The sequence below is a fragment of the Athene noctua genome, chromosome 2, assembly GCF_965140245.1.
Source record: "Athene noctua chromosome 2, bAthNoc1.hap1.1, whole genome shotgun sequence".
NCBI lineage: Eukaryota > Metazoa > Chordata > Aves > Strigiformes > Strigidae > Athene > Athene noctua.
Window position 1 is genome coordinate 90025933 of NC_134038.1, and position 131173 is coordinate 90157105.

Sequence of the window (131173 nt, forward strand, 5' to 3'; positions counted from 1 at the left end):
AAAGACAGTCAATTCTCCAGAGGTTATTAAAATATAAAGTATGTTCATGACAGACTCACAAGCAAGTTATTACTGCACAGCGAGTAGCCTACATGAGCTCAAGCATAGTAACTGTTCATATAGGCACTCTTAGCCAGGAACAAATGGAAGATAATTCTTTTCAGTCCAGTCCATAGTGAAAAGGGATTGACAAAGTCAAATTACATGGTGTTCTCTACCATCTGAGAGTACACACAGACAGTTACAGTGGCTCAGGCAGTGAGGAGTAACTGGTTAAACCATGGTAACTTACACAGAAAGTTTGAGCCCCAAGAGAGGAAGGAATTGATGGATACAGACAGAGGAAGAGTAAAAATGTTCGCTTCACGCAAATAAATAATAGGTTTCATGGCCAAAGTGGGGCATTTTGATAGCAAAGGCAACCCTGTATAAGAGTTCTGCGGGTTCCGCAATAAACTTAAGGGTTTTGGGTTTGGTTTTTTTTTTGAGAAAATTAAGCATTTATTTTAAAATTGTATTGTGCATTTTTTAAAATATTCCCAAAGCAACAAAACTTTGACAGAGCTGGCAAAATGGCATTGCCTTCTAATTTTACAGGAAAAACATCGCATGTGGAAAGGAGTAACATCTACAGATTCTGACTGGTGCCCATGACTAACAACTCCTACAACAGCAGCATCAGAGGATCACTGATAACATTTCTTATCAGTTACAGGGAAGCTATCAAGATTCTGACTGTAGCCAACTGACTTACAGTGAAATTTGGCCAAGAACTGATTTTATTGTATAATGATTATTCAGCTAGAGGGATAGAATCTGATTTTCCATTTGCTGTTATCCCATGCATGCAGATGTGTGTTGGCTCTCCACTTACCCTAATGATGCAATCTTTTAAAGACCATACTGGTTGTGATGTATTTGATCTCTGTCACATTTCGAACTGAAGATGTTTCTGTCCTTTCAGGCCTCTTCTATGGCAAGCAGAAGTGCTAACTGCTTGTGGGAGTGCTGATTAGAGCAATTATAACTTCATGTACCTGTTGAGGCAATGAAACTCCCAAGGCATTAGCTGCTATTTACAAGTCTTATTTGTTATGCTGACATTTTTATGCTTCTGTCAGGAATGATCAATCAGACATATTGGTAAAGCAGAGGTGAAGGTCTGCCTTACTGTTATTCTTAACAGCAGAGTTTCCTTGTAGTTTGCAGTTGAGTGAGGGGTGAACCCTGGAATGCAAAGGTTCAGTCCAGCTGAATGTACGTAAACTAGATGTATGTGAAACTTACCTGCCACCCTTCAGATTGTTATTTTCACAACACAGTTCTGTAATTACTGACTCCAGAAGTAACATAACAACAGCTGTTCTTGTGATATTTTAATACCACTGGAATTACAAGAGGTAAGAAATTCATAGGTGTATGACAGTTTTGTAAATATCTGTTTCAGTATGAGCTTATCTCGAAATGAGATTGGTTTTGCCATCCCTAGGCAAAAAGACATGGACTAGACACCAGAGGAAAAAATGGGGGAAGGCCATGATGGTCACGATTATTCAATTCAGAAGCAATAGCTATTTCTTAAAGAAAAATGGTGCTATTTGGAACAGTTCAGATGGACACAGAGCAGCAGAGGAACAGCTAGCATGGTAGTTGGCTGGAAAATTGAATTTTCAGAACACTTCTTAAAATAAATTCTCAACTTCAGCCAGGACAAGAAGACAGAAGTTCCAGTTTGTTAGGAAGTTCCAGTTATATAGCTATATTATTAATGAATAAATACAACTATTTCAAGGAAAAAGAAAAAATGTTATTAGTATCTTCTAATTACCTTAATTTCCCGACTTTTACCACTTAAATGGGCAAAGACAGACACTCAAGAAGCCATGAAACTGCAAGAATTTGCAGCTCCAGGTTCCCTAATTGGGAGGCAACTGAGAGGTTCAGATAGAAAGCTAAGGAAAACAGGCAGGTTTCATAATGTTTCCATGAAATCACCAAGCTCTGATGTAAATTTTACTTCCTTGTACTTTCATACCTCACAATGGGAATCTCTTTCACCTTAAAATATCTATGGAATAGGAAGAAATGGAGTAGTTCCTCATGTAGCTTACGAAACAATCAATCCAGCCAACAGCTGCTTTTCTTCATTGCTTCTAGAAGGGACTAAAACACTTAACAAACTCAGAATAAGGCATTCGTATTTGCCAGAATAACCTCTTTCTCCAATTTTGGGGGCCTCACCGGAAGAAGGTCATCAAGGAAGATCAAAACTATTCAGAGAAGGGGAACAAATATACAATGCAGAGCTGCACAAAATCACTGGGATCCATCTGGCAAACTATCACTCCTCCAGTGGTCCAGCAGACCAGGGGTATGGACAGGAGAAGACAGGAAAGGGTTTGAAACTAACCTGTTTCTTTTTCATTTGCAACAGATTAGGACTAGGAAAACACAAAGGGTTAATTTCAGTGTTTGGAGAAGCATGTCTCCCTTGAGGAATGGTAAATTGTGACATGTTATCTCAGCTCCTTAAAATTGCCCGGATAATCCTTGATCAATGCACATAGATCTACAGAACTGGGTTTAGAGACTTAGAAGACATGGCATTCAAGCTTGGGAAAGCAAAAATTAAAAAAAAAAAATCATCTATTACCAAGAATAAATGAAAAATATGGTTAAAATTATCCAGGAGCTCATTATTTTCTTGATAGTTAATATAAAACTGACACTGAAATTAAAAGGCTATAAATATAAAGCAAACAAAGAAACAAAGACACATTTATGCTGTATGCGGTTCACTGGTGGAATTCATTATCACAGAAGGTCAGAAGTGTTAAACTGTGGATTTATAAAGATCTGGATAGTGACCATGCACAGCATCCGTAATGAAGTCACATCAAGTTAATAATTTATTCTACCTCAAAAATTTTGGCATCATCTAATTGCCTACGAGATTCAATGTAAATTTTTTCCCTTCTGCCACAGTGATGTGAAACTGTAGTCATACTCTCTTTTGGAATATTTTCTGTCTCCCTGTACCACCTCCCCCCCCCCAAAAAAAAAAAAAAAAAAAAAAAGTGCAGAAGAGTGAAGAGAAATTCTCTTAGACTGAGGTTTCCCTTTTATAAATTCAGACTAAGGTCCCTCCACATTTTTTGAAAATAAGAAGGGCTGGGAAAACTCCGAAGTGCCTGATTCATGTGAGGAGTTACAAAGTGAGACCTTCAGATTGTTTCATAGATACTGCAGCTTGTAGTGAACCGTGGGTGGCTTTTTACCAGCTTCAGGATTTTTCTTCTTAGTCCTTAATTCCCACATAGACATCTTCCATTGTTTGGAAATAGGATTTCTCCTTAATAGCTTAAAAACTCCAGCACATATTCCTAGCTCATGCTGCATTTTGGTTTTGTGTTGGTAGCTGAGATTCGTGGACATTTCAGCCACAGTCTGCAGGGTTTGGGCATTCCACAGAGACTGCAGAGGCAGTAGTTGCCACTTTGGATCTTCATTCTGGCTAATTCAGTTCTGTGTCTGTCCATGGTCAGAAATACTTGCTTCAGAGAGGAGCCACAGACAAGATAGGTGCGAGACAGTATGTTTTACATGGAGTACTCATCCTGATTTCCAAATACTAGATTGGTTCAAGAGCTGAAAAAAAATAGTTTTATCTTCTTTCCAGTCTTAGTCCTTCTTTGAATCTTCTTAAATTCTCCACCTCATGACAGGGAAGTGGATTTCAACCAGTGCTGATCTTAATTTTCACAACCCTAGCTGAGCCTTTCACTCAACTAATGTGTCAGGTACAGGACACTTCATGGGCTAATGACCTGATCTAGTCTGGGAATTCTAATATCATTATAGCTGTCAACAGAGGAGAGTTGAGGAGTAACAGCATCATTTTGACAATGTCCCTCAAAAATGAAAAAATGTTTTCTTCACACAGCTGTGGACTTAAAATTGTCAACCACAAATTCATATAATTAATGAAAAGATAAAAATCTCATGCATGTGCTCTGGAGAACACAGCAGTTTCTGTACTAACTTCCTTTTTGACAAAAATACAGAAGCCCATCTTGGACATAAATAACTCTGAAGAAAAAAATAAAAATTTTTTTTTTTTTTTTTTTTTTTTTTTTTTTAAAAAAGCAGCCTTATTAAAGCTAACCAGAATGAGACACATCCAGGAATGAATAATGCCCAAGGAGACCTCAGGGTCAGAGTGGGCAGTGAATCAGACATTGACAATGCAATATGGCAGGGGAAAAGAAAGCCTGCAAATGTGGTCTGTCATAAAGGAGAGAGAGACTGTGTCCAGAAGGCTCCCGTGGGAATACTCTGCAAATACTCACTGAGCTCCTGACCTGTCACTGCCAAAAAAAAACCCCAAAATAATGAGGGAACTAGAGGCAGTTCAAAGAAGAACAATCAGAACGATCTGCAGGCTGGAAAAACTCAGCTGTGTGGAAAGACTAAAATGTCTAGATAATGGAAGTGGTACCTAAAAAGCCACTGCTTTTCTGGGTGATTTGTTTGAGTTCAGAAATATATGGAAAGCAGAATACAGCTCCTTTACACTGTTTTGTCTTTTGTAGGTATCATGCAGATCCTTAAAAGCCCAATGTTGTGCTGAAGAAGGACCCTGACAACACACTGACTGTAGGGAATAGCTTGAAGGCTTCCCTAAGGACCCCAGTACCAGTGTCAGGGATAACATCTATGCTGAGTACCAGTTTCAGGGATAACAACTATTCTGTGGAGATGGTGCTGCAGCGCTGTGGCAATTACAGCACAAGCAGCAAGATCATTACCTGAACTTCTGGTACTCAGAGTATTTAAATTATACTAAAAGCCTTGAAATGGTCCAGAAACAGAAGCACACAAAGGTGGCTTCGAGCCAGCACAGACCCATCCTTAAGACATACAGCAAGCAGAAATTGTGAGAGGTGGGTAGGAGGAAGGCAAGAACAAAGGGAAAAAAAAAAAAAAAAGTATATATGACTTAAGATTGACTAGCAGGGGAATAAAAGTACATCATAAAGGTCAAACCTAAGACTGTGGAGATGTGAGAGGCAAATGGCAGAAAGCTTCACTCCTTGTAACATTTGCCATGAATCTAAAGGGGACACAGTGCAGCTGAATTGGAGTGGACTCTTGTCAGGTAAATAATAAACTGGCAGGCAATTTCCGTCTTGTCATTTAATACTTAGATTAAAACACCTAAGGCCTTATTTCAGGCTAGACTTGGGGGGGGGAGGCTTCACGATATACATGTGTGCAGAGGGGCTTCACGAGTCCTACGGCAAAAGCCGAGATGTCAGCTCGTTCTGCATGAAGATTAGTCACAAGCTCGTGTGTGGGGAGCCCTCTGGGGAGAGGGGGCCCTAGCAGGGGCAGGCACCTGGAAAATCCTCCTCCGCTGCTTCCCATTCACATAGAAACCGCCACATGTGATCACCCCCACAAAGTGTCATCACCATTAATAATTCACCGAAATTCTTGATTCATCAAGTCCAGGAAGTTCCCGGGAAGTGTGGGAAAAGCCCAGTCGAGCATCTCTGGAGTCAAGAGGAGGACCTGAAAAGGGCTCCGAGGATGAGAAAGCCGCACAGCACAAACACACAGTTCACAACAGAGGAGAGTGCCTCTCCCTCTTATTCACCCCTCCCCACACCCACTGCCCCGATTTTATTCTCCTAGTACTATCACTACCGAACGATTAGGAGCAAGCTGGCCGCTCTCCACCTCAAGCACGGAGCGGCTCTCGGGGGGAAGGGGGGGGTCCCTAGCACAGCCCTCCCCCTCTGCCCTCCCACCGCATTCACTTGCAAATCCTGCCCGCCCGCAGGAGCCCGCTCCGCGTCCCTGTCCCCGTGTCCCCCCCCCGTCCCCAGTGCGGCAGCTCCGCCGGCTCCGGCATCCGCAGCGCCGGCGCTGGGAGTGAGTGTGTGTGTGTGTGTGTGTGTTGGAGTGTGTGTGTGTGTGTGTGTGTGTGCGTGTGCGTGTGCGTGTGTGTGAGAGAGTGTGCGTGTGTATGTGCGCCTGCCGGGGAGGCAAGCAGGGAGGGAGGAGTTTGGCTTCCCCCCCCCCCCCGCTTTTTTTTTTTTTTTTTATTAATCAGGAGCACCGAATGGAAACCAATCAGATAGAGAGCCCCCTCGGCTTGGGCTGCCTGCATGCTGGAGTTAAAAAGTGCTGCCGGCCGAGCGGGAGCCCCAGTGAGAGGCGGGGAGGCTGAGCGGCGGGGAGCAGGGGCCGGGGAGCCGCGCTGCTGCTGCCGCCGCCGCCGCCGCCGCCCCGGGCGAGGCTCGGCCCGTCGTCCCCGCTTGCCGGTAAGGAGCTGCGGCTTTGCACTTCTTTCGGAGCAAGTTTCAACTGTCACCAGGCAGCTGCCCCCCCCCCCCTTTTTTTTTTTTTTTTTTTTTTTTGGTTTTGCCGTGCTTAGTGGGAATGCTAATGGGGGGGGGGCGGGGGGGGGGGCACTTATTTTGCAAAGTTGGCAGCTGTCTTGCGGAGGGCTCTGCACCCCACCGCCGCGCCGGCGTGTCCGTCCCCGGGGCTGCGCGCCGTGCCCGGCGGCTCGGGGCTGGTGTGGGGACCGCGTCTGCTGTCATTTTAAGTCAGGCGGAGGGATGCGGCGTTTTCCCGAGAATTGTTGTCGCCAGCAAGACACTTCGGTCGAGGGAAGGTGGTGAGAACGGGAGGGGGGTTGGTCGTGTGTGTTTGGAAGGGAATAATAATCCTCACCGTAACAACAATAGGAGAAGCGTGATGAATAACTGGAAAATAGTATTTAAAAAAATCTCTCTTGGTTTCTTGACACTGCCTAGTTGCTGTGAAATGGATACAGGGGCAAAACCCTTTGGATCATGAGCAAAATCCGAGGCAAAGTGCAGAGCTGAATGTAGAGCACAGTTGAAATGAGGCACTCCCTCAGCGAAAAGAAGGGGGCAGAGGGGGCAGATCTGGGGACGTTACAGGAATTGACAAATGTGAAATCCTTTTATTTGATAAAAGAACGGGTTGGGGAGTGATGGAGGTGGTGGAAGAAAGGGGGTAGGCGTACAGGAATTTTACAGGAGAGAAGTTGGATAATTGCAGAAAGAAAGCTGGTAACATACTTTGTACGTCAGATAGATTCAACTATTTATATATGTGCATGTATATAACTCCTACATGCACACCGAGGGAAACCAATACACAGTATGTATCCTATATATATGTATTCTTATGCAAAAGGTTGAGTCGAGATAAGCAGTAGCAGTAGAGGTCAGTGGCTGTGGAAAGAAGTCTTGTCACTGCTGCAATAAAATCCATATTTTACGGAGAGTTAAATGCAGTACTTCGTAAGTGCAAGTGGATGGTCACCAAGTAACTCCTGATGACATTCAAGGATCAAGAAGTTTAATGACCGAAATTACTCCCAGCACAATGGCACAGCTGCTACTTTTATACAAATCGAGAAGATGGGGCACCTTTTTCCTTGTACTTTTGTATGGTGGGGCATTTTAAAGTTCTTTTAGCACTGCATGAGAGATTGTGTAGCAAAAATTACTTGCAGAGTGTCAGGTCAGTCCTTTCTCCACATCTGGAATAGAGAGGACAGTTGTTCCTGTCTATTCAGGAATCTGTGAGGATTGTACATACATCCCACTCATGTTCATGAGCTATGTGCATGAACATATGTGCAAAGAGAACACTACAATCAAGAGCAAGGTTATTTGCGTTCCCTTTTGACATAGGACCATATGTAATAGCACCCTGGAAATAACATAATTCCAAGGGAATAAAACCACTTGAATGTGCAGAGCTCTTTGGTTTTAATCAAAATAGACATAACTCTCCCAGTCAAGATAAAGGCTTATATCATGTATTTGCTGGGCTGAAATCTCTATGCAGTCAGTTCTGTGCAAATGTGCTTTCATTTTACTTAAAGCATTCCATAAAATTGATTAACATCTGTTCCTGAGCAACATAATGCTATGGGTAATGGTGCATCTCTATTAATTTCTTTTTTTCTAATTCCTGTTTAAAGGCAATAAGTTTGCATGTCACAGGAGAGTCCGGTAGGGCTTGGAGACTTGTGATCAAGATCAAGTAGATTCCTTTATCATCAATATATACAGTTTTAAAGGCCTGACAGCAACGACACAATTGGATAGCTCCTTTAAACAGCCCAAACATGCTAATAAAGACTGCAGGGCTGAATTCCTTTTTCCTCTCCTCTCAGTTGTTATCTGACACAGCACCGGTAAATATACAGTCTCAGATGCTTCTGGCTTTCAGCTGCACCATAATATTTCTGGACATATTTCAGAATAACGTAATCAGAGGCAGCAATACTTTTTTTTTTTTTTTTTACTTTTTTTTCTTCTTTTTTTTTTTTTTATGGGAAAATGGCATTGATTCAGTCCTGTTGTAGTTCTCTGCAATTATCCTTCGCAGCCATTTAAGGAACTGGGGTCTCCGTAGGGACTTATTAGTCCCTCTAGGTGTTTTAGTTTTCACATGAGTTCACAGCTCTTACATATCTCCATGCCAGCACTCCAAAGATTACATTTATAGACATGGTCATCATTTTCTAACCAGGTTGTTCAGCTAGAAATATGCATCTTAACTTCTGACTCTTCCCTCCCGCCTTCCTGCCTTTGCACAGCTCTCCCTTGCAAACAGTAACCTGCCGCTGAAGGCAGCCTTCCCTTTCATAAAGTTTGCATTTTGCCATCTGGTGTTTCAATAATATTTAGTTGAGAGACTTCCTTGAAAGCAAAACACACACGTTAAAAAATGTGGTATTTTTTTTCTTCTCCTTTCTGCTGAAGATCTCAAAACTAATGCAAACTTGATAGAAGGTATGAATGTGCCTGTGCTCTCACCAGCTGAGATGCGGCCAGAGCACCTTGTCTCAGGGAACAACCCTCTACTCAAGGGCACACTGGGTTCCTTGGGGCAGGATCTTCCCTCCAGTCCACCATCCCCTCAGGTCTGCTACATCATTTTTGTTTCAACTGAAGATTTCAGCACACTGATCTGCTGCTTGTTAACAGACTTCTGAATATTTTGGGGTTTGGAAGGAATCATGGGTTTTCCAGCAGATGCCTGTGCGCTCTGTAGCGGTCAAGCAGAGCACTGGTATTTATCTGCTGTAAATGGAATGGTGGTCTCCATCTCTTGCTTAACTGAACTTTTTAGTGTGCCATCTGCTCTTTGTTGACTACTTTTAAACTATGTTCACTTGCTAGTGCAATCTTGTAGCATTAAGGCTCAGAATGGGCAGGAAATTGCTTATGGATCTCCTTGGAAATGGTGGCTAATTACTAAAATGAAAGGTAGCTGAAATCTATAAAAACGAGTGGGTAGAATCCGTTGGAAACGGCAGGCCCCACTGTGATGGTGCCTCATCTTGCATAATGGTTGCAATTCCTCTAGTGGCTCTGTTGCAATTATACCAGAACAAAGTAGAATTGGTTTTCAGTATCTTTTGATTATCCTAAGCATTCGGGAAATGCCATGGAGGGGCTGTGCCTTGGAAGCTTGGTGTTAGGGAGACTTTTTCATTAACTCCTTAAAGGCCTAGTTAGCTGCAGTAACTTCCAGTTTCTTAAAGGCTTTGCGTCATTTGGGGTTTGCTTCTTGTTCCCTTTCTTTTTTCTAAATAATTACCTGGGTTCACAATTCTCAGGAACAGGGCTGATTATAAACTTAGTTGTGATTATCCTGACTGCCATGTGGGGCCAAATTCAGGACCTTGTCAACATAAATCTTTAAAGTGAGTCCCCCATCCTGCACATGAAGTGAACGGCGCTGTGTGCTGCCAAACCCAATCTCTTCTGCTGACTCTATGCAGGATTCAACTTGCAGTATAAACACTGTTCTCGAGTTTAAATATGTTCTGGTTGAGATAAAAATCCAGTAGCAGCTGGTTTGCTCATGCTGCTTGCTTAGTCATGGCAGCCCTTTCCAAGGGGTCTGGAGAAACTGGACTCTGTGAGGAGAGAGGTGTTATGACATCTCACCTTATTTCATTTGGGATGGGGAGAGAAGAGTTGTAGAGGGAATGTTTAGTGTGATTAAACCCAGCTATTATCTGTCTTTATTGCTTAACAAAAAGTATAGGGCACGTTATTAGTCCCAGTCTTAGTTTTAAAAACACCCTTGAAGAATGCATAATTCATGCAAAACATCAGCAGTAAAAGTCATCCTCGCTAGGTTGTGTTGTGAGTGATGCTGCAGTGGAACTAGGTGGAGAAAGTGCTGGATAAAAGCATTTTAAAAGTTTGAGTACTTCACATACATTTGGGTTTTTCTTGCTGTAAATCTCAGTCTCATCCTTCTCCAGTGACTGGCCACTGTCTGTTGGGAGTTCATCCAGCCTTGAGTTTAAGCTTCTCCAGGGCACTGCTGTGTGTCCTAATCCTGATCACCCATCAGCAGCTTCCTTTCCCTATTTCAGGCAGTGTTATCTCTCCTTGCACTCATGACCATCTCCTGTACTTACTCCAGGTGTGGCTGGCTGCCAGCGTTGTCTTCCACTTTATTTATTTTCCTGGCTGGGCACTTGGCACTGAAAGGCCCAAACAAATACTGTGAATATTTTTATTTATGCTTTTGTTTGTTTGTTAACAGGAGCACTCCCAGAAGAAACTAGAGTAACTGTAGTTCAGGACTATTTAGAGTGGTGTGAATTAATGTTACTGGTTGGCACAGCCAGTCTCATGGAGCTGCCCACTCCTCCAAGTGTTTTCCTCTTTCAAAATAAACCAGAAAAGACAGCTTTTGCTGCAGCTGCAGCCCCCTCAGCAGCAGTGAGGAGCAGCGCTGATGGAAAAAGAAAACTGCATCTTTCTGGTGAGGGGATCCTGGTGAGCCCTGCCAGGATGGAAAAGGCACATCTGGCATGGTGTCCTTCATGAGTTATGGTGTTGGACCTCCAAAAAGAAGCTTTAAGAAAAATGATTGCTTAACTGTGATGGTGCCAGAGCATTTTTGATAGCACTCTGCTTAAACATCCAAGATTACACTGATACTGCATTACCTTTCTAAATACCCAGCCACAAGACACCCTCTCCATACTCTCCTCTTTGCCAAGCACACAGACAGAAGAGCATATACATTTCCATCTGGTTGCATTCAGGAACAGTGCCAACCTCGCTATGTTTTAAGTAACCTGTTCAATACTGGCTTTATTCTGGTGTTGTGGGGAAATATTTTATGGACTGATTTGCTTGTCTTGCCAGGATATACATATGTATTTATATATAGCCAGAAAGTGTTTAGTTCTATCCAGAATGTGACTGTTATATTTGATTTGCAACATAAATACCCATCATAACCCCTCAGCTCTTCCCTAGTGACACACCACAACGCACAGAAGAGAGCACTTTATGAATGAGATCGGTCCTGTACGATCTGGGTACCTTAATTCCTCTCAGCTAAACTAATTCCATTATCTTGCTGTAATGTTTACAGCTGCCTGTGAGATAATAGGTAGTGTATCTTTCCAGCATTCCCACTTCTGCAGATAATCACAGAGCCAGAGCAGGAGCACCTAGGAGAAGGGTCAGCAGGAATTGAAAATTAGCACAGAAATTAAACACTAGTTGAGTTTCCCCAGGTACTGCAGGTGCGTGCTTGTCTGGGTGTAAGGCAGAGCCGCCTACTCCCTAACTGCTGCATTTCAATTGTCAGTTAATAGCTTCTATAAGCACAAAGGCCGCTTAATCAACACGATCATTAGCATGTAGCTCTGCTTTGGTGGTAAGGGTAGGACCAAACTCAAAGAAAACAGTTGCCTCTGACAGTAACTCCACTTTGTGTTCTCGAAGGTCGTGGGGATCCAGACCTGTCCTGTGTGGGGGGTGATGGGAGAACCACATGCACCTGCAGATTCCAGCAGGGGTGCTGATACCCGGCAGCACAGGGGACAATCTCTGTGCTGACGCTGTCATCTGAGGGAAAGCCCTCTCACTTGCAAAGATATTCATGTGTCCTCCTCCCCTATCCCCCCAGTTCCAGTACGTGAACAAAAATAATTAAAAGCACGGTTGCTTTTAGTTTTGCCCTAAGCATTCAGGTGGAATCTGTTTCTTTGCTGAACTGATTCTCTTTGAGTGCCTGGTGGTTTGTAACTTTAGGGTGTCATTAGTCTGGAAATCATTATTTGACAAAAGCATCTTCATGGACAAAAATAAAATGGAATAGCTTATCGTATCATGCCAAAAAAACCCCTCACTATCATTGTGAGATGCTGTGTGGACATTTGGGAGTCTTGCTTCAAGTAAGGGGCAAGGCATAGTTGATCGACATGGGGCCTTCACTCAAAAGCTGTTCAAGTATTCCACAGTCTCTAAAAAATACATCTTCACCACACAGCCCCCCTGTGAGACTGACCTGTATAATTGGCCTTGTTTTACAGCAGGGAAAAGCGAATCACAACAGAGGTGAGTGACTTGCCCAAGGTCACACGAGGAGGCCATAGCACAGCAGGGATGCTGAACCAGGATCTTACAGCAAGTACAGCTTGCAGTCAACCCTCCTGGCTCTCTGCTGCTCACTTGAGTTGTTGGAGCTGATCAAAGAATGGATGGAGAAAAAAAAAAATCAGACTTGGGTCTCTTTTTCTCATCCAAAAGAAAGCCAATTATTTTTCTCAAGGACTTCTTGCAGCCGCTTTGACGCTCTCTCCCCAAAGGATTTTCTGGATGTTTTTTGCTTGTTTGTTCAGTCATGTTCTGCGTGGAGGAGAAGGGGGATGCTGGGTAGCTCCAGAGCTGTCTAGGACAAGTCTGAATATCTTATTCCCAGGAGAAAGTAATCCAAGCTGTCCCCAAGCAAGGTGGCGATGACCTTCCTCTCTGCACTGGCCCAGTTGGACTGGCCACAGAGTTTCTTTACCACTCCCTGACTCATCCGTTCCCATCTACTTATGCCTGTGGGAGAGAAGGGGATAAAAAAAGTCTCATAAAAGGCTGCCTTTTCTGCATGCTGCTGCCCGTGGTTTGGGGCAGACAGAGGTCACACCACACTCTCTCTTGTTCACGTCCATACCTGTATGAATTCATTTCAAAGCACCTTTGCTTTGTAAACATCTAAGGAGTAGTATTCCTAGTACATAGGTATGAAGGTGAGTCACGGGGAAGTTACTTGAATAAGGACATGGCATACACCAATACCCCTGGCATGGGTATTGATCCTAGTGTAAATAAATAGAGGAAGAAATAGAAAAAGACACATAAAAAAAGACACGTTAAATTTACAAGTTACATGGCAGGATCAGAGACAACTAGTACCAGGTTCTGAGCTGCGTGCCACCTACTATGCCATCATGCTTTTGGAGCTGGCCTCTCAAACTCATCAACCACTACAAGAATTGAAGAGAGCCTATTTCCTCATTTTCACAGTGCGAACAGTGCTCTGGCAGAGCACAGAGCAGAAATGTATAGAGTTAGAATCCCTTTCAGGGAGCAAATTCCTTTTGTGAAATTGGTGCTCAATTTAGCTGTCACTGCTGAAAGGGAAAAAGATGCAGAAGCAACTTTTAAGTCCACCAGCCACATCCCTTTAAGCAATTCATGCTGTGCCAACCAGTTTTATAAAACTCTGTATTTTATCTAAACTCCATTTAAGTCTAAATAATATGAATGCCCTGCTATGCTATTTCCCTTCTTACTGCTGATAATTACCAAGTTATTTCTGCTATAAACAAAGCAGTGTTCTCTCTCTCTGCCTTATCATACCTGGTCCCAGAGCAGTTTACTTTTAAACATACCAATAAACTGCACTGAAGTCCACAAGACTGAATACTTAAGTGCCTTCCTGGATCAAGATATGAGGGTCTTGTAATGAAGTGTTTACGACTTTGTAATTATTTCCATGGTGACCAAACCATGACCTCCAAAAAATTGTATACTTGGTCTCCCTAAATAGTAGACTTGGAAAAAGGGGGATGGAAAGAAACCTGTGTAAGAAATGATCATCATTTCCCATTGAAGCCCCTCCAGCAATATAGCCCTGGCTCGTTTGTACAGCATGGAGGTGGATTCTCTGCTGTCCTGCTCCCATCAGCAGCTGGGGGCAGTTGCAGTGGGGATGCAGAGGACTGGACTGATTGTCATTTGCTGGCTGGAAGGTAGCAGGGACATCTTTCCTTTGTGCAAGTGTCGCTGTGCGTTACATCTCTAAAGCCAGTTCTTAGCTCAGATTCTTCCTTCTGGTGCCTGTGTCTTCAGGTCACCTGCACTTAAGAGGAAGGAGTGCATAAGCATCCAAGGAAAAAAGCTGCCCCAGTGTATCTTATTTATTAATATTTACAACCATCAGCACAATTCTGCAGACAATCTAATCTCAAGGAGCTTTGAAATTCAGTGCTTTTCGGAGCAGTGTTTCCCATCAGAAACAGAAGTGTGCACTCTGATTTGTAGAAAGGATTTATCTTCCTCTTGGAAAAAAACCCCAAAACAACACAAAAATAGGCTCCCACTTTTCTCAGCACAGAATTTATATTGTTATTAAATGAATTATATTATCATATTGTAACATGTCAGGGTGTCTTTTGCAGGATTTCTGAAGTGGCTCCTCATTAATCTACCGTAATTAATTTGTCAGATATCTCAAAGCTACTTGATATCACAGTTACTTTAAGGTATGACAGAGTTTTCCTTAGCAACAGGTTGTAATTTCAACCAGGCTGTTAAATGTGAGGTCAGAAGCTGGTTGCTGCAAATCTAGGATGTTGAAATACACTAAACATCCTTGTCTCCTGTTGCAATACCATCCTGAATCCTAGATGAGCAAAAGTAAATACTGGGGTTCCTCAGGAGCAGGTTTTGTCTCCTGGAATGGCTCATTTAATATTAAGTGTATCTTGTGCCTATTACAGAGGTATTTATGCTTGGTCAAACTGGCGTTAAAACCAGCCTTCATGTGATGCAGGCACCTCAGGTGCAGATTTAGTTTCGAACCCTGACCTGAGCAAGTATCTATTACGTCTCAGAGGCTGCAGGTCACTGTGGGGTGGAGCTGCTGGAGCAGTGGTGCCTCCTGGGGGGGCAGAGTGTTGGCAACAGGCATCCTGACATGACCAGGCATCCCAGCCCCAGAAGGCAGGCAGAAAACTTATTTCTGGAGGCTGAATTTAGTAACAACAAGCACATAGGCTACCTGTGACAACAGCTTCAATAACTGTTTGACTGGGGCTGGGTTGCTGCAATCCAAAACACCAGGGGTCTTGTGTTAAGTCCCAAACTGGGTGTGACTGGGTACCGTGGTGATAGAAAGTACCACATTACAGCAGCAGCAGCAGTTTCCACCTCTGGGAATGGTGTGGTGAGCACAGGGAGAAGATACTCAGCCAGCTGGTGCTTAAAGTCCGATTCTTCACTTCCTTCAAAGGTGACATGGTAGAAGGTTAGATATTTTTTATATACACTAATGATGGAAGTGCAGGACTCATGGTTATCCCAGCTTTATTTATGGGATGTGCTGTATAAGGGGTGATGAAGACATGTTTTCAGGCACCACTCAACTTCCTATGTTCTCTTTACCTTACATATTTATCTTATTCCACTGGACTGTTTCATGCTCAGCTGTTGTTTTATAAGATAATGATCCTTTGCCCAGCTCTGTGCCTGCTAGAATCATAGAATCATTTAGGTTGGAAAAGACCTTTAAGATCATCAAGTTCAACTGTTAACCTAGCACTGTCAAGTCCACCACTAAACCACGTCCCTAAGCCCCATGTTGCCTCTGGGAAGACAAGACATAGCCAGGAAGCCAAAAGTTCAGTGGACATCAGTGTGTCGGAAGTAGGTCGTTGTCCTCACGTGGTGTGTCACGAGGCTGGAGGAGCTCACTCTGCACTTGCCGCTTTACCGTTGACTCCGACTGTCTGAACAGAGTAGAGATCAAGCAGGATTCGGCTGCGAGCTGGGATAGGATGAATTACTGTAAATAACTGAGCTGAGCCATTAGAAATAAGTTGCTAATGTAAGCAAGATTAACTTGATGTGCTGCCTGAAATGAGATATTAGAGATGATAGGGGAGAGAGAGAAAACTTTTCATTTAGATGGAAACAGGACTGATTAATTAAGCAGTAACGAACAAGGAACCTTGCCTTGAATTGATATGAGGCTTGCAGTGCTAATTTAACACAAAGTACAGCTTCCAGTTTGTTATTAAATTAAAATGGCTTTTAAAAGTGTTTACATTTTTTTTTCCTTATCTGCTTCTGTGTGGCAAAATGATTATTCTGGCTAGTTAGAGAAGCCAATCAGAGCAACAGAAAGTGTAGGTTGAAGGGAGGAAAGATTGTCCTGTTGTGTAATTAAGAAATATACACTAATATCCATGACATCATGAATAAGCACTTCAAAGTAGTAAGTGTGCTTAGTATTGCATATTAAACTAAACAATTAGCATGCTAACAAGCTGCTCTGGACATACATTGAAAAGGCATTGCACTTAAGGAAATGACTACTTCTTATATTTTTTAGTCTAAAGATCTGCTTGCCTGACTGAAAAATACTGTTAAGGAAGAGTAAGGAAGAAACATTTCTCCTTTTTCTTCCTTTCCCCTTTTTTTGCAATTTTCAAAGCAGTTTTAGTTTGACAGACTTTGTGGTTACCCTGTATAAGGGAACTTTTGCTACCCCCATCAATGAATATGATGGAAGTGTGAGACATTGTGTGTGATTGACAAACCCTATGGAACAACGGGGAAAATAACCTTGTAGCAACGTTCGTTTTTTAGTCTCAAACAAGTTTTACTCTTGACAGGAATGATTCTATGTAATTTATTGTAGGAGAGCTCAACAGTGGCAATTTGTCATGCATTGTGATGTAATTTGATGGGTTCATTTCTTAAATGAATTATGGATTATGGATTACCTCGGTATATCAACAACAGAGCTGTATCTTTTATGTAAATATTCCCTCAACTTTTCCTTCCTCTTCCAATACATTTTCCGTCATACAGAGATGACTTTTCTTCCATCTAATCTTTCTACTAATAAGGTGTTTAATAATTTAGCAGCCTAAAAAATGAGCATATTTCAAAGGAGTTGGTATCAATGGTAGCGTAAGAGCCTCAGGCTACAACAATGTGGATGAGGCTACCAAAGTTTTAGAGTCAGGATCCCAACTGTCTTTCTGCTTCAGGCAGCTATTTTATTAAAGTTGGTATTAAACAACACCGCCTAAGGTCTGATTAACAATTTATGACTTCCTAAGAAGGATTAGCAGAAGGCTATCATTTTTATATTTAAATCTTAATTTGCATCTAAGAGAAACCATACCCAGGTTCGTATTTTCATTATTTATTATTTTTATTATTACTATTGCTGCCTCCAAAACATTGCTTGTGTGAACATTGCAGGCACCAGTTTGTTGTACTGATCTTTTAGTACCTCATCCCCTCACACATGTCAGAGGGAAGGCTGGTCTCTTGCATCATGCCATGAGCCTGATCCTGCAAAATGGCAGCTTTAGTCTCTTGCTGGGCTGAGTTGCTTTTCACTGTCCCTGAAGTCTGTTGGGTGATCAGCACTTGACAGAGTGAGACTGAGATCTGCAAGCCCAGGAGCTGACCGTTGTCCAGCTAACATTAGAGAGAACTAAATCCAGATGTATGTGATCAAAACTTGCCTGATGTATGTATGTTCCCAGAGAGCAGTTTTCCTTTTTGACATTTATTTTGTGCAACTAGTCGCATCTCCATCTCAGTGATGTTTTTCTATAAGCCTCCCAGCCCTGCTTATTAGGTTACTGCTGGGCAGCCTCTGCTAAGAGAGGAGGCAGGGGGTGATCCTGCTGCTATATTCTGGGAAGCAACAGAGCAGGAGCTGTTGCTTTTTGCTGTTACAGAGGCAGCCCAGAAAGGAGCATGATACCAGGTGGGAAGGGGTGGGGAGCAGACACCAGTAAATCGGCTGGTCAAACTTTGCTCACTCTCCTGAGGATAAAAATCAGGCCAAAGATGTGCAGCTTAGTGGAACAGAGTGGAATTTATTCCACTTCTGAAAAAGCCAGTTTTGATTTTTAAAAATGTTTTAAATGATCAAATAGAAAATAATAACAATGGTCTGTTTTGTTATCTATTTTCAAATTGAGCTAATGCCCCCCCTTGATTTTGTCTTCTCCAAGTTCAGCTGCTTCAGAAAACTGTATGGCATATATATATATATATATATATATAATTTTTTTTTTTCCCCCTGTGTATTTCAATTTCTGATACTCTTCAGTGAATTTAACACTCATTTCACCAAGGGTTGGATGTGGTGGTCATGCTAGGGGCTATGATCTCCACTGGCTCACAGCAAGGGAGACGTCATATTTGTCGTCTTGAGCTTCTCTAGTCAGTAAGACACTAAAAGGCTAAAAATAAATGATGATTTTTAAGCATCTTCATTGCTTTATTTGAACTCTCAATATCTCCATATCTTTTCTTTTAATCAATAGTTTAGTTTAGTTTTTGTCTTAAACTTGAGGGCTTTAAGTTTAAAAATGCTAGAACCATAATCTGAAAACTGCTGGTTCTTCAAAGCAAAAATGAGCAGTAACACATTGAGAGGAAGATTTCTCATTTTCCTGGCTTTTCAGGATGTGATAAACTGACTTTTAGTTTTAGAGCTGCATTCACATTTCAAGGATCTGCTGTTAGAAGGACTCCCGAGGACCAGTCAGAATATTTTCTTGCGGCGCTTGTGTTCGGCATGTGCTTGTGTGCCATTACTGTCAATGGGATTTAAGCAAATGCTCAAAAGATTGTGCTGAATCAGTGACTGAGCAGTACCTGCAAGGAATAAGGCCCTTAGATTTGGGATTAGCAACACTTGAGGTTTCTATCTTATTCTTCAGTTCTGACTGAAATTTTATCTAGTCATATTCTCAGTCAAAAGAGGACAAATTAATATTATTCCATTGACTTTCAGGGAGTTGTAATGATAAACATGAGCTGGAAAACTGGACCAAGGAAGCAGAAGCAAATGCATGAATAAATTATCAACTGTGGACATGCCCAGGAACTGAGAGCAGTCACCTCCCCCCACCCTCTCACTCTCCTGTTAAAAAATCCTCAGCCGTGTAGCCAGAGAGCAGGAACGACATCCCAGGACTTCTGTGGCCAGTGACACAGCAAACAACATCGTGAGCAATTAGTCCATACTTAATCTGTGATGAATTATTTATTGAAACTATTCTACAGCAACATATTATTATTTATTCGTATGACATTAGCACCCGCAGGTCCTTACTGTGTGAAGCGGTGCTCTAACCTAATAGAGTCCCAGCTGGCAAATATGTTCAGAGAAATCAGTCTTGGCTGCAGAATTATTTGGCCAAAATGCAGCTAACTTCACAGGAAATCAGATTAGAACAGAGTGGTTAAGTGAGTTCTACCCTGTAATAGATGTGTAAGTTAAACATGTCAGCTATGCTTTTGCGCAATTAAAGCACACTTATTAAAAAAAATAGCTGAATGCCTACGATATTATGATTAATTCTATAACCACTGGAATGATTTAAAAGTCTTTGTGTACAGAATTTTCAGGTGAGGTCAGTACGATTTTCACTCACAACGATGGCATCTTGCTTCCTTTAAATGAATCAGAAATATATTTTTTTAAAAAAGTAGATCTGACCATAACGCACAAGAATATCTTATGTGGAGGAAAAACATGATATCAGACCTAACATAAGGATATCATAATTCTTAGATGAAAGTAAGAGAAAAAACTAAGAAATAAAAAGTGAGGTACAAAATGTTCACTGGGAGCTCCTAGAGGTCAGCGGACACCATAACATGTGCCTTCAGTGGTCACCAGGATAAACTCTGCCCTCAGTGTCACACATCTTTCCACTGTATTTGTGGGTAGGACTGTTGCCAGGAAAATAGCCTCTTCTTGCCTTTGTTTTTCATTTTATTCCTATTCTGTGACTGCACAGTCTGAACTAGACACTAACTTGAGCCTGGTTATATATAAGCTGTTCAAGCTTGGTCAGTAGGTATTTTATGGTTATCCAGGTTGCTTTCTGTAGCAAGGATAAGAGAGTTTTATGGGAAATGTTGGCTTTGTTCCACATGAGTCTGCAACAGCATGCCACAGTTTGCAGATACAGACATGGTGTATGTGTCCAAAGAACTACTAGATGAAAAAATATCTGACATCACCTGATTTGTACACATCTCTCAATCTCTACTTTTGGATGCTCATTAGTAATTGAGTTCCACCACACACCAATGCACTAGAATTTTCCCATATCCAGGAGAACATGTGGATATCAGCTTGCAGTGAGTGTCATCTGGCCTGAATCCAAACCATAAAGCCAATACCTTCACATGATGAAGGTGTTTGGAGACTGAACTGAGGTACACGTTATGCAAGTGGCCTCATCTTGACATGACTGAATGGGGGAAATGCATGAAGTTCTGATCTCTTAACATCTGTTCCTGCCTTATTTTCTGAATCTCTTCAGAACAAGCAGACACCCAACCCTACAGCCACACACCCCAGCTTTAAATGGGTTACAGGTACTGGGCTCTGCACTTCGCGGCTCGAGTCTTTTTGCTGCTTCAACCCAGCTCTGAAATGTGTCCCTTCAGGTTAGCTTGCATAAACATAAAGCCCCAAATTAGCATTGCAAGCAGCCATTGCCCTCAAAAACCAGTAGTTTGTCCGTGTTCAGTGCATATTTGCCATCTGCTAATGCATTAAAAAAATAAAAAGGAAAGAAAAATAATCTGGGACAAGTCCTCAATTGGACTAAATCCATGTGTAACTCCAGTAACGTTAAGTAACTGTCATTGCCTTTACCAGCTGATGAACGGGCCTCTGTGACTGCAAAGCAGCGGATGCTTTGGAGCATTTGGGCTATTCTTTGTTTCTGCCTGACCAAAAGGATGCCAAAGAAGGGAGTACATTGTCATGGAGGCAGCCTACTGGTTGTTGTCTGCTGTGCAGAATGGGGTGTATACCTACACACTGCAATCCTTCTGTAATTCTGGCTGCTTGGCTCTAGGCACAACTCACATACCTTGTAATATAAATACTCAGCTTTGCTTTCTCAGCTCTAACCGTTCCCATGCAAAGTCAGAGGCATGGACACTGTGCCAAAAATAGGAAGCTGAACTCTAGCTCCTGCAGAAATGATCTCTCTAAAAGCCATAAGCAAAGAGGGAAAAGGATGTGGGACCATCTCACACCAGAAGGGATATTTTTTCTGTGGGATTTTTCCTCTATCAGAAAAAACAAAACAAAACAAACACCTTAAAAGATTAAAGTAACAACCCCAGTTCTTTTGGACACAGGAGTGAGCTTTTTAACCTGATTCCTGCTCAGAATGAGTAGTGTGTGACAGCCTGACTCATGCTAAACCGTTACTCTTCAGACCACTGGCACTGAAAAAAAAATACAGGACTGTCAAGGAAAGAAATGTAGAATGGTGAGAACTTATAAAAAATATGATTACATTTTACTTCTAAAATTCTCTCTATTTTAAAACAGAGAGACTCTTAGAATCTTTTCCCTACAATATGGTGGATTGGTAAATGCCCATGGGGGAGGGATATCTGGAAACAGAACAGAACACTCTCCAAAAGCTTTTAATTAACACTACTTGGACAGGGTAGTTCAGTAAGAGTGTTTAAAAGGCCTCAGAAGAGAAATTTTTCATCTTTACTTCATGGCTCACCCTCACATACCTGTCTCCTTCAATAAACTATTATTCTGCCATTGAGAGCACCTGGATTGCTGGCTGGTACCACACATCTTTCAGTATGTTGATACCATCATAGCTGGTATTCCTCAGGGGATTGGCAAGCAAATGGGTTTTTGAAAGCCCTCTACCTTCAAGGCCTGTACTCAAACCCCAGCTAGAAGAGATGCCAACAGTTGAAAGCACCATTAGTACCATCTAATGGCTCTTCAGAGGACTGTGTAAGCAAAACAAGTATTTCCATTCCCTTTCATACAGAAAAAAATAAATAGTAGGGTGCTGTATTAATAGCATCATCTGTTGAGAACTTCAGTGGCACTGGCCCATGAACCAGTAGCAGAAGTGACATGGAGGGCTGCACTGCAAAATGAGCTGTAGGCTCCTTAGCGAGGTGGGCTGAAGAAACTGTCATTGCTGCTGTTTATTCATTATCTATTCTATGGACAAATAAAAGGCTTCAGCCTCTGTAGCTGCCAGTGTCTACACTGCAGAAGCATTGCATCAGTAGAGAGTTTCAAAAGGAAAAAAAAAATCTCATTCCAAGGTAACTGCTTTGCTGTGGAGGCAGGCACTGGAAGGATTCCTGAACTTTTGAGCCCCTGAATTACTGGAAGAGCCCATAGCCTGTGTTTTCTCATATCTGCAGAGGACTACAGACAGGGGAGTCTCTTATCTCACGGTGGAATTCACTTTTCTCACAGTCTAGACGTGCAGTGAAGGATCTGCAGTGAATATACCTGATGCATTGAGGCCACATTTTTAAATCTTAAAACTTTGACTTGCAATATCTCCTGCAAAGGAGGGGGAACAGGAAAGGGGGGGACAAAAGACACTCAGTTTTACAACCACCATTAGAGACCAGTTTTTAAAAAGGAGTTGGATAACTCAGGGTTTAAGTATCAGTGCCCTTCCTTTCATGAGTAATCCTCACTCATACTGAGTTCAAATTTTTTTATAAAGTGAATTTTATCACTGCCGTTTAAGGTATTTATACCACAGAGAACATCATTTACAAATTCACAATGGAAAAATTATTTCATGAAGCCAGTGGTGACTCACTTGAATAGGAGTTTGCAGACCTGGACACTGGGGTTTGATGATTCTCTGAGTACTCATGCTTTGTAGATGTGCACCTTAACAGAAGCACACGCACACAAAAAAAGACCATATGACATGCATTTGTAAGTAGAACAGATTTTGCCCTCACACAGATAATTGTATATGCATCTAAAATGCACATATCTGTTCATCCCATGCAGACGTCTTCTTATTCCACTTTAAAGTCAGACCTAAAGCTCAGCCTTAAAGCTCAGCCTTAAATTCTGGTTCATCAGACAGGCAAATCAGTATTCTTCTAAGGGAGAAGCAAAGCGAAAACAAAATTTATAACAGCTGAGGACATGATCCTGTTTTCTGTCATTTAGACTGTCTGGTCAAATGACAGGGCCTATGTTCACTCTTGTTTACATTGAATTATTGGTCTTCCCTCTCCCCTGGGGATCCTGACCACTTTTTCAATGAGTTTGGGAGGTTGAGATTTTACCAGTAGATTTCAGTGAAACTATTCTCATTTTATGTGACTAGTAGCAGTGAATCCGGCCCTTATATATCCGTTTTTTGGTGGTGTCTACTTCATCTCACAATCGACTGCATGTGTTATTCCTTGTTGTCTACTCTTAGCATTAATTTTTCTTAAAGCTCTGACCTGTTAAGATAAAGATGTTATTACACAGGGATTTTAATTATCACTAAAAAGGTAAAATTCCTAGTTCTTGCATGTAAAGAAAGCCTTGAAAACATGAAATCTACCAAGTGGAAAAAATACACAAGAACTATCTTAAATTATTTTTAAGTTGGTCCAACTTATGATTTATTTGAAGATTCAAGGCTGGCAATACATTTAATTTAATTGCAATATTTTATTACAAGTATCTTATTACTAATTAGTGCTTATTATATTACCAGCGACCTCTCAGCTTTCTGGAGCAAGGCAAATTTCAGGACTCCACCTCTGTTCCTGTGGTCTCACTGGCTCGCAGATGCCTTGGTCTCTCAAAGACATGCAGATGCCTTGGTCACAAGTGGCTAAATAAAATGAAAATGTATCAAGTAAAGGTGAATGGTAATGACTGTAACACTTAACACTTACATGTTCCTCCTTGTCCAAGTGCTTCACAAGCAGGAACTAATTACAACACATTCTGTTACAACGGTACGTTCAGAGAGATGCTAAATTGTGTCCTTACTGTAATAAACTGCTGTGCTGGGGTAGGGAATCGCTAGATTACAAAATAGAAGGAGACAGTTTTAGAATAATCCTCTGTAACCTATGCATCCAGATCCCTCTTTGGAGAAGGCACATATCTACGCCTCTGCACAAACACCTACCCTTTTTTTCAGGAGAGGTTTATACCTTGCCTGCATCGTCTTTGCTTCAGCTGGATCGGTGCAAAGGGGCTGCAGGGCTACAGGAACTTCTGCCTTTGTCTGTTCATGATAGGACACAGAAGAAGGGTTGGGAAAACATTTTTTAACTGCCACAGGTTTAAAGAAAGCTGACTAACCCCTAAAGCATTTTCAGTTACATACTGCAGAGCAAGAGAGGAAAAAAAAAAAATCCCCTCTCTGCTGCTTTGCTTGTACTGCTGTAGCATAGTCATTTTGTGTTTTCTCCTTGAAGTATATGATGTCAGAAAAAAATAATTACTTGAGCAAAAAGAAATAGGATTGCCGGGAAAAAGAGATTTGTAATATTAACCTGATTATAGCTACAGGTAGTAGATAATCTTGTGCTTTATCTTGTGAGAGAAAAGATAGCTTGCTTTAAAAAATTACTGTAAAAATTTTCCCATTTTTTATGAGGTGTCTAGTAACAAAGAAATGGAAAAAGCATCATCCATGGATTTTTGTATTATTTCTAGAAAATCTTTCAAGGGATAATTGACATTTCAATGTCATTTTGTTTTTTAACTTCAGCCAATAACCCTTTTCAGGTACTAAGTCTGATGCACTGAAGACGTGGTGGCAGATGCTCTGTAAGAGGCAAATAAACGGTGTGGGTTGTGCTTTCTCTCTGCTGAACTGACCTCTCTCCAGGCTCTGTGGGGCTGCCCTGGAGCTGCTTCTCAGGGGTGCCAAGACATGGTGATGCAATTGCCGTTGCCCACCAGGGAATGATGAGGTCTTTCTGGATGAGAAGGAACTGTAAACCATCAAAGTTTTAGAACTCTGGAAATGAGCAGGATGTTCTGTTGACTTGGCAAAGGTCCCAAACAACTGAAGTTCATGGCATTTCTGAGCTTGCCCAGCACACATCACTGAAGGCAATTTTGCTTTTCCTTGTAAGGGATGGTGTATAAGTGGTATTCCCTCTCCATGGGTGCTTCAAGCATGGAAGTTCTTAACAAAATATACAGCCACTAAATAGCAGTAGCGAATACCTAGTTCCTGGCAGTGTTATGGAAGAACATTCCCCCCCCCCCCCCCCCTTCAGTGTCTTGACATTAAAAATTTATATTAAAATACCAGCCCTGTAAAATCCATTGATTACTTGTTCTAATGCAAGAGAGAAGGCATTTCTGAACCTCTTCAGTGTTTATATTATTGATTTAATGAAGGTGGATGCTGCCAGTTTCATGAATGATAACAACTTGGGTTGTATTCTTTCTGCTGGTCATTGCTTAAGTGGCTTTTGATGGCAGTTTCCCTATGCTAAGCTGCTGAACACCTTTTCCTCCTCTCAGCTTTCTAAAAATTAAGTGTAATTCAACTCCTGTGAATGTTAGTGTGCAGTTTACAAGACAGCCAAAATGCCAATTGATGTTCTTTTAAAGAGGTCATTATTTTTTTAAATAAATAAAAAAAAGTTGGTCCTTTCTATTGGCAAGAAGTATTACTTTTCTCTTCCACCTACTCTATGTTCAGTAAATCCTATAATTTAGACGAATACTAAAAGCAATTTTGAAAGGTATTACAGCACAGTTTTACAACAGATAACAGACATGCTGAAAACTTCTTTTTTTTGATTTTTGTGAAACCTACTTGAAACAATATCTCTTTGACCTAAGCTTTCATGGTCAGCAAAGCACTAAAAACATGGAAGATATTAGATTGTCGGCATAGTTAGCATAGCTCATGATCTATTTAACTAGAAGAAATAGTTAATTTTCTAAAATGCTGTTTTAAGAAAACAATAGCAAAAGGAAGCCGTTTGCACTCTGAAGATTAGGGTAATACATTTATCATTAAAAAACCAAAACCAAGACAAGGTTGAAAACAAACAAACAAACAAAACAGCTAGCCAGATAGACTGTGGAAAATGGGAATGATTAAAAAAAATCTCTGATCAAAAAACCATCTGCATCCTAATCCTGGTGTTTTCAAGTGGAACAACAGAGTAAGAGGAGAAAACCCACACATTTAAGAAGAAATGTGAGAAGCAAACAAAAAAACAATGATGAATGGAAAAATATGACGAAGTCTGAAAAATTCGGAGAAAGAAACAGATTGAATCTGTGCGTTCTTTCACAATGGAGCTTCTGCTGGCATGACTGCATATTCAGCAGTGTGAATATTATAATTAAAGAATGTCAGCTCAAGCAAAATGTTTTAAAACCTTCCTATTAATAAGCAGATAAACTGCTTAAAAATACTGATTATATTAGGGAAAAGGGATGTGTTTGGTTTTTGTGTTCCAATTTCTTTTATCCACTATAACACATTTAAATAGCAGATGTCTCTCCCAGGCAGTGTTGATAGCAGTACTGTTGATTTCGATACCGAGGTGATAAGAACGTCTTTATGTGGAGGCATTTGGTGCTGCGCTGCAGGTCCCAGATCTCACTGGTACCTGTGCAGGGGTCTAGTCCAGTGCCAGGCGGAGATCCCACCGTAGCGGCGCAGCTGTACCAGCCCTGTGCCGCAACCGGGCTGGTTAACTCGGCCCGTCAGCAGGATGGATGAGGCAGGGTGCAGCGCGGTGCTGGTATGGCGGGACTGCTGGCAGTGCCTGGGAGGGCTGGGGGCTCTCCGCGTCTCACTCCACTGCCCAGCCTTGTAGGCATAACCTTACAAGCGCTGCAGACAAAGAGCATGACTCCATACAATGCAGGCAGCAAGCACTGTGCAGCACGTTATCCCAGGTTCAGACCAGAACCGGAGCGCGTGAAAGAGAGCTCCCTGGCGCTGTGAAATGGGGATGTGAGGTCAGCACATACCTCCTTCATCTCTGGAGTTTGGAAAATTCTTCACCCTGAATTGCAGTTAAAGTAGCTGCTTGTTTTTTACTGGCAAGACAAAGCTGTCAAGTATTGGACAAAGTGAGTGTAAAAAAAAAATTAGCTCTGGTGGTCACAGGTTAGACCAGATGAGCCCAGTCTTGCAAATACTTATGGACAGATATATTTTTAGAGACACAAGTAGTCTCAAGCACTTACGTATGTAGCCACTTGCTTATCATTCTAACCATGACAGGCAGTGATTTTAAGGAAGATCATCATTACAATGTATCTTAAACCCACACGTCTTTAGGTCTCTTTAAGATACTGTTCCAACACAAATAATTCAAAGTTGGCTGAACTGTGAAAAATGGCCGTTGAAAAATAACCGCTGATGTATATATTCATCCTGGGCTCACAGGAAAACATTTGTCATTTGGAAAGCTACTCTGCGCTTGCTTTTTTAGCACCCAAAAGTACCAGAGTATCTTAACATTTTTGTCAGGTTCTACCTTTGAGGCTGCAGAGCACTTTTTCTCCCCATTGTGGCCAAGCTCTGTGTTGTGAGCAAGACAGTTTACCTGAGGTGTCATTACAAAGCATGAAAAAATTGTCATCGTAAATAATCAATGTGAAAATAAACGCAGTCTCTGGGATTGCAGGATTTCTTCCAAAATTTTCACCTTGCTAGGAAGTGTCCTGTAATCTAACATTAGGTTTCTTTTTCAATCTGAAGTGCTGCTCTGCATTTCTAGGTTTCCAGAGAGTCACTATGGCAGTTAGACTGTTAACCCAACCTTGAAGAGCAAACAACAGCACAGGCAACAGCCTGGTTATGAATCTGTAAACATTACCTCATTCATTTCAGAGAAATTTTAACTCTCTTCCCCATTCAGACAATGAGACACAAACTGCCAACTCCAATGTCAACTGTTGAGATGCCAAAACCATTAAACATTATAAAAGATAATTTTAAAATATCCAGAATAATAAAACACACATAATCACAGCCTGGTGACATCCTAATTACACAAATTTCGAGCCATTCAAAGACAAAACTACATACATTTCTCTCACTGTATATGTTTAACTTCCCTCTGCATAGAAATCTCACCAAAAATGATGGAAGTTTGGAAGTTGGCAGATGACTAGAAAGGAATGCATTCCAGTAGACATTTGTGTAGCAGAAATGTGCAGTGCAATATGATGCACATCTAGATGAACAAAAGGCTTCATGTTTAACGGATAGGATTTGAAGAGAACAGTATTTAATAATGTCAGTTCTGAGCATGATTTTCTTTTCTCATTATTTCATCCAATTGTTGCCTTTTCCTGCAATAGTAGTTATGTGTTTTGGTATCAGAAAATTATTTACCTCACATTCACAGTGAATCTCTCTTCATTCCACAGTCCAGACATAACTACGTGTCCACTGTTTCTTGTTGCATGCTATTTTGGTTTAGGCTACTTAATTGGTTAATTGGCCCTGGTGTCTTATGGCAGAGAAAATAACGATTTTAAAATGTATTAAGCTCCCATAAATATTTCACTTCATGCTAATTTCTGTGTTTCCAGTTGAGCTTTTTAAAGTGTTCAAAAAACCCCTTTTTTGTCACAGTTAAATACTTCACTAGGAAACAGTGACAGGATTAGCCATTCATGTTTTAAAATGTGTATCAGTGAAGGAGATACTCTTTTTTTTTTTTTTTAAGACTGGCAGTCCTTTGCCTTCTACCCTTAAATTATTTGCCGAGATACATATCCCATCAAAGCGCCGATTTTTTTTTTTTTTTTTTTTTTTAAAAATGCATCAGCGCACCGAGTGTGAGGACGAGTTTAGTCCCGGGCCGGCGGCGTCTGCAAAGCCTGGAGCTCCCTCGCGTGGCGGCCGGGACCGGGGACCGGGGAGAGGGGAGAGGGGAGAGGGGAGAGGGGAGCAGGGAGAGGGGCCGGGTCGGGCTTCCCTGCACCTCCCACCCTGCACAAGTCGACCAGAATTTCAGCCTTGCCATCAAATGCAAACATGCGTCATGAAAACTGACACTGCAGCACCACTTGTAATTATTAAAAGTGCTTAAAACAAACAACCTTTTTTTCACTGTTTTTACTGAGTCTAATTTTGCAAAGTTTTCTCCTTTGAGCAATGAAGAAGGGGGAACAAATTTCTCCAGAGTTGTGTAGTTGGACTTTGGTGGCCTGAGTTGTCCCCTTGGGTTGAGGCTTGTTTCCATCCCAGAGTCACCCCGGGAGGCTCCGGGTGCCCCAGACCTTTGGTGTGACCCAGTGTGCCTTTGGATGCTGTGGCAATTGTAAGGCCGGGTCATGTCCCTTGACAGAAGAAGAGGAGCCTCCATGAAGGAGGGCTGTGTTGTCCTGCCAGACAGATGAGGTAAACGCAGCAAAGGCTGTAAGCACAGGCCTGGAGCAAGAGGGCTAAAAATACCGTATCTCTCCACTGAGCATTCACAGGGGAGGCATTCGGCCATGGGACAGAATAGCTCTTTGGAAATGGTTTAAAAGGATTTTGCCACCAGCCATATGTTGCCATGCTGCTACCAGCAGTTAGTATTGATAAACTGCAATATTAAGTTCAGTGCAAAATCGCCTGGACTTACTCAAACCAGTCACCACTGATGTATATATTAAGCATGCAGACATTGTACCAGAGTGGCTGAGGACTGCACCCGTGTAGACTTCTCTGTGTGTAGGTGTGGGGACAAAGACCTCAGACTGAGGTGCTGTGACCACCCTTTTCATCTGAGCCCTGCAGAGATACCTGCATCATCTGACTACAGCCCTTGCCTCAGTGAGCTCCAGAGTCTATGAACTGGGTCAGCCTGTGCCCTCCGTAAGGAGCAAGAGGGTATTTCTGGCCCCTCTCCACCACTTACATTAGCAACATGAAGGCCATGGAGTGTGGAGATTTTTTTTCTGGCAAGCACAAAATTCACCAGGATGGCAAGCACAAGAAGTCACAAGGGCTGATAGCATCAACTCTTTCTCAAGTTTTTCAGTATCCTCCTTTTGACACATGTAATAAGGCAGTGTGCTTTTATCTGGACACATTGCTGCTTCTTGCAACTTCAATTTACACCCGGCTAGTGTAATTTCAAAATCCTGGCTTTTGAGTCACATGTGAAAGTGCAGAGCTTAGAGATCAAGCATCCCAACCTTTCTTTACTTTTTACTAGCCCCAATGAGAGTACTGAAAGAGCACTATATCATGTTTAGTACATGGTCCCTGTGATCAGAGTCACAATGCAGTAATATGGATACAGTTTTGCCCGTCTGTTTCTATAAGGTGTTTCCTTTAATGGCTTGGTAAAGCACTCATGCAATTGAATTGCCTTAATGGGGACTGAAAATGGATTAAGTTATCAGTTTAATGAATGAAAAATCAAATACCAAAAAGCCCAGCCTCCAGCCAGTTATGTTTCAAATATCAATCTTCGGCCTTAAGTAATTATGCTATTGTTACTCCCTTTCCACAGTCAGACCCTGCTTGCATTAGTGCAGACTGGCACCATTCCTCTTGTATAAATCTGCCCTCACTCAGCAGGGGAAGGCTCATCCTCAGAGTGAGCAGAGCTTTCCTAGCGGTTTTTGTATTGCACTCCCTACAGAGAGTATAAGTCAGGACTTGGTCTAAAATGTCCTTTATCACCCTGTTGAATCTCTTCTGTGTTTAGCAGCTGGCACAACTTAAAATAGCCTCCAGCCTACTCTAAATATTGCTGAATTTCCTGGGAACATAGCAGTAGAAGGAATGATTTGGGACACTGAGTCCAGGTCTCCCATAATCACAAGTCTCCACATAATAGACATCTAATTTGCAGGAGTGCACAACACACTTCACCCTTCACTATATCCTGTGACCCACCTGAGACCTGAAGTACAAGATGCAGAAGAAGCTTAAAAATGGCAAAACATTGCAATAAAGGAAAGGAAGAGATCAAGGGTATGATCTGGCAGAAACTGGCAGAGGACTAGGAGTATATAAGGATGGCTTACAGCCACCTCTAACCTTACCTTTGCTCCCCAAGCTGCTCTTAAGTCACAGACTGGAATGAGTCAGGCTCCCCTGTGCTGCTTTTGTGCAATGCTAACTCTGTAATCCTTTCTAGAAACACAAAGCATTGGCAAAAAGATTTGTGGCACTTATTTTAAAACCCAAGTGCTTTGCAACTGTGTAGGAGTTTGTACCATATGGTTTCTGCTGGATCATGTAACGTCATACTGATGAGCTGAAAAATGCATGATAAAATAGTTTTGTCTGATACTGGCCAAAAGCAAGATCTTGCTCACTGTGGTAATGTACTGCCCCAAGTCTCATGTCCCTGTCAGTATATCCTCATATGAAATACAGGCTCGCATGACACGTGAAAACTGTTCTACTGTCTGTGTAGTACATGACAGTAATGACTAAGGAATGCATTGCCTCAAATTGTACCTATGCTTTTCCTACTTTCTTGATACATTTCCACTAAAAAACCTGTCACCGGCAGAGTTAATATCTTGCTTACTTTCTAGGGCTCACTGAAAAAGATTGTGATCTTGTCAGCCATTCTAGTTTCTTTTAATGAATAATTAAAAATTTGAATGTGAAATATATTCAGAAATTATTTTCAGGAGCTTGAATTTTACTTGCCAGCTTTTCCATTGCTTATTAGTTAGATTGACAATGACATGTTATTGATCACCCAATAAACTTCTAGGCAATACTGGACACAGTGGCAGGGCTCCGTGTTTCCCAAGAAGGGAGTAGTCCAAAAGCAGTAATAATTCCTCTTCTTCAGAAGTCTTGCTGTTTGCAAAACTCTGGAAAAGTTTATGTCCTTATTTTCCAGTATGTCTACAGTTTTGTGCTAGTTGTGCCAAAAGAGGCATATCAAAATACATGTTTAAGAGCACTAATAAGAATATGTGTAAGAAAATAGTCTCATCAGGGCACAGATAGCTGTTAGAATAAGTGATAGCAAGGGAAGGATCTTGAAATTTTCTCATGTATGAAATACAGCAACCAGAAGGTCTTAGGGAAAGACAAAAAAAAAAAGCTGTTAGCAGTTATCTGTAACATGCAGGAATCCTGCCCCCGCTCCCATTTTCTCCTCTCCCTCACATACTTGCAATATGTTGTAAGGGTGCAAGTGTGAAAAAGTACACATACGGAATTACTTGTAGACAGTACAGAGATACTTGTCATTTTTTCTTGGTGTGTATATTTATTTTTGATGGCCAAACATCATAATTTGGCCATTTATATGGAGGGAATTGGGCAGTAGGTTTTGCGCCTGGCATGTTATTTTTTGGCCTGAAATCTTGCAAAGCTATTAGAAGTTAGGGTATAATTCAGGCAGATCATGGGGACCTAATTTTCCTTGTAATTTGAATTTAGCTTATGTCCTTGATACTACATTACACTGAAAGCCTTCCTTATACACATTCTAATATAGCCATATACCAACAGTCAACATTCATTCAAACAAAACCTTGTAAAAATCTATTTTATATAAGAATATGGATCATTTCTGACTTGTTGACTTCTATAATAAAGGAAAAGATCTTATATTGCATTGTTTGTTGGGAGGGAAGGTAGTAGCCTGGTAGGTTTTTGTTTGGACTGTTCTGACAAGTATATAATGTTTCACGTGTTGCATGGGCTTGACTTGTCTTGCATATTTGTGCAACACTGTGGGATCAGCAGAGCCAACCATTGTTGTCAGATATATTTGTTTTATTGGTTCTCATTGACATAATTGTTGTAATTCATGCTACCTTCCACTCTTACTTCTGCTTTGCAGTTACACCCAACTCTAAGCTTTCTGGCCCCATCCCTATGCATAAATAGAGAAGACAGGAAATGTGTTGGTTTTGGTTTGGGTTTTTTTTTTCCATGTGACAGGGATATGTACTGCAGGAACCACTGCAACACATAGTCCTGATAAACCCAACTTCATTAATGTCCAAAAGGGAAAGGGACACGTGTGTGGACACAAATGATAGACTGTGAATAAGAATGCCCCAGGGTCCCCACGGCTGCTTTTGGAAAGTGCATAATGTCTCAGATTTTCAGAGTTCAAAGCAGTCTCTAACTTTACCAGATTAGGATCCCCTCATGGAAAGTGGTTCACCCCCATACCAGCCTATTGCTGAGAGCTTTGACCATTCCTCTGTCTGCTTACCATCCACCAGATGCTGGCCACCTTCAGAGAAGAGATACCATACTGCATCTGCCACGTGCTCATTCTCACACAGCATGGTAGCTCTAGTCCTGTGTTCCATATATTTTTTCAGTGCTTCAGGAGTTCAAATTCTGGCTCATGTTGAACTCTGCTATAATAAAATAGCTGTGGCCTGGAAGTGTTATGATGCCCAATCTTTTAATGCACCAGCTAGAAGAGACAGAAGAGCACAGATGTAGCAAATGCCACTGCACAGTATCCTCTCCAGTTACCTGGAAGCGTTATGCTATACAAAAGCATAATGTCATCAAGCACTTGGGTGATTCAGCTCCTCCCCATCCTCAGTATTACCTTGTAAGAGGTATAATTGAGCTCTTTTCTATGTTCTTTTCAGATTTTTTTTCTATGTGTTTTTGTAAAGTCAAACAAATTGGAAAATTAATGACAGCACATGAGTGTACCACAGAATAATGCTACTTAAGGACTGCTGTGCCCTTGGCTCCAATTAACCTTAGTGTTCGTTATAGGTTGCAGCCAGCTGCATCAATCACAGTTACTTAGGTTGGGGAAAATATCCATCATTATTGCAGCCACATACAGATATATGCATTATTTTCCTAAAGTATCATAATTCTCCACTTACCAAAGAGGGCCTGTGATAGCTGGGAGGAGATGAAACTCAATTTTCCTTCACATCTGCTTGATCCTTCGGTATAATCGGCACTGCATGAACCAGGCAAGGTCACAAACTATGGCAATGTTCATCACAACATGCAGTCTCCCCATTCTAGTGCCATTAACTGCTCAGCAACCTCTCCTTCTCCATCCCACTGTTTTTAATCTGCTAGAGCACTTCAGAGCAGGAATGGGAAAGCTCGCCTCACAGACCCATTTCCAAGATCACTGTCACAAACCACACTTTGAGAAGGAGTCAGCAGTGAGCCACTACCACATTTGTTTCAGTGGAATAGGGAAAAGAAGATCACAGTAGGATGTAATTTCAAGTTTGCTGGCCAGCACCTGCATCTAGGAAAAGACTGTGATGGCACCAGCATTACCGGCATTGCAGTGTCTCCTCTGAGTAACTTCCTGATAACTTGTAGAGACCTGTAGCCGATCTAGAGACAACGGGACCAAAAGCGTGGTTTGTTTTCTTTCTTTTATTTTTCAAAAGGGTAGAGAGTTGGTGGTGTCGTTGCCCTGTGTTACAACGATGGTTATTTGCGGAATGATATGTATGGTCAACACACACTATAATTTTCTGAAAGCCTGTTTGCTTAACGTGCATTGTTTTGGCTGAATTTTAGTTCAAAGACTGTAGTTTGCTTGAACAAGAAATTACAGCAGAGCCTGCAACATCACCCGAGACAAGGGTGTGAGGTTCTGGTGAATCTCACCTAATATTATTTCATATGGCTCATGTGCGGTGCAGTTGCTTCCTTCGTAAGAGCAGACCTTTCCCCAGCTCCCTTTCCATAGATCTGATGGGTCAGATGCCCTCTCCCCTTGGCTTTGCTGACTTCCTCTCTCCCTGACACTCACTGGGCTCTCCTCCCATGTAGGTCTTTCCTTCCATGTAGGGCTCTCCCTCCCCAGCTCACGGGCAGCACCTCAGTGCCGTGCTGCCTCACTGTCCCTGGGTAAAGGTGCAAGCACCCAAATGTTAGGCGCTTACTGTGAAGTTGTCTTTAGCTCAAACAAGGTGAGGTATAAGCAAGTAGAAGCATTATGAAATACACAAGATAGGCCACAGGTGCATGGAAGTTAAAAGATAACCAAGTCTCTGTCTTCCAAGTAGCAACATCAGCTCTAAATATCTCTCTGTATGTATCCAGCTGACAAGCTGACAGATACTTCACAGCCCTCTGGCTGAGGATTTGGTTCTTATGCAAACCTATGACTTCAGATTGCATTCACGCAAAAGGATCTGGGATTTTTATAGAACCAGATGCATCTTTTGGCAGGAGGTATATATGCATGCGCGCGTGTGTGTGTGTGTAGGGGGGCACATTCAAATTCAAATTCTCCCCTCCCTTCTCTTTCCTTCCAAGGGAAATTGTTAATTCAGGGAAGGAGTTTATGTGACCAAACCATTGTTTGCTTTTCCCAGTTTCAGAAATGCTATTGTACTTTGTGAATGGCAAGGTGCGGTGGTCTCCAGCATCGATGATAAACAGAGTCATCTCCCTCCTGGTCTGCCAACCCATTGTAAGACACAATGTTCTTTGATGTTTGGCAAAGGGAAGGTCTCAGTACATAGCTTCATCCCACATGGAGCCTTCTACACCACTTACAGATGTGTCACTGAATTAAAACTAAGGCGTTCTGAACTTGCAGAACAATCAAAAGAGTTCATTCACGTTCTTCCCTACCTAGCTCAAACACAAAATGCCTGTTTGGAAGGAATAAGTTAAATAAACTTTCTGGAAACATAAACCCATTCATTTCAATGAGTGAGAGATAAGATGCAGAAATCCATTCCTCACCTGTAATCCCTACTGTTTTTATGTGCACTGAAAAAGTACTTCTATCAGCATGATGCCAGCCCATCATTTCTTAGATAATGATCAACATTTTCTCTGTTAGGCTCTGCTTCTTAGGCCTTAGCAAAGCATTCAGGTACATCATTGTCTGTACGTCTTCTAGCAGCCTTCAGTAAAACCATACAGTTTGAAAGTAAAGTGCTCTGCTAAATTGGGTCCTTCATAGGACTAAAGAGAAAGCTCACACAAGAGCAAAGCTGCATTGCTTTCCTTCCAGTCACACTTGGTTTATTCACTTGCTCTTGCTGTGTACAGCTGTGGATTGCTGGCAGTGTGCTTGGATGGAATTTGAGAGATTCACAGCTTCAAAGATGAGATGTGCCAGCCTTAAAACAGGCTTGTATAAACACATGAAACAAAAGCATCCATGCAAACAAAGGGAGGCAATGCATATATTCACACCTGAGCAAAGACATGCACTTTTACATGTAGCCCTGTATCAGCAATGCTCCAGCAGGTTATATAGCATTCACTGTAGCAGCACACATACCTCTCATTTCTGCTATTGCTTTTCTCTTTGCTTCGTGATCAGAGAAGCACTGGGGCCAAGCCTGCTAGTTTTGCAGCACACTGTAAAATGTATGAAGAGGTTTCAAGAGCTCTGACAGCATCTCATCTATACTGAACTAGCATTATAGTTGTGTTCAGGGAGTTCAGGATGCTACATGTCATTGAATTCCTACCTTATTTTGTGTTGTTCGTGTACTTTTGGAGGTTTTGTACTTTTTACCTCTAAGTGTGGATTTGTCAGTTGTCTTTGCTGAGATGTTTTTTGATTTTTGAAAAGACAATGAGATTTTAAAACATACCTTCTAATTCAAAAGGCTTGTAGAGGCTGTGTGCAATCATGGAGATCAGACATAGAAAAAAACCCTTCACATTGCAAATATTGAGCATTTCTGAACTCTCTGCCACAAAAGAGCCACCAGATATCTCAATACTTTAGGGGAACCAGGTTGCTTTCCTGTAGTCTTTACTGCCTCAGCTCCTTCCTTACTTTGCCACTAGCTGCACCAAGAAGCACTGTCTCCATGGCTAGTGTAAGATCTAGATTTTATTTCCTGCTCCATTACAGAGTGGCATATTCAAGTCACCACAGAGGTGTTAGCCTTTTGGGGGCTACCCAGGGCCACCCTCAGTATTAGGTAAATACTGATCCTGGACACACAGCCAGAGCATGTGAAGCCTCTCATATCTGAGCACACTTTTCTGACTGTTGCACTAGTTTAGTGGGCTCCTGGATTATTCAGACTCACTTATCTCCTTAGAGTTGTATAGGCTGACCTCTTGTGTAGCCTCAAGTCCCATTCACTTCAAAGAGAGGTAGAAACATTCAGCCCTAATCACTTGGCTCAGGCTTGACACACTCTTCTGTATGAGATATACAAAGATTTAAAGAAACTTGCAAAAATCCCTGCGGGAGTTCATCCATGGGAGTTAGATGCCTTCATGGGATGCACAGAAGTCAAACGGGTGCTTAATTGCCATTAAGTTAACTTGCACAAGTATTTTTGTAAGTCCCTCTTGGCACTAATCCCTCTTGGCTTCCCTTCCCTCTTCTCCTTCCCCCTTCAATCTTTTAAATAAAGATAGCACTTAGCATAAAGATGTGTTGCAAGGCTCCACTCAGTGCTTATAAAGTGCTTTTCAGCTCCAGCAGAAGTGCCTAAGTGTACAGTATTCAGTGAAACTGGAAAGAGTGGGGATTTTTATGGAGATGATGTGCAAGCTCTGTTCTGTCGTCAGATACATTCATCTCAAGTTTCCCTGGTGTCAACATCATACAGCTAAAAGAGGGGGGTGAATCCCCAGGGCTCTTCGTGCCTTTTGGCATTGCAATTAAATCCCCCAAGTCTGATTCCCGTTTCATCCATTTCTGCATGGCTGAAGCAAGAGATGTGGTTTGAGGGATAAAAGAGCAGGAGGTATTTTAGCTAAAGCAACGTAGCTAAGTCTTTGTTATCTTCAAAGAGAAGACAGTTAATATATAAAGCAACTGCAATACAAACAAAAAACACATAGAAAGTAGGGAAGGGTGGAAGCATACAACTGACAAATCAGTAATTTGTAACAGGGAAATGAAATACAGCAACTGATTTGTTTATCAGACCATTCTATTAACCTTTAATGCAACATTTCATCTTTTGTAATTGAGCTTTCCATTTTGTTATTAGACCTTAATAGCTAAATTGGCATCTTGCAGACCAGGCCAGGAAATACAAGCAAGCACAGGGGTTCAGACGCAATTCAGTCCCTTCATCAATTCTACACGGAAGCTGCATCAGACCCCATTTTACGATGTGCCTGACATCTTGTTCTTACATCCTCTTTTGGCTGCACTGTGCTAGTGAAGGAGACACCAGTCCTCCACCTGCAGGCCACCTTCCCAGAGCAGTTCACATAGACCCACTTCTGGGAGCCCTCTCCATCTCCTTTCTGTCACTACTGTATAGGTTTGCTAGAGATCTGCAAGCTACAATGAGCTTATTTCAACTGAAATGGATTAAGGAGTAGTACAGCTAACAACCTCCTGTCCTGGCAGAGTGTGCAGCAGAGTGTCAGGTGACAAAAAGGCTCTTAAGCCAACACAGCTGCAGCGGAGAGAAAACATGTGGACAAGATCTTGCTCCCGCATCTGAGCCCATTTGGTTGTGTAAGGTAGAGCTGTGGTGCATTCTATGCTCTATCCATTTAGGCAGGAGCAAGGAAAAGGAAAACAATCAGGACAAAGAACTTGAGCCAAAACTCCCTTTGATACTGGGCCAAAGAAAGGCTGGAGAGGAGGCTTAGATGTGGTGGTTAGGGCAGTTAGATGGACAGCCTGGGTGCTATGAATATTAGAGTATGTTACACAGCCTTAGCTCAACAAATTGAAAAGGATCCAGCTCAGAGAGCCCCACCGGAGCACAGTGGCTGGAGGTGGGAAATGAGCTTGAATGCTGTTCCAATTTGGTAGACACATTTTGATGTCCCAGCTGAGGATCCTGAGGGGAAGTAGGAAAAGGAGGGTCTAGCTTGTGAATCGTGCCAAGTGTTAGCTGCCACATTGCCTGCCTGCATCAGATTTGCATAATTTTGCCCTTTCTCAACAGCAGAAGTGCATGCACCTGGAGGGCTTTGATGGCAGAAGCACGAGTGCCTGGGGAATTCTGGCACTGCCAGGGTCATCTGGCAGCTGAGAAAAGGTTCAAAGGCTCTAAATACTGAGCTTCAGGTCACAAGTTCTCTGTCCAGCAGAACGAACAGGAGGATTGCTCCTATTGCCTATTTTATTTCAATGGTTGGACAAATACTACTTCCATAATTTGAAAGTTGCTTTTGCAGTTTTCAACCCACTTTGTCCCTCAAATGTCACTAATCCATTAAAAATCCCACATAATAACCACTCTTACTCCATTCTTTTCTCCCATTTTTTTCCTTCCTGATGTACTCATCCTTTTAAAAGAGGACAAATTAATAAAGCTTGTTCCCAGAACTCTGCCAATTATGTAAGTGGAGACTGTTACCAGCTACGTTTGGGAGAAAAAAGGCATCAAATTACCTAGGCTGTCAGCTAATGCCAGACCAGATTATATTTAAAACTGGTTATATTCACACTAGTAATTCAGTTCAACAAACTAGGTCACTCCATGACCATCCTTGTATGTGTAACATGACATGTTTCATGAGATAGGGAAGGAAGAAGAAAGTATCACTTGCTAAATGGAAATAGATTCCACCCTACTCTTCTTGAAGTTCATGCAAGAATTTTTCTGAATTTAAACAGATATAAGGCAAAACCCACTAAAGTATTATTTTCTGACCAGTAAGTAAGAAGCTTTTACTGAATATTATTGAGTAGTAACAAACATGAAAGCTACAGAACTGCACTTGACATGAGTATCTTTTTTAAAAGAAACAGACATGTTTGATTATTTGTAATCCAGTTTAATCCACTGTGTAATGTTAAATATTTTAAGATAATTTTTCTTCCATTTGTTCTCAGCACGGTTGGCCTGAAGCCAAAATGTTGTTATTTTTAAAAGCAACACTCCACTAAGGGTTTTGAATTTCTTTCATGTTGGCTCTTTTTACAGCATTTTGAAATTGATTGTGCATAGCAAATTCATAAACAGCAAAAAGACTATGGCCGCATATATCTCTGGCATAGGTAAACTCCTGGTCTCATTTCCAGGGTTCTGCAGCAGGACGAACTCTACAGAGTAGTTGCTAGGAGAAATATAACAGACCTGTAAGTATGGAAGAACAGTTAAAACATTACTTTTACAGCTACAAAGCCAAAATACAACCAGTTCCTCTCTGTACCTCTGCCAGAGAAGGAAAAGGTGGATTTGTTAAAACACTAAAGAGCTGAGGATGCCGCTGGTGAAAGAACTGATCTGACCCTTAGGTATAGCGGTCTGGAAGGAGTCTGGGTTATCTGTGGACCAAAACCTGGGCCCAGGTTTTATCATACAGTTTTGAGCACACTGTTTAATGGCATTTTGGAACCAAAAGATGAAGTAAATCAATCTTTGTAAGAAACTGTTTTGCTCAGTAACAGAGCAATTTTTCTCTGTTAGCTTTTCATTCCCCGGCAGAAAGCATGCTTTTGCTTCTCCTGGGGATGCAGCTAACAGATAGTTCCTATGACTATTCTGTTCCTCTTGGTCCCAACAGATATTTTGCACCCTCATCCGCTCTTCTCCCCATGACAGGCTGCCATGGCCCCTTCCATCTGCTGTTCTCAATCTCAGTATGCTTTGAATCTTGAATTTAAATGTCCAGTATTAACCATGCTGCATTTTAAAATCTGGGGCCCAGCCTCAACGTGTACTAGTTCGGCTTTCCACTCAGGAGGTATTTTGTCTCAAACAATGAAAACACATTGTAAGTACAGATTGCTTTTCAGTGCATTCCAACTCTGGGGTGTCTAGGTTATATTTCCAAATATTATTGGGCACACATCAGACTGGAAACATGCTTTCCTAAATTAAAACGGAGATTCTCCAACAATCATAGAATTATAGAAATGTTTGGGGTCGGAAGGGATCTTAAAGGTCATCAAGTTCTAACCACCCTGCCACTGGCAGGGACACCTTCCACTAGACCAGGTTGCTCAAAGCCCCATCCAACCCGGCCTTGAACACTGCCAGGGAGGGACAGCCACAACTTCTGTGGTCAACCTGTTCCTGTTTCTCACCACCCTCACAGGAAAGAATTTCTTCCTTATATTTAATCTAAATCTACCTTCTTTCAGTTTAAAACCACTACCTCTCATCCTATCCCTACACCCCCTGATAAGGAGTCCCTTGCCATCTTTCCTGTAGGTCCCCTTTAAGTACTGGAAAGTCTCTATGAGATCTCCTCAGAGCCTTCTCCAGGATGAACAACCCCAACTCTCTCAGCCTGTCCTCAGAAGGGAGGTGCTCCAGCCCCTGATCATCTTCATGGCCCTCCTCTGGACTCACTCCAACAGGTCTATGTCTTTCTTATGTTGGGGGCTCCAGAACTTAATGCATTACTTCAGGTGGGGTCTCAAGACAGCAGAGTAGAGGGGGAGAATCACCTCCCTTGACTTGCTGGCCACACTTCTCTTGATGCAGCCCAGGATCTGGGCTGAGAGTGTACATTGCTGGCTCACAGTCAGTTTTCCATCCGCTAATACCCCCAAGTCCTTCTCTGCAGGGCTACTCTCAATCCACTCATTGCCCAGCCTGTATTTGTGCTTAGGATTGCCTCAACCCATGTGCAGGACCTTGCACTTGGCCTTATTGAACTTCATGAGGTTTCCACTGGCAAACTTCTTGTCATTGGCAAACTTGCTGAGGGTACACTCAATCCCACTGTCCATGCCACCTCCAAAGATGCTAAACAGCACTGGTCCCAATACTGACCCCTGAGGAACGCCGATCATTACTGCTTTCCACTTGGACATTGAACCATTGACTGCAACTCTTTGATTGTGATCATCCAGCCAATTTCTTATCCACTGAGTGGTCCATCCATCCATCAAATCTGCGTGTCTCCAATTTAGAGACAAGGATGTCATGTGGGATAGTGTCAGAAGTCTAGATAGATTACATCAGTTGCTCTTCCCTTATCCACCAGCTCTGTAACTCCATCATAGGAGGCCACCACATTTGTCAGGCATGATTTGCCCTTAGTGAAGCTGTGTTGGCTGTCACCAATCACTTCCTTATTTTCCATGTGCCCTAGCACAGTTTCCAGCTCCATGATCTTTCCAGGAACAGAGATGAGACTGACTGGTCTGTAGTTCCCCAGATCTTCCTTTTTTCCCTTTTTAAAAATGGGGGTTATGTTTCCCCTTTTCCAGTCAGTGAGAACTTCACTGGACTTCCATGACTTCTCAAATATGACAGTGGCTTAGCTACTTCATCCGCAAGTTCTCTCAGGACCCACGGATGCATCTCACCAGGTCCCATGGGCTTATGCACCTTCAGGTTCTTTAGAGGTTCACAAACCTGATCTTCTCCTATAGTGGGTGGTTCTTCATTCTCCCAGTCCCCGCCTTTGCCTTCTGTGTCTTGGGCGGTGTGGCTGGAGCACTTGACAGTGAAGACTGAGGCAAAAAAGTCATTGAGTACCTCAGATTTCTCCGTATCCCAGGTAATCAGATCTCCTGTTTCCTTCTGGGGAGGGCCCACATTTTCCTTAACTTTCCTTTTATCACTGATGTACCTATAAAAGTGTTTCTTGTTGCTCTTGACAGCCCTGGCCAGATTTAATTCTATCAGGGTTTTGGTATGATCCCTGTCTGCTTGGACAGTTTCTCTTTATTCCTCCCAGGCTACCTGTTCTTTCTTCCACCCTCTGTAGGCTTCCTTTTTGTGTCTGAGCTTGTCCAGGAGCTACTTGTTCATCCATGCAGGCCTTCTGGTGTTATTACCTGACTTTGTCAGGGTGTATCACTCTTGAGCTTGGAGAAGGTGATTCTTGAATATCAACCAGCTTTCTTGGATCTCTCTTCTCTTCAGAGCTTCATGCCATGTTACTCTGCCAAGCAGATCTCTGAAGAGGCCAAAGTCTGCTCTCCTGAAGTCCAGGGTACTGAGCTTGCTGTGTGCCCTCCTCGCTGCTTTAAGGATCTTGAACTCCACTATTTCATGGTCACTGCAGCCAAGGCTGTCCTTGAGCTTCACACTCCCCACCAGCCCCTCCTTTTTGGTGAGAACAAGGTCCAGCATAGCATCTCTCCTTATTGGCTCCTCTATCACTTGGAGAAGGAAGTTGTCATCAACATATTCCAGGAACCTCCTGGATTGCTTGTGCCCTGCTGTGTTGTCCCTCCAACAGATATCAGGGTCGCTGAAGTCCCCTGTGAGGACCAGGGCTTGTAAACATGAGGCTGCTCCTATCTGTCTATAGAGGGCCTCATCCACTCAGTCTTCCTGGTCAGGTGGCCTGTAGCAGAACCCCACTATAATGTCTCCTGTCCCTGCCATCCCTTTAATCCTGACCCTTAAGCTCTCGGTTGGCTCCTCATCCATCCCCAGGCAGAGCTCCCTGCACTCCAGATGGTCATTGACATAGAGGGTGACACTGCCTCTTCATTTCCCCTGCCTGTCATTCCTTAAAGAGCCTGTATCCTTCCATTCCAGCATTCCAGTCATAGGAGTCATCCCACTACGTCTCCGTGATGCCAATAAGATTGTAGCCCTGCAGGCTTGTGCACATCTCTAGCTCCTCTTGTTTATTCCCCATGCTGTGTGTGCTTGCGTAGAGGCTCTTAAATTGGGAAGATGAAAGCTGACTTTGACCCAAATGAAGCTGACTTTCTGGCTGGAATTCCTTTGTGCTGCTCTTCAGCTGCTCTTCTGCTGATCTGTGACCCCTCTCCAGGCTCCAGGCATCTATTGCAGGCACTGGCATCTAGCTGGTAGGAGTGGGATGGATTGAGGTTCCCCTCCCCCATCAATTGTCTCCCTCCTTGGAGACGATTACCCATTTCCAGAAGGTGGGGCTTTGATTAAAAAATTATGGCAATTATTGCAAGTCTTTTAATGAAATTGCCAGTTGACTGTGGTAATTGTCCCACATTCCTGCCCTTCTCATGCAGGCTTCTAAAGAGGTAGCATCCCTTTCTTCCTAAAACTTTCTGCAATGTAAAAAAATAAACTGCATGAGCAGCCAAATTCTCTTGTAAGATATTTGTATAGGCCTATAACCTCTTTCAGGGATTTCTTCTTAATTTGTATTCATTCACAACCAGCAGAGAGAATGAAAAGTGTGGCAGGGAGAAACTCATTCCAGGAGTTCTGCAGCACCCTGCAGTTTAGCAAAGGTAATTTGTGTAGTTACAGCTCTTCTTTTATTGAACACATCTGCAGCAGTCATTGGATTGGGATGTTTCCTTTATGCCTCCTTGGGAGCTAGTACATGTCCTGGGTGAAAGGTGGAATTTGAAAAATGTTCACAGAGCCTGTGACCAGCTATGGGAGTACAAAAGCCAGACTACTTTGATCCTATCAAACCACAGAAATAGTACAACACACATAAAAAGACAGAAACAATAGAAAGAACTCATAGGCAAATAGGTATTTATTTGTTATGATCTCACCCTAAAGATTTTCTCGTTAAGACTTAATGTGGTTTGGTACAGAGGTGAGTTGGAGCATGGGGTTGGAGATCAAGCCTATAAACAAGAGCAAGTAAGAAAATCAGTTTAAAAAATTGTTCAGAGCTTTTTTCCTTGTCTAAAATAGAATTTATAGATTTTGCCCTTCTACTATGAGGATGAAAATAAAGTAGGATACAACAGCTTTAAAGTGCAATTAGAAGCAATTCAGGAAAAAAAAACCCTAATCATGACTAAAACAAGTGCAGCTGCAGGGAAAAGGCAGAAGAGGACCCACAGCAGCAAGGTTGATGTTACCCAGTCAAATGTATGAGGAATAAGGTTAGATACTCAAAGTGCTCATGGGGTATTATCCCCTCACAGAGGCTGAAAGAGATGTGATGGCAGCACACACTCCCTTTTAAACCCAAGGGGAAATTCTGTTTGACTGAGACAAAGTTGTCTGCCTCTGCTTTCCCATCCTTCCCAAGCTCTGAAATGTTCAGAGGTAAAATGGTGATCCATTCTACTTCTGATTTTCTTCCTGCAGTTTTGCATTTTAACATCCTTCCTTGCCTCACCTAGAACTACAAATAGTACATTCACATATATCCAGGGAAAGAAAAAGAGACATTTAAAAAGTGTAGATTCCACACTGTAGAAGTTTTTCAAAGTTTTGCACAATAGACCAACTGATAATTAATCTTCCTTTCTCCCCCAGCCACAAGCTGTGCTTACATCCCCCCACGTAAGAAAAAGCACATTCATCAATTATCTCTTTCTCATCCCACTCACCAAACAGCTGTAATAAAAAAACCCACCACGTTATAAATTACTTCAGAACACAAAGGGAAATCTCTCCATTTTCTAACAACTTTGCTAATTTAAAATGGAATGGGGACTATTTTTCCATTTTCCCTTGTGTTTCACGCTAGTGTATACTTTCTAGGACATCATATTTTGTTATCAATTTACAGAAAGTATTCATCCAGATTACTACAGGGTCCTCCAGCAAATGCAGGAACAATTTGACATTAAGAAGCCACACGTTTTCTGTAGGGAGTCACCTTCTGCAAACCTTGCCTGCCCATAAGTATGCATAAAAATGCAGCTCCTGGGAAAAAAGATTGAATTCTTATCCTGGGGGAATGGAGGAGAGAAGTTGTACTATTAATAAATCCAAATGTTAGGCTTAACTCAGTATGCAGAATTTAGGCAGGGATGATAAATTGTACTCCCCCATTTGAGAAGGAATGGCAAGGCTGGCAAGACATTGCTATTTTTCCTTGAAGACAACTAATTTTCCTTCATGTACTTATTCAGGACACATGACTCGGGTGCCTTTTAAATGGTAGCCCCCACAGAAACTTCATCCTGGCCCTTTCCTCACTATGTCAGTCCAATGGGTATGCAACTCCACTGAAGTGAAATGCTCTCTTTCCCTGTTTATCTTTCAAGAGCAGTGAGGCATGTTGTTGTTTTCTTTTTTTATGATTGATAAAACCAACTCGTGTGTCACACTGCAGTTGGATTTGAATATGGAGTCATCCATCACTCTCTCAGATTCCCTTTTTTTACTAAAGGGTCTGTTCAAGGAGCTGTTAAAGGAACCTTAAAAGCCCCAGACACCACCAGGAAGGACACATTCTCCCAAACTTCATCATTTGCACAAGTACTGAACTCCGGCAACTCTGCTCACATATATTATCAGCACAGGAAACATGTCCAGGATGCTCCCAAGATTGCCTAGGCTTTGTCAGGGGCCACTTCAGTCCCTAGAGCATGCCAGAAAGCAAGACTGCTAAAGTCGCCCTCATCCACGTTTCCGTCAGGTCTCCAAATTACAGGCTGCACCTCTGAGATGCGGCTCCAAATTTCAGTCAGCCCTGACTAATGAATTGATGCTGTCTGTTTTGGCATGGGACTTGTCCCTGAGGTCCAAAACTGCTGAGAATAGGGGACTGCTTCAAGAGCAAAATTGATGCTGTGACCAAGAGGGTGATCACAGCCTTTGTGACTGCAGAACAGTCCCCTGCCTTCCATGCCACTCCAAGCGAACAGCACGAGGGAGGGACACCCACTCAAATTCCTTGCCGGGCTAGAGCCTAAGAAAATACCTGACCCCTATGATGCCAGTCCATATGTCAGAGTGCCGCTGGCATGAGCTTAATATAAATGCAGTGAAAGGGTACATCTGGGGGGTGTGCCCTGAGTCTTCCTCATCTGATTGTGTCCCAGGCTTACAGCTGGATAAACAGCTGTGTCCCAGCTCTGAAGCACTGCCAAGCTAGGAGCCTCTTTGCTGCCACTCCTTCTCTTTCTCATTGCTGCTACTTCTCATTATTTTCCCCCTTTCCACACTTCTGCTGCACAAAAATTGCCCATCTGACAAAGAGTGTTACAATCAAAATCTCATTATGGGCACAGGGGAGCATACCTTATATGCAGAGCCAACAATTAGAGTTTATTGTTAGTCTAATTAATGTTTCAACAGTAAAATGTATCAAAAAGTTATTCTAAGTCCAGTTACGATACATTTATAGTCCATATTCTCTAATTATTGCTAATTCCAATTAAGAGTACAATCCAGTATTTTAGTCATCAAATTCCTGGTATCTACCTCTTTTTGTCACATCGCACTCACCTTTCTTAGGAGTAGCAACAGCAAGTAATTAGCACCCTAAGTTCCTGCCTGGGAGGAGTATGCTGTTGATGGTCACACTTTCTTCCTCTTTGGTCCTGGGTCTGCTTGGGGTTTTCACACAGTCTGTTGCTATCTTTTTTTTAATTGTTGCCTAACTTTAGTTACGAAATATTCACTTAGGAGTTGTTGGAACAACGTACATGGTATAATGTCTTTAGGGTAAAACCATGAAATTTCACAGAGTTAAGCTAACACAAAAAATAAGTTGGACATCGGTCACCTGCTGGGTAATTGCTTGTTCAGATAAAACAAGCTAACATAAGCTCAGGACCACAAAAGACATGAAGTGGCCTGTGTTAAGGTAAAACAAAATCTTCCATTTTTCAGTAGCAATGGAAACATCTTATTTCCTAAGGTTCAGGGCTGCAAAAGCTGTGTTCACACTGGTACTGCTGACGTATACATGCTCTTGTACATACCAATTACATCAGTGCTTTTGTCAGTAAACTCTGGTTACCTGATCTTTTTCCAGTTACAGTCAAATGAACTGCAAAGTGTTATATGTTATTTGTCCAAACACCTGAGGTTTTCTTTCAAGCTGAAATCTCTCAGCTCTATTCACATCTGGTAGTCACACTTTCATTTCAAGTCACACTTTCATTTCAAAGCTTTGTGGTTTTAAGCCTCCATCTATTCTGTGTACTAAGTCAAGGAAACGCTTTAGCCATTCAGCATTGAAATCAAAGTTCAATTCCCACCAGCAATAGTAGCATTACTATAGCCATTACTAGTATAGGTAGTAGTGTACAGCACACAGGTTCAGGCATAAATTTTTATTTTTTTTTCATATATATATTTATATCTACACGTGTAAGCTCAATATTTGGAATATAGTACTAAGTGACAAATACCACACTTCTGACAAACTTCAGGCATTTATGAAAAGAAAGGAATAAAAATCTAAAATAATAAATCTTAGATTGCCCGTTTAATGAAATACCATATTTTTTCATAGACAGCCTGAATCTTGGATAATCCCTACCGCTTTGTAAGTGCCCATGCTTGAAAATAATTCCTCTTACAACCTAAAGCGTAAAATAACCTGCAGTAAATCAGAAGAAAGGGGTATTGGTTAGAGATTATGGGGAGGGAGCAGAGGCAGATAACTCCAGGGCAGACTTCCCTTCATATTACCTGCGTATACCTAACACCTGCACTGTTGCTAAGTTGCAAGAGCTTTAAATAGGAGAAAGAATCTAATTTCTGGTTTAAAACAAATAAATTATGGATTGGTTATGTAACGGAAGAAACAACATTTCATTACAAGACAATTAAACAGATAATGTGGAGATGAAGCTAATAAACTGCTGGTGTAATTTTGATTTTGTTTTGAAATTTGTCTTCATCTAGCAGGTGAGAAATGTCATAAAACCGTAAATGTCTTCCAGCTTATTTAAGAAAAAAATCATTAAAAACAAAGTTGTCAAGAATTAAGTAGAAATACATGACATCTTAGAGTAATGAGAAAGATACATGTATATGTATTTATGAGTTTATCCATGTTCAGTTTATAATGATTTCTCAGATTTTTCAGTTTCCATATTGTCTTCTGGTTTTGAATTAGTGCTAAAACATCATGGACTGAGAGTCTGAAATGCCATTGAACTGATTGCAGCAAGAGTTAGGTTTCTAAATGCCTTTGAAGGTCTGGTCTTTACATTCACTCTGTTTCCATTTCAAGGAATGGTAACTTTGCAATTCTTACAAATCACTCTGAGGATAAATACAGTAAAGATTATTAAGTGATCGAACTCCTTGGTAATTGAAACTATGAAGATACCTCAGACAGGTGAATAAACACTCATGCTTGCCTTCAGGGCAATTTGACAATTTTCAGTTTACATCAGTTTGCCCATAGTTAGAGGTGAAAATGGGAAAGCAGAAAGTGGGAGGACTTTAGGATCAAAGCTAAGTGACCTTGACAGGAAAGGGGCTTCTACCTCTCCAGAAGGAAGCAGCCTAAGCTGACAACAGTCGCAATGCACTAGAAGTGCATGTAATATTTAAGATACTGGGGTGGAACATATTATAAGTGCAAATAAGTGTAATTTTTAGGAATGTTTGAGATTTAATTAAATGCATCCTTTGTTGCAAAAGCATGGATTTCTTTAGATACAGTCAGTAAACATTTTGTCATTTCATGCAGTACTTAAGCTCCATTGTCTTCAGCTGTAGTCATTAAAATCAGGCTAATAGAAATTTTGCCAATAAAAATAATAGCAACAATTGAAAAAAGCAATAGTAGAACTAAAAAGCATTTTAAAAAAATTAGGAATGACATGCTGGCTCTAATGACACGAAATTCTCATCAGTTTCAACAAGACTGAGGCTGGTTGTTTAGGCTTACCGCTTTCTGTAAGAGCATTAGAGAATTTTCATTTTCACTCAAGAAAATACTTAAGACATATGGAATAGTCTTTCCACTAATGGAAGAACAGAAGACTTACCCCTCTCTGACGTGAAGAGTAGTGTAAGAGATTGTATTGACACCTCAGCTGGTCAAGTTTCTTTTCTTATTGGAAATACTTGAGCACTAACTTCAGCGAATACCTTTTAGATGAAAAGGATTTTCTGAAATAGGAAAGAAGTCTCTCTTGTGCAGATTAGTATCTCTTTGGTTTTCTTAAACTGAGACATCTGTTTACAAACATGAAAGCACATTTATGCAGAAATAGTTTATTTTAATTCTGCTCCTCCCAAACCACTTATCCAGTGGGTTTGATCTTGACTATAAATCCCAACAACACGATGGAATTAATTTAAAATCAAAACCAAAACTCCACTAATCAAAGAAGACTGATTTTGCCATCTTCAGTGGCTTGCACAGAGCAATGTTCTGCTGAATCCTGGACCAAGAAAAACCACTTGCATCACACATTTCGTATTTTTAGGATTAGCTCCTTCAATTGTCTCAAACAGGGCTGTCCTAGAAGCTTCTAATACCCAGTTTGCTGCATATGATGATCACATAGTTATTTAGCATTAAAAATACAGTTGAAGAGTTGCAGCATGGCTCCCACTCCCTTCCATGGAAAACAATAGCAAAGAATCTGCCTGGAACAGATTTTAAAAATAAAGCACCATATTCAAGTTTCCATTACGCAAGAGGAAGATTTCAGTAATTCCATTAGAGACCCCTCTTCCAAAACATATAACCTTTATTTATATCCCAAAGAGATTCTACATATAATTGCAAAGACTTTAACAATACTGTGAACACCAATTGTTTTAAGTCAGATCAGAATCTTTTCTGTTTTGGGTTTTTTTTTTTTTTTTCTTTCTCTTCAGAAGCAACATATTTACAAGGGTCTGATGACATATCACTAAAAGGAACTTTCTTACTGGCTTCAATGCCCAGAGGAGGATGCTTTAATAATACAAGCAAAGGGGTTAGTAACCTGTATAGTTTTTGATGTTCACAGTGTATGTATGCAGAGCTGTGTGAACCTAGACGAAAAAAAAAAAAAAATCATGATTCAATTGTCGTCAATATTCCTAATTAAACAACTCATTAAGGTTTTTCAAAGAACTAGTGACATAAGTAGCATTATTAAATACTTCAGAAGCTATTCAGTCACAAGTAACATTATTCTTTTATACATTTTCATATTATGAAAAACATAAAATTACTAGCAAAATCATATTAAAAGGCCCTTTTCAAAGAAGAAAGCCACCTCTCAGATTAGTGATTTGAAAAGCAAGTATGCATGTTTCCTATTCAAGAAACTTCAAGAGTTTCAGAAACATCACTCACTGTTCACAAAACCTCACTTAAGTAATGAGTCATCGTGGCTGGAAATACACATTGAAGTACTAGTTTATTGCCTCACCTGAAGTCCCAGGCAGAGTGTAGATGCTTCTGGCATGCAGTTGTCTGATGAATAAATATCCTGCCTGGACAAGAATGTCCTAGTAGTCAGACTGCTAGAACATCCCTGCCATCATGGCATGGTATTTATTCACCCTGGATGAACTGCAAGCATGCCTTCTTCCCATTTTAATAGTCATTATCCAGTCCTGGTAACTCTGAAGTCACTCAGAAATGGTCAGTCCCTCTCACTGCTGCAGCTTTTTTTAATGCTAGCCATGAGGATAGCCCAGGAGGACGTGACACGGGTATTTCCAACCTCTGTTGTCCAGTCTAGCCCTGCTTGAGAAGGTCTCCTAGATCCTTAACAGGATTCCAGGTAAGATCAAGAGATCTGAGAAGGGAGGCCCACAGATGTTCATTAGCTCTTCTGTATTTCGCTACAGCTTCTTAAGCTGTGCAGTTAATAGGGGTAACATTAAGAGGCTTTTAAAGAAGCTGTAGCGTTTTAGTGTAGACCATTACTATCACGATCAAAGAAATAATACACTCTTTCATCAGAAAAGAGACATGACCTACTAATCTACAGTTCTTTTAATAGCACATTCTTAATGAAATGTGCCTTAATGGACATCCCTCTATTTTCCAGTTGATTGCTCCTGTTGGAGCGTATTTGCACAAATGGAGTTTGCTTGCCCACAAAAAGCCAAGTATTGCAGGCATTTCTGATTTGGTAGCACTCTGCATCCCTTTCACAGTGGTAAATGACCATGAACATCTATGAGAAATAAGAAAGCCCTTGACAATCAAATACAAAGCCAAAGTTTAGCTGTTTCTATCCTCCCCAGGTCCAGTACCTTATGTCCCACCTATCAACTGTTTTTTCCTAACTTCAGAGCGGGAAATCAGCATGTGCTTGTGTCAAGAAGTAAAGAAAAAGATAGTTAGCACTGAGCCTCTAGCAGGGAGAAAGAAGCAAACAACAGCTGGTGAAGGGAAAATTGCTTAAAACAGACAACTGCTTTGCTCTACCACAGATGAAATGGGGCACACTGGAATTGGGGTAGCAAGGAGAGTCCCTGTAAGGGGGGACTACAGAAAAAAAAAGAAAGTAGCAATCACATGTGGGACTATAGCTATCCTAGAAATGTGAAGTTACAGACAGCTGTAAATAAAACAATCTCTTTTGTGCATATGAAAAGTGCATAAGCTCTAATATGCCTAAATTAGAATCAGATGAACTGTGCTTATGCATTTGCCCTCAGTTGCACCACTTGCTATAACAATTGTTATCTCTGTTTGGGGGTTTCTTCTGTAGGAAATAAATCAGAATTTTAGCAATTAATGTCATGTTTGACAACAATAATATACTGCTCAAAGCACAACCAAAACATTCCCACCAAAGAATTTTCTTTTACTTGGGTCTGTTATTGAACTTCCTAATTACTACTGTCAAAAAGTCAGTCTTTGACAGAAAGATATGCTGGTGCCTATTGAAAAAGAGATCTTATCACCTCCATTCTTTTATTCCTGGCTATACATGTGGCAGTATAGCCTCTGCCTTCATTATCACACTGCAGTACTTGAGGGAGAACTGCAATGCCACTAAAGCAGCTGCAAGCCCAGATTTTTCTCTTGTGCTTCGAGAGTATCGCTGACACATTGGCTTTGAGTAATTGCTGATCAGCGTAGAAAGGATGTTGCCTATGGTTCTGTCTCATTTATGGGAGCCTGTGGATAATTTTCCTCTGATGGCATGGAGGTAGGTGACTAATAAATGGTAGGTTGAGTGTGTATAGTAAAAGCAAAATGGGCTGTCACACCTACATTAAGAAAAACAATTTTCAGGAAGAAGCTGACCAGGTTTTCTTTAATGTGTCTAAAGATTTGGAAAAGTTACCTTACTAGAGATTTTTGGGTGGTGGCATGTCATACTTTTCTCAGAATGAGGTGTTGTTTAAAACAGCTGTATTTTTGCTTTACAGTGAAAATCCTAAAAAGTCCCTGATCAGTTCTAAGAGCCTGTCTAGGAGACTTTCAAGTACCAGAGTCTAAAAACAAACAGTAGAGGTATTCAAACCATGTAGCTTTTTCAGTGGAGAGACACAGGGCTTTAACTTAGGCACTTTGAATCACCCAAGAGTCCTCCTCTTTCTATTAACTGGGTAGGGAGGCTGGGCTCCTTTTCAGACATAAAATTTCAATGCATAACGTAGACTGAATTTCTCTTTAATGACACTTCTGCTTTGAAGAGCCTGCTAGTTCCCTATCCTAAAATAAATAAATAAATAAATAAATAGGGTTAGAGGAAACCTCAACTTTATAAAAGCTACTGCAAGTTTGATAGGAGCTTACTGAATGTCTGAGAACAAATGTAGCTTTCACAACAGGATGACAACACTGCAGACTTCCATCAAGTACTCCAACAAGGAATAAGGTTTTTCTACAGCATTTTCATGGCTTCAAGGATACTTTTGCTGAAGACCCTTTGACTATGATTCCATGCACATCTGCTATTCTCTACCATTAAGCTATTGATCAGGAATAAAAGACCCATGTACTGGATATGCACAGCAGTACGAGTGCTACCGATTTGTTATCCTACTACATGTCATTGATTGCTTAACTGTTTTAGTCCTCTATCCATCAAGGAACATCTTAATATAATTTACAGTATTATTCTGTATTACCTGCTAGTCACATACTGTCCCCCATTTTAGATGATAATGCAGCATTAGCACAATGCTTCCCTCTGCAGGGAAACAATGAAATACCATGGAGGTCTGACACCACATCATCTGCAAAAGGCAGAGGAGTCTAGAAGCCTCTGGCAAGACCAGCTCCTGCTTCTTGTTAATGCCACACAGAGGCAGCTCACAAAGAGGACAACATCAACTAGAGCTGAGTCTGTCCTTCATCCTCCATATAGCTGTTTGCAGAGGTGACTAACCTGTGACACTTATGTAAGGTTGCTGCTCTTGCAGCAGTTACTGCTCTTGCCTGCACGCCCAGGGAACATCACATCCTTTCTCTGATGCTCCAGCTACAGTGTCCGCACACCCTCCAGCATACACTAACATCCAGCCAGTATGTGCAGCAAAGTTACACGCGGTAGTTCAAGCACAGATATTATGCCTTGGAATGACACACCATCAGAAAGGAAGAAAAATAACCTTGTGATTAAAATGCTGCTTGTATGACATAGAAAATCTAAGTCCACATTCCAGCCCCGCCACAGATATTCTTGAACAGCCACCGAAAAGTCACTTAACGCAACTGTACAATGGAAACAAGATTTCCTTTTCTGTGCCATTCCTCTATCATGTGTGTTGAGACTGTTTATACACAGTGGATAAAAGATATCCTCCCAGTGTAGCTAAATACAGAGGCTTAGAGTGGGCATCTCTGAAACAAGATGACACTAAGGCTCTTTTCAAATGCCAGGTGAAAAAAAATCAAAATATCTGAGAGCAGACAAACATCAACATCAGTTCACTCACCAGCTACTGAATAAAGTCATACAGTCATCTTTGGCTGCCACCATTCATGAACTAAAGGAGATATACTTCTCGCTTTCCCTCCTTTGTCAATGTGTGCTTTTGTGAATGCTGGTGTTCATGTGCATTCAGGTTCACTAGGGATAAAGCAGTTGCATTGTTCAAAAGCACCATGTTAATAGATCCCAATGCAGGATGGAGGTAGTAGTTATCTTAACATTTCTGCTGCATTTAGTTATTTTTATAGTTCTGGACCTTTTTTTCCTGCTGAGAGCGCTGAATAAAAGAAGGACTTTGAAAGACACTATAATCAACCACTGCTGGCTGCAATTACATTGTGTACTTGATGTCTTCAGAAAGTACCTCTAGTTTAAAACCACAAATCTTTCAGTTTGAATTCTCTCCTGGCTCTGTTCTGTTTTGTTATTTCACAGGTTATATTTACAGGAATGATTGCTATAGCATATGGATTTATATAACAAAGATATTAAAAAAAATGAACATCAGAAGACTAAAATTTCATCAGCTATCTTTACACTGAAAATTTGACATTTTTTTCTCTTTATGACTGATATTTACAAATGAATGCCTCATGGACAATGAAGAAAAAAGGGCATTTGGATTTCAGAACTGTAAAAACTAATTCACACTTGAGAAAATTATTAGATGGAGACTTTCAGATCTGACTGGTCATAAGAGAGACATAACTGCAAAGTAAGCTCCAACTCAACAACTGCTTTTTAAGTCCAAGTTAATTATGGACAAGTCTGCAGTGTTACAGCTTCTAAGCACATGAAACTTAGCTATTACTGAAAACATCTAGCACAAAATTCTTTGCTATATATGAAAATGTATCAATACGATATATTCAAATATATGAATATGACACTGAAAATAAATGAATATGATAAATGTGGAAGCCTCTATTTGTTGAAGTTAGTTAGAATATTTTCTTTCCTTTGTGCAGCTATTGCTATTTTAACCTTACACACACACACACACCCTGTGATGAGAAAGTAATCTTTCTGCAGATTTTCCTTACAGCCATTATCGTATTGCAGTATTGCCTGGAGGGTAGCAGAACCACATACTTCACATTTGTGAGGACAACCCCAAGGACAGTCTAGGGTACTGGCACCTCTGGGTCACTTAGGTTCTCTTAGGGACTTAGACATTGCTTCTTTGACATGGCTTTGCAGCAAGGTAAAACCCAAGCAAATAAGCACCAGATCCTTACCTAGCATGCCTTATACCATAGCACGATCACACCTTACACAGCAAATACAGGACCCACTGCCTAGCCATTATCCTCCTCCCTATTAATGCTTTCCCCACCTTTCATTCCTCAGTCTTTGACAATGAAGTGTTGTTGATGTCTTCCTCTCTCTCAAGCTTGATGTGTTAAACACTTGCATCTGATGTTTGAAGGTCTTTCCAGCAGGACCACACGAGTGTGGAGGGTATCTCTCACTGCATGGTCTTGCCAGGGGACTAGCAACTGACTCCTGCACAGGGAAACTGTGAAGCTAAAGCCTTCAGTCTAGTTGCTGTGGCTGGCAGTGTGCTCTGTATAATTGTTTGGGATTTAGGCAGGGTCAATCTGCCTGGCAAAAGCAATTGGTGCTGTCTGGGTAAGCATCTAGAAGATATGGTATCAGAATATATTTAGTGCATCCCATCATCTTCTACAAAATTAAATATAAATTAAAGCTTCCAGGGCAGAACCCTCCTTTTCTTCCAAAGGCAGTGGTAGCCACTTCATATAATACAGCTGTTGATGCAGCCAGGGACTAGTCCGCATCTTTCTACCAGCAACCGTAAATCAGGCCTGATTTTGGAGCAGTAAAAGCACATACATTTTGCATTCATAGTGTAATCTGCTAGAATGAAAGAGCGGGGTCTATTCTCTCTCTTTGTGTATTTTTCCTCAAGAACCTAAGCAGTCTCCATGAGGATGGATGCAATTTATTGTGTCACATAAATGAAAAAAAAAAAAACCAAACAACCCACCAACAAAAAACAAACCTAATTATTCCTGTTAGCTGGATTTTCAGATCCATATTACACTCACCCAGGCTATATCAGCATCATTTCCTATGCTCATTTTCCTAAATTACTATGCTATATCATCTTTTAACTTTCACCTCCTCACTCAGTCACAGTGTGACTATAACAATACATTATTCATTCTTGAAAATACAATTAATGCTCATTCCAGTGTCCTAATGGACCTTAATCCTAATGTGTGAAGCTTTACACCCAACCCTCAAACAATGAAACTGTACCTAGATGACTAGGGAATAAAAGGTCTATTATACTGGCACTTCAGTCTGAATAAAGTTTATGTCAGAAACTTTAAAGAAACTGATGGTTGTTGACATATTTAGAGGATATTTAAAATCTAATAATCAGCAGCCCATAACGAGATGTATAAATACATACAGAAACGTAATTGAATGCATGGGATCTGAAAATAAATTATGCTTGAGTCCAGAGTCTAGAACACTTTATAAAGCATATTCCTTTAAGAGTCTATTGAGAGGGGAGTATTATGAAACAGAAAAAAATGAATAAAAAATGTTTTCCCTCTCCTTGCTGATGCCTCTCATGGGAAAGTCCTTTGCTAGTCTGGTTTATTTAATCACCAACCGGGAAGAGCAGCACAATCCGCAGTGCTTAGTGAGAGCAGAGGTGGAACCTCTTTGGGGTTCCTCATGTCAAGAACCTGCACCTGGTGCCTGTCACTGTGCCAGAAAGGCATATCCAGGGCAGAGCTCCCCGTTTCATAGGAGTGACTCCAATGGGCGTATTTTCTCTTTGACTTATAGTTGAAATAATTAAGTATTTCTCTGGAAAGGTGTAAATTTGCACTGAATTCTCACATCGGTGGCATTAAAACATTACCTATGTTAACAAGATACGGGGGGAGAGGGTGAATAGAAAGATTGACTGTGAATATCATCACCTAGGGGAAATAATTTTGAAGTTGATATTTATAGTGATTAAGCAATTGTCTGAGGTTTTGATCCTTCAAAGAGGCATGAACATAAACTTTAAATCTGCGACTTGTCACACTGAAGACAGATCTGTGACTGCAGGTGATACTGCTTTTATGTTAACAATCATCATTCCTAAAGTTAGACTGGGAGGTATTTTAAGCTTAGGTGTGCAGATACCTTCTTATCCCATAAAAAGCACGGATTTGCTATATATTTGAGCTGACAGAGCTAAGCCAGTTTTCTGAGGCTGTTGTGGAGTAAAATTGTTTTTCACTCTTGACAGTAGATTAACCAGCTGACCAGCTGATGGTTGACAGAAACGCCATGTTTAAACCACCCCTTTTGTCTTACTTTCTTTGTGCAATGTGAAGAAAACAAAGATTTTAACCCCCATCCCATGGTCCCATCAGTGATATTTACATATCTACATGTAAAGAAAATAAAATATCCATGGTGAATGACTTGTTTTCAAGAGAAAGGAGATTGCACGAGAAAAACTATTACATTGCAGAGACATCTCTGGAACATGAGACATTGGAATTGGAGGACAAAATAGCATTCAAGAGACACAGGAGCTCACTCTTTACTAAAGACTCAGCTCAGAGTATAGTGCAGCTGTCCTTTTTATTCGCTCAACTGAATTTATCACTATGACCCAGAAAACAGTTTTCCACACCTATAGGGCAAAAGACACCCTGGACTTCAGTTGGTACTTACCCCAATTGCATGCTTAAGCCAAGGTGTGTAAAGGTGTGACTCCTCTCTTACCACTCACAGGGAACATGCCAGGGCTTAGCTGCTCTGCTGCTTCATGGAGACTACCCAGTCAAGAAGGACATTACAGGATCATGCCCTTATTTTAGCATTTTGGACATATCTCTGCAGAGAAGAGTAAAAGGCTGTATTTCACAGCTATGATATCATTTCTGTGAGCTATATTTCAGCATGAGCTACTATAAAACCTCTCTCATGACATCAGAGCTGTGAAATATAGCTGACTTCAAGTGCAGAAAATTCCCCCGCAGGAATAATTGTTTCCTGGCAACTGGCATTTGAAGGACTGGTCCTTTAAAAGGCTGGCACAAATCCTGTCTAGGTAATGCTGCTCCAGGCAGCACTGCTCAGCAACCATTAAGTGAAGGAAGAGAGGTATGGAGCCCCACTGTGGGATCTGGCCATAGGGGCAATGAGACGAGCACTGGGGAGCCTGTCAAGTGATGATTTTCTCTCCCTCACACCTCAGCAATCCATACAGACTTCACTAATAGCATAATAGGTTTGCTCATATTCAGCATTCCCCACCTTAGACCCTGCCTCCCCGGTAAGGTGATCCACATGTGCACAGACAGAGCTACCGTCTCATCTGTCTTTTCATATCTGCACTCCAAGCACAGATCATGACGGGCGTGCTGCTACATGGCAGCTTGCCAAGGCTGCCACTGCTCAGGGCACTAATTAACTCACCTGGGCAGTCCCCAACCTCCCCACAAAGATACCTGGAAAGAAAATATTAATACTGCATTTGACTATTTAGTATTAATAACAGTAGGAAGCAGTAGCTAGCAAGAACCCACAGGTAACAATGAATTAGCTGAATTTTTTTATTTTTCCAAGTTTTTAATGAAAGCATTTACATACATAACTATGTATTTAAAGATCCAAAACTCAATACAAAACTCTGCAGTAGGTAACTGAGAAAACTAAAATGTCCACTTCTTACTGAGTATCAAAGAGGTCTAGTATGTGGGAGATATTGACAAATATGCACAGTAACTTCACTAACCTGTTTACCTGACCCTTCCTAAATTAAGTCAGAGGCAAAACTCCTTAAATGTGAGGGAAAAACCCTGAAGTTATCTAAGTCCAGGCTCTTCAGCCCATAACTATAGCAACAGAATGCCTCCTGGGAAGACAGTATGCACTCTTGCTAGCCCTTCTTTGATGTAATAAGGTAACCTCATCAGGATCCCCAGTCAGAAACTAATCAGTTACATCCCAAACTTCTAGCAGTAAAAAGGGAAATGCCTTATTTGTCTTAGTCAGTAAATGGAGTTAAAGGAGGAAAAAAACCCCACAAACACAAACATCAGGACTCCTTCCTCCTACTCAGTATAAATTCACTCAGATTACTTGAAGGACCACTTGTAACGTTTTGAACCAGAGACAGCCCAGCTTTTCAACAATCACTATGACTCTTCTAGTTTTTTGACTTACTTGCTGAAGTAATGAATGTTAAGTACCTTTGAAAATTCTCAGAAAGTTGTTATTTTTCTTTTCAGAGATCCTTTGAGACTTCAAAAACTATTTAAAGAAGGAAGACAGCATGAGATTGGATTCAGTGCAGTAAAGTAGGTTAGTTTGAGGACAAGACAAAAAGTCATTATTTAAACCTTCTTGTGTTGCCGTGATGAGAACTTACCATTGCTTCTGGCTGCTGTTTTGGGCTGGTCAGCCCCACCAAAGTTTCTTGACTCCGTTATCCAAAAGGACTAGTGGCTTTCCAGAAAAAGAAAAGGTTTTGGTATTGTCTGGAAACAGCAGGCGAGAAGTCCATCGTTCCAAAAGGAGCTGGATGTGGAATCAATTCTTTTTATTGGAGGAATACACAGGAACCGACTACCAATATGTTGGCAAGGTAAGATTCTTTCATACGCATCTATGTTTTGATTTTGGAAATGCTGGATAGGCAGCTATAGCAAGTAGGTAAGAACAACGCCTGTTACAACTTTTAGTTTGCCTTCTTGTTTGCCCAGCTTCTGCTAAGAGTAGTTCAGCAGAAATATTAGAACACTTCAGATTCAAATTTTAATCAACAACAAATGAGGAAGTTCCTCATTTAACCAGCAAGTCCCATGGCCAATCATGCACAATTATGTTAAAGATTTTTATTTTTATTTTTATCTGGAAATAATGCAGCCTAATTATAGTGTTGTCAGGGCCAGATTTAGCTTTAAAATGTAATATGCATTTTCCCTCATGCTCATTAATTTTGCTAGTTAAACTATACAAACCAGGAGAGGTTTTGGTCCAAGATACTCAGGATTCAGCATACCCATATTTTGGTGAGGATTCTCTCTACCCAGCAAAAGGCAACCATTTTCCTTTTTATTCCCCACTGCACACAACAGTGCTGCAGCAATTTTCTGATTGGGTTTTGTCCACTGAGGGCTCTGTGACATGACCTTAATACCACAAGCCGTGCTACTACAAAGAGTTGAAGCACACTCTGCTTATACACTAAGAAGCAAGAGGCATCTGAAAATTTATAAGCTCAAAGCATGCTGACAGTTAGAAAAGGATCTGTAAAAATCATAATAAAAAAATAATTGCAGATTAACTCTGAGAATATCTGTCTCCCTGAGTAGCAGACCTCCATGTAGGTAACAAACTTTACGTGAATTGTAAAACTAATGCACCTGTGGTAAGTCTAGAGAGAGTCTATACTGCCCAAGGTGCCATAGTATATAGGAGTCTCTCTTGCAGAATGCAGAAATTATGCTATTGATGACATTCAAAGCAGAAACAATACAGTTTAGTTTTCCAAACTAAAATGGGACTGTGTCTGATCTAGTTTGATCTCTCAAGCCTCTTAGCGAAGACTGCAGATCACAGAGGTTTGACATTTTATCTCCCTCTGCAAGCTTCTGAGCATTCCCATGAGAGATGGTGACTGCTTTTCTTGCCTGCCAGTCAGCTGTCAGTCAAAGTTGGTTGTGACACTCCTTTCCTGCTAAATGCCTGCAAGGCATGATTCAAATGAAGAGCTACTCAGCTGGTATAATACTCATAGAGCTCTGACCAGGATAATCAGCATTCATGAAGGGAACCATTGAGCCCAATCTACAGGAAAAAGCCAAAGGCAGAGAGTCCTTAGAGAGAAGAAGTAGAGAAGGAAGATAAGAGGGTACAAAAAAAAAAAAAAAAAAAAAAAGCTAGTAGAAAGAGGGAAAAACTAGAAAGACAGAGGTGGAAGGAGAGGAAATTTTACAAAGAGGAATCAAGATAGAGGGGAAAGGGACATCAAATGGAGGTAGAGGATAAGAGTTGGGAGAACAAGGTTATGTAAAGAGAGCACAAATGAAAATAGAAGGTGAGGCATCAAAGAAAAAAAAAAGGAAAAAATATGGTGTCAAGAACAAAAAAAGGGAAAAGATAACCGTCCTCCACACACTCTCTTGTTTCACAGTCTACTTGGAGGGATCAAGGTAATGGGTATCTCTTTCTCCAAAGATAAAGCATGTGGTCCTAAGGTGAGTCCTACAGACTGTCATTTTCACTATGTATTTTGACATTAAACCTGCTCAGCCCCAAGACTCCAATTCTCTCCACTACAGAATTAGAGTAGAAGCTTTGGATTCAGAGGGACTGATGAGGGAGCAAATATTACTGCAGGATGAGTTTGCTGGGAAACAGTTAAAAAATGATCTAGTTGGACTAGAAAACTAAGAAGGTTTGAACTGGAGAGAAAAAAATGTGGATGTTACTTTTAAAAGTTTTCTTCTACCTATTGGTACTTTAATACACTTACTATTACAAAGCATAGAAACAACACATAATGTGTAAATGCCATTGATTCTGTGTTCCCGGGCTATCCACAAGTGGCCTTTCACATGTCTTTCAAATGCCAGAGTTGTTCACACCCTTGTAACTGAACAACTAGCCAAGAGGCATAGAAGAGCAGCCATTTTTTATTAGAGAAAGTTGAGTATTGGTGTGAGAATAAATGATAGAAACAGCTGAATGTCTCCAAGTTGAGGTAGCCAGGCAATTTAACTGAGCAATTAAACTTGATTGGTCTGGGCAAATTAGGATAATGAACATGTGTATGAAGCATATTTTTTCTCAGAGGACTAAATGCTAACCTTAAATATAAACCAAATATGTTAAGAATATTTGGTTATAGTCTTTTTATTATTTTATATCATAAAGAAATGTGAAGACAAAAATCTTTCAAAATAATAGCAATATATGTATGTAAAGGGGAATTGTGCTTATGGCTTACTGTATAATCAGTCAAACCTGGCTCTTTGTTTCTTTTGTTTAGTGGTTATAGCTGATGGGCATTAACATAATTATAAAAAAAATTATTCCATACAAGCTAAGAGAAAAAAAATGTCTTTTATTTGGGCTGGTTTTACTTTTGCCTTTTCATTTGTTAACATCTGTTTAATTCAAACATATACATCAAAATTTGAGATATAGGAAGCCTGTTGTGAAAGATTCTAACAGCATTATTTCTATAAACTGCCCAAACTACAGTTGTAAAATCCTGTAAATGTTTGTACTACAAAAACCACGTTTATATCATAATAGTTTTAGAGAGAAGGGGAAAAAAAAAAGTGAAGAGGAATGGATTCAAGTTTAAGATAATAAGAAAGGTAATGTCTCTGAAGATAGAGCTCAAGGCAGTACTGAGAACACTGAAGCATCATGAAGCAGTCATGGACCACTGTACTATGCTCCAAACTCCAAATGCTTTCCATCTTTTAGAAGATAATTGCCTAAGCATATACAAAACAAAGTAGTTCTTTTTGGTAGCCATGGGTACTGTCAGATACTGAAAAGTGCTCTGTAGTTTTGTATGCTGCACATTTTACTGTCAGCCTGGGTATGCTGCTGTACCACACTGGACAAGAATATGCAGCTGCCGACAAGAAGGTCCCAGTGTTATCAATACACATTGATTGTATGCAGTGTTTCTGATCCATCATTTTATTATCCAGTATTTGTATTCATGTATATTCATAAAATAAAGCCTTTAAAAAAGAGTAGAAATTCACACCTCCAGTCTTGGTTAGTCTCAGACATAATAATATAAGGAACTTGCAGAAAAGTTCTAGACTGGAATTATTCATTGCACTACTAAATAACTTAGGAACTACAGCTATTTGTTGAAGTGTGATTGATGGACACAGTGACATTTTAACCTGAAGATGTCTTTTCTTCTGGTTCAGAAATTATGGCACTTGGCAGGGACTCAATCCCAAAATAAAATAAAAGGATTATATGAGCATCAAAGTAGAGAAGTGCCCAGTACTACTACCTCGCCAAAACCTGCAACATCTGAGTTGAGTTTTGAAAGAGATCTAGTTGTACCTGTGGCTGCCTAGTACAGTTTTAAAGGGATGGGGTGAAAACATCTCTAAATCACAGGTAAACAAAGAAGTGGTAGTGCAGCTGTATATAGAAATATATGCTACATTCCTTAGAGATCTGCAGGTATTCCTGGGCAAAAGAGTGAAAAAAGTCTGCCCAGTTTGAAGATTCTATTGAAAAATATAGTTGCCTTTTGTATGCACTTGATGTCTTTACATGGCTGTCCCACTGGCTACATAAAATCCATGTACTGGCATCCATCACTGAGTGGTCTTGTTAGTGCACAAACCTACAAATCATTGTTATGTAAAGGGATAGGATGCCACTTTCTTTTAGACTAAAGAATGATCTGAATGAGTCTTAAATCTTACTCATTAACCCAGAAATAGCTTCTGGAAATCTGCAGGGGAAAGGAGCAACTTGTTTTACTGATAACAACAGACACAACTGTGGAACGGTTTTGTCACACTCTGTCTGTCCAACACTAAAAGAAAACTTCCAGACATACTTTTCATTTTTGCTGTGTCTTATTGATGTTCATAGAGTTCAAGCAGTATGCTCACCTGGAAGCTATCTGATGTTACTACCTGTACAACCCATCATAAACAATCATCCTCTGCTGACAACTCCATTTTTCAAGGAAGATAAAGTCAAAGTCCTGCTGCTATGTGGCTTGGCAAAGCAGAAAGGATACTGAATTATTGTAGGAAAAAAAAAGAATCCTTTTGTTTGGTGTTGAAAGAACTACTGGGAAACATAAATTCCCTTCTGTCAGGAATGGTTTAAGGTACTGTTGATCCTGCTTTGGAGGAGGAGGGGATGAACTAAATGATGTCACAATATAGTTTTAGTAATTTTTTTTTTTTCTTTTGCCTGATTTTACTTCTGGCTACAATTATTCTGAAGGCAAACAGAACCATTCCTTGCAGTGTATTTCACCAGAAGCAAATCAAACAAAAGGTGGAATCTCTCCAAACCGTTGCAAGTAGTGGGACTAAGTCACACACTGAGACAAAAATACCCAGCTGTGAGCACACACAAGGGGCTATTTAAACAAGGAAAATTATTGTCACATAATACAGTCCATGCATTTTCAGCATTTGAGGCAGTAATGGGTCACATTAATCCCATGATTAAAAGATACCATATCTTAATTGGATAATGTGATAACTAGCAAGAGAAACTTTCACTTTCTCTCAGATCTTTAGTATGCTAGCATTCTGTACTTATCATCAAAACTTTTCTTCCCAAAAAAAAGCAAGATGTGGAAAGTCAAAATAAAATGACCCTTCCCATCTGCACTTTAAATATTCTTTATGCAGTTCTGTTGGCAAACACTGGTTCAGTATTTGTTTTACCTTGTAACTTGCACTATGATACACACCTGATGCCTTCAGTTTCCTATTCCAAACACAGTGACTATTTGTTATCTTTACAAGGCCTAAAATTAAAAGTTCCACTTGTGACTTCTATTTATTCAGAGAGTCTACTCAAAATAGTTTTCAATTTGTTTTTGACACTCAGATTATCCTTTCTCCAGGTCTAGATTCTGCATGCTGCTTCCAGGAGAACTGGCAGCGCAAGAGCCAGGCTTTAAGTCTCTGAATGACCTCTCAGTCCTGAACAATTCCCAGGCTTAAAGTGGCTCACAGCAAAACTGAGGACAGCTATCAATCATCCCTAGGTCGTATCTGTCAATCTGAGGTGGTCTGTGAGTTGCATCACTTCCCACAGTGTACACAAGGGTCTGGGCTGAACCCCTGTCCCTGGCAAGTCCTCCATGGTCTTCTTCCACAGCTAACTGTGCACATGAAATTTGACTTCATGCTGTGCCTCTTGGAGGACTTCCACACCCTTTACCATGCAGGAGGAAGACTGAAGTTTTGCATCTTTCCAGATTGAGGGTCCCTCCAGCACACCATCTGTGTGAGTGTGCTGTGGTCCACAGGGAGCACTAATGGCAGTCTGCACCACTCCATGCAGAGGAACTTCTCTCTTAGCAGGGCACAGGGCTTTTGTGGGCCATTTATGGCACTCCTGTCCTTGCTCCTGACAAGAAAGTCACAGGGTCCTCCACATGTACCAATATGAATTAATCACAATGATATGTTTAACCCTGTGGTGAAAGAAGCATTAAGACCAGCCTTTTACACACGAGGAAGCTGATGTACAGGGAGGTTAAATGACCTTATGAACAACTGAAAGACATTTCTAAACTGAGATTCAAAAAAAAAAAAAAAAAAAAGAAAAAAAATCAGAGTTCTTAACACACACACACACGCCCCGCCCCTTTAATTATTAGGTCACCTGCCTCCCACTTCAATAGGCTGAATACTTGCCATTCTCTTAAAAGGTAGAACAAATGTCGTGGTGCATCTGCACTTTCTTTATTCCTCATCCATCATTCATATTTTATGTTCCACCACTTGACTTTCCCAAGTGCCCTTCATTCCTATATTGAATTGCACACACATACACACACTTGTCTTATATTCCTTTTTGAAAGATTTACTGGTGCTGATAGAAGTTCTCTGTACTGACAGTCTCTGTGGAATAGAGATAACTCTGAAATGAGGGACAGTTGAGAGGTTAGAGGCCCAGGATGATAATCCAGAAACAGCTTGCAGATTTTAAACTGTCATATGGGGGCTAAGAAAGGAGATAATGAGAAATGGGCAGGTTGGGCAAGAATGTTATTCAGAAAATGAAAAAGCAGGAAATACAGCATGGTTAATGTTTACGATCATCATAATTGTGAATCTACTTGGCATCATCCTTGTATCCAAATATATTACACAATATAAGAGCCTTGCAACCATCTGTTTCAAACATACCACATCTCCTACATTATGGCACATGATGGTACTTATAGTGTAACAGTACATAACCTCCTCCCCTTCTTCCTATTCCACCCAGAGAAGCAAGCAAATCCTGGGACCCTCAAGCCAATATTTCTGTTAACTCTTGTTTTCAATTTTTTGTGCCCTAAACTAAACAATTTTGTTTTCCATGTGCTAATGACCTGATCATACCAGTGCTTAACATTTTGGGCCACATCTTTTCACAGATCACACGGATCATCCTGTCATACTCTTGTTAGCAATCCACATCTCTTTGTGAATTGTGTGCCCCTAGACTTCTAGCTATAGAAAAACAGCTGAACACATTAATCTTCTTCCCCAAGGAAAGACTGCAGGTGAATTTCAAGTTATTTTGGGTTACTTAGATCACTGGTCTTTGGAGTTGTGATTACCATTTTCTTAGTTGTTTGTGTAGCACAGTAAAGTGCTCACTAAAGCTGTAATGTCGTTAATATAGAATTTGCACGCTAACAACAGATAAAGAAAAAAATCTCTCAGACTCAAGACAAAGGACCATTGTTACTCCACCATTTGTTGTTTACAGTTGGCTCTCAAAAATTTTGACACCATAAAGCTTAGAGAAATCTCTTTATTAAATGAAACTCATATTGTCTGTGACTCCCTTTACTTTTGCTGCCATTTCCCTCACTGATGAACATAGGTTCACAGTGGAGCAGAAGCAGATTGGGATCTGTGTCCAGTCAGTGTAACATTTCAAAACACAAACTTAAAATGTGTTGTGATGTGCATACCTACTGTTGATCCATATGCGCTAATGCAGACTGTGGCTTGCTTTCACCATTAATGGGGTGAAACAAACCTCAGCATGCACTTGCAAGTACTTCAGGATTCAGTGAAGCTTGTAGTTATCATGAAAGTCTGAGGTGGCAGATGAAGAATCACCCTCTGGAAGGAAAGGAGAAAGGAAAAACATCAATCCTTTCTGTCTTCTCTTCTAATTTTACACGCAAAAAAAACCCCAAAACAAAACACCCAAAACCAGAACAAAGGTTGTAAAGAAATAAAACACTGAGTGAGCTGGAAGTTAAAAATGTACATTAAAAGAGAAAGGGAAAACAAGATCAGCAAATGTTTATGCTAGAACTGCCATTCCTACTGTTTTCTTTTCAGAATTGTTTATTCTGGAGTCACATCATTCATTGAAGATTGCAGTCCTTCTATCCCCAGCTTGTATATGCCACACTGTACAGAGCAGAGCTCCCAAAGAGCTCAGGTGGAATGGCCTCTGTATGGGAGTATCATCTATCTGGCACTATTTCTTACTTTGTCTCTTTGTGAAATATCAAGCGGTATTTTACCATTAGATGTCTATTGGAATAAAGAAGATTTTACTGTCCCACACAGGCTCACAAAATGATCATTCAGTCATCTTTGGCATGTTTGTCAGCTTTGCCCATACTATATCTTCATGTTGAAAGGCAACAGCAAGTTAAGTCATTTATATAACTTCCGTGTTTAACGTCATGTTATTATTAACAGAAGGTTAAGTTTTCCCTAAAAGACAGACCCAAAAGTATAACTATACCTTTGGTTCTATGACATTCTTCCTCCTACCTAGCATCCTTGCAATCAAGTTGATCAGGGCACCAGCAGGGGATTTAAAGGGCATGCAAACAGAGGTGTCAGAGCATGCATAGTTTTTTTCCACTCCATGTTTTTTCTGTGGTTTTACACATTTCAGGTCAGTTGCTTAAAGCAGAGTTAATGCTGCTTACAGCTGCTAAAATTCCTCACAGAATGTCCTGTACACACAGGGAATAACAACCACCAAGGGGTTTTCAGGCAAAGAGTTAATGCCCTGTGGATGAAAACTCTGGCATGTATATTCATGGTAATTGTAAACTGGTGTGAGCTTGAGCCTCATGCTACTTCCAAGTAACAAAGCCTGTCAGGATCTACACCATTCACCTGTTAAACCCACCTCATGCAAATATCTATCATTTTACCTACAGAAAACATTTTAAGAAAAATTCCTTTTAGATTATTTAGACTGATGGGATGACACCAACTATATGTGCTTCAGAGATAATTATTTTGTTTCCATGAATACTAGATATGATACGATTGGGAGAGTATAGACACAAGTATTCTCACCAAAAGAATTACAGGATCTCCAGTCAAAATCAACCCGCATTCCTAGACAGGAAATGGTGGATCTTGAACTATTACCTGAAGCCTGGGACCAAATATCACTCCGGCCAGATGGAATCACAGAATAATTAAGGCTGGAAGATAACCCTAGAGACTATCTGGTCTAACCCTCTCCTCCATGCAGATCCAATTCGAGCAGGTTGCTCAGGGCAGTGACAGGTCAAGTTTTGTGTATTTCCATGGATGGAGATTCCACAACTTCTCTGGGCACTTCTCTCAGTGCTTAACCATCTCTCCTTTATTTTTTTTTCCTCCTAATATCTGATCAGAATTTCCCTCATTACAACTTGTGTCTGTTGTGTCTCATCCTATCACTGCCTTCTCTAGATCTGACTTTTCTACACTCTCCCATTAGGTAACTCTAAACAACAATAAGCCTTCTCTTCCTAATTCTAAACAAAACCATTTCGCTCTCCTTTCCTCTCTCATACATCATATGCTCCAGCCTCCCTACCCTCTTGGTGACCATTCTGTAAAGTCACTGCAATATGTCAATGTCTTCCTTGTACAGAGGAGGGGCAAAACTAGATGCATTACTCCAGTTTTATTCTCAGAAATTCTGAATGGAGGAGAATGCCCTCAATCAACAAGCTATACTTTTGCTGCAACAAACCACTTGGCTTTCTTCTCACCAAGGACACACTGTTGATTTGCATTCAATTTCTTGTCTACCGGAATGCCCAGATACTTCACTGAAAAACTATTTTCCATCCAGCCTGTACTGCTGCAAGGGATTATTCCAGCACAGATGCAAGACTTTGCTTTTGTCTGTGCTGAACTTCCTGAGATTTCCATCAGTCCAGTTCTCCAGGCTGTTGAGGTCCCTCCAGATAGCAGCTCTACCTTCGCAATATTGAGAGCACTTCACCCAACCAACCTCCGTATTTTTATGATTAGCAAAACTCCTGAGGATGTATTCCATCATCTGAGACATTAATAAAGACATTAAGAATTATTGATCCCCAGTATCAACCCCTGAGGAACATCACTAGTAATAAGCCACCAGTCAGACTTCATACCACAGATCACAACCCTTTGAACTTGGCTATCCATCAAATTTTCCATCCACCTTATTGGACATTTTTCTAGTCTAGACTGTGTCAAAGGACTTGCTAAAGTCATACAACATCCACTGCTATTGACTTGTCCACAGTGCTATCCATGTCATCACAGAAGGCAATCAGGTTAGTTAAGCATGATTTTCCACTACTAAATCCATCTGTTTGTTCCAAATCACCTTCTTTCTCTTTATGTACCTGGATTTAGCTTCCAAGTGGATTTGCTTTATAACCTTCCCTGGAACTGATGTATACCTATCCAGTTTCTAGTTCCCAGATACTTCTTCTTGCCCTTCTTTAGAATAAGTGTGACTTTCCTTATTTTCAGTATTTAAAAACCTTCCCCAATGACTATGACTTTTCAGACATTATAGAAAGAAAACATTTCATCACAATTCTTAGATGCATCCGATGTTGTCCTATGGAAATGAGTTTGTCCAATTTACTTAAAAGGTTCTTAATTTATTGGTTTTTGTCTGCTGTGAATAATGCGTCACTCCACCAGAATTTTCTGCTAAGCTCAAGGATCTCCCGGGCCTGTGGGTAAATTGCACTGTCACATCCCTGAGCAGTTCTTTATTCATGAGTAACGGGTCCAACATAATGCATTGTCTGGTCAACTCATCAATCACCTGGGTCAAGAAATTGTCTTATGACATTCTGCAGAAACCTGGGATTCTTGCACACAGAAATATTGCCTTTCCAGCAAACATCAGAATGATTAAAGTCCCCCATGAGTACTATGGCTTGCAATCATAGGGTTTCCTCCATCTGTCTAAAGAAATCTGTATCTACTTCATCTCTTTGAGCAGGCGGTCTGTAGCAGATCCCTACTGTGATGTCTTGTGCTGGTCTGTCCTCTTATCCACAAGCACTTGACTGATTTGTCACCTCTTCTAAAGCAAAGCGCCATCTACCTAGCCGATCTCTTGCTAATCTCTCTCCTTGCCTTCCTCACCTGGCCTTTCTAAAGGGCCTACATCCTTCTGTACAGCATTCAAGTCATGTGAGCTATCCCTTCACATCCTGACTAATGAACATTGAGGAATATTCACTTGAAAGAACAATCTACTCAATAGCAGCCTTGGTTAAGGTTTCCCATAAACATATTCCTAGTTGAGTAGCCTTCCTTAAGAGGGTCCTGTTGAGATTTAAATGTGAAGCCTTTTATATTATACCTGCTGTCTTATACAAATCCTTAATTGTCTGTTTACATGACACAAACTTTTGTTTAGAAACAAAGTTGGGGAACGTGACAGCATGGAGATATTTTTCCTTTCCCCAGCTTGTGAAGTGTAGAACTAGATGATCCAGGTGTGCAAATAGATTAAAAGCTCAACTAAATCTGTGGATATGAATTAAATTCCTTCTTGTTAAGTCTTCATTTAAATCTGAGTGTGGATTGTCATTTGGTTTAGTGTTTGTCTATACCGTCCCTTCTCCATCCCCCTCCTTTCCTCCCTGCCACACACACTTTTATATAGCATATAAAATTCATACACATATTTCAGGATTTGATTGTCAGCATCAAGTGCTCAGAATATCAAAGGGTCACCTTTGTCAGTAAGCAAAGGATGAGCATTTGCTTTCAAGTGCATCCATCAGGGAGTAGTCAGAACTGTTACTTGCTGAAGAAGCCTGATGTTTTATTCAACTGTATCCCAGTAAAAACATTTCTGGATATTAGGCCAAGGTGGTTTTTTTTTTTTGGTTTGGTTTGTTTTTTTCCTAGTTAATCTTTAAGATATATTCGCCTGTACCCCCACAGGAGAATCGAGGTTTTCACTGAATTAGAAATGTATATACTTAATTAAGCTGCTGTATTTGCCTACCATATAATTTTGAGGCATTTTTGAAAGTCCATGAGTCCAAAGAAAACATTTTGTCAGTGATGAAATGGATTATTCTGACCACTAATAAAGAGTAAGCAACTGTCCCTGGGTAAATTCTCTGAGAAATCAAAGACAATCAAGGCTGGGCATATAATACAGACTGATTTCACTAACCATGCACATTACATAGTTTAGAAAGTAAGAGACATATACTAAAACAAATTCTTAATTATAGAAGTGTATATTTGTTGAATGTATACTCTTCCGAAAAAAATATTTTCTCCTAATTTTAGTAGAATACCTGCTGTCATCTACTACTATATGAGATGGGGTTTTTTTAATTGAATAATGCAGTACAGGACAGAAGTCCCATTATAGTCAGTTGAAGACTTTCAAATTAACTAAAAAATATTTAGATCAAACCCATAAAAGTATTCTGCCATCAAGTGTCTGGGTACATGAAAAAACTCGTATTATTTTTTTTTCATGTGTAATTTTTAAAAGGTGAGATATATATCTGGGCCCTTTGGCTCAGTGAGTATATTTTCTTGCAAAAAAAGGAAAATGGGACATAGTTTATTTATTAATTAGTAAGCTGAAACAGTAGAGTTACATTAACTATGCTGTAGGTACATTTTCCTGTGCAAGTACCTGTCTTTTAGATATACAAGGATACCAGAATATTGGAACTCTTTTGCTCTGACTTGGAAAAAAGCTATGATGAATGTTGGTGCACTTGAATTGTATGCACAATTCTCATTGAAAAACAGGGGTTTAGGGGAGAGATTTCCCAGGGAGGTATGCATCCCTTTAAGGACTCCTTGTATTCCAATAGGCAGTCATTACAAGTTAGGCACTTAATTTTCCTTAACCTCACAGTTCACTCAATAGAAATGAAAGTACATAATTCCTTCTCACTTTACACAAAAATCTTAAAATACCCCAAAATATTATTTGAGATAATATAGCCAACCCCAGAGTGCAGAAACTCCCCTGTCTACCCCATCCCTTAGCTAACCTGTGGTGAAAGTAACCTTCAGATGTTGGATAGCAACACACAACCGAAAGCCATTCGATTTTCTAGTTTTGCAGCTGGATTAGGAATAGGCCATTCCACCACTGAGTACGGCCAGCTGTGGCAAAGCTACAGTATTGCAAATCTTTACTCCAGTTAAACAATCCTCAGTCTTTCCACAAACTAACATAGACCAAATTATACACAAATGCTCTCAAATCACGTCATAATCATTGCATACAGTACATAATCATTGCATCGGACATTGTTAAAAACCTACATTTTACTGCAGGGAGAATGTATAAGCATCAAATAGTGATCTGTCTAAAATCAGACAGGAAGACTGTGACAGAGATTAAAACCTGACAGTCCCATAGTTGTGCCTACAAGGCTATCTTTCCCTTGCATATCTTCTGTTTTGTCAAAGAGAGACACTTAAATGTGCTTCACTCCTTGTTTGTTTTGGGTTTTTTTTTTTTAATACCAAGAAAATCATCAGTGATGCCTCGAACTAATTTAGTCTTTAAGACTCACACTTGAATCAGTTATGCTGGTAAATCTGTAGTGATGAGAAAGTCTGTCTCCTAAACCAAAATGACATATACAGCTCTTTATGGCTTTCAGGAATTCAAAGGCTTGAGTTTTCATTCCTGATCACTGAAATGTATACACTAGGTAAAAAAAAATAAAAAAAAAAATTAATCTCCCCTAATCTGCTGCTCAGCTATTCATGTAAGAGAGATTGCTTAGCACCTGAGCTAAGCTGTGACAAGTCTGGGGGTGGCTAAGTCCTTTATGCTTTTTAGTAAGTGAATGCTGATGCCTCAGCTAAAACCAGTCCTCATGTCTACCAGGTACTGTTGCTACTACACAGTTTAAAAACATTGGCAATAAGGGATGATGGTCAGTATGACAAAGAAATGCCAGATGCAGCAATAGGTGGACAAAAAAGCATAAACCACGGGTTTTTTTAAACTGTCTTGGCCTTCCTTAAGAGAGGTAATTGCAGAAGTCTGTACAATGCTCTTTTGTTACCATGCTACTGTTTAGCTGGAGAGGGCTCTTTAATCTTTCAGACAAAGCCATAATGAAACCCAACTGCTGTAAGTAAAGCTGGGAAAATTCAGTTTAGAACCAAAGATATTTTTTTTTTTTTTTAAGTGAGAGGTGAGTTATTACTCAGAGGCAGAACTGTTTTGAGTTCCTTAGAGTCTAAAGGGAAGATTAGCTATCTTTCTTACTGTTACAGTAGTTCAAAGAAAAGAAAGAAGGTTGATAAAAGAACAAGAAGTTCAAGAGCCCGTATGTATAGAGATCAGACTTGACACCACAGTCTCTTGTGCCTTATAAATTAAAGAGCTGTTTGTCTTTGTAAAGGCAAACTGTAAATTCCTGCTATATTGTGTTTAGATATAATAGGAAGAGGAACAAATAAAACTGCATTACCACAGAAGAGCTGAGCGGCATTCAGCTCAGGAGAACATGGAGACACCTTTACCTAGTTTGCAGATTTGCTAAATATTCATTAAGATCTGATAATGAGTTGCCCCTATTGAGAAGGGCCAACAGAACAAGGGACCTTTCTAGTTTGGGCTACTGCAGTGCAGGAGAAAAGCTCTTGTGCCATTGTCCTTGTTTAGTCGCAGTGAAGAGCAGCAGCAGTTGTAGAACCCAGGAGGGAAAAGAGTTGATAGGCAATGTTGAAAGCATTGACACTTTCCAGTTGATTTTTTGCAAAGCTGATTAGCTGTGACTGTGTTTCCACTTCAGGTTTGAAAACTCATTGGTGATTTTGAAGGTTGTATAATAAAGGTGTGAATCACCGGAGTATGGATGTTTGTTCTTAGCTTCCTACATTTAAAATAGAACAGTAGGATCCTGACTACTGTTTGGCAGCCTATTCCACAAACCAAGGTGCCATACGGTTGTCCCTGTCTATCTCAGGCCATGCAGCCTCACATAAAGCCCTGGCAAAAAGAGAATGAAAGGAGCCTTCAGGCCTGCCTGTAGGGTCCAAAGTGGGAGAGCTTTGCCCCTTGTCCCTGGTAAAACGACAAATCCTTATTCCAGGGCTCTTTATTTCTTACTCCTTTTTTTCACTCTAGCACCCTTTACTTTTATTATAGTGACTTTTCTATGGTTTGTTTGTTTGTTTTGAAATCAGATGCCACCATCTTTTATTCTCAGTTTGACTTTTGAGTACCTGCTTGCTTCTGGATCTTGAAATGTTCTTCGTGCTTTTTGGTCTATTCAATTCCTGAAGTTGTTCAGCAGCACAAAACTGGTTTTTAGCTTCCTTTACTGTCATTCATTTACAGGGAATAGATTGGCACTCCTACTTCTGAGAGTGAATGAGAATGATCACTGACATTTTGATACTGTCAAGAAACAGAATGATAGCATCACCCTGTTGGTTTTTTTTCTAGGTGTGTTTTTATTCCTGCTATAGTTCCTGATATCAGGACAATTTTTTTTTTTTTTTGAAGAAGATACTGCTGTTACTGAAGACTTCTATCTGACATCTAGGTTTTTTCCCCGTTTACAGTGGGTGCAATTTTAGCATTTCTTAAATTTTTTGGAATCTCATGGAATTTTTTTGTAAAAACCTCAGGGTTAGAGCTAAGAACCAATACTTAGGTTAAAGGGTGGCCTTAGGGGACATTATTTTTTACCCTTTCCCTGTTAGACTCTGAGGTGGTTATCTTAGTAGAGCATCTCATTTTCATTTTAATAGTCAAGGTATTGGATCTCTGTATCCTTTACTTTGTGGTTTTTTTTATACTGAGTTTTTCTTCTAATATACCCGATTCCATGAAATCAGGGCTGATATGGTTTCATTTTCAAAAGTAGCTTGCTGATATGAATTTTATATAAAAACATAGTCTGTTATATATTATTATATTATTGTGATACCACAATGGAATGAGGCAGGGTTTGAAGTATTTCTAGTTCTGCTATACAACCTTTTATAAACAAAACCTCAAAAAATAAGCACAATGCGAAGAGGACATAGTATATTTTCCAATAGCTCCAAAGCAACCAACACTCGAAAATGCAGAAATCTTGAACCTCAGTAATTCTTCAGTGCTCTATTTAATTAATTTACTACAAATTTAATGTCTACATGCCTGATTTCAGTCCTGAAACTTAACCTTTATTGCTGACCAGAATATCATACAGGAAGAAAAGGATGTTCTTCAAAATGGAAGGAATAGAAACAGGATAAAAAAGCAATGTTCTTGAAATAAGAGTTATTTTTTTAAAAATCCAATACACAGTGAATAGTCATAAATTAAAAACAGCAAGAGAAGAAGAACTCAAGTGTTTTAGTCAGTCATGGGATGACAGGAAGAACCTAGTTTGATATAGCAATAAAAATGGCAAATGTTTGTACTATTTCTAATAGAAATAAGAAAACTTCATTGTTCAAAGGCCTGGGTCCATTCATACAAAAGGAAGGCCAATTGAAATGCAGCAATTATTGCAGAAAAATTACTAGAATTATCAGCCCTTCATATCTGACCTTTTCTTCACTGTCTCTTTCTGGAATCCACAGGGCTTGAAAACGAGAGACTGGGTTTGTAAACAGGATTCCAGCTGAGGACTCAGAAGTGCCTATTTTGCAAGAGAAGACTGTGTATAGGCTGGTAGCCTAGCAAAATAAAATAATGAGAGCATATGGGATTGTTATCTATAAATGTTGGATGAGGAAGAATGTATGTATGTGGAAGGAGGTTCTTAGAAAAAAAAAATGCTGGCACAAGAAGAGCACATCTAATCTGGAAAACAATATTGTTTCTAATCACCAGGGTGGCAATTTCTTCAAATAGGAACTATGTACCTGTTGCACATTTTTATTCTCTAGGCATAGTGGGAAGCAAGCAAGTTAAAGCTGCATTAACAGACTTGAACACTCAGGAAACGGTCACACTGAGCCATATTCAGGTTTACTGTATTAACTATAGTATAGTAACTATATTAACTATAGTAAACTAATCACTTTCTATAGTTAACTCCTTCAAGTATTCTATAAGCCATGACATCTGTAAGTTCAAGAAAGTGATGAACAATGAAGACTGCTAATTCCTTATGACAGCAGATCTTGGGTTAGAGAGGAGATAGATACAAAAACGTGCAAATCTACTTGAAGCACCTATTATAGCAATCTAACAGCCTCTGTGTGGAAGTGCTGTTTCTGACAGCTGTACAACTGGAATCATGGTGCTGTGATCCTATAAGGCTGGGTCTGTTTGCATTTCTTTTTTAATCTTGCCAGATATGTTTTTGCTACTTTATTTCTTTGTAAATGGCAGTGCTTGAATGCTACTTCAAACTCCGGTTCTCCAACTCTTTTGAGGATGTAGAGTATAAATCTTCATATAATCTTCAAAATACTTTATGTAAGAATGGAAAGGAATCACCTCTTCCAGTTTCTCTAAACACCAGGAAAAGTTGGATGCGCTGTAACATCTTTCTCACATTGTCTTCCAAATTAATTTTTAGCATCTATCCTCCTGTTTTTAACAGAAATTTAAGCTTTATTTTTGAAATAGTGGTCCCTAAGTGCAGGTACCTAAGTCTTGACTTAACTTTCCAGATATCTGACCTGAGCAGATACCTAGCTCCAGCACTTTAGCCTCTATCTCTCTCCATTGGCCACCTCTAAATAATGTTTAAATCCATTAACTGCTTTCAATTAAATTTTATAGAGGGATAAAGGTGTCAAACCCATTAATTTCATATGCAGTTTGGAAGAACAGTAGCTGCATAAGGCAAATAAACCCACATTGTGCCTTGACTGTTTGGTCAGCTAGCTGTTTCATAAATACACATATAAGCCACCACCAGCCACAACCCATGCTGTCATTTGTCCAGCCAGTATTTAAGGAACACAAAGAGCATTTTGCAGTTACAAGGTTTTGAGGACATGAGCTGGAGCAGGAAGTGTAAAATACCATGCAGTGGGCTAAATGGTATGAGGGAGAGCAGGATGCTTTGCCTTAGAGGTGAGTAAGATAGATAGAGGTTATCTAGACCATGAAAGGAACCAGAGCTTAGTATAACTGAGGCTATAAGAACATGGCACAGATGTCCATAGGAAATCTGTCATTTCTGGTGATGCTGCATCTTGCGGAATATCTTTTTAGAAGAAAAGATCTTTTATGACTTGAAATAAATTATTTGTGTGGGTACATGATGATACATAATATAGTATAGGTGTATGTAGGTATGTGGAACACATATATAGTGTTTTGGAGGTATTTTTTTGTGCATTAGGAAGAAGTCTATACTTAAATGTCAGCAAAATCCTTATTACCTAATGTGCAAAACCAATGCCATTTTCCTTTTAACACAGTCACCAAGTGGAGCAAAAATTTTGGTGCTGATTATTTGATGATATTAATGGTGTCAATTATGTTATAAAATTAAGCAGTTGGTTGATGCTATAGGGATACAGAGCATGAGTAAAGACAGAGAGGAGTGCAAGGTTATTATTATGAAATAGAAACTGTGTGCAATATTATAGTATTAGCAGTTTCATTTTAAGTGCTTTCGTTTTTCTGAATATTGTAGCCTTGCACTGTGTAACCTCAAGCAATACATGCGGTTGAATTTGTTTATTACTAGACAGGACTCTGCTGTTTGGATTTATTCAATTTGGAGTGAAATCATGTGCTATGAATACTGCCAAGAATAAACCCGTAATTCTCTTTGTTAGCTACCTAGCAGCTACTTGCTATTTTAAGAATCGGTCTCTATTTCATTACTCTGTTAGGAGACAAAATGGTGACCACAGCCACCTCATAATAGCAAGTTCCTCTTACAAATGCAAACAAGTAATAAGATGCAAGAGGCAGCTTATTTCTGGGTAATCGCAGGTTGACGGTTCAGTGTGTACATCCCAAGGTCTATTGACTTTGATCTTTGCAGAGGTTCGTTTGGTAACAGGTCTGAAATTCAGCAAGTAGGGTGTTATATTCACAACAGGGAACTGAACTTGGCCTGCAGGATGGAAGAAAGCCAGCTTACCCACAGAATTGCCAGATATCATAACCAGCAATATGACAATTGTGGGAGCTAAACTGCAGCTTACAGCTGTCTTGCATAACCTAAAGCCACTTCATAAATGAGATATTAACTATGCTGTTTAAATCAGTGTTATAGAATGAGGTAGAGGAGGGATGTTATTTCATTCTGAAGAATATTCACGGCCTGTGTTTTCAGTTTTTTGGTATTTAATTACCACAGCTATAGAAGTACATTTTCATTACGATGTTGTTACAAATATATGTGCTAGAAAGCCACTTCTCTCTAATGTATTCCATTTAAACACACAAAAAAAAAGTTAGCGCTTAGCCCAAACCTATTAAAATATATGGGATCTCACTTTCATTGTACAGTTTTGATACTGCTGTTTCATACAGTTTCATATCATGAATTTATCATTGTTAGAAAAGGGCCCTGAGGCACCACCAGCCCTGACTGTCCCTGCTCAGTGCTCATGTCTCCCCCGCACCTGCCCACAGCCCAGGACCCCATGTCAGCCTCCGGGGCCGTCAGCCCCTGCCCCAGCGATGTCGCAGCATGGCTGGGCTCCAGCTCCCCACAGCCCTGCCCTGCCTGGCTATGGGCCCCGCTGAGCCAGGCCCACCTGCAGACCAATGTCCTGGTCCATCCTCACCAACCCTGCCCCCAGGGAGGTGCCCGATGCCCAGGGCTGGGGCTGCCCTGGTGCCCCCCAGCTGCCCTGCTCCTGGCCGGGGCGGTGGGATGGGACCTGGCTGCTGGGTCCTGCCATCGCCCACCTAGGGAGCTGCCATCCGTCACCTCTGTTCGAACATACTGACACTGCTTCTTTTGTAAGTGCTGCCAACATTTTCGAGTATAGCTCATGACTTCATCAGGGATGGTCAATAATGAATTGTACAATTTAATGCCAATTGGATCCACTGTTTTCATGTCATTTCAGTTTAGAGTCTTACTGCAGAAGCACATGGAAGACACCTTTAAATTCTTCCCACACACTTTGCTGAAGCAATTCTTATCTGTGTAGCATAGGTCCAACTCAATTTTTAAAACCCTGGTAAAAATTTCCTGGAGTGTTGCTTTAAAGTGAAGCAATACTGTCTACTGGAAATGAACACAAATGCTGTAAATATATTCACTTGGGAGAAAAAGGAAAAAAGCGCATGGTACAAATACTTCGAGCACAGCTTTTCACTTGCCTTTTCCATTTCATCATGCTGAAGGTACCCTGTAGCCACCACCCTTGGTACTTTCAGAGGCTCTGCCAACAACACTGCAGAGAAGGAGGTTACTCCAGATTGTGGCTACTTTTTTAAAAAAATGAAACCTCCTTTTAAAGAAATTATGTATGTGACAACAAGCAGAATGTCAAATACAGGCAGCTAATGCAGGCACTTTAAATGCCTCTTCCTGGAGGCATGAAGCTTTCCCTGTTTTCAGGCAGCTGTATTTGAATGTTTTGAGCCAGGACATTTGGGGCTGGACAGTTTTTATCTGACTGTAAGTCATTAAAAGTCAACCAGATGGTTCACTTAACAGTGGCGTTAAAGTAAAATGAGCAAAAGTATGCCTAGGGCATAGTAAAATCTTTAATTTGTCATTCATCCTCAGCCTTAGCCAGTGATTGATGGATGATTTCACAAAGTGTCCAGATTAGATTCTGAATGAATCAATGTACTATAATATTAATACAGCACAATTGCTGATGCATTTACTTTTTATTGCATAGACTTAATTCTTCACAGTTTTACTTACCTTCGAGGTATTGTTCAGTTCATTCACCAGTTGAAAGGAATGCTGTTGAGTAACACTGAGTTCAGAAGGAAATAAAAAAAAAATCTATCTGTAAGTGGATCTCTAAAAACCTGTGGCTGAAGTACCTTTGTATTGAGGAATGATACTACGATACGGCTGAGCTGACAGGAGCGCTATGTCACAAGCTGTTTTATTCTACCCCCTGACTATTTGCCATGGTCCTTTTATCTGTCCCATGACCAACTTTATGCAGATGATAATGGACACTCTTTTGCAACACAGGTTAGCACACAGAGTGAAACTATAGTATCTTGCGTTAGCTAAGACTGGTCCTGCTAAAAGCATCTGCAGTATAATTTATACACATATCTCTTCACAGCAAACTTCCTTTGCAATGAGGTGTCTGGGTAGTGAAAAATAACTTCAACTTAAAAGGAAAGGAAGGGGTTATTATTACTACTCATTTCATCCTCATAACCTAATAATGGCGTAAAATTTTATATACAAAACCATGAACTGTATTTTTAGGTGGATCTTGCCTCCAGGCCCTTCTTTTGACCTCAACTTGCACCATTTATTTCTCCTTTAATTTTATTCCCAATTTATTTTTTTTAAACTTGGTTACAGTAGTAATTTCCCCCTTCATATAGATCACACAGACAAAAGATTGCTTTCAAGATAAACTTGACACTTAAGAAAAAGTAAAACAGATTATTGTCTTTGCCTGGATAAAACTTTTCTACCAAGCATTTAAACAGTCAAGGACAGATAAAGCAATGTAAAATAATAAATAATTTTTTCAGATGTTTTCCTCACAGGTGAATGTTACAAATTTGTCATCTATGAGAGACACTTTTCTACAGATCTGTTGGGGTTTCCTTATGCTTTTTTTTTTTTTCTGAGAAGAAGGGAACAAAATCCAAACTGTTTTGGCCCAGCTGTTAAGCAGTTGATCCTGGTGTTGTGATATAGGCCTTGGGAACGTTTATTTTCAAAAGTTAGTGCTTTTGCTAAAGGTCTAGAGATTGAACCTTTGATGAAGATCACCTCATTCTCAATATTGATGAGTCATTACACTGAGATACACTTTGTCTTGATATTCAAAGCCACAGTCATTCTTACACAGGTGGATTAATTGTAGAGGAGGAGTGGAAATTTCATAAACTATGGACTTGAAAAAAATCACACAAGTTTTCATTTTTAGCTCTTTAGGTGGTCTGAGCTAGGTAAAGAGTATTATGGAAGACAATTCCTGGGGGTTCCAACACCTTTTCTAGTTTGACCTCTTTAGCTATCTTGTTCATGCAAACCAGGTTTAATTAAAAAGATGATAAAAATTAGTTTGGGAGTTCAGCCTGTAACAAGTCTTACAACAGCACTATTTCATGATTCATATGAATTAATGATAATCTGTTACAGAGGGCTGGTTTTGTTCCAGTGTGGTACAGACAAAGTTAAAGAGGCTTTCAAGGCAAACAAAAGTTGAATTTTTGATGTGTAACAATCACAGAAAAATATATTTTTAAAATCAAAATTATTTTAATGTCTTTTCTGTTGCAGGTTGCCTTTGAGGAAAAATATACTCAAATATACTTTTGAAATTACTTCCTGCAGTAGACTTCTAGTCTGACTTCTTAACAAGCAGGTCTAATAGATATTTATCAGAGGCTGAGATTATATCTAGCAAATCATATAATTCCTCTAAGCCCTATGGCCGAGTGTATTGGCCAATTGAATGGGACTCAGGAGACCTGAACTCTATTCCAGGTCAAGGTTCTATGCTTTGTTATCAAAAAAAGAAAGCAAATTATATTGACTGCTTTTGTGAATGCTTTTGAAATCTGCTTATGAAAAATGCTGCATACAAGTTACTTATTGGTATTCTTATTGTCAAGAGAAAGGGCTCTGTGCAAAATTACATGGAACGCCCATTTTCTCCCTGAAGGAGAGAATTAAGAAGAGTGCCTCAGCATGTCTGCTAATGATTAACCATGCAACAGTTCTGATATTTTGTATTATTGGACACTTTTGGTATGTGTGGTGAGAAAGAGTTTTGCAGACTTACTGCATGAAACGTGGTTTCTGTAGGGACCATAGGCATAAGTGCACACTGTGGGGAACTGTGACACTAAGTTGGTTGTCAGTAGGTTGCCAGCATAGCACTGATCTAGACAGAAAGTTGGAGGAACCTCCAAACTTTGACCATATGTTCATGCTGGAGGTTGCCCTTCCAGCATGGTAGGGGCATAGCCAGGTATTGGTAAGGTCCATGTAAAGATTTTCAATATTCTTTCAATCTTCAAATCTTTCTCTTCTACAAAGCATACCATCTAGCAATGCCAAGTACTTATACAGTACACATAGTCAACTAGGTTGGTGGGTTTTTTCTAACTTGTATGCAGAAAAAGAGAAGTAAAGAGCTGGTTGAGAAAGTCCATCTCTCCTGACTCATAAACATGTCTCTTCTATGAAATGAACAATTTCTAGGAATCTGCTACTGAATATTTTTTTTTCTTCACCTATGTCCTGACTTTAGAAGACATTTTAATGTTTCATTTTAAAAACTTTTATTTTCTCTGATGTAACAATAAAATAAATTGTAGTTGATTAGCTTTGATTTTAAGGCTGTGGGGAATAAATAAGCCTTTATCAAAGGAACAGCCATGAGAATAATGATTTGATTGGTCATACCTTGTGTGTGTGTGCTAAGCAGCATTTCGAAAGACATGGAAATCGCCTAGGAAAAAATAATGATGGCTTGGACAGCCTATAGCCTATGCTTTGTATGCTGATTGCCATCATTCTTGTATTTCCTCTGCCCCCACCATGTTTCAGCTTGGACCATGTCCCTTTAGATAAGCAACTGATCTCTTCATTGCCAGTGCTGTAATGGTCTAGTATTCATGCCTGCCTCTGCTCTGACACATGTGTGAATGCATGTATTTATCTTCTGTTCATGTATTTAGTATGTTATTATGTTGTGCACTATGTGGTATATTTCATAATGTCCATGGAGCGTAAGAGCAAAGCACCTAGAATTTAAACTCACTAAGTGGCTTGCCAGGCTAGTTTTTAATTCTTTGCTTACTGCAATTCCTGAATCCAATGTTTTCCACGGTAGGATCTCATTGTCCTACATATTCCTAGGATTCCACCTAAGCCACTAACGTCTAGACCTGACTGATGTATGCTTAACTTGGGAAAGTGATCTGCAGCTTTAGTTCATGGTTTTACTCAGGCAATTTCTTACAATATTGCAGACCGTTTCAGTTCCAACATCAAGACACAACTCTATCAATTCACTGCCACTAATGTGGGCTCATCTCATTTCCCAAAAGCACTGTACAGCCTTTTGGCTGGGCATTAATAATAGTAAAGCCTGTATCAAGTTAGCAATTAAAATATCTAGAATTGTGTCCCAATTACCTATTTTCCTTTCTTTTTTTTTTACTCCTATTTCACCACCAGCTGCATTCAGACCAGGATAAAGGAGATGGATCACTTAAGTACATCCTTTCTGGAGATGGAGCAGGAGACCTCTTCATTATCAATGAAAACACTGGTGACATCCAGGCCACAAAGAGACTAGACAGAGAAGAAAAGCCTGTATATATACTCCGTGCCCAGGCTATAAACAGAAGGACTGGAAGGCCGGTGGAACCAGAATCTGAGTTCATCATTAAGATCCATGATATCAATGACAATGAACCAATGTTTACAAAGGACATTTACAATGCCAGCATTCCCGAAATGTCAGATGTTGGTAGGTGCTAACTAATAATTGATTTCAGTGTTTGGTCTGGGTTCTTCCTGTGGAGCTAATGAAGGGCCCAAAGTTTATGGGCACTGAATACAAACTCTCTGAGTTTGGAGTAAAAGCACCTCAGCCATTCAACAAAAAAATCTAACTCCAGGAAAACAGTGACAATGGTTTGCTGGAATCAGAGGTGTCAGCTGAGTGAAACCCATTCCCCTCAGTTGTACCACAAAAAATGAAATTTAATATCTAGTTTAGCTCACAGTGAAAGTGAGCTGAGCTAAACTATGCTACATGACACCTATAAAGAGTTTAATATGTTTGTTAACATTATTTAGTTTTGTTAACATGATTTAGCAGCGTCATAATACAGCAATCTATGATCACCTAAGTGTGTCCATACTACCCCTAGATCTGTTCAGCAACCCTTCTTTAGTTCAGGAAGATTTAAAAAAAAAAAAAAAAAAAAAAGGGCAGGTGCAGAAGTGGTAGTACACACTTCAGGAGCAAAAACTGTTAACTCATCACTGACTCAAAGATATGCCATTGACTTCCTATGACCTTTGTTGCTTTATCATGCAAAAGAGCTCTAAAGTCCATTGAAATCTTCCTGTTGATTTCAAAATGTATCAAGCTGTAAGAATCAATCAATAAAAGAAAACAAAATAACTTCCTTGAAATATGATTTTAAGATTGGATCTTCTCCAGAGAAGTTGACAGGTTTTGATTATTTGTCTCAGATTCGTAGGGAGGACATTTTGATTTCTTTGTCAGAGAGCAATGGATGGTTGAACTGCAAGAAGCACATTTCTAATATGAAATGATATCCAGGGAGAGAAGCATTAATTAATCATAATTAAGAACAAGATTAAAATAAAGCTCAAGCAATATGAAAATAAAGACTTTGGGGCATACTCTCTCTTCCCATTCAAGGGACTTGTCATATGTTTGAAACCTCATCTGGTGAAGGGAGAACCTAATATTCACATTTTAATATGTGAAGTGAATACTTTATTCGCAAATCTGTTTTAAATGTCAAAACCTAAGCTCATTTTTTATTTTTGTTAACACTTTGCCTAGGATTCAACATAATTTCTTTCTCTAGAAGACACATGAAACAACAGATTTGCATTCCTATGCCAAACAGATTACAAGCATGAGTAAATTTACAAAAGTATATTCTTGACCTTGGTTCAAATTTAAATGCCTTCAGTATCTGGGAAAGGGTGAGTTTCTGGTTTCTTCATAAGAAATATGATGAAGGAACTACATATCCAATCAATAGCTATGTATTTTAATGAACTGAGAATAAGCCAACTATCGTTTTGGTTTTGTATCTATGTCCTTTATGAACAGAGACACTTCTTTGAAATAAGAACATCTCTAGCTTTTTGCCACAAGTTTGACCTGAACATTAACTATGCCTTTTCTACACCATAAACTGTCTTGCCATGAAAAAAATTGTGGATTTTTATTTTCTTTAATTCATCATTACAGGTACCTTTGTTGTGCAAGTCACTGCAACTGATGCCGATGATCCTACATATGGGAACAGTGCTAAAGTTGTCTACAGCATTCTCCAGGGACAACCATATTTCTCTGTCGAATCTGAGACAGGTCAGGAGACCTTATCTGTCATTCTGTGACAATGTCTGTAATTCAAAATGACATGTTAAGCCAAGCTAGGACATACTAGACAAAAACTTCAAAGAGGTTGCATCTTACTCAGTGTGAAATCTGACAAACTTAATAGAGCGATACATCTGTAAACATGACACCTATATTATTTTAATCTTACCAGCAAAGTCTAATAAATACAATTAGTACTGGACGTGAACCAATTTTCAATCATTTTTAACAAGCAGTGGGTACAGACACTGCCATGGATGTTTAAATTAAACCAAATAGGTTGGCTTTTAGACAAAAAATGAGAAACAGGTGGGTGTGGAAAAATTCCTCATAGATCTTCATAATGGCTAAATTAAGACTGAGGGTTTGTTCAGATGTTTTGTTTTTTTTTTCCTCCTGCTTCTTCAAAACTTGTTTAAGGTAATTATAATTTCTGTACATCTGCAACATATCATTTTAATGTTAATTTTATAAAAGAAATCTTAATTAAGAATAATGATAGAAGAAGTAAAATTGGCTGTTGAGCTACACTAGAAGATCGCAAATAGAATCCCAAACTTCGGAGTTCTGTTTTTGGAAGATGTTTAAATTATACACTGTGACTGGAATTTTTTATGGTCTGAGTAACAGACAGCTCTGTACATGTAAAACATAGAATTTTGCCTGACTGAATCTGCTTTATCATTGACTATCCAACTACAAAGATAGTCTCTTCCCAAGATTTATAACAAAATTCTCCAACAAGAAACAGAGGATCTCAAGAAATGCCTTATATGGGAACATCCACTGTGATAGTTTGCTGGAAGATAGAGAAATTGACTCCTCAGCATTCTTACAGGAAAGAAATGGATTATCACAGACAATTAGTCAGGTTTTAGCATTGTTCCTTAAATAAATCTTAGAGACTGGGCAGGGAAAAGGAGGGAGAGATTAGATGTCTCAAAGAAAAATGTGAGGTGAAAAAATGCGTGTAATTCTAAAAAGAGGGAGAGCCAAGATCAAAGGGAGCTTCCCTTCAAGTATAAGGTATTAGATAATACAAGCAAAGATTTTTGCACTGATGCACTCATTCTCACTTGGACAGTACACTATGTGCTCTTCTATCTATAGTTATAATAAGGATAATGTAGCTGGGAGTTCACCAGTAATAATCTTTTAGCAAAAGGGTTGTACGGGGCACAGAGGGGAAGCAAGGTAAACCACAGGCTTGATCTTCCTGCCATGGAAATCAATTGCAAAACTCGTAGACTGAAATAAGTCTCCATTGAAGCTGCTGTGAATTTTGCTGTACTAGAATTTCATCCCTTTTGCCTACAAAGGAGTCAGTTCCTAGCCTTAAAAGACCCAATGAGAATGCAAACATTTTGCTTCATGGTAAATCTGAATGATTGAATTTCAATAGGAGTTGGCCTCATAACTGATATTTGTGCCTTTGAAGAAGGAAGTAACTGGCAAAATAATTTCAATCAATGTATAAATAGAAATATATATACTTAGGCATGCTTGAATGCTCATAATTTTCTTAATTAATTTCTCTTTTCCCATTTAATGTTGTTGTACTGCCTTTTTAATGATGTCTTGCTAAAGTTAGTTTTGGTGTTTTTTACCATGTCTCTCAAAATAAAAATATTGACAGAACAGGAGAGAAAAGATGGAGCACATTGTAATGGACAAAGGGCCTTTTTTCCAGTTCAGTGACAGACTTTAGCATGGAACTGAAAGTGGGTAAACAGTTATGTAAACACTGCTCACAAATAAGTAGAGCATCTTTCTGGGTATGCGACTAATATTGTGTCTGTCACATAGGCAGCAGCCTGAGATATGATATGACAAGTCTGTAATTTAACGTGCCATCTAATAACAGTAAATATTTGTACTGGGCAAAGTTTATTTATTATACAAAGATTGTTTTGTTCTTTAGGCTGTGGGGTTTTTTTTAATAAGAATTTCCATCAAAGTCAGTACCTTACATGTAAATTCCTCCTCCTTAATTTTCATGTTTTCAGGCATTATTAAAACTGCTTTGCTAAACATGGACCGTGAAAACAGGGAGCAATACCAAGTGGTCATCCAGGCTAAGGACATGGGAGGCCAGATGGGCGGATTATCAGGAACCACCACTGTGAACATCACACTGACTGACGTAAATGACAATCCACCTCGCTTCCCCCAGAGTATGGAAAATTTACGTACTATGTCTTTACATTAAAATGGACAAAAACTGGTTTGTTTTTTTTTCACCTGAGATATTGTTTCAGCTGTTCTGAACTTACTGAGTATCAGACTTTAAGAAAGAAAAAGGGACCACGCAAGCAAGAAATAGGATCATGCTAAGGTTAAATGAAATAAATGGAAACATATCTCTAATATTTTTATTCCAGTTGCAGTAGATAGTCTGAAAGGTAAATTAATATACAGAAATATTATTTTTCCTACCTATTAAATAGTTTTGATTGATATAATCTATATTTCTTGATGAATATTATTTCTATTAGACCTTGTGGTTGACTGCATTTTAAGATATCTGTTCTAATATAATATATTTAAGTTTTGAAACATATTTATTTTAGTACATAAAATGATCCCAAGACCAATTCTATAAAAAGGAATACTTACACCCGGGAAGCATTTGCCTCAATGGATTTCCCTATGTTCTTTGCATACAAAAACAAAAGCACATACATAAATATACCAGATATTTCTGCCTATATTCCTTCCCCTGTCTCACATCATTTGGTAGATATCTGTGTGATATTTAAGAGAAAGACTTGAGCCAGATCTCTTGGAAAGTAATTTCTATTAATGACCATTCATGGCCATAAATGATTCTAAGTGATTCAGCTTTCATCCACTTCTCTTTCCCTCTCTTTCCTTACTTCTCTCTTTCTTTACTTTGTTCTTTCTCTCTCTCTTCTTTTTTGCTTTGTCTAACCACTGTTATGTGTGTGATGTGTGTGTATCACAATGTCAGTGTGTGTCAAAGTCAAGAGCAGCTGTTAGAGAAAATAATTGCAGATACTATCAGACAGATCAGCAAGCTTTGGCAGTTAAGTCACTGGGAAAGTTATTGGAAGCAACTTGTCATTTAAGTTCAAAGTCTGTTCTTAGCTGTGGGCAAAGTGTTTCTATTTAAATTAGAGCAACTTAAGAGAAAATATAGCACTCTGCCTCCAATGAGTTAATTATGTCTGGACATAAGTGTCTTCAATATACAAGCCAAAGATACAGCTTCATAATGCCAACATTCCCCAAGTAGTTTTTTTTCTAAGGAGAATTCAATATAGCACATTATTAATAGGCATTTGGGCTGGATTTGGTTTTAGTGTTACTAAGCTGCACTGACCTCTGGTGGTTCTTAACATTTGTCTTTTGGCCTCAAGACATTTTTCATATACAATTTTGATATGGCCAACAGAGACCCTGATAATTTCTAGAAAGGGACATACGTTGCTGAAGATACACATATGTAGGAAAGCAAAATGTCCATCCTTCATACTAGAAAATATAAGAATAAATTACTTTTAGCCACATGAAAGTAAGGCAGAAGCTGAAGGCTGTTGCCTCAGGAAGGCCTGAAGACACAGTGACGCTCTAATTCTATCTGTGCATGGCCAGCACGGACAGTGGGCTTAGAGACTGTGTCCAAAGTACCATGAGACTGACTGACAGAATTTCCTTCTCGGTCTGCTCTAGGCACTTACCAGTTCAGAGCTCCTGAGTCTACACCACCTGACTCACCAGTTGGCAGGATAAAAGCTAATGATGCCGATGTGGATGAAAATGCAGAGATTGAATACAGCATTACTGAGGGGGATGGATATGACATGTTTGGAATTACCACAGACAAGGACACACAGGAAGGAATTATAACTGTCAAAAAGGTACACATTTTAACACTCTTAATCCCAGTCCCTGAAATGCTGGTCCAAACTTTTATCTAGCACATATTTGTTTCCCATTTTTAGTGCAACATGTGTTGTTTATTGATATGAATGCTATGTATTAGGAATCTCTACATTAGTTTTGTAAAGTTTCTTTTATACAAGCAATTGGGGTCCTTCCTCTTATACCCTCCTTTACTAAACCAGTGCACATACTTGGAAGAACCTGAGAGAGTAAATAACCTAGGGAGTGGAATAGGACTGAGAAAAACTGCAGTCTGAAATATATATACAGGAAATCTCAAGGAGGCACCACCATCAACTGTGATTTACTCCCTATGATGCTTACAAGATTTGCTCACTTACTAGAAGGTGCTGTGTAAAGACCACAGAAATAATCAGCATCACATTGCCTATTTTTGCACTATCGGGTGGTGTTGAATTGTATAGCTATAATGTATTAAAGTTCATAGACAAATTTATTTTAACTCACATTTTTAAAAAATGTAATTAGTAAATGCATTAGCATGCTTTTGTTTTAGAAAAAAAAAAAAATCCACAGACTCTAGATCACAATGGACATCATCTACTAGGTTGCACATTGGCTGTCAGAAAAGGTTTGAGAAATATTGTTTACAGTGGGTTACCAGGCAAGCTTGATAAGGTTACAGATATCATCCTCCATCAGTTCAAGTTCAGTCATCACTAGATAGACATTGTGTAGATTTTCCGAACATGCACTTGTTTGTTGATATCAGTGCGACACCTGTCATTACTTGTTTTTTAGGAGATGCCTTCCAGGGGCTGATTATGATATCAGTCTAACTCTATTTGCATTTATGTCTGTAGCTGACAGAAGTTGTGAATCTTCTATAACATAATGGAAAAATGGGGTGACTACTCTCTCCCCATATTTCTCTAAGTACTGTAACAAAGAGACACTAAATTCTTCGTTTTCACACTTTTAACAGAGTGTGATATAGTCGTAGCCTATCATAAAATCATATTTTCCTTGATGGGTGGTCCTGGATGTCCAGACAATAGATATCACAGTGTTTCCTTTCAGTGATGGAATGCCAATATTTAAACAAGCAGCTCCTGGAAAATCTTCCCCCACTTTAGTGTGTGGTGCTTAGGGGCAAGCAATAGACAAGAAAACATCAAAATGTCAAAAATGACAGAGTAAGAGGCATGAAGAGTTAAGACTATTTGAGAAGGAAAGATTAATTGATGTTCAGAAGTTCCAGGCATAGAATCCCCTGAAAAAGTGTTTCTTGTCTATATCGTATCATCAGTGGCATAGAGCGCTGTCTTTCTACTTCCTGTTGGCAGTTTTCTTCCAGTGCAGCCTCCTGTTATCTAGCACAGGCATCTCCATGACATCTCCCCATTTGTTTGGCTCATATGGCTGCAAGCTACAGCGATCCCCACAGACCTTTGACATTTTTTTTTTCCCTTCCCAGGCATTAGATTTTGAAAATAAAAGCCTGTATATTCTGAAAGTAGAAGCTACCAATACTCATGTGGACCCTCGATTCCTCTACCTGGGGCCATTCAAGGACTCAGCTACAGTCAGAATTCAGGTGGAGGATGTAGATGAGCCCCCTGTGTTCAGCAGACCAGCATACATAATGGAAGTAAAAGAAGATGTTCCAATAAACAGTGTAATAGGAACAGTAACTGCTCAGGATCCGGATGCTGCCAAGAACCCTGTCAAGTAAGCACAGACTTTTTCAGCTTGTGTGTAAATTTTTTACAGCTTTAATTTTGCTTTTTTTCATGTTGGCACACACAAAAAAATCACTTGTAACAATGAAATTGTTCAGGTATGCTTAAATATGGAGTATTGTAGGTGGTAAATGATCTCGCACACTTGAACATATCTAGGTATGTGTGACTGTGTTGGTGTGGTCCCTGCATCTTGAATTACATCCTATCCTCTTCAGTAACTGATGTTCGTGGTTATTTCTACCATGGAAGAATTTACTGCAAAAAAAGCACTAAGAAGAAATTAGTGTTCTCCTTCCACCTTTAACAATTTCCAGTGCAGTGTGGTACATCCTCTTGCCTATATGACAGGGGCGTGATTCAACAGCCCTTTCTCCTCCCATCCATCAAGACCTGCTTAACAGAGGTCACATACGCAAGTAGAAATGCCTTAAAAGCAGCTCATGTGCACACATAGACTCTAATCTCACTTGTATCAGTGTAAGATTGGTAAGATAAGAAACAGTCTCATGAATTTCATAAATTATGTTTGACATGAATCAATAAACCAGTCTTAGAGGAAGTGGAGGAAATGTTATGGTTGGAGAAGCTAAACCGAAGTCTTCATTTTTTTGTAAATTATCAGGTACATTGTTTCAGTACATTTGAAAACATACTGGAGTACTTAAGTCATATTGGATAGAGTATAGAAGAACTTTTAAATATTTCTGTGCTTTAATTAAAGTTCATTGCTACTGACAAGGCAGTAAGAGGAGGAAATGAACAATACAGAGATTTTAAACCCAGGTCACTTTTCAGCATGTCTGCGTTGGGCACTTTGGAAATGCAATAGTAGTCTTAAGATCAAAATAGAACAATGCAGATTTAATAAAAATCCAATCCATTAATACTTTGTACTTCTGCAAATAGCTATCTTTCAACAAGATATCGTACAGTTTTTAAGAGACATGAGTAAGTTTTAAGCTCTCAGCTTGTCTTGTGAGATGGGTATATATTATCATCTTAATTTCCTAGATGAAGAAACTAAATCTAAAATGTTTCTGACAGAATTCCTCTCTGTCTTCAGTTTACATGTAATGGCCTGCACATGAATTCTTATTCAAGACTAAGCCCTCCAATTTTAATTAAGATTTTCTTTCATTTATATCATGACATGCAACAATTCTATGGAGTTCTGGACTAGCAGAGCATAGTAACTTCAAGAGCAACATAATGTTTTGCTGACTTTGGTAAAGCCCAGGAGCAGAATGAACACTGTCTATAACATGTCGTCATGGGCATGCTAGTACAAAGATGAAAAAATTGGTTGGGGTGACACCCAAGCCCCTTGCAGTCTTCATATGAACCTGCTTTTTTAATCTTATGGCACTGTAGAGTAAGGGGAGTGCTTTCCTGCTTGCCTCTGCTTCCCTGTGGTGATAACTACAACCATTTGAATTTTGCACCAGCACCAGCTCCTAATTATAAGTGATTTACAGTGGATAGGGATTATGCTGTTCATTGTTGAGTACTACCTACTGGCTCTTTTCATTAATTAAATGTGTGTGCTAGACTTACCTATCTTTCAAAGGGCAGTTGTTTAATAGAGTATAGGTACTTTGCATATTAAAGTATCAGATAATTATTGAGCAAAATTTAGCAGAGGTGTCAAAATTGATGCAGTGCAGCAGAAAACTTGTCTCCTTTATGCTCTGATAGCATGCAACAATCAAGGTGAAGGGAGAGGAAAAAGAAAAATGAAGAAGAGGTTAGAATAATAGAAGTAAACATAGCAAGAAGAAACATGAAAATTGGTAAGAGGGGAAGGAAATCAGAAGAGAGCAGTAGCCCCAGAGATGTTAGCTTGCAATAAATGTAATTTTATGGTGTTAATATTTTGGATATCTCCTAGAATTTAGGGCCACGGGTTGAGTCTGCATCTTTCTGACAGGGTGATTTTTTTTTCCATCAGGCAATAGAGATGCTAAATCTGATTTTCACTCCAAGCTTCAGGGAAGATGCAATTAGACTGTATATATATGACTTGTCACTGGCTTGTCAATTTTTCTTGACGGTTAAAAATAAAATCTTTAGACACTTGATATTACAATGAAAACCTTCCATTTTCTCCTTTACTTGAGTGAAGATTTCTCTTTTTAAACAAACGGAGCCCTAACTCTGTTAGATGAAAGACCCTTTGATCTTCCATTAAAGGAAACCTTCACAATATAATTATGAAAATGCTTTATGAAAAATTCACACACACATCCCTTCCTGACCCACAAATCTTCCTGACTTGTGGTTACATTAGACAGCGAGTTGCTGAACATCAGAAGACAATGAAGCAATAACAAAATATGAAGTGGATATCTGCACTGCTTGTAAGACTTCAGAATCTTTCATGACCTCTGTATTGGTAGAGCTACATTGCTTCAGTCCAGCCCTTACATACAAGCTTTTCTGTGACTTTAAGAAAATGCAAAAATACACCAATAGATGTTTGGCTACATTTGAATATGCATCCATGCATAGTGACATTAATACACTAGGAGTAACACTCCACTGTCCAGCTGCATTATAAAATAAAGTTTTGCCTTCTCCTTGTGTTTGATCTAAACAGAAGTATTATGAATTGCTGCATACTGAAAAAAATAATGCTTCAACTGGCACTGCTGTATTGTACATCAGATCTTTTAAAATTGCTAGTTGAGTTTTTTTGCTATAGTAACTCCTCAGAGGCATAATGAAGTTCATCAGTCACTGGAATTGTCTCCCTGCTGTGATTTGATTTACTAAGGTATCCCAGATGAAAATGATCTGCAAACAAATGTAAGGCTTAATTTTGTTTGTGTATTTTACTGGCAACATATTTGCATGTATTAGATTCTGTCTTTCACATTCCCCTTCTTCCTGTTATGTACAAGGAGAGACTGGAATCTATGTAGATATCTTTTAACTTTCTAGTTTGTCAATTCCTCAAGGTTTGAAAGAGATGAAGTCCTGAAATCTGACAAATACACTCCAGTAATTTCATTAAATAAATGTGAAAATGAGTTTGATGTTGTCTGCCTAATTCTTACTAGGTTATGATCCATAAGTCAGAATCACCACCAATTCAACATAATTAACAGTTCTTGATCAAAAGAGACTGGATTATACAAACTGAGAAACAGAAATGACAGTCTATCTTATTAAAATCATCCTTCTAGACCAGGGCTAATGGTATAATTAGAATATAATTTAACTGCATTGACCTTGTATGTATTTTCTTTTGGAGATGAAGAAATAAAATTAACATTTCATTAAGAAGTTTTTTTCTGGTTGGAGGTTTTTCTTTGAGTTTAACTTTCCACTGTACAAATGACTGAATACACACAGTTCAAGGACTTCTATTTTAAAATTCTTCGTATCTTGTAAAAGAAGTCCTCAATGTTACAACTCTGGTAACCTTAGAAAAAGTTCAGAACTTTTTTTTTTTTTTCATTTCTTCCAGATCCTGTACCACAGATTGAATTTGGGAAATATTACAAAGTAAAGATAGTGATTACAATATGCTAAGACATTAAAATGTGCTAAGGCAGTAAGATATTTTAAGTCAATTCATAATATGAAACACAAGTGAAAGCATAATTAAAGAAAAAAACCCCAGTGAATGGACAACTCATGCCTAAAGCTAATTGCTTGCTTAAATATCTGCTGAATAAAAGTCTGAAACATATTATTACAGTTGGCTGGGACAGCTAATCTATGGAAAATCCTGATATTTTATTTTAAATAGGAATGCCAAATCTAGATTTACTGCAAAATGGAAATACCAAAGTATTTCAGCTGAAAGATATGGAAATGAGCTAGAGAATATCTGAAAAATAATTGAATTCACAAAATACCAACATAATATCATATAAAAGCCTGAATGAATGAAAGTCAAAATGAAATGTTTACCATATCAAATACTTACTTTGTCAAAATATAAGAGAGTTGGACCAGTTTGTATAAACTTGTTTCCATCAAACATTTCTGCTAAGTCAAGAAATTCACAGTACTATTTAGATTTGGACAAAACAACACATCCTGCTGGATCTGTCCCATCAGTCAGCGCTACCTATTACATACCTTCTCACATACTCTTTTCAAGCTAATGGTAACATTACAGTGCTGCATAAAGGAACTAGGTTAGTGACACTACAGCTGACTTCATGCAGCTGAAATTGCGGTACTGTTGGTCAAGCGACAGCAATGATTAAAAACTATATCAGGTCCCGAAAACCAGTGAGGTATGCCTATGCAAATCGTACCCCAAAAAATTAGCTTTTTGTGCAAGTACCTTTGAATCTCATTTGGTTGTTTCCATAGGAATTCAATGTGAAAAAAGAAAAACAATTTAGTGCAAATAATTAATACTTGTTATAGTTTTGTTTAGGAAGGTAGGCTACACTAAAATTTTTATTTTAGAATAAGACCAGTCTAATTTGCTGTGAATATTATATCTTTTTTTTTTTTCTTGCAAAGAAGAAAAAAAATGCAGTTATGAGATAATTAGCAAGTTAATTTATTTTAAACCTTTGTCATAATCATGTATTTCAACTGGACTCTTCTATTCCCACCTTCTTCCATGCAAGATCTTTCTTGGCAGTTAAGAAAGACTTCCTGGGTACTGGGAAGTCTGTGCGGAATAATGGACATATCACGCAGCTGTTCCTAAGGCAATGCAGGGAATGAAAATTTTTCTTCAGCCTCTGCATTTCCCTCAATTCTGTAGTGGCAGTAAACTTTGCCAGTCATTCTCCTGGCCCAGTTTTCATCTGACTGCATACCAGCTCAGCTGTATCTTTATCTTTGTCTGGACACAAGGGACAGCAGTAGCTGCCTTGTCTCCATCAATGTGGCCTGCAGGGAGACCAAGGAGCACACACTGGGTTTCGTAAGGCTCTGTCCTGGACTGTACATCAGCACACCTTCGGGCTTGAAAGAAGAGCAGGATAATGCAATTGCATTCTTGCTTTAGCAACATCAGAAACATATTTCCTTTAAAACCTCTGTAATTTATGCAAGAATTTTCTCTTCATGAGAGGTGAAACCAAGTCAGAGCATTTGGATCAGGCTGGTAGCACCTTCTCCCGTGAACTGGAGAGTTCTGCTTTTGAAATTGGATTCAGTTCAGCAGAAAAAGCAGAAGATCAGATTGAAAATTTGAATCTGTATTTAGACTATGAGATCCTCCAGAGCTTATTAGCATTCTTTTTCACATATAGATACCATCAAGCAGGGCTGAGCATGTTAGTTTTAACGAATTACTACAAACCCTTATGTGATACATACTGTGGAATAATGAATCTCTGTTCCGTGCTGACTTGGTTTTGGGGGGCAGTCTTTTTAAATGCTGGGAAGTGAAAGGCATAAATGCACCCCAGCTGTCAAATTTTATATCAGAAATTATTTGGAACAGTTGAGATATCAAACCATAAAAAGAGGGTTTTATAATGGCAAAGCCAACTCAGCCTTAAAATAAACTTCATATCTTCCAGGACACAGATTTCACATTTCTCACTAAAAACAAAGCTTTGATGATTCTCAGAGGTATGTAAATTCTGCAGTACTTCATTTATTCAGTGACAATGCTCCACCTTCTAAATCAAACCTCCAATGTTTCATTATCCAGTAGCTCAGTACTAGCTCTTTGTGTGAATATATAAAGACTCTGAAGTCTGTGCTGAAAACAAAAGGCAACCCCATTTACTAGCTGTTTGATGTTTAGTCTTAGAAAATGGTTTAAGAACATAGAAATTAAAAGGAAAGCATTCTCCTAACCCTTCTTTCTGTATTTGCAGGTACTCTGTAGATCGACACACTGATATGGACAGAGTATTCAACATCAATTCAGGAAATGGTTCGATATTTACTTCAAAACCTCTTGACCGGGAAACACTGCTATGGCACAACATTACAGTAATAGCAGCAGAGATCAGTAAGTCAAATCTAAATACCACTGCTGTCCCTGATGTAATGAATTTAGCCTTCTAGCTGAGCATGTGGAAAGCACAGCTGGACAGATGTCAGGTTATGTGGATGGTCCACTCAATATTAATGAAGAAGCAGAAACTCTGCAAGAGGTGGTCTGCAGTTTTTTGTTTACTAGGGACACAGTTCATAAGTGGTAACTTAGCGAAGCAGGGAGGAAAGGTAACAATTCTTTGTTTGCTAATCAGTAATAGCCATTTTTAATTTTGAACATGATTGTTGAATTCTGAAATTGGCATGCAGCAAGCAAGATGGTTTTAAAGTCAAACTGCATTCCATGGCTGAATTCAGTCTGAGTATAGCATGGGCTGAATGCTTTCAAGTAAGACTAAGGTGGCTGGGCTGAGCTAGGTGCCCAGATCTTAATCGGTTTTAAGAATTTCCATTTTTAACTTATTTCGCATCCTTTAAAATTACCAGCCATAGTTACAAATCAGTCTGTCACTTCATTTAGGCTTGCTCGTCTTGTGATAATACTAGTCATGTTGATTTTAGGAGCTGAAATACCAGGGATCTAGATAAGGATGTGTATGCTAGGTGGCCTTAATAAACAATCCTCTTTATTTTAATACATTAACTATAAGCACATAACATGCTCAAATATTAGGGAATGTGATTCTATTTGCTTTTGAAGTTAGAAAGCCTATCGAATGTGAAGCGTGGTGGAATGGTAGACAGATCTAATATAAACCACCGGTTCTACGACCATCACAAAGTCTTTGTGCAACTCAGAGGGAAAATAGATTTTTTGTTTTTTAAACATATTCTGAGACAACATAACCTCTACTTTCTTATGTTGTGTGTATGTGTATATGGCTCAATCAGCTAATGAACAGTGAGAAGAGTGTAACTAAGGAGTACTTGACTCTAGCTTAGTTTATTATGCAGGTCTTTTAAAAACTGAAAACTGATGCAAAACAGTGCTATTGAGGCAAGCAGATGGGATTATGTAAAAGGTGAGCTAGAGCCTACAGGAATGATGTTTCTTGATAGTTTTCTGCCTCTCTTGAAAGTTTGCACCTTTTAATGCTAGGTATGTGGTCTCAGTATGCCAAACACTGATGTCTGGCTAACTGTTAGGTGTTTGTGTTTCTATTAAGTCTTTGACAGAGTGATCTAGGGTCAAGAGCTGTACATTACAGACCAAGCTTCTGGGTAGAGGAGGAGGGGAAAAGTAAACACCTAAAAAGGAAAGCATAGCAAAAACATTTAGGAAGCACATTTGTGTTGATCCCAGCAGAGCTGAAATAATATACAGTATAGAAAATTGTATACTGTCTGAAAACCAACCTAACATCTATATGAGATACTTGTTTAGTTCCTTGGCTCCTTCCCTAAGGAAGGCCAAGTCTTCTACTGGGCCAAACCCTCTCAACTAAACCTTTTGTGTCTGACACAGGCTTCTGTCTTAATTACTATTCCTCTTCAGTCTGAATCCTTCCAGGTTGCAACAAGGTACTTCCCAGGCTGTGCTTCACTAAGTCTAGACTAAATTTGGCATAACTGGCGTAGATGCCTTCAAAAGGCAATTTTCTTGGTTGAAATGCAACTACCATTTAAACAAGCCTTGGTCTGATCCAGGCTACATCACTAATTCTAACCTCCAGAGACTAGACTGGAAAGCACCACTGTTTAATGTTCCTAGCTAAAACGAGTAATTTCTACCAAGGCTAGCTAAAGTCCCATTCCACTAATCCAGCTAATCATGATTTCTCTCAGTGATATACCATCACATCAAACTTTGGGCCTATTACTCCCCAAGTAATCTAAAAGAAATACCCAGTGAAATTATACACAGGATGTGCATTCAGATGGATGGGTGCTCACCTTTCAGTGATGACTCTTCTTGGTTTCACTTTACAGTAGAAAAAAAATATGGAAGTTGTTTTGCCTTTAATTGTCTAGAATTGTCAGTAAACGTAGATAGCTGCATTTTTTAATGTTCTTCTTTTTCACCAGTATGAGCTGTAATTGCTCAGCAGCTCAGAGAGTCATGCTGTGAATGTTGCAAACAAACAGTTGGTGAAACACTGGGTCAGTACGTCTGCCATAGTCAGAAGGCAAACTGGCAGTAAAATTCAGAACACAGGTCTACTGATTCACAGCTGCAGATTTACAGCTGATTTACTGAAGAAAATACCTAGAGTATTTTTAAATATACTTTACTTAACACTTAAGGGTAAATCAAATATTGGCAGGACTTTAAGACTGTATTCAGAAAAAAAAACCACCTTTAACATTTTGGTTGCTGGCTCAACAAAAACCATACCACTATAGAGATGAATAGATTTAAGCAGTTTGTTGAGTCTGGGGAGCTTTTTTTTTTGGAGATGGAGCCCTACAGTAATTAAAGGATAATGCAAAATAATTAGCCTACATCAATTAATTTTCAAAAATAATTTGAAAGATGACAAAAAAATACTTAAAGATGTATACATAAAATAAGAAAAATGGGCCCATGTCTATAGACCATGGAATTTTTATGAAGCTTTTATTTATTACACTATCATTTTAAATTGTGAGACTCTTAAACACCTAGAAGTAAAATGAAAATATGTAGTTCATGGTTCAAAAAGCAGGGAAGAAAACAATTGTAATTGTGAGAGGAGAAGAAACATATTTGCCAATATATTTGAATGTATTTGTTAGGAAGGTGTGCCCTTATATGCCCTTTTATGCCCTTGTATGCCACAGTCTTGCCAATAGTCCTGTGACTTCAAATGAGTACCTTTGATTTCTGCCTATTATAAAAACTCAACATTTGTATTGATGTATTTTAGCATAGAATTCAAACTAGTCTATATTATACATAAACTGTTACTTTATACATTGAAAGAATTTAGCCCAGTAGTTTATATTAGAAAGTGGTTTGTGCCTACTGGAATGATATTAACTTCAGTGGGACTGTGGAGCTTTAAAGCACAATATTTTGTGCAGATGACTGAGCTTTGTAATACAAATATACAGTGCCAATTTGGAGAAGGCATTTCAAATTTATAAAAGTATGATAAACACAGTAATAGGACTTCTAGTAAAGCCTATTTCAACAAGCTACTATAATGAATGCTTGGAGAAGTATACAGTCTTAGATCTGCTATATTTTATTGCTCAGTTTTATTTTTTTTTTTCTTGACTCATAGGTTAAAAGGCATTAATAAACTATATTACCATGCGTAGGAAGTTAATGTAGCAAAACTCAGTGTAAGCCCTCATGAATGGGAGTGGGAGGTATTTATTTTAAATGAAACTAATTTCAATCACAATCATTCCCTTATAGATTTCACTTTCTCATATTCCCACACCCACATACACCCAGGCACTGAGGTGGGTGTGTCTGGGTGACCTAGGCCTAGATAATTTTTTGTGTGATACGGAGCACAACGGACACAGATAAAGTCCTGGCATCGTCTATTGATTTCATTTTGATTGATAATGACAAATTGGTCTGACAGCAGATCATGTACCTTTTAGGAGTCGATGATTGTTAGGATGTGAGTTTTTGCCTTGGAATCTTGCCTGTTTCACCTTTCCTCTAGGCAAGGTTGCTGCTTGTTGCCTTTCTTCCTAATTTTCTGTATCTTCTTGACTAAAGCCTGTCTCACCCCAACAGGAAAAGGAATGGTCCAACAGGACCAATAGTCCAACAGGAAAAAGAATGGTCTACACAATGTGGTACATTTCAAAATGTTTTCATTTTTATCTAGAAAGATGACAATTTGCATCAGTATTTTATGCTCAGGAGTAATCTTGTCAAATTCAATCTCTTGGGACTATATAGTCCTTATAGGGAAAAAAACATGTTTACATATGGGGATCTGCAGATTCTATATAGTTCTTATGTTCTTCAGCTGATACATTTTAGTGTTAACTCTAGAATATCAGCCAAATCAATTCACAACACATTAGGAAATACCTGTGATCACAGCCACAGTTACTATTTATATAACGTAATGGTAATCATGGTAGTTTAAGGAACTGTGTCATGAAATGTCCCTCTGGTCAAGGGCAAAAAGGAAGGCTTCTCTAGGTATGTCTGTGATAAAAAGAAGACTAGGGAAAATGGTCCATTTAGATTAGATGTAAGGAAAAAATTCTTTGCTGTTAGGATGGTGAGGCACTGGAACAGGTTGCCTGGAGAGGCTGTGGCTGCCCCCTCCCTGGCAGTGCTCAAGGCCAGGTTGGACAGGGCTGTGAGCAACCTGGGCTAGTGGAAGGTGTCCCTGCAGGAGGTTGGAACTACATGATCATTAAGGTACCTTGGGGACAGAATGTTATGTATAACAGGTGTAGAGGAAATAAACACTCAGGCCCATCTTCATGACTCTTCAGTCTTCCTGTTTCAGAATTAAGGAAGGGAATATGTTCTGGAAACATTTTTGCCACCAAACTGTATCAGTTAGGCTAATAAATAGATTTCATTTAAGTCCAGTATTATATTTATATATATATATATATATATATCTCACACACATTCATAATCATACTTGGAGTGTTCAAAAGAATTTGTAAATCCTGGACTCCTACCGAATCTTAACTGTATAGTTTACACAGAATCAGAGCAATGATAACACAGCAGCATTTTGTGGAATTCAACCCATAATGCATTCCCCAGAAATCAAAAGAATATCAGTGGAGTGTTGTGAGTGAGAAGAATTAAGGCAATGAGCCCCTAAGTCTGTCCTTTTCTGCACTGAGTCAGTAGCTGGGCTAAATAAAATCTCTATTCTTTCTGGTCTTATCATTTCAGACAACCCAAAACAAAGCAGCCGTGTCCCAGTGTTCATTAAGGTTTTGGATGTAAATGACAATGCTCCAGAGTTTGCCATGTTTTATGAGACCTTCGTCTGTGAAAATGCAAAGGCAGAACAGGTGTGTTGTCTGCTTGTTCTAAGAAAACATTCCAAATTAATTGAGTTTTGCTACTACTCTTGCATCACCTCATCAAGTGGTATACTTTGCATTGCATCAAACTGTCAGTTTTGCAAAATTAAACTAAACAGTGGCTGCACAGTATCTGATTACACTTAGTATTCTTGCAGCTAATGTGACAGTATGGTTTAGACTGTTGTTTTCTGTACTGCACCTTGTTATCCCTGATTCATTTTCATTATGTGATTCTCTGCTTTATTCAGGCATCTCCACTGGCTCCTTCAAAAACAGTTTCAGGTCTGTAACTGTTACAGGTCCTGTCTGTGATATAACTATTGCCTGCCAGATAACTCTCTCTCTACCAGTCCTAATATTAAATGGTTCAAAGTAGCAGATAATTTGGAAGATTCAGCCAAATCATTCCTGTGAAATGAGATTTGGGTAGATAAATATAGAGTCAGCTTGGACTGCCTCACCTCTCATCTCTCACATGCAAAGGTTTCCTACCCATCTGGAGTGGCATCAACCCAAGTCTGCTTTTGAATTCAACATGATTTTCCTCCAACTTTCAAATTTATTATGTTACCGGCCGATGGTATGGGATACAATAGTATGGTGATCCTAAACAGCATCAGCAGCACACAGATCTCTTTTCTTAAGCTAGCCATGGCAGCATCAGCTGCCTTAAAGCAGAATATAAAATGAATACCGTAAGATTGCTTTACAGTCCTAGAGTACATAAATAAATGTAAGATCCACTGCACTTTGAAGATAATTTTCTTCTTATTGTTTCAGCTGATACAAACATTAAGTGCAGTTGATAAAGATGACTCTTACAGTGGACATCAGTTTTCATTCTCCTTAGCTCCTGAGGCAGCCAGCAGCTCCAACTTTACACTACAGGACAACAGAGGTGAATTTCTAGGAAGACTTTTCTTTATTATCTCATCTTTGCTTTCAGTCTTCAGATGAAGGTTTAATGCGTGTTTTGTGTTTCCAGACAACACAGCAGGGATTTTTACCCGAAAAACCAGATATAACCGGCATGAAATGAGTACGTACTTCTTGCCAGTGGTAATATCAGACAATGACTACCCCATCCAGAGCAGCACTGAAACAGTGACTATTCGAGTATGTGCTTGTGACCATCGAGGAAAGATGCTGTCCTGTAATGCAGAAGCCTTGATTCATCCTACTGGTCTTAGCACTGGGGCTCTTATTGCCATTCTTCTCTGTATCATTATACTACTTGGTAAGTAGCTCAGAGGCATTTTGTTCCTTTCATGGTTATTTTGTATTGCTACAAGTGATTATACCAAGGCTAGGACAAGAGCAAAGCAAAGATGTCCTTGTCTTATCCTGCATCTATGTTCCTTTATTTCCTCTTCTGAGAGCTGCTACAGATATTGTGTATAGAACACATCCTATCTAATCTTATTTATATAAAAGTTAGCAACGTTCAAGCAAGAGGAGACAGCTGGGATCTACCCTTTGGTCAATGGAAAAAGATGGGCACCTGTAGACAGACATTCATCCTATCCCCTTACTGATATCTGAGGTGGGCCAGACTAATCAACCTCTTCAGGTGTCCATCTCTTTCTGTTGACAATAGAGGGAGGCCAGATAATTTAATTTTAAACATTTAACTTCCTATGTCTAAATTGAGGAGAAACAAGTCTCAGTGCTTCTGCTCTGCTGGAAAAGGATGCTGAAATGGGAGGGGAGGGGCTACTAAAGCACTCTCTCAAAAGCTGCAGGGTCCTCCCTTTCAGGCACCTGTGAACATGAAGAGGTTGGATCCTGAGTGTGGAGGGCATACAGATCTCTGACTGCACCACTTTCAGGTGGTCAACATTTATTTTTGATTAAAAATAAAGACAGTTTGCAACATCTCTCACATTCCTCTCACTCAGGTTCCACCTTTCTTGTACAGCAAACAGAGATGATTGGTCCCTTGGCCATTAGCCACAGTCTATTCATCTGGGAAGAACTGTACAGTACAAGACAGTTCTCAGGGAGATGTTATTATTCACGTTTAGTATCTGTCCAGGAAAGAAGGGAGTCAGACCAATTTTATAGCAGTAGGGTGCGGCGGGCGGAGGAAGCAAGCAGCCGATTCAATGTGAATGATAGAGCAAGCTTCAACTTTATTGACAGAAATCACACCTTATATAAGCACTCTACAATAATCATGCATACTACTCACAAATCTATTGGATACATGTAAAAAGCTACATTATAATATCCCAGCCCCTTGTGGCATCTCAGACATGTCACAACATCTTCCCTCTTCTGGCCTGCCTCCTTTCCCAAGGTTGTTTTTACCATCAAGGCCATTGTGTACCTCAGTTTCTCTCTTTGTTAACATAACAGTCTGTTGTTTGGCATAACTGTACCCTGGGTTTATTCCTTTGTTTACCTCAGATGGCTGCAATCAGCTTCTGCAGAGACCCATGGCCTTGCTCTCTGCAAGCCGTTCTCCAACAGTAGGGTCAAGCAGGGGAGAAAATGTTTCCTTAGTGATTCCACTTCTCTCTACCATATATACTCATATCTTCCTGGGACATGCTCATCACGACTGCAGAATCATCCTGCTCTTTACTACCAACAAAATTTCCCTTGCCAGTGATGAGTCAAAGACCATGTTGTGATTCTCAGACTTTAACAATATCGCCATAGCTTGCCCAAATAAGCACAATCCCGTTTTCAGAAAAGATTCCCACAATAACAATCTTATCCTTAATTCGCCATTAAATTAATTTTTCAAAACATGGTATCATTGCCTCTAAGGGCTGAGCTCACTTTGGATCAAGTTCCTTACCAGAAAAAGAAATCTAATGCTGCAGATAGTCTTGCACTCGTTAGTACAACTGTGCTCATTAATATCAATCTGACATTAAATGATTTCCTGTTTTATGTCAATCGAAAATAATTGATTCTGTGTGCTAAGCAGCACTTTATGTCAATTACTGCTCACACCACCATGCACCATAAGCAGATTTTCAATTAACTCAGCTATATAATTTTCTATTTTCAGGCTGGTTGCAGGGTTTTCATGTGCAACCACTACTGAGTGAAAAACAATACTCTGGGCAGATCTGAACCACAGCTTAAAGTTCAGCAGCAACAAAAGTGACTGTAAATTGCTAGGTTTATTTGCACTTTGAGTAGGTCTAGAGGCTTATCAGGAGGCCTCAGGTACTGCTAAACACTGACATGCAAATAAAGGTGATGTACTCTAACATATAACTTCTAATGGGGTTTTTTTGGCCTACAAATTCAGTACAAAATAAGAAAGTCCAAGTATCAGACATGTATTATCAAAATCTTATCCTTGAATATTCTGTGTAACACCTTTTTTGTTAATGAGATACTTCAGTAACCCTCATTCCTGTGCTTTCTCAGGCAGTTCTACTGGTCGCTATTCCAGAAGTCCATTCGAAATCCATTCTGTTTTTCAAGTTCTCCAAAATTTCTCCAGATATCTCTCACACAGACCTTTCCCCAGTCTTCCCACGTAGTGTCACACCTTTATGTTCTTAAGGAAAAGAATTCTCTCTTACTGTATTTTTGCACAGCAGCACGAAGAAGCATTACTCAGATTAGGACCCTTACATTGCACCATATGTAAATCCTCATCCCTAGGGTGAGAGCCTGAAGCTTTCAACATCTGAACTAGCCCTGCTACTTCTTGGGATTCCTCCATAGTCAACAGAGAGAAAGAGTACAAGACTCTTCCACAATGTGCTTGAGCACACCTACAGATACCACCTTGTTCTAAGCAATCCTGCAGGGTTGTTCTTCATTTAAAAATAAGTAATCATGTTTTTGTCTGTTGAAGGAAGCTAAGAAACTAAAATTTTGTTTGGGGGATGCCCTTAGTCCTTGGCATTGCCCTTAATAGTGTTACAAATGAGGAAGGGACTGACAGAAAAGTCTTGAACAGTTACTGTGCTTTGACTCACACACCATTTTAGAAACACAGATGACATGAAAGATAATTTTGATCCACCTTATCATCTCATACCAATAAGTTTAGGCATTTTCTGATTTGCTTTGCTTTGCTATGAAAGATCTATAAAGACAGCAAGATGTCTTTTCTTGGAGTTTGCACAGCAGAGCTGAAATACTGGGCACTGTGGACCTCAGCCTACCAAAGCAACAGTCATAGTAGTAATACATCCCTGCTCCTTGATGTTGTTCATTTGTAAATATTCAGCCATTTACCATCTTAAGTTAGAATCCAGCTAAGAAATCTGAAATTAGCTTCTAAAGGAAATAAAGTGTTGAACATATCCCCTCCCACCCTCTGTGCTCACTTCTCCAGTAGTACCAGGGATCATCATTGAGTAAAAATATTTAAATTTGAATCAGGGCCTTGAAAAGTTCCTGCCCTCCAAATAAATGAAAAATACATGTATATACACACACACTTTAGAATGAAAGGCATAAAATATCTGTTTAAGAAATCTCATGCCTTAGGCAGATTAAAAAATATCATTACCTTATCTCATCAGTGTAAGATTTAAGCCATGTATTTTTTTTAAGGTGATGTACATTGTAAAAACATGCCAAAGAAGTTAATAAAACTTATATCTTGTGCTAGCTGAAAATCCACTCCATATTCCAAGCTTTTTTCCAGAGGAGGATAGTTTTACTTATCTTGAAATGCAGCTTTGCTAACCTTTTATCATAGCCCAGTAGATACCAGTCTTGTCGATAGCATAAGTTGCATCTTGTCCCAGGGGTTCAAAGTAAATATCATCTGATGTTACTTATTTTTGTGAAAGTATTTTTTCCTTCCCAACTCTCATGAAACTAGTTCTGCTCTCAAGGCAACAAAATTGCTATATGACTCTGGGTAAAAATATGCCTACTGGCAAAAAGACACTCCACTTGGCTTCTTACAAGTTTGACATCTCCTTTCTTCTAGTGCATATCCATGCCATTTCATCTCCCAAGGTACTCACAGGCAGAGCAAGCACAGCCTGAAAACCTGACATGCACATTTGCAGTTCTGCAAATCATCTTCTAAAACTCTGACTTCGAGTAGAGGCACAGCATTTCTTCTGGGTTTTAATGGAGTTGGGGATTAACCTTTCCCTTTCTTTCCCCCTGTTATTTTTGTTGCTAGTTACAGTGGTGCTGTTTGCAGCACTGAGACGGCAGCGGAAAAAAGAACCTTTGATTATTTCCAAAGAAGACATCAGAGACAACATTGTCAGTTATAATGATGAAGGTGGTGGAGAGGAAGACACCCAGGCGTTTGATATCGGCACACTGAGGAATCCCGAAGCCATAGACGATAACAAATTGCGCAGAGACATTTTGCCGGAAACACTTTTTATGCCACGGCGGACTGCAACAGCACGAGATAACACGGATGTTAGAGATTTCATTAACCAAAGGTTAAAGGAAAATGATACAGATCCAACGGCACCCCCATATGACTCGTTAGCAACCTACGCATATGAAGGTAATGGTTCTGTGGCCGAGTCTCTCAGCTCCTTGGAGTCGGTGACTACAGATGGAGATCAGGACTACGATTACCTCAGTGACTGGGGGCCTCGGTTTAAAAAGCTGGCAGATATGTATGGTGCAATGGACAGTGACAAAGACTCTTAATATGTTGCCTTTTTTTTTTTCCCTTCCTCATTTTCAGAAACAGCATTGAAATATGTGAAGTGGCTATTTCTTTCTATTTCTCCACAGATGTGTGAAAGGGTTCTCTGTTCTACCCGTTCAAATTGTCTAATGACTGCAGTCTGTGTGGATCAGCTGTCAGAAATTTTTTTCTAGTATCATTTTATGAGCTTCCAAGAGGCAAAATTCTTATTTTTTACTGCATCCAGTTTACCAAGCCAATCTTACAGTAGTGGAGGGGAAAAAAAAGGATCAGAAGGGGAGCAATATTTTCACTTGTTCTGCTTATATTGTAAATTGGAGTATATTATTGTTCAAGCTCACTTGCTCTTTTTACTTGTATTCAGACTATTCAGCTCAGAAAACTGCTCTGTCGATTGTGTATTGCACATCCCAATGTAATGAGGTACCCTAGTTTACCCTATGTATTATAGTCAAAAGTAGTGGTGATGAAATGAAGGTTTATTATACAAGTAGAGTAAGCTGAGAAAAAACATCAAACATGCATTTTAATCATAAAAAGGGTAGAAAGGCCTAATGGTCATTCAAATCTAAGTGTTTTTCTAGAACTTGCCATTGCCCCCAATGCACTGAATCATACTAACACACGCATATATATAGTTCATTGACTGCAATGTATATATTTTTCTGACCTAGCATTGCTGGAGAGATGTGTGTGCGTGCATGTGTGTGCAGTCAGTAGCCCAATATCTAGTTCTTAGGTGGTTTCCCAGTTCTAACCCAGATTTGCCTTGTGATACAGGGAAAGTCATCTAATCCAACTCCAGATTAGCTCACGACTTGGAGGAAGGAGCAGATCATAACTGTGCTTTTCTTCATACTTCTTTGGTCAGCCCCCTCCTGCACATCACTTCAGTGATGGCCACTGCGCTGGGGAGGTGGGAGTCAGGATTTCCATATCCGTCTACTTCTGCCTGTTCTCATGTGCAGGAGGGGAGCAATAGCCTCAAGGTGACTACCACCCGATGGGGCAAAAAGAGCAACTGTAACGGAGGAAAGAGTGCTTTTTTTGTCCTGATTTTCCCTGCCTGGATGCCCAGGGTGGCTTCCTGACTGACTCTCTGCCCAGTTTTGCTATCTGTAAAGTGGGGAAATAATGCCTACCTCATCAGGATGTTGCAAGAATTATATAAGTAATTTGAAAAATGCTTTAGAGATGGAAAACAGTGGCATTCAGCCAGAGGAAGTAATTTCTTATGCTTTTGGGTGGTTTTATTCCCCCCCCCCCCCCCCCCCCCCCCGATTCAAGCCCTGAATGCACAAGTAAGTTAGAATCAATTGTTATTCCAGTGGCCTGAAAAAGTAGGGTTTATAACTATAACTCATTTTTAAAATAAACTACTCAGCCAGAGTTGTAAAAACTCTTCACCAAAAGGTAAAAATTTAATCACAAGTCTCTCTGTGTTTATCTGCTATGCCAAGCTAAGTAATTTTTGTCCAGGGGTGGGGTGGGGAAGATGCCATAGTCTCAGGCCAAAACAATTTTCTTTACAGCTTGTGCACCACTCAGTATTTCTGTTGGTTTGTCAAATGCATGCAGTTGCTGCTCTTCAAATCCAGCCATCTAGGAGAGGCTATCTGGAGAAAACCCTAAGGGGCTGCCATGGGACATATCCAATTCCAGAGGCAAAAAGCTGCCCTGTGTCCCAAAGTAGGGACACAGCCCAATGGCACTGTGCCAAGGAAAGAAGGATTTTTAAAAAAATTTTCGATTTTTTTAATATACCTCATACATAACTAAACTCATTTATTTCAAGACAGTATTTAATACGAGAATTACAGACATGGATCTATTTTCCTACCTTGTCGTGGTGTGAATCAGTTTGAAAACTAAACAGCAACTCCAATTTACTCTAAAAATAGAGAAGGGAAAAAAGTTAATAAACAGAAAATTAAAAGGGATTAAAAATTAATCCCTGGAATTCATTACTCAGAGAGAGTTAAATAAAGAAAGCAGTAAGATTTCCGAGTATTGGACTTTTACAAGCATGACGACATAATTTCAGGTTTTGCAAACCGGCTCACAGTGAAGAGGATGAGCCAGCCATGCTGCGGTGCTCAACTGGGACTGGGAAAGACTTCTTCGCAGTGGGGAGCACTGCACTTTTATAGGTCTAGGGCAAGGCAGCTAGTGGCTTGCAGATGCCCAGCATGATAGACTAGATGGGTTTTCAGAGTGGAGGAGCCCAGAGTTTCAAAGGGCCCTAAACCACTGGTGTCCCCGACGGAGGCCTCTCACGGTGCTTCAGTCCAGCAGGGTGAGGTGCCCAACTCCATTGCTTAGGGAGGCTGAGCCTGTCACACCTGTCACAACAGCAGTGGCACGACTAGGCCTTTATTATGTCCTCCTGATGGCCCCTTATTAATTTAAGATGATAAAAGCTTTTGAAAATCCAGCCCTTTATGGCTTCCTTGAAACTAGAGCATCCAGGAGGCAATCTGTCCGAAACCTGGCTCTGGCAGACTGGAGGGACCATCTGGATTTCAGATACGTGGAGGAGCAGCAGGTGCTCAGCACCACCTGCCACAGGTCCCTCACTTCAGGCTGCTCTCCTCATACAGGCAGTGGAGACAGTGTACCCCTCAGGGGGCTCTTCCGAATGGCTCCCTAACACGCTCCTGTGTCTCACCCTTCACTGCCTGGGGTTGCCTCGAGCAAATCGCCTCAAGCCACAGTCCAGCTGGATGCCCGAAGAGAGCCAGTGAGCAGTCTCCTTCCCTCCTCAGGCCCTAAGAAAACTGGTTTATGTGTGGAGGGGATGGCAGAGGTGGCTGTGAAACCACACAGATATTTGGCCCTGCGAGCCACCCCCAGCTCACAGGGAAGGGGGAGCCACTGTCTCTTGACTGAAGACAGACCTTGCACCCTGAAAGGGCTGGGCTGCCCTGCAGGGCAGCTTGCATTAGTCACTCTTTGGGGTGGAATAACAAGACAGGAGGATCACTGATCTCCTTGTAACTACTTTTCTATGGTTGTACAGTGATTTTGTCTGATTTAGTGATTGTCAGTAGGAGTCCATGCGCAAGGGGTTTTTGGTTTGGTTTTGTTTTTTTGTTTTTTTTTCCTTTTTCTTCTTTTAATTGAAAGCTGGTTTTATCTTGTCCATTGAGTGACACAGTAAATAATAGAGAGTGGCTACTCGTGCCTGTTGTGTAAATATATTATATATAAAATTATGTTATTTCACCACAAATATGGTGCCTGAATAGGAAATGGATTCTTCTGAGAAAATTCAAAGCAAACTCGCATCCAAATTATTATTTATGCATCTAGGTTTTAAGGTCTATTTTTTCCTGCAAATTAGACAGAGTTAGCATCTCTCACACAGCAAGAAGAGTTCAATTCTGTCTTTTCTTCTTGCTTGGCAGTACCACAAAGTGCAATTTATAAAATCAGTACGGCATATTAAATATTGAAAGTGCCATATTGCAGTGAATACAAAATTTTGCAGTAGTATTTCTTTGCACTTTGTTGCATGCCAGCGTGCTAGGTGATAGGAATAAGTATTTAACAATGCTTTCACACAGTGCTAGAATTGTCATTTATAGATAAACAAGTGTTAGACTATGGGCTATGAAGTGGGTTTCAAGGCTGTTTTAAGCCTGCTTTTCTTATCACCACACCTATTTCAGAAGAAGAAATATTATTAGGAAGTTTAGCTAAGCCAGGTAGAGAGATGAGCAATGCAGTTGGCTTTTAATTTGGAAAAGCATCTGATATAACAACATGGGATCTATTAAAAGATACCAGGGTATTCAGTAGAGTTAAGATGAAACAGGGGCTTGTATATGGGAGACTTTTCCAGCATTGCCACTGCAGAACAATGACATCTCTACACTTGAAATGGAATAAGGTTTCTAGTATAGCTATTTCATCCCGGCTCCCAAAACAGCCACTTTATTCAAGAGAAATATTTTTTTTACTCCAAAAGAATGATTATTTCAGGTTGAAACTGATGCCATCCCACAGCAGCACCAGTATGGGGAGACACAGCAATACATGCCTCCAAGGCAGTTTTGCCAGGACATCTCTCTGTAGACAAGCCCTTGGCAGAGAACTAAGGCAAAAACTTGCAGCATGCTCTGGACGAGGGGATTTGCGGGTTTCCACAGGTCTCTACTGACAGTATCACAGGACTGGGATGTGTTCCCAAACTTGCTGTGGATGAAGATGCACCTAACAGTGAGAAAAACAAGCTGTCTGTGTTTTTCAGTTATTGCTGGTAAAAAAATTGCCTGGAAAGATTCTGAGTGGAAGAAAAACTCTCCACCTGTACCAACACCAGTATTTTCTAAATTTATCCTAAGATATATTTTTCTGACTTTTTATTTTGCTAGTTGTCAGGTCTTACTTCATTCTGTTAAATGTGAATGGGAAAGGCAACTTTCAAATGATCCAGTTTTGGAAGTAGCAGGCTACATTACAAGGCACAACATTTCCATTTTTCTGTAACAAAACAAACAAGAAAAATCTTACAAAACCCAACGAAGTGAATTTTTGTAGTACCATAAAAAGCAGAATGGTCATAAAGAAATAGAGCAGGGAGAAATGGCTTTGGGAATGTGTGTCTACACATGTATGGTATGAATAAAATGAAGGGAAATAATGAACGTTGGAAGCTGGCCATGTTTCAAAACCAGACTTACCCACGTTGAGCAGGGCCTACAGTGCACAGTCACTTCTAACCCTTTGAGGTTTCCTACAGCAGCCAGAGGGAGATTTGCATGGATAGGGAGAAAGACACCATCTTTTTCAGACCAAGCAAATTAAATCCAGGATACTTCCATGCAGATCCCTGGGAAAGAAAGTCCCTTTGTTAAGATTATTATTAAAATGTGTTAAATTTCTGCAGCAGATCTATCTTGATGGCCTTCTGCACAGTGAAATCCAGACAGTAATTCTGAGCAGGTAACTCCCTGTGAACACCACCATGTTAGCTCTTCTTGCCACCATCTGTTTTAAATCTCTCCATGTTTCATTTGTCTATAAATAGTATTGATGTGTTTCAGAAGATCACTGTCCCAGCTGGATGCTGCCATCCCCTGCCCATTTGTGTTTCAATCAACACTGCAGTCTGAGCTCCCTTGTCAAATGAGAGCTGACAAATTAACACTCATTACACTACTTCCAATGATTATAAACTACGTCGTAAGTTATGAAAGGCAGGGGTTTTTCCAACCCCTTTAGACCTGTGAAACAGCAGCCTCCTCCAATAAATGTCAAAGTCACAGCATTTCTTATTTTCAGTTTAGTCTTCAGAAAGGCTTGTTTCCTTAGTGATTGTTTCTGTACTTAAGAAAGAAGAGGAACACAAGCATATTTAATGTCTACAGCCTCATGCATTGCTCCAGAAGGAGGGAAAAAACCACAGCAGCCAATGCAGTGTTTTAATGCCAGTCTCTCCCCTCAGTAAAACTGATTCAGGCACAGCTGAATCAATCTTGATCCTGCCCATCATTTCACAATATTACACTTTTCAGCCCAGACCTGCATTTGTTATACACTAAATGCTTTCCCAAACAGTTCATAAAATATATCAGTAAGTATCCAAAAGCCATGGCTGAGGTTACAGGGAGTACAAGAGTCACAGAACTGGGAGTTTCAGGAAGAACAGAAAGTGAATTGCATGAGGGCATGGAGGGAGGTAATCAATGATACGCAAGGCAGGCCCATGGCACTTAAAAGCCACAAAGCTGTCATATTGTGCTTAGAGTTACTGGATTTCAAAGGAGTTTTTACAGAACCTGGTCTTTTTTTTTTTTTTTTCCTGCATGTGTCTTTTGCTTTCCTTAAAGAAAAAAAAAAAAAAAAAAGCTGCTAACTTCAAATTTGTCTTTCCACAAAGTTGATTTGACAAATAAGGCATAAATCCAGCATATAGAGAAATCCTTTCCATTCCCATGAGCTTTTGATCTTTCCTGTGAGACTGCACTATTTATGTAAATATACCTGAAGACACTTTCTATAAGCTTTTAGTTTTCTATGATCTATTACTTTAGTGTTTATTAAAGAAACAAATGTATAGAATTATTAAGCATTCAGGTGAACACAACAAAGAAACACTTCAAAAAAAATTGTTCTGGATAAATAACTCTCCAGAATCACTGTACTGTTTTAATTCTGTGATTACTTTCTTTGCTTTGAAAAATTAAACTTAAAAGAAAGGCCTTATAATAAATGCTATGTGCATCTTAACTGTGTTACTGAGCAAAATCAATCTGGCAAACTCCTATTGCAATTTGTGATTTTTAAACCCTTAAAATAAATGCTTTTCGGTATTGATTTTTTTTAATTAAAAATACTTCCAAGCATAAATTGAAACTGATGCCACCACCTGGGAAGATTTACTTGCTGGCATGCTCCAGCCACACAGTCTCTCATGATGTCATCCCCTAGTTGTTCCAAGGATGCCTCAGCATTGAGTAGATCTGGTCACTGCTCGGCCTAGAGGGACATTTGTGGGCAGTAAGATTTTTGTCACCCAGGAGATTTCCACCTAGAAGCTTCCCTGTGTTGCAAAGGGACCCATGCTGGAATGATCATCTCTTCTGCAGCGTGGATGGGAAATTTGTTATGGTCAGATGGCAAGTGTGCACTCTCTCCCTTATATTTCCTGTTCACTGTACTGGCTTCTTTTTTGGGGGTGGGGGGCACGGGGAAATGAACTTTAAAGGATTTAATGAGAAACCAATTTGAACAACAATTTATCACAGACAGAGTGAATTTGCCTTTTTGCAAATTGATTTTTGTAACAAGTTATTTATATGATACTACTTAATAAATTGTTTTTTCTAACTTGTTTTTTTTTTTTTCCTAGTTCTCTCAATCTGTGTTTTCTATTTACAATGCTATCATAAAGATAGGCTTTCAGAAAGATGCTGCAATCACTTTAAGACACAGGGGTAGACTGACTTAGCCATTTTTAAGTCTCTAGCTTGCAACGTGCTGCAGGAGCAGTAGGATGACTATTGTGTGATCAGTGAGGCCTCCCAAGAGAGTGGTATAATTTCAGATGGCATCATTTAGTAACGCTTACTATAAGGAGGATATTAGTCTACGATCACAAGACAAATTTTGACTAGCCAAGGTTTCCCAGGAAGTCCAGCAAGAGCTTTGTCAAAGTAAAGCATGTGGAATACCTTCCTTGAAGCATATACGGATCATATAATTTATAATAGCACTGGTCAGTTATTTGACTTTCATGGTATGAGGTCCAAAAAAGACTTAAGGCCTTGGTCACTTATGAAGACTCCAAATGTCATTTGTAATATCTTTCTACATAAGGAGAACAACCTCCAGAGAAAGTTATTAATTTTAAGACTTTCTTGATAAAAGATCTGTCTGTATCTCCAGAAATTCCATCATATTTAAATTTCTTCGTAAAGACAAGGAAAAGAAAAGAGTGGGAAAGGTCACAGAAAAGCAGTACTTCATCAAAAGCATTAGAACAAACCACAAAAAGCAACCAGTTTAACACTGAAACTCATATGTGGTTTATGAAAGAATAGAGTAACTACTGTAACCTGTGAGAGGAATTAGCCTAAACGTCCATCTGTAATCTGTGGTGGACCTTCAGAATAAAACTTCTCTGTGAATACCCAAAGAATCCAGTGGTTTTAGACATTCAATAGTGGACTATAAGGTTATAAATACAAAATAATTAAAAATTTTTATTTTTAACCATCTAATTATCTGAACACCAAATCAAGCACTGCATTGTACATGGAGGATGTATCTATTTCCTCTCCACAATCTTCAGTAAGGACACACACTTGCAGGTGGCAGTGTAGAGAGGTTGCAGTTACCCCATCTCTTGGCTCTGTTATTAGCGCAGCCCTACAAGATTTCACAAAACATCAGCTTGAGGTTTTGTCTTCTAAACAAAGACAGTAGCAGCATCAGGAATCTGTTGTCTACCTGCTGCTGAGAGGTGGTCCAGGTTCTGCTACCCTCCACGTGTGCTGAGGGTCTGAGTGCCAGAAGCAAAGCAGAAGGACTCTACGACTTTTATTTACACAAAAGGAGAATCTGCCATACTTCTTATTTGATTTACTATATCAGAGCTCCTCAATCACAAAGAAAAGTCAACTAAAGATTTCAGCCAGAAAACATATTTGATTCTCAGACATTAATTTATCAGGTTTATCTATATAAAATAACTCCCCCCAACAAGCAAGACACAAACTACCAATTTCCCAATATTCATCTTTCATTAAGACACTACTGAAGTAATCACAGAGACAAGTTAGCTAGACAAGCCATTAAAACCTCTTAGTTTACAGTCTCTTAGTTTAAAAAAGTTTAATAAGTCTTTGTTAAATTTCAAGGACAGCTCAAACAAGGAAACCAAAGAAAGGAGCAATACATTTAACTGATGCTTTAATACTTGTCTAAAAATTGGAGGAATGATCACTTACATGAGCAGCCAAGTCAATTCAGTGTTGGTCCTTCCAGTTTTAATCTCAATGTTACTTTTAATGCTGTAAACAAAATCCAAGTTTGTGGCATAAGGTACAGACATTTAAAAACAACAAAAAAGGGACATATTCTTATCCAAAGCCATTGAAACCTTTCCTTTTTCTTACTAGCACTAGTACATCTTTCCCTGTTTTTAGCACAGCCAGCTATCTAGCGAATATGTACCTTCTACATTTTCTTTTCTCCAAACTGACTGCACCAACTAACAGGTTCTCAGCACCTGTCTGTCTCCACATCAGATCCCCATGTATCTTTGCCTCTCTAATCAGAAAAGCTGATTCCACTTTTCTTATTCCCCACAAACTATAAAGCAAACATAAGCACTGTCAGAGGTCCTCAGTGACTCACTATTTCAGAATCACTCTAGTATTTATTATGCATTTTTCAACCTTGGCACACCAGAGAGTACACAAACCTGTGTATGCTTTTACTAGCTGTTGAGATATTCATGGCCTGATAGGATCTTATAATGTATCTTACTTTATTAAGCAAAAGAGAAAAACTTACTAGCATCAGGGGAACAAAATCAGGAAGACTGTATATGCTGACCTGAAACTTCCAAAAAGCTTTGGACTAGTTCCTCCATCATTAAAACAAACAAAAAAGAAAAACCCAAACCCAAGAGTCATCTGTACACAGCTTTCCTTCTACCCCCCTGCTGGAACTTTGCCTTTCTTTACTTAGAACTTTACTGGCTGTCTGCTCATGCATGTATCTTAATTAATAAACAAATGAATAAATCCCCTCCTGATTACTTTTACATGTTTTTCTAAACATCTGTTTCTACCTATATTGTTAAAAAGGCTGATCTTTTCTACAGTTCAGCTGGTGAATTTATTTCTCTCTGTCTCAGGATGCATTGGGCATTTCATGTCAGTTATCTTAATAGGAAGCAAGCTTAACCCATTTACCAATTATAGCTCCAGCTTATTAAAACAAACAAACAAACAAACAAACTCTTAAACATTCTTTAATAAAATAAAATAAAACCAAAAATGCCCCAAAGAACAAACCTAAACTTTAGTAGCAAGACATTGAAAAGAGGACTGAATAAAAGAGCCCTGGTAAGTGAAAGAGTGAGAAGCCAGTGTAGGGACAGAAAGAGAAAGTGGAGTCCAACTGACTCAGTCTCTGACAGAGCATTTCTGTAAGTCTGCTTATTGTTGGCTCACAGAGGGTGCACTCTTCACTCTGTTACTTGTTGCATGTACTTTTCTCCCCCATGTACCAAGGCATCCGTGTCAGAACCAAAAAACAGAGCTAGGTGCACTTTTGTTTTGCCACAGCTGAGGATTTTGATTGCCCAACTTTTTTACAGAGTATGGAGCCAGGTTCTCTCTGCGTTTTTTTTCTTACACCAGTCTCAGACTTCATTGCTTGTGTTTGGGTAGACATGAACATAATACCTATTGCCAAAGACAGAAAGCCTAAAGGGATTAAAGGAATCCAGTGACAAGAGGGACCAAGCCACCTGTTACTGCTCCAAATTATGGCTGAGCTATCCATGCCTCTTCACATTACTTTCGTTCTCTTGCTTGCCCATTTTTTGTCACAGTGTCCAATGCATCCAATTTAGAGTTTCCTGTATCAGATATACCCCTTCTGTGAAGACAACAGATTTCAACCTTCCTATTTGGCTTCCCATGGGAGCCACCAGCTTTTTGAGAGGCACCCACCTTTTATGCACACGCTGGATACTAGTCTGAGAAGCTATGTGTAGAAATTATTCCACACATTCTACTATCTACTTCCACAGAGCACAGGATAAATGGGCAAAATATTTAGCCCAAAAGGTTAGAATATTCTTCCCACCTACAGCATACGCCAAGTACTGATCCAATGATGAGTGTTTCCCCCTTGCCAAATTCGCACGTTCAGAAATAGTAACTATGATGCTATTTTGAATTTGTTTTTTTCTGGTATTGTCAACATTTCTATAAACAATTTCTACAGTTGTTTTTGAGCAACAAAGAAAAGTCAAAACTGCACTTTGAGATTCACCGTTCTAATATCTTGGTATTTAATCAACCTGTAATATAATATTGATTACAAATGCCGTGGAGACAAGAGATTGGTGCTTGTCTTTAGAGCAAATACTTCATATAGCTCTTTATTGCAGAAAGAGCTTTTCAGATGTTTTGATACCAAATATCCATCTGGCCCATGGGCTCACTCGCTTGTGCAATCAGAATTTTAACATTGATTCTAGCAGGAGTGAAATGGGACTTCTGAAAGACAATACAGGTTAACTGTTTGATGACCAGCGTGAAGTGCAGCAGAGAACAAAGGGACTCATATTATAGATGTTGTTCCTGAGGACTATGAAATAAAAGAACCACATGCAAACAATGATCTCTGGCAGAAGCATCATAATATATAGAACATTGTGCCAAGACCTCAACATTTCATTTTATTGCCCATTAACAATTACCTTACAAACCCAAAAAAAGCCCTCACTGTGTGTCAGCTGAGCCATCATCAAATCCTGTCAGCTGTCTCCCTTCTCTCTCTCAATCCCTCCCCACTGGAATGTCATGTCCCTGCTGCAGGCAGTGCTTGCTTTGTGCCAGCTCTGGCCACCCCTCCTGCATATCCAGCCTATAGACCAACCAGACCAAAGATGAACTGCAAATTTATTTCGTTCAGCTCTTGTTCTTGCATTTCCTTTCTTTTAACCTCTGGATAGCCTACATACATTTGGAAACATTCACACTATATGATAACTATACACATATAAAGCTGTTATGCTGACAATCACTCAGTCCTATTATCTTCCTCCATCTTGTTTGTTGAAACCCTGTTTGGAACTTAGCCCATGCTCTGGTTTACCCCTACAAGTGTGAATGGACTATTGACATTTCACTGATGCTTATAGTTCTGGGCACACACTAGGTACCTTTTAATCATTAGTAATGTTCAAAAGACCTTTCCTGTACGTGCAGTACCGCCAGCACATGAGTTACTCCTGTGATTGCTGGAGCTAGTGTTGTGGTGAAGTGAGAACATGTGAACTCCAGAAGGTATTTTGACTACTCAAGTAAAACACTTTCCACTTAGACTGTTTTCCCACTGCCCAATCTCTATGGGACAGCAGTGAGTTAGAGGCCACCAGAACTCTTTCTAGGCTCCTTAGCAAATAAGACCCACTTTTTATTTGGTGTGAGGAGTGCTGAGTACAGGAAAGGCAGACACTAGTATTCCTCCAACACAGAAAGGAAGGCCCAGAAAGTAGCTTTAGGAAGCCCTTTTTCCTGGGAAAAGTGGCCAGCTAGTGCTCTCTTCCTATCCCTCTATCCCTTAGTACCAGCCATGGAAAAGGGACACAAGAGTCTGTCGGTGCTTGTCTAACAGAAGGACAAAGGAGTTGACACTTCAGGAAATGTAAAGGAGTGCTGAAGGTCAGCCGGAGAAACATTCCTGACAGAAATGTAACTTTGACTGTCATAAAGGGGTAGTGGACATATTTACATCCCTCCCATAAACCTGAATTCAGGCACACAAGAGCTGATCAAGAGGAACTCTGAAATCCAAAGACTGCTCCAAAAAACATGGAGTTGGTTTCTAGAACCTGATTTGGGCTCAGAAACTGCCTTTGAATTTTTTTTTTTATTTTATGATTATTCAGTCTGTCAGTTCATTGAAACTCAAGGCACTAGTCTTGGTGCATAAACCAAAAAATATGCATAAATCTGAGCAAGATTGGTGCCCTATTATCTTCAAGTCTAGGACAACGATTCAAACTCTAATCAGTCTGAACTATTATTTGAGAAAACACTTCCACACTTGTGAAGACATGCTGATATGCTGCAGGTATGAGAATTTATACTCTTAAAAAAATTATCACATATACTGTTAGGTACTATCAGTTCCAGTGCTCAAAAACCCTGATGCTTTACTGCATTAGATTCCTCATCCATTTGCTGTGACAACTTCAAGTCATTTACCATAAAGTCAGAATAAGAATACTTGCACAAAGAAGCTTTGGAGAGAATTCACAAACATGTGAATATAATCTAGGCCAGTGTTCGTTAACGCAATTAATGACATATTCACAAAGTTGCTCCATTTGAGGTGACAACTACTGCGCTCACTTCTTTGAAAGTGTCTCCATACAAATGTATTGGTGTATCCCTCTGCAATAAATGACAAAATGATGGCCTGTTTAATTTCCTATTATGTCCTGGATTAATGAAATACCCTCCTGTGTTGCCAATGGTTCTGCACCTGTAGGAGGATGCTTGTCTAATCAGATGTTGCTTTTTATGAAGTTAGCTTTGCTCTGCTGTGCAGTAATTCTATTTAAGTTGCACTGGGCTGCATGGTTTAGATGAATAAATAACACTTTGGCAAATATTGGTTGTAAAAGGTCTTGGAGTTAGTTTGTTTAGAAGAAAAAAAGAGAAGTCCCCAGTCTCCTCTTACAGTATGTGGACAGACCGCTGCATCTGTACAGACCAACAGAGCAAGCCAAGGAATAATTTATCAGGCTATTAAAGAAGAAGAAATAATAATGATGTTACCAAACATTGTTACTGAAACATTTATAGCCCCATCATACAAGCTATTCTGTACCTGAACAGCCTAAAACTCACACACATGTATGTGTTTACACAAAAAGATTATTCTGTGTTACAGATAATTCAAACTCAGTAATCACTTTCTTTCAAAAAAGTATTTTTGTTAGAGAAAAAGAGGTCAAATTTTTTGTGTTTTCTCATATTTACTTTTATATATGCAAGAAGAAATGAGTCTGCCAGGCATAAAGACACACTTTATGACTCAGACTTGTTCATAATTCTATGGAGAATTAGTATGAATTTGTATTTTGAGCTTCCTTAGCTATGGATGAGTTGAAAGACTTGATTCTTAATTTAAAATTTTTATTTATTTTTAAAATCATTTTGGTTACTCTGAAAGAAAATTTTCATCAGGGAAGCACTATTGGTCTTTTTAACTAAAGTGGCACAAATAGTATCTTTATAATGTGTTAGTATCTTTATAATGTGGTCCCTATTGTACTTAAGGCTTGAGCTACAATAAGCACAATGTTCCTTCAAATTCCCCCATCTAAAAGAAAGGTGATTTTCTGTATTCAAGCCTCTTGAACTAAGAAAGAAAGGGAGAAGAGGTAGATACAGCTCTTTGTAGTACTGCTTAGATGTGAAGGTTAATTATAAAGTGCAGGACTGTTTTTAAATGTTTCAAAATGTAAAATAGCACTGTATTCAGACCTGCCTCAGAAATGGACCATTCTAGTTAAAACTTTGAGAAATTAATTCCTGGGTCTGTTTCTTTTTACTGAGAAAGAAAACATAGTGGCCTTCTGGGGCAAGATCTTTAAAGATTTTCGATGAGATTTATGTGGCAGAAAGAGCTCTCAGAGACAAATCAATATAACTAAGTACAGCACTCTCATACAATCACACTGATCAGTAAAACTGGCTGCGTCATCAGAGGACTGTCATTTTCTCACTTGCATTGTGTGAAACTGCCTAATGTTTCTCACAACATTGAAACGAAACCCTCCAGTTGACAGCAGCCAGTGAAAACAGGGGGTTCAGGACAAAGGAGTTGTATCTTCTCAAGCTTGTGGGTTGCTATACACGTTTCTTTTTCTGACAGACTTGAGATTCCCATTGCCTGGCACCATACTGCCAGAGCAGGCCCATTCTCATATAGCAGCTGTACCTCTATTAGATAATCTTTATAAACAAATATAGGGCCAGAGATTGCAAGAAAAAGTATATTCTTGAACTTCTTATACATCCAACCAATTTCTTAATTTGGGGATATTTTTAATCAGTCTGTTTGCAAACAATGGAAATTGAATGCTAAGCAAGATGTTTCTGATCATCAGTTCTTCACTCTCTCATAATCAGATAAACTGACTTCATGGTGTCTTTTTGCTTGGCTCTTTCTACTTTACATGAATTCCCACTGCATGGCCCCTTGGCATGGCTCTGGTTTTGTTTTGCCGCTGTTAGGTATTTCCAGGTTGGTACTGCTGAGTGCCAACTCAGGGCAGTAGCTTTGCTGTTCTCAGCACTGCATGGAGAAAATGGCAGTTCTCACCCCAGCAAACTTACCAAGAACAGGTAGCAGATGTCTGAAGGAATTTGGGTGTAAACCAGCATCATGGTTTAAACCTGAGTGGCAGCCAAACACCACGCAGCCACTCACCCTCCCTCACCCTGGGCAATGGGGGAGTGAATTGGAAGTGTAAGCGTAAGGAGACTCATAGATTGAGATAAAAACAATTTAATAATTGAAATAAAAATAATAATGACAATAATAATAGTAATAATAGAAAATACAAACAAGTAATGCACAATGTGATTGCTCACTACCCACCAACTGATGCCCAGCCTGTTCCTTGTTAGTGATCCCAGAGAAGAGAGAATCCTGAAACCACAATCCCAGAAGCCAGAGTGAGCTTCCTGATCAACCCGTATCTATATACTGATCATGATGGTGTATGATATGGAATATTCCATTGGCCAGTTTGAGTCCGTTGCTCTGGCTCTGCTCCCCGCCAGCTTCCTGTGTACATGGGGCAGGACATGGGGAGTTGGAAAGTCCTTGATTTCCTAGCAGCAACTAAAAACATCAGTACATTATCAACATTCTTCTCATATCAAATCCCACAAACCTACTGAATTCAAAACACAGCACTATGCTAGCTACTAAGAAGAAAAAAATTATAGCTCTATCCCAGCCAAAACCAGGACAACCAGTAAAATCAGGAAATTAAGGATTAAGAACTCAGCCTGCCTAGTCCCTTCTGAAAATATTGTTAAACATCTACATGCAGGTCAATGTGCTTAAATATAGGTTTAGACCTGGCCTGGCCTTTCTTAAATTGAAAAGCATCCAAATCAGGACATGCACACTGAATGCCATTCTTGCATTTTAATTTCAGAGCACAGACTTTGCCTGCTTGTTCAAATGCACGCACCAGACTCACGTATATACCACAAGTTATGCAGAACCTATGCAAGTCTGGACAGCTTGCAAATAAGATATGCACTAGTGAGAAGTTAAAGAAATAGGAATATAAAGTCTACTTGAAAAAAATGAAAGCTATAGCAATACAAGAATTTTGTCGCTGATGGACATTAAATCACAAACCAGTGTGATAGAAGAGATAATATTATGCATTACCTCACAGTATTTTACAGTCAGTTTTACTACTTAACTATGTCTTAAACACATGAAAAAAAGATTGCATGTAAAATTAGTCAAAATGCTTAAGGTGTACCTGTGATAAGAGATGGGGAGCATACAAATTAGGAAAAGAGATAAAAAAAGAAAGGAACTGAAAAAAGCAACACAGGGGAAAAGAGAAACATCAGGAGGGAAATGAACATAGCCCGTAAATATCTTCAAGATAACAACGTAAATGAAGGAAGGAACACCAAGTCTCAGAAAAACAAACAAACATACAAAAAAACCCACCCAAAAACCAGAAAAAGAAATAATAGCCATAAGCAAAGGAAGGAAAAGTTGAGACTAGATCAAAAATCTTAGAGTAATTAGGCTAGCAAAAAACTCAAAGGTAGCTGAGGTGCAATTAATGCACATATTTAAGAACACTGGACCAAGAATAAACGGATGAAGAGAGCAGTCTGTAAAATTTAAGTTTTGAGGGGAAACAAAGAAGAAAGTCTTCCCTGGCACCCTGTCTATGACTTTTCTCCACAATTGTCTGATCAGCTTCAGCTTGGTACAGTGTTCAAATTTTTACTTGCGATATACTTGTTTTCTCATTACACCTGCTTGTTCGTAATTTTTTTTTTTTTTGTGACAGCTGACATCAGTGCTATTCCTTTCTTCCTTTTTATCTTATTTGACTTCTCATTAGTTATACTTCAGTCACCGCATCTCCTCAGCTCATCATTTTGCTCCCTTTCCATCCAGCTCCTTCAATCAGTATATAGACACAGATGTTTCTTTTGCAGTGAGCACTGATTTGACTGTATGTTCCTTCGGTTGCATTTGCTTCAAGCATTTTGAGTTCTGTCATGTTCCAAGAGAGCCTGTAGCTGTTCAGGTATAAGCGGCAACTGTTAAAAACTGTGCAAATGGATGACCCTTGTTCAACATGGGGTTGGTTTTCAATGTGTCTTTTCTTTCAAGAGACATCTGTGTTTCAGTAAGTGCATTATGATTTAGTACACAGCATAGATGTTATTTCATCGCAGTATCTCCTTGATATTTTGACAAACTGTAAATTCATGCTTTTAAAGCCTCAGCTACTCACGGGCCAAGGTTTCCTTTCAAGGTTCAACTTTCAGCTCAATATAGATGCTTATTAAAGTCAAGGGAAGGATCCGATTAACTCAGATGAGTTTAGAATGAGACCTTATACTTCTATTCAAGCTTAAGTAACCTAGAACATAATTTTGACATTTGGATTCTTTACTGTGTGGTTATAACAGCTTCTACTTCTGCTATCACAGAGAGCATTCTAATTCAATTGTCTGGTTTAAGTCCTCATGCAACTCTACATATCCTTGTATACAAGTGCTCAAAAACCCATGACAGACTTACTTACACTTCCAATACTATAAGGTCAAGAAGTGCTATTTTCTGCTTTTGCAGATAAGCAATTGACTCTCAGTTAAAAAGAAGTTTGGCATCTACATAACCTCGATGACCTATGACACGAGGTCTTCTGTGATGTCCTAGTAGTCCTTAAGCTTTTCCTGGAAAAATCACTTCAGCCCAAGTCTCCCAGTGTGTGGCTGTAATGCAGGGAAAGCTGGATGGAGCCACAGCACTGCTATGGATGTGTAATAGTAAGGAGCTTGTGCCAGCCCAGGGACACTGACAGGAGGTGAAGAGAGAAAGGAAAGATAAAGTTTATAGTCCCTTAACATTTTCCTCCTCATTTTGCCATTCCGAAGTTGCCCTTGCTGGGGTTAATTAACAACTACGCCTGCCAGTGCTAGAGGAACAAAGCAGACTGCAGTTTTTACCCCTCTCCTGCATTTTCCATAGCAGTGACCGGACCTTGGGATGTAACCTTTGTAAATGCTCTCTCATTACCTTCCTACTAATTAGGCTCATTTCATTTATGAGGTATATTATCTGGGGATTTTATACAGTTTAACACATTAAAAAATAAAGCTTCTTGACATTTGAAAATACTCTCACTTTGGAGAAACTGTCACTATTCCTCACATGTGCACATAAGGGGATAGTTGAAAGAGTCATCTGGGGATAAAGAAGTGTCATCCTCACAGCAATGGTTATGTAAAGTGTTAAGAAGGCTATGCCATGCTGGCTCAATTTGAGCACTTGTGTCTTATTACAACTACATGCCACAAATGTTTAAAGCCTAAATTCAACTCATCTAACTATGAGCACTGGACTAATCAGAAAGATAAAAGAGCTGTCATCCTTCAGTTCTCAGACAAGAGTGGGTGATTCAACCTGCCCAAGACATGAACTAGTCTCTGGAGGTGCTTTGTCTCTTCCCTTATCACAGCAGGGGCCTAGCTATGACTTCAGTGCCTACTATTTGCTAGGTTGTGTTTCAACCTTAGAGTTTAGTACAGTAGATGAACTTGCCAGGAGTTCTTGAGTTTGGGGCATTTTCTTTTTCTATAGATGCAACTTGCTCCAAGGTCTAACTTCAGACATGGTCCTGAAAAGCCTGTTGTGCCAGCCTATGCTTCCCTTCACCCCTCTGTGTGCTTACATGCATGGAAACTGAAGACATCACTGAAAATTCATCATAGAGCAGCGGAAGACAAACTGGCACACTTCCTCCATGATGTTGGCTAAGGTACTTAAAAAACCAGAGGCTATTCTGCAGAGTCAGGTACATTCAGAGGTCACTGGTATTCACCTTCATCAAAATAACAGCCCTCAGCCTTTTCTCCACTATCCCCCCCTTGGAAATGCGAGAGGGATCAATGAGGATTAGACTCCTGAAAGTGCCATGCCAGAACTTAAAAAAAAAGGAGTTTCTTATCTCTGTACACTGGAGCCTCTTCTGATGGGGTGTCTCCTCCAGACTTACCTTCTCTACATATGCTTCCTTGTACAGAAAATTTGCTGAACAAAAGAAACTGAGTTAAGGTGAACATCTTGAGTTGTATTACAAGTTTTAAAACAGAAGGATGTGATCTATTCTGAAAGTCCCTGATGATTTATTTAGTGGGCATATTTTTACATTGTTTCCTTTAACATCAGAGAGCCTTTGGAGAGGCACAGCTTTTATCTCATCTCCTTTAAAATCGCACCGCAGATCTCAAAAGAAAGACGATGTCATGTCAGAATTTAAAACGTTCACCTTATGGCTGTCACCAAAAGTAGATTAAATATGTGCCACCAAGTTTTAAATGATTGCTTATGCTGCCAGTCATAGTCAGATTCTTAGCTGAATGATATAAGTTCCCACTATTTCCCTGAAAGCGATGAAGCTGAATCTTTTTATACCTGAAAAGGACCTGGCCCTTAAGTTTCAGAGTCTTCCAAATCCAAAGTAATTGGATCCAATTTAATAATGTATTATCAGAACCTATTTTTTATTAATTTGACTATTCTCTCACTCCTCTCAGGCTTGGTACTTACAGTGTAGCTCTACTGTGAAAAACGATGTAAAATTAGCACTTTCTTACTCAGCAGATCCCTTTCCTGTGTGAGATCAGAAAGAGTGCTTCTTAACCTACCACAAAAAGTACTGGAATCTTATTTTTTCCCCCTTCCCTGCTTTCCATCCGGCAAAACCAATACAGCTGAGAGAAAGCAAACAAGACAGGATTTCTGGCTCGTGTATTCACTATCAGACAAACTCCAGGGCCGCCTGGGCAGCCTGCAGGTCTCTGGACTGTGACCACCATGACACTACCACTGCAGACAGCGAAAGGCTATACGTACAAGCAGAGCTTGTAAAGTTGTGGCCACTGATGACACGCAAGTCAAAACAATGCAAGTTCTCAATGCTAGCTGATGTGCTTAATTCAACAGTCACGTGCTAAGATTAATTTTAATCTTAGCCATAAGCACTGCAGGATCAAGGCCACTACAAGTCTAGGGACTAAAACCCAAATGAGGCTATTTGTTGATGTGTTGTAAAACATTTCAGGTGTGAACATTTCTGTGCAAATCCTGAGGGATTCGCCTAGCTAAAATAGATTATGGAATCAGATTGAGGGTCCTCAACTCAAGTAAGGTTTATGGACAATTTCTTACATTTTAAGAGGGAAACTGATTGTTCTTTCAGAGAGAGATAAAGTAATATTAGTTTAAGATCTCTTGTGGAAGACAATATATTTTGAGGCAATACTCCTTCCAGTGTATCCAAGTATTTATTTTTTTCTTCTTTTCAAGATAAGTTCTTTCTAAAACTCACACTACAAATTCAGGATTAGTTTCCCCCAAGAAAGTACATGCAATACATAATAAAAATAGGAATTTGCAAAGGCACTTTCAATTTCCCTTTGCCATAAGACATCATTTATTACCAGAAAGTTCTTCAAGCTTAGGCAGTCTCTAACATATGACTAAATCTGAAGTCACTTTGTCTGTCAAAAGGTAAAGGTCAAATGAGTTATAAGGGCAGCAAGGTCATCAGAAGTTGTTCTCTTTGGACCCAGTGTAGTAGAAAATATCTTCAGTCTTCCAAACAACTCAAGTCCCAAGAGGCCACAAATCCTAGCTTTGCAACAAGCCAACCTATTCAACACAAAGGTCAGTATCATTAAACAGAATAAACAAACCAATCCTATAGCCAGAAATGACAGGTCTGCCTAGGAGGCGAAGGAGTCATGCAGCTGTCTCTCTGGGCCTCCTTCACTCCCACACTTGTACAGTTCCAAACTTCTTTGTACATGCACACGCATTCTTGTCTATTTGACTCCATACACATATATGCATACACGTATCTGTACAACGTATGCACAGGTGGGATCAGGCAAAAATCTCCTCAAAACATGGGAAGCCAAGAAATAAGCCATTATCAAACAGTGCAGGAGAACAGCTGATTGAACTGAGCTCTTCTGCCTGTGTACTGTCCTCTGTACCTCTAGTCTTCCTCCACACTGCCTTGCAAGTACTACTATTTTGGTCAGAGATTAAGCAGCTTGTTAAAAGAGAGGTCCTGGTTCTACCTTAAGCTCTCACTCCCATCTCACTGATTTCTGCCAGACAAAGCTGGGCCAAGACCCATGCTTATTCCTTTGTTTGCCTTCTTACCAGCTGAAGATGCACTGGATGTGTCCCACTAGCCTGCCTTGGCATCGGTGCCCAACGCTCCCAGCCTGAGGACCATTCTCAAGCAGGCAGTGAGTGGTCTTTCCCACCTCCACCTCCCATTACTGCCATGGGGGTTGGTGGCCCCTAATCCTTCTGCAAGAGCAAGTACATATGACAGCACAAGACTAAGAAGAGGGGACGGTCTTCTCTTTCAGTGATGTTAACCCATGGGCCCCTCTATCTATCTATGGCCATTACTGGAACACAAACAATTTATCTTCAAGGAACTAAGGAAATTGCTTAGGCACTTCAAAATCAAGTACTTTGCATAAACGAGAGCACAGATGCTTGCATACTTATTTTCTTTCATAACCATGCTGGAAGTATATTATATGTGCTTAGAGCCATACTAACCTCTAATGGGTTTGGTGAGGATACGATCAGACTTAAAAATCCAACAGCCATTAACGCCTGGCTGTGAATCCAGAAGAGAGATGTGCCTTGTCCTGTGTGTGTATAATGGAGCCAATGCCAGCTCTGCTGCAGCACAATGACACTGCTTGTTGCTACCCAAGTGACACTTGTTACACACACCATCACAATGTGCTGAGTGGCGAACCTTGGAGCCGTGAGCCTGAGCTGCCACAGCAGGACCTCAAGAGCAAAGGCAGGCAAACATGAACATGCTGCCTGCATAGAAAGACTCCTACCAGGCAGCACCAGCCACTTGAATATTCTTTCACTTTTTTTAATTACTTTTATAAGCTTTCAGTATGAAAGAGATTATGTAAACCACATTCTAGTCTGCTGTGCGTGAAATTTTAAATGTCCGCATTAATGCAGAAATAAAATAACTACTGTATCTAAAGCTATATTCTGTAAATGAGTAGCTATGTGGTATGAAGAGAGAATCAATCTCAGCTGGGACTTGACAGACTCAGGTTTTGTTCTCATTTCTACCCTTGACCTGTTTGACTTTGAGTAAGTCATTGCTTTCTATTTCTTTCTGGGTCAGGGACTGCCTGTCATTTTGTGTTCATAGTTGCTGGCATGAAAAGCCCCAGTGCTAGTGAAGATCTCTGGATATCACTACAATACAAACAATATTTAAATACCTGTTAAACAATGAACGCAGAGGAGACTTTTTCCTTGGTAAAAAAGTATCATGCTGCAGTAAGTGAAAACTGCAGATGTTTTGTAAATAAATATATATATATATATACATATACACACACACATACATATACATGCATTTACCTAAACACACATATTCAAATATGTTCCTAATTAAACTCAGGATACCTACTACAGCTTTGCTAGATTATTTCCCACCTCTGTATCTTAAGATATTAAATTTTTATCACCTCACTTCAAATAGAAAGTATTGATTTGTTACATCTCTAAGTTTTATACTCTGCCTCTGCATAAATCTCAATGCATTTTTTTAAAGCTATCATTACCTCAAGCACATGGCACAATTGTATTTACATCAGGGTGAAACCCCATATTTTTCAGTATGTATTTGAAAGTGGTTAATATATTTTTCTATCCAAATCAAGCTGCTTCTCCACTGTCAGTATTGAAATAGGCCTTTCTCTAGTGTTTTAGGTAAGTGACCTGTCATTTCTTAAATCTCTTCTTGCTTACATGTATAAATGTCTGTTTGTATGCTGCCAGCTGAAACAGATGCCAAACTTAATGCAATTGCAGAAATTCACAACATAAACTGGAAAAAGTACATCACTACATGCCTGAAGACTTCTCAATCTCTCTTAAAATGTCTGACAGAATCCCCTCAAAACTGTGCTGTAAAGATTCAGTATTTTCTTTGCATGGGTGGGCAGTGAGGCTTTTGTTCATGCTGTTGGCACTTGATTTCTGATATAAATATTGAGGTATGACATGCGATGGCAAAGAGTTCAAGGTCATTATTTTATTTTCTACGGTGGGCAAGGAATTGATGCCGTATCTGGTAACCAGAAGTAAGGATCAGGGAACTTTGTAATAGGGCACAGTAGTGTTAAGGACCACATTAAAAACCAAATAAACAAACAATGAAAAGATTGAAAAAAAATTTTAAAAATGAAAGAAATGGGAGCAAAAGGAATGGAGTCTTGAAAACCAGTTGCTGGGTAATCCCATTGAGTTCAATGAGAGTTTTGAGGGCTTGTAAGATTGGCAGTGTCCCACCATTTTGGATGTCTGGTCAAGCCCTGATTCAAAAAAACAGTGAGCAATAACACATAGATTGTTTTCAGTTGTTAGTGTACAGACCAAGACAGGATATTGGTTGTAAAATCTGACAGTCTGACAGGTGGAAAACATATTTAAAATATATGGTTTGGTTTTTGGAAGAAGACAACAGTATTGAATGAGAGAAATTTTAAACATCAAAGATTAAAACTGGGTTTTTTTCTTACTTTTTCCTTTGGATGGCATAATATTTATTTTTCTTAATGATGACAAAGCTAGAAGATTCTCATGTATTTGACAATGTTTATCATCACAACAACAGAAGGTAAGAGCAGCAATTTTGGATGGCTTGTCCATTGAGGTCATTAAAAAAATCTTTGAGAATTTTAATAAACTTTTTTAAAAATAAAAAATAAGTTTATAATTGGATATTGAATGACATCAGCATTTTCAAGTTCTGCTGGATTGGAAAGTGGTCGCTTTTTGTTTACCAGTTCAAGTAATCCTCTGGAAACAGAGCTGCAATATTTGAATTATAATTCTAGTTGGCAGCAAAAACTGGTCATCATGTCAGAACTGTTCTGACACAGTAAATGGCTGAAGTAATGACAGGAAGAAATCTGTAGGGAAGTAATTTTTTTTTTTTTTTTTTTTTTTTTAGAAATGTTAGCTCAAGCTTTCATCAGTGGGGTCCCATGGGTTCCTATGACCACCATCCCCATCTTTAAATAAAGTAACAAGTTA

The 131173-nt window shown here is 39.7% G+C and overlaps 1 protein-coding gene across 2 annotated transcripts; it reads left to right on the forward strand.

Moving 5' to 3' along the window:
• The first annotated feature begins 6183 nt into the window (after positions 1-6183).
• CDH6 (cadherin 6) lies at positions 6184-108774 on the forward strand. 2 transcript variants are annotated; one of them, XM_074899547.1, is made up of 12 exons: positions 6224-6329; positions 59492-59847; positions 83497-83791; positions 85283-85402; positions 87421-87588; positions 89108-89295; positions 90759-91012; positions 96831-96967; positions 101768-101889; positions 102685-102802; positions 102890-103141; positions 107024-108774. In XM_074899547.1, the coding sequence occupies exons 2-12, from the start codon at positions 59620-59622 to the stop codon at positions 107512-107514; spliced, it is 2373 nt and encodes a 790-aa protein (XP_074755648.1). In that variant the 5' UTR covers positions 6224-6329; positions 59492-59619; the 3' UTR covers positions 107515-108774. The 2 variants fall into 2 exon arrangements, with proteins under 2 accessions (XP_074755649.1, XP_074755648.1); XM_074899548.1 differs by lacking the exon at positions 59492-59847 and having other exon boundaries at positions 6184-6329.
• The last annotated feature ends 22399 nt before the right edge of the window (positions 108775-131173 follow it).

Excerpts from the sequence above, each read along its gene's own strand:
- CDH6 (XM_074899547.1), top strand. The coding sequence starts at position 59,620 with ATGAGAACTTACCATTGCTTCTGGCTGCTGTTTTGGGCTGGTCAGCCC. Across the intron at positions 59,848-83,496 it reads ACTACCAATATGTTGGCAAG|CTGCATTCAGACCAGGATAA; the intron begins GTAAGATTCTTT and ends TTTCACCACCAG. Across the intron at positions 101,890-102,684 it reads AAAATGCAAAGGCAGAACAG|CTGATACAAACATTAAGTGC; the intron begins GTGTGTTGTCTG and ends TTATTGTTTCAG.